We start from the raw sequence: 144179 nt of genomic DNA, 5'->3' as shown, positions 1-144179 counted from the left end.
TATCTGAATACCCCTCAGGGTAGTTCCTCATGCAGATGAAGTTCACCATTTTCTAAGTGGATCATGTTACATTGCAGCCGTCAGAACAATGGAACAAGATAAACAGTTTCATACCAAAGGGAGAAAACCTCTGCACATGTATGGTACTGAGCTAATGACTCTCAAAGGTGTGAAGGGTGTTTGTTGGTTTAGATTGCAAGGAAAGGCTTAACTTACCCAACAATAACTTGCCCAACAGCCTATCTTCCACTAAGAACATCACGTTCCTAATTTCAGTCAGTTCTCCTCCTCACATGACTTGCCTTTGTGATTGTAGTCAAATTACTGAGAGGTTTTCTAGGAGATAGATAAAATTTAGGGTTTCCCTCAAAATTTAACGTATAGAAATATGCCTTTAGGGTGAGGCAATTGAACAACTGAGAAAAATAAACCCATAGTTACACTATTATAGCCTGCAGTATTTCTTTCTCCAGAATCACTTTGCACTAAAAAGGTGAAGTCATCCAATAAAAACATGAAGATCCCAATCCAAAGTAATTGTAATGGACTTAAATTTGTGATTCAAAAGCCCTTTTGTGGGGCTTAATTCAGTCTTATGATCCTAGGAAGAGTTCAAGGCTAAAACAATGCAAAGCTCCAAGGAAAATACATAGAAAATCTTGTGGTGTTTGTATTCTTGTTTTTAAGAAGATTCATTTATACTCTTTAATGACAGTCTGCCTCCCAGCCCATGCAGCCCCCATGTCCAACATCAACTCCATACATCCCCACATCTCACTTTAGTGTCCCTACCTACCCAAAACCAGAGTCCTTTTCAGGCACATCAACACTTCCCTGTTCATCCACCCCAGCTGCAGGGCTCCGCTGAATCCAGGTGTCCTGGCATGGTCTGAATCCCACTGTGGAGCAAACTGAAGTATTGCAAGCTACTCCTTTGGACTGGAGAAGGTGACTGGGTTTGAAAGAGCCATGTGCTGGCACTTGCTCCATAGTACATACCAAGTATGATAGTTCACGTAGGATTGGAGGTCTGTGTATGCATTTATGTCACTTATGTCACGTAAAGTTTGGATGGAGGAAGGAGTTGTGAGGAAAACTCATGGATCCCTAAATAATCATTCAGGGATTTCCAGGCACCCTTCGTGCCTTGAAATATAACAGTCTAAGGCTCTCTCCATTAAAGTCATCAGTCACATTTGGGACCTCTTCTACCTAGTATCTACCTGAATAGGAGCAAGATGTAGTCAACCTCCAGTTCACTAAAAGTTCCAAGCCAGGCTTGTCAACGAAAAACCCATCTCAGCAAAACTGTCATGTCTCCAGCTGTGTCAAGGCTCAATGATCTACTCTGAGTAGTCAGCATCATACTAAAGCCTTGCCAACAGCAGTGCTCATAGCAGATGTTGTATCTTTTTCTTTCTCTCCTTCTGCTCAGAAACAAGGCTGCTAATTGGAAGTGCCACGATACGAGAGAACACACAGTGAAAAGAGTTATTTGGGAAACATTTATTGGGCTTTATTATGATGATTGTAAGACCACTTCTGATGAGCTCCTGCGATCCATGCAAGCCTGGTACCCTGCACCATAAAACGGCAGCCTGATGGAGAACTCCCATTATCAGGGCTAGCATGGAAGTGGATCACTTTTCACCATCCGCTTCATCTGGGCCCAGGGACTGTGCTGTGAGCAGCTATTCTTCATGATATATTAGGGGGAATGACAACAAATGCAACAGTGTCATCCTCCGACAGGGAGGACTGCCACACATGCTGGGGCAAATGAAAATAGATGGGGTGTATGTTCGTATTCAAACAATAAATGCTGTGGAAGTAAATCATTTCTTATTGCTTCATATATCTTCTCCGGAGCAGCTTCCTATTTCTTAGCTAGCAAAGACTCCCTAGTAATGTTGATTTTCTTTATGCTATTTCAGATGTGTTAAAATCAGTTTTCTGGCTGAAGCTGAGACAAAAATGCTGAATATTCCTTCTCCCTATGACACACGACCACCTCCTCCCCATGGTTATTTCTCATGATGTATTTTCAAACCAAGAACAGGATTTTAGGGAAGGTGAGGGAGTTAAGGAGCAAAAGGGTCATTATCTTTGCAATAGGAACTGAACAAAACCACATCTCAGCTATTCCCAGGCAAAGGCATTTTTCAGCAGTTGTCACCATTTGTTCTGGAATGTTGCATCACAGAAGTGGAAGTTGGTTTTCTTCATCCATTTGTTTCATGGAAGAGGTTGCTACCTCTGGTGTCACATTTTGTGTTTCACAATGCTGGGAACATCAGGCAAATATGCTGTCCCCATTGTCCACAGTTCTTTGTAGTTTAAAGCGCTGCATGGTCACTGCATTATTAATAACAGCAATAGTAATAGTAATCATAGAATCATAGAATAGTTAGGGTTGTAAAGGACCTTAAGATCATCCAGTTCCAACCCCCCTGCCATGGGCAGGGACACCTCACACTAAACCATATCACCCAAGGCTTCATCCAACCTGGCCTTGAACACTGCCAGGGATCGGGCATTCACAACCTCCCTGGGCAACCCATTCCAGCAATAATAGCAACAATAATAATAATAATGACTCCTGAATTTCTACAGTGTTTTTTTAGGAATGGATTCCCCTAGCACGTTTCAGAGAGGTAACATGGTCTTTATTTCATACATGGGGAAACTGAGGCAGTAAATCACAGTTTCTTGGTTGGACTATGGCAGAACTAAACTCCACATCTTTGAAGTAGGATTCAGATTTATAATCCACTAATTCCTGTAGTGAAATATCCAAAGAAATATCTGTAACTCCATGTTTTTGGCAGTGCCTTTGAGATCTAAGCACACATTCTCTAGGAAAGCTGATACACTTTAAGTGAAGGTCTTAGTCTGTACTGGCTTAAGCTATAACGTAAAAGACAAGCAAAAAGGACAGAAAATGTGCATCCTTCTCTCAATGGGAGTCTCCCATTCATAGAGGGCAGTGTATGTTGCAGTAAGGCATTTACTGTGAGGGCGGTGATGCCTTGGCACAGGTTGCTGAAAGAAGTGGTAAATTCTCCATCCCTGGCAGTGTTCAAGGCCAGGTTGGAAATAGCCTTGGGTGACATGGTCTAGTGTGAGGTGTCCCTGCCTATGGAAGTGGGTTCAAACTGGCTGATCCAACTGGTCCTTTCCAACCCAAACCATTCTGTGATTCTATGTGTGCAAGCTGCCTTGGAGAACGTGTATGTACCACACTTTGTACTGCATCTTGTTCAGATCAACTAAGTTTTAGCTGTTTCTAGATATGTCATCTCACAGTCTCCTGATGAAGTGAAGCAGAATAACCATATCCTGACATGTTTTATGGCCCTAAAAAGTGTTTCTCTGCTTTCAGTTTCTTTCATATTATTTATATTAAGGATCTTCGCTTGGAAGCTGGCAGATGAAGAACCTCATCTTATAACCCATTTGCTAAGGTGCTTACATTTGCCACTTCAAATATTTAAGGCTGTAGTAAATGTAACCAGCAGTAGCTAGGAGGAAACTCGGATTTAGTGTCCCACTAAAGTCCCACTTAGTCCACCTTGCAGCTATAGGGAATGGACTGCATGCTCCTCAGAATCTCCATTACCCAGAGTGGGGGTTGTAATCAGAGGTTCTTCAGGACACCTTAAAATCTGGGCATGTAAAACCATAGTACCTCAGTATCCTGGGTTCCTTCTTGGTAGCTGGTGCAGTGCTGTGTTTTGACTTTCAGGCTGGGAATGGTGCTGATAACACATATGTTTTGAGTTACTGCTCAAATGTTTGGTTTATCCAAGGACTTTGTGAGTCTCATGCTCTGCCAGGGAAGGAGGGGAGACGGGAGGAAGCAGAGACAGGACACCCAATCCAAGCTGGCCAAGGAGGTATTCCATACCACAGCACATCATGCCCGGGGAGGTAACTGGGAGTTGGCCGGAAGGGCTTGAGCTAGCTCTCTTCCAGGTCAGGCTTGTTTCAGCGGGTGGTATCGTATTCTCTCTCCTTGTTTATTTCCTCTATCACTGTTTTTATTAGTGGTAGCAGTAGTGATTTGTGTTATACCTTAGTTACTGAACTGCTCTTATCTCAACCCGTGGTAGTTGCATTCCTTCGGGTCTCCTCCCCATCCCTCTGGGAGCGGGGGGGGGGAGGTGGTGTTGAGAGGGAGACTGAGGTGGGGTTTTAAACCACGACATTCAGACTCAGGCAGTGGCAGTTTAGGGAATTTTTCAAGTTAAAACTCCATAACTTTGTTAAAACAAGTTATGGACTCTGAGGGTGCCTTGAATAATATGGAAAGGCCATTTTGAAGCTTTGGTTTGATTCATTCTTCCTGTCTCTTACCTCTGTATTGGCTTATTGAGAAGATTAGCAAGAGAAGTCATTGACTCCAGGGGCTTCTTAGAAAAGAGCTCCCTCTGACTTTGTTTCCACCTATGACAGATCCCACTTTGCCCCCCCAACTGGAGAACTGTCTTGTTAGAAGGGCAGCTATGTGGCAATGGGATGCATGTGAGGATGAAGGGACCTACCTTAGTGAGAAGCACTGGGGAATGGATTAGGAGGAGGATGCTGGGGCAGATGGGGATGAAGAAATAAGAAGTTGCTAAGGCAGGAGCCCACAACTATAATGATCAACAAAGACTTTAGGCCGTGAATAGATCAAAGTAGTGAGACAAAAATGTTTGCTTCACAGTTTTATATGGGGAGGAGTCAAGGGTGAAGAAAGTAATTTAGGTCTTACTTCTCATTGTTTTGGGGCAATGAGTGATCCAGAAGGGATCACTCCATTTCCCCATCCCTTTTCTTATCTTTGGACTGCTGACATTTATTTCCAGCCCTGTACAAGCCACTAGTGCCTAAATTTCATGCCTCAGGTGACAAATGCCTGTTACCCCTCACAACTGCTGTGGCTTCTCAGTGCAAAACTGGAATGAACTCCAGAGATTGCTCCTACCAGAGCCCAGAAGTAGACACAACAAAGAGCTTGTTGCTTATGTATCATGTGCAGTATGGATATGGCTTTCACAGGGGTTGTGCATTGAGGAATGCAAGGCAAGACAGTGATCTCTGTGGGACTCTCCTGGAAGTGCTCTTGCCTGGAGACAGGTTTTAGTTTCTTTTCCACCTGCTGAGATCAGACAGATGCTTCTCTGCCTCTTTAACATGCCAGCCTGGATTTATACCCTTCTAGCTTCTTAATCAGAATACACTTCTGCACCTGCTAAAGACTTTGCAGACTCTGGATCTATTGTAGCAAAATAGTTAGCAATAGCAACCTGGTTTAGAAATAAAATGTTAAAAAAAGGATATTTAGTCAGTGTTTTGAGAGTTGATCACTGGGAACAGGAGCACACCTGCATTTTAACCGCACATTGCATTAACTGTGAAGAAGCAACAAATTCTTATCTTGTTTTTTTAACTACCTGCACATAATCCGACCAATATTGCTACAGGCAAGAATCATGAAACAAAACCCATCCATGGCACAGACATTTTAATAAGGTGCAGGAGGAAGGAAGAGAAAAGAAAAGGGAGGGGGATAGAGGGAGGGAGGAATGGGAGGAAGAAGAAAGGGATTACACAAATCCTCTTAGTGTTAAGTAGCTGGAAGCTGATACCCCCCATACTAAGGGCCAGTCTATCACTTTTGGATGATGCTGACTCTGTTCCATGCTTTGCTGATGGTCATGGCCTCCAGCTGAGCTGCCACAGCCAAATACCTTTGCCACCTCAGCTGCTCCATTCCATGCATTGGCTCAAACTTCTCATGAAGGTGAATTTCTCTTAGGGCACTGGGCTGTGAACAAGCACTGCTGGGACATGAACATATGTTCCCTCCAGCTGCCTTTGCTAAGGGAGCATGACCTGTGCTGCGAAAGATATAGCAAGCATCTGGGAGGAGCAGAGAGTGCCACGGCTGTTTGCATAGTGAATGTCAGTCAAATTTCCAGGATAATCAATGATAAGAATTCATTGTGATGCCCATTACAGTGGGCATTCAGCTGGCTGATGCATTTGTACCTCTTTATGACAGGTCTGTGTTTTCCTGTCCTTCCCTTAGCAAGTCAGTGCTGGTTCTGGTCTCCCAGTATACCTACAGGGACAGACTCACCTGGAAGTCATAGACATCCCAGGTGCTTGAGGGTCCTGGGGCTGGTTTTGATACTGAAAGTATTGACATTGCTTAAACACATTAGTAGCTTCTCTTATCCACAGCTTCTTTATGATTTTAATTCTTTATACTGTCATTTTTACCCCTTCACCAAGACATTCCACACTCCAGTTCTTTGGAGACAGACCATGGTTAAACTGATACCTTCAGCTCAGCAGTCTCTGTAACACACCTGTTGCTTAATCAGGCTGCAAACATTATGTTAATCCTTTTGGTTCTTTACCATCTTTCAGAATGCCTGGACCATAGCTGTCAGGATCCCTGCCTGCCCAGAGTGACTCTGTACAGGGACACATTTGGTATGCAGTGATTTCAGTTACTCAGAATGCATAAATGGTGCAAAGGCAAATTTCTCCCACCTCATCATGAAATCAATTCTGCTTAAGTCTGACTGGGTGTGCTTAGAGTACATGGGCTAGGTGCTGTAGCAAAGGGGGGCAGAAAAACAATCCAGTTACCAGCTTAACTGCCTTTCTGTTCTAAATAAAGAAACAAATACACCCATAGAAAGTAGGAGAGGCAGTATTAGAAATCTTATGTTTTTATGGATAGGAATGAATTTTTATGGAGCTGATAATGCAGATAGAACACACAATTGGTCTAGTCAAAATGAAAGATGAATACAAATTGCAAATCAACTCCAGAGCTATAAAATTGGTGTAACCTTCTCAGCAATAACTGATTGTTTAGGAGGCTCAAATAGAGTCACAGCGATGTTTCTTCCAGCCTTATTAAGCATCATAGTTGTCATATTAAACCAATGATGTATGAGTAGTTGCTTATTGTAATGAATTCTGGAGACTGTAGCTGGAGCAATGATACAAAAGTTAAGTTGAAGAGTTTTGGATATCTTTTTTCTCTCTCCCTATGGGAAATATTTCTCTTTTATTTCTCTTACATCAAAGGCTGTCTCAAACCCTGATATAGGCAGAGCTTCTCCTGAATCTCTGGGATCTAATTCCACTTCCCCCTCAACTGGCTGCAAATATAACTCTGGATGTAACTGATGTTCTGTATTTTAATTTCCCTGGAAACAATGGAAAATGATTACTATTTTGTATACAGTAGGCTGAGAATCTAAAATTTCTCTGGAAGCTTTAGCAAAACTCTCTTGGGAAATGTGTTTGGAGGTGTTAATAACCATATTGTTAGGAGGTCAGATTCTTGCAGCAATATGAGCTTTGGAGGACTTCAGAGGGGACAGCAACATACTGATAAGATGCTCTGATGTGCTCATAATCAATTAGAAGGTTTCTTGTGGCTGTGGCAGAAGATCCTGCAATCAACTACATTCCAGCCTATGGCTCTGTTGAAGGGAGCTAGGATGTGAGGTACACTGAGCTTCCCCCCATCCTGTGCTTGAATTAATGCTTGGAGAATAAAAATCCTTAATAATTTCTTAATGAAATCTAAGTCCATCATTTCTTGTTCTAACATCCATGGACACATAATAAAATTTATCTTCTCCTTTGCAACAGCCTTGTTAAAGCTTTCCCCTTAAGTCTTTTGTCCCTTAGCTAAGCAACTCCCACTCTTTCACTAGTTCTTACAAACCATATACATCACATTGATGATCATTATCATTACTTTCCCCGGGAATGCTCCCATTGGCCCTAACATCCAGGGGGGTTGTGAAGTCTCCTACATTGGAGATATCCAAGGCCCACCTGGACAAGTTCCTGTGTGATGTACTCTAGGTTACCCTGCTCTTGCAGGGGGGTTGGACTGGGTGGTCTTTCGATGTCCCTTCCAACCCTTGGGATTCTGGGATTCTGTGAAGCCACCAGGGACAGACAGGAGAATGACTCCCATTGTCTTACAGGCTGTAGTCCAGCTGTTTGAAACAGCATGAACATATATATGCTCAGCTTGTTCACCCTGCATTGTAAAGCTGTTTGCTTGTTCTGCTTTAGGAAGGAAGTTGAAGTCAAATTGAATTATCAGCATGTCCCTGTTTCTCCCCCTTTTTCTCTTTAACAGTCAGGCACTTCTCATTCTTCTCAGACTTCTGGATTTGTACCATTACAGGGGATATTTAAGCCCCATTTCACTCTCAAGACAAATCCCCTTTGCCTCAAAATGTATTCCACCTGCACAGGGGCAGAAAAGAGAAGCTAATTCCAGCTGTATTTGCAAACATAATCTGGTCTTCCCTTTGCAGTGCTTGTCTTGGCAACTAAAAATGTTTTTATAGATCTGTCACATATCATTATTAGAAGAGCTGCAGCCATGAGCTGAATTGAAGGTTTGCAGAGCTGGAATATCTCTTCCTTATCTTTTGCAGATGGGGTTTTTGTCCTCAGGGAGATAAGTGATTGCAAGGATTATGTAGACTTCGTCTGCATGGTATCTGGGACTTGTCCAGGAGACAGACCCTGGTCCCTGGGCCATGTGGTGGAAGCTGTTTTATATCTATACTGTTCAAGTGTTTGGAGCTCAAGGTGTGTCTTTGCAGGATACTTTCAGAGCACTTCCTGCTGTTTTTCACACCTAGATAACATGCAGCTGCTCCCAGCCCACTGGGGAAAGCCTGACAATTGCTGGAATAGCCTCAAGAAGGCAAAAAATGGCCTGTGGAAGCAACGTATTGTGGAACTTGAGTGCACACTGAACCTGAAATATGGATTCCATCATGAGAAATTTACTAGTCTGTGTCATTCGTTATCAACCAGGAAAGGACTCATTTCATACTGGAGCCAGCACTGGATTGAGCTGACATGTATGCAGTTATAATGCTAAATAAGGCAATATTCATAGTGGATTAAATATGATAACAAATCTAATATTAAGCGGTACACTTTTGCCCTCTCAATTTTTTCTAGATCCTACAGGTATTTTAGAGGTTTCTGGAGAAAAGAAGCTTGTCACAGTATAATAGTGGCCCTGTTCTTAGATAAGTGCCAAGACAGGCACTGCCAGGATGTAAAGGAGTTATTAATGGAGGTTTACAAGTCACGTTCTGAATTAATGTGAGCAGCAGTCAAGGGAGGGGATTCTTCCCCTCAGTTGTGCTCTGGGGACAAGTCCCCTGCAGTCCTGGTTTAGCACTGGGGCAACAGCACAAGAGGGACGTGGAGCTGCTGGAGTGAATCCAGAGGAGGCCATGGAGATGCTGCGAGGGCTGGAGCAGCTCTGCTCTGGAGCCAGGCTGAGAGAGCTGGGCTGGGGCAGCCTGGACAAGAGAAGGCTCCTGGAGGGGAGACCCCAGAGCAGCTCCAGTGCCTAAAGGGGCTGCAGGAAAGCTGGAGAGGGGCTTGGGACAAGGGCCTGTAGGGACAGGCCAAGGGGAATGGCTTGAACCTGCCCAAGAGAGGGGAGACTGAGCTGATCTCTTAGGCAGAAGCTGTTCCCTGTGAGGGTGCTGAGGCGCTGGCACAGGGTGCCCAGAGAAGCTGTGGCTGCCCCATCCCTGGCAGTGCTCAAGGCCAGGTTGGACACAGGGGCTTGGAGCAGCTGCTCCAGTGGAAGGGGTCCCTGCCCGTGGCAGGGGTTGGAGCTGGATGGGCTTTAAGGTCCTTCCCAACACACACCAGTCTGGGATTCTATGATTCTATCAATGTGCATCTTGACTTGACAGCTCCCATACACTTACACATGACAAGCAAAATGGGCTCCGTTTTGTTTATCATACATTTCAGATTTCCTTACTGTTGGCATTTCAGGTATCGTTACAGACTTCATGAGTGGTTGCTATATATTGCTGGATCAGAATGGGAGGTAGATGGCAGAACTTTTTATCAGCGTGTAGCACAAAGCATGGTTTGCCATGTTATACTTTTGAAGTGGTTGTCATAGAAACATAGCATCACAGACTGGTTTGAGTTGGAAATGACCTGAAGATCATCTTGTTCCAACACCCTGCCATGGGCAGGGATGCCTCACACTAGACCATGTTGCCCATGGCTCTGTCTAACCTGATCTTGAACACTACCCACACAATACAATCCTATTTGTGTACTTCTTAGCCATCTAACAGTGCAGTATAGTTTCCATGAAAGATGTTATAAAACAGGTTAAAGATAATATGAACTTGGACCTGAGTTTCAGACCCCTTGCTTGAGTTTATATCAGGTGGTGTTTCCATGACTCATAATAGCACTGACAAGAGTAAAAGTGTAAAAATATTAGCAAGTCCCTAAAATAAAACTGGGGCTCAATAACTGTGTGATTTAAAAGTAATGAAACGTAAGATTTTATGCCTCTACCTTTGCAGCAAGATGCCTTAGGTTTCCTTTTTCAGGCTCTTTTCCATAGCAAAAAATCAACACTGATATGATTGTAGCAATTGAAGGCTTATAAAAAAACCCTCTCAACAAATGCTGTGCTACTGCCATATACCCCAGGGAGCTGACAACATTATGTCTGACATGCAGAACAGAGTACTTTTGCTGTCATCATCCCCGGTAATTACTGATTTAAAAAGCAAGTTGCATCTTTTTGAGGGCCCAGATACATACAAGTTGGATTATTTGGACAGTTAACAGAGGTGTTATATTAAAAACACAGTCACCATCTGCTCCTGTAGTCATCAGAGGGAAGGGGAGCCTCTGAGGAGCAGTTAAACCCCTGAAAACCCAAGGGAGGATGTTGCTTTCTGGTCATTTCAGAATAGGGTTTTCAAATTCTTCAATTTTCAGAACCTATATATACCTTACATTGGAGATAAAGACCCTGAGGAGCAAATTTCCACCTATTGACTGTAAGCTAGCTCATCTTAGTTATCTTTTGGGTTCACCTGGAGAGTCTTTGAGGTGTCAAGCTCCTGCTTGACAGGGTGTCTAGGATAATTAGCTATTCATTAAATGCTGCAGAGTTAGATGGGATGAATCCAGAGTTGATTGCTCTCAAAAGGATGCTCACTCTGACAAGTAGAAAACCATGGTTTTAGACTATTGGTTTTGTCTGTTAGTTTGAATTTCTAAGGTGTGTCATCAAAATGGACTGAGTTCACTTTGAATGACCACTAAATGTTAATACTTACTGCTTTTGCTAGATTCATCTCTGACCAATCACATTAACACTGGAATGAATATCCTTCCTGATTAAAATGAAGTCTTTATACCAAGCTAAATGTTGCAGCAAGTCCAGGGGAAGCCATAAGGTTGATCAGGGGCTGCAACACCTCTTGTATGAAGAAAGGCTGAGAAAGCTGGGGCTGTTCAGCCTGGAGAAGAGAAGCTGTGTGAGAGCAGCTCAGAGCAGCTTCCAGTATCTGAAGGGGGCCTACGAGGATGCTGGAGAGGGACTCTTCATTAGTGACTGTAGTGATGGGACAAGGAGTGATGTGTTCAAACTGAAACAGGAGAAATTCAGGTTAGACATAAGGAAGAAGCTCTTCCTTGTGAGGGTGCTGAGGCTTTGGAACAGGGTGCCCAGAGAAGCTGTGAATGCTCCATCCCTGGCAGTCTTCAAGGCCAGGTCAGACAGAGCCTTGGGCGACATGGTCTAGTGCAAGGTGCCCCTGCCCATGGCAGGAGGAGTTGGAACTGGATGGTCTTAAGGTCCTTTCCAACCCAAACCATTCTGTGATTCTATATGAGCAGCAGATTGTAATTCATATGAGTGTCACAGCCTCTCTTTTCTGGCACAACAGGATGTCTATGAGAGATAGAAACTCTTATCCTCAAAAAGGTGTCAACAAACTGTTCTAGGAATAGGTCTCTCAGAACCTAAAAAATACAATGACATCTTCATATATGTTTCACAGTAATCTGTGTTATCTTATTTCCTTGATTATGCATCAGTTCATTGTCATTATCACCACTTGGGAGCAGTATCATCTGATCTGGAATGATTTGGTATCTATAGCCTCCGCTGCAGCCCACCATTGTTGTTTTCTCAGGGTGCAATTAGTCTCTAAGAAAACAGCTAACAGAAATCAGGTGCATTGTGCCCTGGAAATGTCTAATCTTCTCCATTAGGCATCTAGAATTAATTGATTTTCATCTTGTGTATCCACCCATAGAATTGAACATCCTATATGATAGACACACATCAGGAAGACACCAGTGTACTTGACCTTCTGATGTACAAAAGGGTTGTTTAAGAATAGGAAAGCTTTATCTAGGAATGTTTATACACTTTTTGGGTGCTTTTGAAGGGAAGGGAAGGGAAGAGGAAGGGGAAAGGGGGAAAAGGGAAAGCAGAAGGAAGGGAGAAAAAAAACTAGTTCAGTTCTATTCATAACCATGGAAAAACCTTACTAACATTGCCTCCTTAGAGGCTGGCCTTGAAAGAGATGAAATCTCTTCAGTGTTGGTGAGATATTTCCCTGAGCAATGCCTGAGTAGCAGCTGAAGTGCTCTCTGCAAGGATCTCCAGTACAATGGACTGAGGATTACAGTGGTCTGGAAGCCAGGAACAATATTTCCACCCTCAGACCTTGTGGAATGTAGCTCCTCTAAATACAGCAAGTCCATGGAAGGCAAAGAAAGCAAGAATCTGAGTCATGTACTTTTCTTTTACAAACCAGGGCTAAAAAGGTACTAGGACCCGGTAAGGAAACACATGAGATGTGACAGCTTTATTCTTGCCATAGCTAGAAATGCAGTGTTCTACTTCTGTTGCTTAAATGCGGTTTTTCTTAGGCAATCAGCACAAAAATGCTTATAGACACCAAGATGCCTTACCCTTGTTTTACTACCTTGGCAACAAATTGCTTCAAAGTTCTCTGCAGCTAATGAAAATCTTCCTTTTTCATTCACAAGTTCCCAAACAGCCTTTTAATTCATATTGAATAGGATCTGACCTGCCTAAAATAAATGCTCAGGGATCTTGAAACTTGGTTTAGGCTCTTCAGAACAGATGAAATATGCATGCTGGTTGTTTTATGAGAATACCCCATGAAATATTACATCTGTCCATTTTATATTGCTTTTGTGGCATTTCTCTCTGTCTTTTTCTCTCCCATACCTGAAACAAAAGCAGCAATGAAAGATTCATAGCATAGAGGATCCAGGGAGCAGATAGCACGAAGCCAGCTCTCTTCAGTTCAATAGTGTAATGGTTTGGACATATTTGGTCCAGTTTTGGTCCCTGGAATCTTCAGGATCACTTCACCCAAGAAATCCTATGAGTTCCTCTCTGTTCTGCAAATAAGCCCAGTCAGAGGTGACTTGAATCAAACCTAATATGTGAAAGCAATAGAGGAAAAAGTAACTAGGAGATGGACTAATTTGGGTTTTTTTAACGGATCATAACTGCAAAACTTTTGTTGTTATACATACCTTAGTGTGAGAGTCAGATTTCTCTGTTGGCTTTTATATTAGCCATTGGGTTGATTTTTATATGGGCTTGAGTATGTATGAACAGGGGTTTTCTTCAACAGTGCCATTCATTTTGTTTTTAAGTGGAGGGTGCTCTTTTCTGAGAAGGAAGAATTCTTTCTTAGGTGGACAAGAGAAGCTGTCTAGATTGGAACAGTGTATACCTTCACATATACTCACACTTCTCTAGCTGAAGCAGCTGTGGCACTCTGTTTGTATTGCACCACCTCCCAGTTTTCAGTGTGTTCAATTGCTCTCAGAGTTTACAGCATATGGATTAAAATAGGAGTTAGGGAGAAGTTGCTTTGTAAAGCAAAAACACTACAACCGGCCACATGTGCCTTGCTCTGGGGTACACTTGGGAATGGAGAGGAAGGCAGGGAAAAGCCAGCTGGCTCTGCAGCCCTGGCAATGAGAGGAAATAAACTGTTTGACTTTTAGGCAGCCAAAGTATTCCTTTTACCATCTTTTTCCCAGAAGAATTAAGCTTTCTATGGCAGAAATCCTTTGCTTTTTGTCTTCCATCTGCAGTAGCACACAGTGTTTTTGTATCACCTCCAAGGATCTCCAGTCTAAGTGTACATTCATCATTGAGATCAGCACAGTGGAGCAGGATTATAAAGCCTGTACAAACTTTTCTGCAATTACTTGCATTTGAAAAAATACACATGAACTGAATTGGTTATCCAAGACAACCACAGTGTGTGCTTGATATGTGCAGTGGTTTTGAACAGAAACCTCACACTGAAATCCATTGGTGTTTCTTTATCCTGTTCCAAAATCTGTTCCTTTTCCTTGTACTTGTTTGCTGAGTGGGCTTGCTGGAGTGAAGAGGAAGCTCTCATGTAACAGCATCTGACTTCCCTCCAGCACAGCCTATAGCTCACACAGCTCAGCATTTGAGGAGAGGCAGGTGGAAGTTGTGCTTTGATCTGCAAACTCTTGCATGAAGCATTTGATTTAATAGTTTAATAATTAATTATTAAATTAAGGGAGGGAAGAAAGAAGGTATTTACAAAGGGCTGATAGGAAATTGATGGCTGGGAAAGCACACCACTGCTCAGGGAGAAATAAGGACTGCATCAGATTGGGCTGAGAAATACAAACACTTGTATATGTAGAAAGAATGAAAGCATCCAGTTCGAGTTAGGAAAGGGCTATGGCTTTTTACCTTTGCAAGGAGGAGTGGATGAAAACCTTTCTGGCTTCGTGAGGCGAAAAGAAGAGGTTGTTTGGTTCTTTGGTGCCCTGCCAGCTAGCGATAGAGGGGAGGCATGGCCAAGGTGTTTCTCTCCCATGACTTTCTCATCCTCCTTTTTGTGCTTGGTGTCCTCATAGATTGTTCTTTCCCAGGGATCCCATAAAGCAGGTTTCTTCAGAAGAGAAGGAAGACATATTCAGTATCTTCAGGAAAAGGATTATATAGAATCATAGAATGGTTTGGGTTGGAAAGGACCTTAAGATCATCCAGTTCCAACCCCTGCCATGGGCAGGGATGCCTCACATTAGATGATGTGGCCCAAGGCTCTGTCCAACCTGACCCTACTGCCTGTTTGTGCACAAACCACAATCAAACGTCTCTAAACTAAATCTTTGCACAATTTGGAGAAGAAATTATTAACGAATGTAATTTAAAAAGATTACCCACAAACACAAAGGAAATGGCTTTATAATGTCCTCTGGCTTCTTTGCACAGAGAAAATGTGTTTATCTGACTCATTTGAGCATCTTCAGTTGCCTCTTGGGCTGAATAAAAAAAACCTGATATCGATTGTGGTTATGTAATTTTACCTATTTATTTTGCAGGGTTTCCTTCTAGTGGCACTTGCTGGGGTTAAACAGCAGTCAATGAACAGAACACAAGAAGCAGTTCCCTGGATTCACTGTCATTTGAATAAGACACCCAGCAGTCCCTAAGCAAAATAAAAGCACCAAACTGTTAATTGATTTTTAAAGGAGAATTATGATGCTTTTAACAAGACACTTATCTTGCTAAGCATTGTTAGTGTACTAGTGTATGTTCCACTGAAATGGCTGTTCCACAATGTGAGTCCCTAATTGCTTATAAAGCACACTGTTTATTGAGTATTAGCTCTGGCATAGTTGTTTATTACAGGAGTGTATTGCTTAATGCTTGTAAAAAGCCATCTAACTTAAATATGCTTTGCTTTGTCTCTTACCCTCCGATTTTCTTGTGAGCACATGCTCTCCATCGCTAAGTTTGAAGAGAGGAAAAGTATTAGCAGCACCGTGCCGAGCTGGAGGAGGTTGCCTGGTAACTGTGAAGAAAGGAGTCTGCCTTGAGAGTGTATTGACTATATATTATCTTCTGCGCTCTGCCTACAATTAATAGGTCAGTGACCCAATGAAACATTTCAGATGAAGTCAAGATATTAGCTGGACAAATGTGTCTCAAGTACTGCTGTATGCTGGTTCCATATGATTACGATACATTATGTGCTGGCAAAGTAAGTATGAATCATTAATACACTCAACCGAGCCCAATGCATCCTGCAGCAAAACAGCCTTTCTGGTCCTGAGTAATGTGCTGCGTTATCCTCATAAGACATGAAGCCTTCAGTTAGTGTGATCTACAGGGCAGTTAGTTTGCAGCAGGGATGCATTCGCTTTTCTCTTTCATGGGCATTTGTCATTCCTCTTAGCGAGATAGGCTGAATTTTTTCTAGGGGAGGGAAGGAAATGCTGGGAGAGGGAAGACAAGGGGACAGATATACTGATACCTGTTTGGTTATAGCTCCTGTTTTAGAGGAGGAATGATTTCTCTAATATGCTACTCTTGTGAGGAGTGAGTAGGCAGATTTACTGTCCCTTAGATTCCCCTGCACAACTGAAGCAGGCAGGTAGGAGGATTACCAAGTGTGGCACTCAGCTTCTGATTTCTCCTTTCCCATAAAGTTAGAAAAAAAACCTTTTCTTGTCAAAAGAACTGCCTGAACTGTAGGATCAGCTCAAGAAGTGTTTTCTGGGTTCAACTGAGATTAGTAAATGGTGGTGTGGAATTTGCAGTGTTAGAACTCTGAAACATGTCTCAATTTGAAACCAAGTCATAACTCTTGCAATCATATCTTGCTGCACCACTTGGCTGGTTTTCCTGAACTCTAGAATCAACTTGCATTGTGTTTGTGGTATTCCCTACCAACGACTGTGCTTTTCACAAAAGCATGTGATCAGTCCCTAGTTGTATCACACAGAGAGTGTCTTGCAGCACTTGATGAAAGAATGTGCAGTCGAGACAGATCCTTTCTTATGATGGTTTTGATGGAACAGGAAACATCTCTAGAGTGAAATGGAATTGATTTGCCAATGCACAATCATGCTAAGTATTTTCCCACTGGCAATAATTAAAGCAATAGAGAAGGGATATCTTCATTTTAAAATCTGGTTGCTCTAAAGTCAAACAGAAATGCTGAAATGCTGCTAACCTACCAGTGAATTGAACTCAGGAGTTCAGCATATGAATTTGCATCTTAGCATGAACTATACTCTTCTTGGAAATCCAGTTTCTCAATTCTTCTGCCCAATGAAGTTATTATGCTACTTTGTTGGGAAAGAGAATGTGAGAATGGTGTATCAGATTCAGATTTAGAGGCATGAAAGTGGGGTTTGCAGTAGAGATTTCTGCTGTTGGAGATCTAGTCAGATCTTTGTTGATGAGCTGGATAAATTCTTTATCTATCACCTCTCTTGTTGACATATTCTAATGCAAGATTTCCCTCTATGCTTAATCCCTCCAGCACTTTACTTATTTAGCAGCAGAAAATAATATCATCTTCCTTCATAGTAGTCTCAAGGGCTTTGTGAATCCTCTAAAAGATCTTTAAAATTAGAAATTACCAGCAAACCTCATACCACCAAAGATGTGTAACAGCCAGTTCCTGCCTGTTTGAAATTAAATACCATTGCCCCACTTATTGCCATGATTTGGATAAGTTGATTTCCAATGGAGCTCAGGAAGCTGCAGCAACTTACTTCTAAGTAAAAGTCACTTTGATGGAGACAATTTGGGATTTCAAATGGCCTTAAATGGAAAAATCCCAATCACAGTAAAACTAAACAGGAAAGTCTCTGGAGATCATGTGTTTCAGTGAGCTTCACTCAATAAGCTTATTAAGAAGAATGTCTGCAAATACATCACTGTCCACAGTGTATTTCTGCTGGTACCAAAAATTCTACAGTCCGAGACTACAAGCTCTATATTTGTATCAACTCTTAATTAAACTACTCAGTATTAATTTAACTCACTGGGAAAGGTTTTCCTTTGGTATTAATATTTGAATTAAACACTACGATTGCACCATAGAAGAAGCCAAATTATATCACTTATAAATATGCAGATATATATTCAGCTTTAGGTATATATAATATTTTACACTGCTATGACTGTGCTAGCTCAATAAGCTGTGTTAAGCTAAATGTCATCTTGCAGAGAGATACCAATTCTTGAGGCTGAAACATTAGCAGCATAATTTTAAGTATTTTATAAACCAAAACCCCAAGTATTTGATAAGAACATGTACTCCCCAAACCCTGTCTTTTAAACTTTCTAGTATTTATTTACACCTTTGCAACTTAAAGTTGTTAAATGTCTGTCCATTGATCTGAAATGCTTTGCAAGTTAGGCTGAATATGCAATCATCCTGGAGTGGACACATCTGTCTCAATCAAGATACTTCTTCCATTATCTGCAACCAAACTAGCTGTCCAGACTACCTTTATAGACACAGGAGGAAATAAACACTTTCAGAACATCTTATTGTAAAATAATGGCCTAAAATCAGTCACTTTAATTCTATACTAAAACTGTCAATTTATCTCTATTGACCTAAATGGGAGCAGAGGGTTAACAGCTCAAATGGTAAGTGTTGCTGTCTGTAGGTAGAAGTTATGTAACCCTTATGTAACCCACTTGGCTTGTATATTTGATCAGATAAACTCAAATCTATACCACCTGTAGCCACTGAAAAACAATTGCCTTCTTCACAGACAATCAAGTCACCATCTGCTGCTGCAATTGCAGGTTGCTGCCTTGGAGGTTTAGGTCTGAGAGAGGAAAAGTAAACATAAGAAAGTGGTGAGTTATCTTATTGCTTGTCCCTTTTGTGTACTCTGGCCCTTATGCAACTGATGCCTGCATCTGTACTGACAGGATCACCAAAGGCTTCTGAAGTGCAACTTAGATAAGCTTAAGAAGCTGCATAGTTGAAAGCATGTAACTACAAGCCTGTTTGTTTGTCATTAGTTAAGATTTTATGTGATTAGGTCAATTCCCCAGCTGCAAAGATATAAACAGCTACTAAAATACCTGTCTTTGCAGGTTATTGTCTGTGCTTTCTGAGTAACATTCTGCATTATTCGAAATGTCAAATACCTCCAGAATAACTTATCTCCATTACTTCTGCCATCCCCACCTCTTGTCCCCAGCTCCTTTTTCTGTACAAAGCTTTGCTTGGGCCCTGCAGTCATGTTTTGCTTTGAAGACATAAACTATCCCTGACTAGCACCTTCAATAAGATCACGAGTTAGGGAGGAAAAGGACATTTTAGGCCATTTTGCTTGCATTCAACCCAGTAGAATTGATCTATCATTCTGTTTTGTGTAAGGGTGAGCTGAGAGAAAGAGGTCAAGGAATACATGTTCTGTGGATTATCTCAGATCAAGAAACACTCTGACTAGGTTTGTGTAACATTGATAACATTAGTGCAATTAGCCTTACACACACAATCAGAATCAGATGAACAGACAATTACTGGCAAAAAAAAATTGAACTACATAGATTTATTTGAGATATGGTCATAATGAACACTGCTATGTGATAGGGTTTAGAAAAAAAACATTACCTTAACAATGATGAATTGGGATGGGCTGCAGTACAGACAAATTAGGTTGAAATGATCTTCTCTCTGGATCTCACAACTGCAGAGTACCTGCAGCTTCTCAGTGGAGCCCTCAAAGTTAATATAAATGTTAGGAGCCCATGAAGTTTCTTGGAAAGCAAAAGAACATCTTTGAATGACATAAATATAATGGCAAGCTCAGAGGTAGGTACCATTTCATCTGTATGTTCATGTTTTACTTCAGTGCATGGTAATACTATAACATAATACATTTCCAGTACCATCAGGCTCCAAACAACCTCTTCTCAAACAAATTCCTCTGTTCTGCAAGCTCTTTATGCAATGGGGCCTCCAGCCAAGCCTTTCTTCTTATGTTTCATAACAAGTTGATAAAATAACTTGTTTAGCAATTCTGTTGTCAAAATTGTGCTTTGATCTGTATTTTACTCTGCAGAGTTTGCATGGATGCAATCAATTTGTGGGAAGGTAATCATACTGCTTTCATTCTTTTCCTAAGAGTACAGTAGATCAACATATTCATACTTTGTGATAGCGATCTTGGAGCTGTTTCTAATCCAGTATTAACTCTCCCGCTGACCCCATAGTAGTATTATTTGGAGTTTTCAAAGGGAGATGTTGAAGCCCAAATTACTATTACTTTCAGAAACGACTGCCTCAATCCAGGCAGGCACATCACTAAGAAGACTGTGAGATGGTCAGTGGAGTTGGTCACAGCACGAGCAGGAACAGTGGAATGAACACAATGAAAGATGACACATATGCAGAAAAAATAAACCAAAAAAAAAACAAATCCACAATCCCATGCACACCCAATACGTGGGCATTTTTAGATGCTCTCAGAACCACTGGTAGGAAGGCAAGGAGGGCTCCTGAACAGATCTCCAGCTCACAAAATATGGTAGAGCCATCCTGAAGCAGCTGACACCATCTGAAATGTTGTCCCTATGCACTCATTTGGGTTTAAAGCCAGAAGAAAACTATTTACAAATAACGACTATTTACAAAGAACAACTTTTGTAAACACACTTCTTCAGTAATAGCTATTTTATTGTCTGACTGATGCACTGCAGGCAGTGCAGTTCTAAGCTTTCCTACAGGCTACATTTTTATGTTGCAGTCAGATGTCACAATAAAATTGTGTAAGAAGAAATGATACAAATAAGACACTAGAGTGAGAAAAAATAATCAGAGCAGAGAGGAGGAAAACACATCTCAGCCTCCAAAACATCAGCAGAAACTCTTACACTTCCATTATGAAAATAGATGACATTCTAAATGTAAAGGCATCTCTGATATACTCTGTAATATTATATTGTCCTGTATATAGTTATTTTGTGAGAAACCTGTATTTTAAATATTCTCCTGCTTAATCTTTCCTACTATAACCTTATAAATACCTGGGATCTATTTGCAACTCATTAGCTGTTTTGCTTAGCACTTCGATGCATTTAGAGGAAAAGTACCAGAAGAGTTCTTCATTCTCCATCATATTTGAGGGGTGACTTTTAAGTGTTCATCACATATTTTGATAAAGGGAAATGCAGCCAAATTACTGAAATTCAAAGGAGCTGCTGACCCACAGCATTAGGAAGGTGGAGTGCTTTTGACTTACCATGTGATACTTAAACTACTAAGTCCTAACAACAAGACACTAGCACTATCAAGTTATTAATCTTGACTTTTTACTTTGATTTCCAAGTATTCTATGAAGACATTAATACTAACTATTGAAAAGTGTGGGAAAAAATCACATATAAATATGACATAATTTGCCTGAAAGTATAGGGGCAGAAGAAGACAACAGGTTGTCTGAAGTCTCATCTCTATTTCATCAGGAGAAAAGCATTGCCCAACAGAAGCCTCCAAGAGCTACAGGAGGAATAAAGCAAGGCATAGGCTGCAAACTGAATACTGTTTGTGTGACAATAGAAATTGCTGAACCATTTCAAAGGAAACATGCTTTCACCCTAAAGAGCTTTGCAAAGCCAGCACGATGGCACCTATTTGCTTGTATTCCAGCAGTGAGTTGGTAGACCAGCATTCAATTTCCTTGACCGGCAGGGATTTGAAATCACATTCTTTGTCTCTTAATGAAAAGGATGACAAGTAATACAGGGAAGAGTGTCGCTCTCTACTCTTGGAGCCCTAGCACATGTGTGAATTTCTTCACTTTAGATTTGCTCAAGGGAAGAAAATTACACATCTTGATAAGTAGCATTCTGGAGCCATGGACCTTGTGCCACTGTGCAAAGCAAGTCTTGTGCTTCAGCATTACTTGTATGCTCCCACAGGCAAAGCCAGCCTGTGAGAGGATACTACTGGAGGACGTTCTGTCCCTTGGTGCTCAGGAGTCATTGCTCTCAATACCATGTTTCTAGCCCCTCTCTAATGAATGTTTGAGCATCATAGACAAAGCAGAGAGATGCAAGTAGGAGAGACTGAGGAAAAAGAAAAAGCAGAACATAACCAAGTGTTCGCATCCTCCCAAGCAGAGGCAAGCAGTGGACAACACCCAAGACTTTTGTAGTCTCCAACCCCTGAGCATATTTACACTGAGCTGCTCCCCTTCCTCCCTGTATGAAGGACATATATTTCCTATTGTTACAAAGTACAAAGTTATAAATAAAACACTTTGAGTGAAGCATTTCTGACAATTCATAGGAAAATTTTGTTAGCTGCCCTTCAACCCTCTGGGGTTTATTTTTGCTATGAAATATATACATTATTTCCATCTTGAGTCAAGTTGGATGTTTGTATTATCTTTAATTTTGAGGGTGGGCAAGGGGTCAGCCCCCAAGCAGTTACTCATTCATTACCGTTATTCAGTAACAGGCACCTGGCATGAGTTTATAAACCAAAACAGTGGAGGCAGGTTATTGTGAGCTCTGCATGAAAACCTGCTCTGAAAGAGAAAACAAACATTCTACTCAGTAAAAGAATAATAAAGTGTCAGGTAGGAAACAAATATTGAAACTAATTTTCCACCATGGAAATCTCTTTGCAGTAACTAATTTAGATGGAGAATAAAACAAAAAGTCCCTATATCTCAACCTGGCAATAACCTGTCACTTCTTGTCTGTGCTCAGACCAGATGCTTGGATATGAGAAGAAGAGGTGACAACTGCCTTGCTGTTTCCTTTATAAATCAAATCAAATAAACCATGCACAAAAAGAGTTTCTTGCAAAATAATAACAGTGCATTAGGTTTGCCTGGACATTCTTGAACAGTAAATAAAAGAAGTTAGCATAAGGTTTCTCCTCAAAATGCTGTTGTGGGGAAGACAAAGTCTTTCCATTGCTGGTGGTGGGTTTCTTCTTTAAACTTCTCTGAAGAGTAAAACCTCTAGCACTGTATGAGCCCTCCTAGGATCCCTGAGATGACCAACATGATGCTGATAGCACAGACAGATAGAAGACATTCACTTTTGAAGCAATAGTCAGAGGCTAGGAAGGATACAGTAGGGAATCATTGATAAAGACAGCACAAGTTTATATGCTTGAATATTGTGTTGACTATATTTTCTTTAAGATATTAACAAAAATATTCATATACAAATAAAATATTACCATTATTATCTTGATAAAAACATTAATGTGCTTATAAAATAACTTCTTGCAGATAATGCATGCCTACGTTTCCACAGACAAAGCATATCCACCCAATTTGAGATAATTTATCTCTCTACAGCCTGAAATACAATTACAGAAATTCAGGGTGCTCTGTAAGGGGAGGAAAGCAATTCTACTGTACAGGATGCAGCAGCCCAGAAATGCCTATGAATGTACATGGAAACACCTACACTGGAGCTAGTTATCCAGGGAGCAATTCCACCACCTTAGAGTCTTGTGCCCCAGTGAACAGCCCTTTAAGTTCTTGAGCAAGCCACACATGGTTGATAGCTATGTCATCAGTGACCATGGGAAATGGGGAATTAGTCTCATTGATTTTAAACATCAGAACTAAAGCAGGATAAATCATTCTATTGGAATGGCTGCATTTCTCCACTGATGTTGAAGGAGTACAAATATCCCTACCAAAAAGGACATGTCCTGCTCACTCACAACTTCTTGAAGCCTAAGAGGTAATGCATGGCAAAGCCAGTTCTCACTACCCTCTCTACACCTGGAGTGTGAGATTCATTCATCACATGTTTGTCTTGTTCTGGCATCTCATCAATATCTCAACCTACAGGTACCCAGCATAAGGAAACTTGTCTTCCTGCTGCACCTGTAAACCAACATGTAATTTTATGTGGATAGTGTATTAAAATAAATAACTGTATGTTTCTATGTCTAACGGTCTCAAGTCCAGAAAATAAATCGCCCATCTCACTTTAGCTTTAACATTGGCACCTTGAAGAAGTAGCTCATTAATGAGTGAAGGAGGATGCAGAAAGGGGGAAATCCGATTTCTAGCTTGCAGTATTTTGCTAAAAATGTTGATAACAATTTCTGCTATTAGTCTGTGCCAGAAATGCCAGAGTCATTACTGAAAATCCTGCACCCTGCATCACAGCTCACTGCAGAGGCTGAAACCTTTGAGGGAACATTATAAAGCACAGTGAAACTGTATTTAAAAGTTTATGAGTAATTAAAGTAGAGCCCAGCTCTGTTGGCAACTGACAGTCAAGCTAAAAGGAAATCTCACCTTCTGTTTACTGTCTCCTAGCTAAACAGTGTGTTGGGGTTGCTGTCCAGCCTGTACCTATTCAGGCTTTGGTAAGGGTGGATGAGCATGCATTTGAGAGTCTGACACAAGCCTCAAACTGTATCCACACAGGGGATCCCTTGGAGCACACTGTTAGGATCTATGCTTTGCATTGAGGTGGGAATTCAACAAACATTTCCCCCCCTTTCTGTAATTACTTTCCTTATGCCAGGTGCACATCATGTGGGAGAGCTGAGTTCAGCTGTACACCACCTTGTCCATCAGAAGACTCAGATGTGAAGGCAAAAGAGTGCTCGTATAGCAAGAAGAGAGGCACCACAGAGATGTCAATCAAGACGTGTTTCACAAAGCACAGTGATTGTAACTTGCCACTGGCTACCTGTGTGCCTTCATCGGGGCCATATTTCTGAGAAGAAAAGGCTAAAAACATCTCCAAATGTGCTCCCAGTATTTACAAGCTAATGGAGACGTTTGCTTTTTGTGTTGGTTAAAACCCTAGAGCTCACATCCCCCAAGGTTTCCCATAGGAGCTGAGTACTGAAAGGACATTGTAAATCTGGGTTTACCACTGGCCTTCCTGAGCATAAAGGTATCCATCAGCTGGAACATCCAAGGAGCTTAGGACCTTTACTTGTGACTCTTCTCTGTACAAGTGAAGTAATGATTTACCTTTTGGCTTACTGAAAACCTTAGTTAATGTTTGGGGAGCGCTTTAATGATATGAAGGGTAGTAAAAATGCTAAGTATTATTATTGTTCCACTTTGTCTTCCACTTAAATATAAAGGGGGATTATAAAACTACTTCCCAAGTGTCTCCCAAGGGTGTTTCTAAAGCAATTATGTTGGCTGAAGCTGTCGAGCTTCAGAAAATGGAAACGATTCAGAGGCTGACCAATCAGCCCCTTTACCAGCAGATGAATCTGACGACTTCAAAGCTATTCATTAAGCAGTACTATGAATTGATTACATAAATTAGCATGCTGCTGACAAGGCAGGGAAGGGAGGAGAAGATGGGAGAAGAGGCTGACATAACACATCCCTCACTTGGCAAAGACCGTGGTTATTAGGAGCCCACAGCTAATGAAAGAGACAGATCTATTAGGCAAGTGCCAGTGTATGGTATTGATTACTCCCCCCCCCCTCAAAAAGGGCTGCTCCTCTTGTTACTGGGAGAGTGTATTTGTTCTGCCTTGTTGATTCAGGGGTAACTCTGCCACATTTAACAACAAATTAGAGTTTGTATGTTTCTGTGATAAACTTGCTTCAAAGCCAGTATTGAAATCTGCTAAGCCCAAGCAGTGCAAGGCAGATTGGTTCACTGTTAAAACAGAAGATGTGAGAGGATAATTTTCTGTCTGAAGCAGTTATATTTGGGAGAATTGCAGCCAGAACTACTGGAAACAGGACGTTTTTCAATGGAAAGCTTGAATGACAAAATCTGACAGACTCACTTGAAGCCTGTTTAGGACTAGCACGATGCTAAGTCTCACTACAGACTCCCTTGAGCTTAGCAAACCTGGATCAGAGCTGAGAGGATCAGATCATCTCATGGAAAACCTCATCAGAACTCAGTGAGCTGCAGTCAGACCCCATCTGTCCATGCTATTGTTTGGAGCTTGCTTTCCCCTCTGCAATAACTGCTATGTTGTCCCTACCTGGAGTCCCAGCACACTGTAAAATCCTTCACTCATGTTTGGATCCACTTTAATGTCAGGTGGGTCAGCCTTGAGCTGTCAACACCACCTCTCCAGGCAATGCAAGCATCCTTTCACAGGGAAACTTCCTTTCATGCTAGCCAGACGGGAACTGAATAAACTGGTTTGATTTCAACATTGTCTGTATGCAGCATCACTTCCTCGTTCAGTACTCTGGATAGTCCTGCCAGTTCCTCCCTCTCTAGCTTAGCCCAAAATATACCTGTGTAACACTAAGTATAGACAAATCCCTTGGGGTTTTTGTTAGAAATAGGTTTTCCACCCATTTGAGTTGCTTCTGGCCCTGCATTAAGGAAAGATGAGTTAAGTAATCTTCTGTTGTATTGCAGCATAATTTGAGTTATTTCTAATTAGAGGTGCATAAGTGTGTTGTTCTGTTCAGCCCTTCAGACCCTTAAGTATATGCTTAAATTAAGCACATGCTGAAGTGCTCTTCTGAATCATGAGCCTGAACAAGCTTGAGTTGAGTTTTCTGCTGTGTTTTGAAATGGCTGTAATGCATTACTCCAAGTGCAGCTCGGGCTCTAAAACTAAACAAAACCTCTTGGAAAAATAAGCTTTAAAGGAAAAGGCACACCTAATTCAGTCACATTTTATGGACAGCTATCTGTTTGGTGACTTTGGTGCTGCTGTTTGTCTAGAAAACACTTGCATGCTGCACCACACAACACAGTTGTCCTTTTGTGATTGACCTTAGTTAACAGAAGATTATGCACTCTTTAAATAAAGAATCAGTCTTTTACTCTGCAGTTTTATTACCAAAGGGTTAGGAGTCCTAAATCTGATATCCATCTGGATTTCTTCCAAATTTGCAGGAAAAATGTTTGGATTTAAAGTGGAAACCAATCACAAGCTGGTGAATGTGGTGCAGAGAACAGACCTCCCCACTGCTTCTGATGCCTTGCTGGTTTCCGCTGGAGAAAAAGCTGGGTTTGATGAATCACCAGGAAAATCCATTATGGCAAATGAATGCTGATGGCAGCTGCACAGATTTAGAACAACTGACTTTTCATGTTGAAATACGAATTCAGCAAGACTGGAAACTACCAGGGCATCATTAAATGTGGATATCATTAAGTGATGGAGCAGCTTTGTGTGCAGCAACTGAACTTCAGAGAGGATTTTTCTATCCCTCACAAGTAAATTGGTGGATTTGTTACTAACCAAGAAAAAGCAGCCAGGATAGAGTGTCTTGCTAACTCAAGCTACCTAGGGATTACACAGAGCTTGCTGCATTATGCAGTTGCTCCCTTGCATATTTCATTGACACAGGGGGGGGGGAAATATTAAGATTTGGAATTCCATATTGCCAGATTATTGTGCCCTCCCCACTGATTGTTCTCTGTATGTTTTATAATCCGTCAATTTCCACACTATTTTAAAAGATAATTTGACTGCCTTAATGCCAGAAAAGTCTCAAAGGGTATTTTAATTTCCTTTTCTCTTTCCTCAGCATAGGAAAGACTATTTTTATGACTAGAAACCAATCATTGCCATTCACTGAACACCTTCCCTTGCCATTGCAGAGAAAACCTTGAGTTTCACAGGTTTTATTCTTGAAAACAAAACATAATAAAATCTCAAATCAGCTCTCAGGAAGTCTTTGGTAAATATCATGTCACCACGGAGTGCCACATTCATTGAAAGTGTGAAATACAAGTGTGAAGCTCATAATATACCTATACCCTGTACTTTCATATGTCACAATATTTAGTTATCCACAACTAAAGCACACACAAGATTGTTAAAGTTCAGTAAGCAGCATTTTGCACAGAGACATGGAAAGATACACAAAGTAGATGCACTGGCTGGGAGGAGGTAGGGCAGCTCCTCAAATACACCTTTTGGTACTGATCTGCCATCTTCTGATCCCACATACATCCCAGTGCTGCCAGATATGATTAAAATCAGGATTAATAAAGCTGGATAAGATAAAAGGCTTAATAAGAGAAGATGCAAGGCTTGTCAGACACACATGTGATATTTCTCCACAATAACTACTGATGGAAATTAAAAGTGGATTTGTTAGTTCCTTTTTTAAGCCTCAGCATTAACACTTGCTTCAAATGAAGTGCCCTTAAATTTATTTACACAAGGACCTACTATTTCAGGAACACAACAACAGTGGATATCCTGAAGCACCTATTACAGTGGGTTCTGCCCATTAGACACCACCTCCCAGTTCTCTACGAGCTTGAGACTGATCTGAGCAAGTGTGGGATAACAAAAGCAATCACTGTTATTACCTACTGTGCAAGGTGCAGAGGCTTTCTGCAGAGCAGATAATCCCCAGCTAACCTGACAAAACCACTCTCCTGAGAGCAGGGACTTTCAAGGAGGGCCATAGAAGAAATGGGTCTCAAGACACACTTCTTCATTCATGCTCTAGTGCTGCTGTCAAAGGACAAAAGGAAACCACGAAGTATGCACTCGTAGAGAATAAACTGCATAAGCAGTGTGGGTAAGAGACCAAATAATAGCAAAATACTCATCATGGTTTGGGAGCCAAAAACTCTTCATAGTGATGTGCTCCTCTGGCACGGACAGAGCTAGATGCTCTGAGCATCCTTCTAAACAAATGTCAGTGGAAAACTTACTCCATTTCTGCCATAGAGGGAAAGAAGATGTAGAGCCAGTAAATGATATGCCCATTCAAGCTTTCTTAAGTTTTCATTAGTTCCTAAGGAAGGCGTTGCAGATGGAGGAGGCAGCAATTAACAATTAACAGCAATTAACAATTATTCCTTCTGCTTGCTTCCTGCTGAGAAAGGGAGACAATTAAAGTCTCTTATCCTGCCTCTACTCTTCTCCCTCTCTACCTTGGGAATTTTGTTATCAGGGAATCATTTTATTTAGCAAAGTACTTGCTTTTGCTTGTAGTGAATAGTCACTGCCTTAGGGTCAGGTTTTCAGAGATGCCTGAAGATACAGCCAAGGAATCCCTTCTGAAAACTCACAAGGTGCTTTTCTGTGTATATAAATGTGTGAATAGTTGGTCTCGATGTATGAGATAAGAAAGAACAGGAAAACCAAGGCATGATAATGGATCAAGGCATGCCAGAGGGGAATTGAGTGTCAAAGAAATAGGGAGGGAATGGACTTGGACCCTTAAAACCAAGTTTTACTGCCAAGACTAAGTAAGTCTATCCAGTATTTTACAGTCGGAGCTTCCAGGTATGTGTCTGGGATGTGGTTCTCTTTGATTTGTGTATTAGTATCAAAGCGATGTGCTACCTTGGGAGATGAAACCCACCTTGCAGAAAGGCTTCTGAGGCTGGTCAAGAACTGCCTTGAAACAGCTCTTCTCTGTGCAGCTCTTGCTGAGGATCTAAGATGCAGCTGCTTGTGAGTCTTGATCATATAGACATAAGCTAAAAAAACAAATCTTGGAGTTTAACATAAAGAGTTGGAGGAACTGAATGGATCAAAAAGAGCAACAGATCCCTGATGGGACAATAAAGGAAATCTGTTTCTGCTAGGCATAAATGTGTGATGCAGAGAAGTTAACAGATGTCCAAGAATGAATTGAATGGAGAAGAGAGAGTTACACGCTAAGGCTGTAAGGAGAATGAAGATAATGTAGCATGACTGCCAGGGAACCAACTTGAACTGTAATCGTTTTGGAACAGATGATAGGACAAGTTCTCTAGAGATGGTGCTGAGACTGATAAATTGCTGTGTCTGGACTTGTAGGGGGGCAGAAGCTCTTCTTAAAGGAAAAAATATCTCTGTGAAAGGGATTAACATGGGAAACCACATCCTAGGTGCAGACTGGGAGATAAAATACTACTTTGAGTATATCCCAAGTATCTTTGGTGTGATGGTCACTTGGGCTGCTTAGGAAGGAAGAGCAAATTTGGGAAGAGCTTGTGGTAAAAAACTAGCCTGCATTAAGTTGTTTCTGTTAAGCAGAAGGGTACATCAGAACTGGTCTCCAATGAAGATTCTTGATTTCAAAGTCAGCAGAGTTTCTTTATGTCAGATACGTAAAAACTACTTGGAATGGAACTTGGTGGAAAATATTAAGACTCCAAAGTCAACTAAATCAATTTTTATTCTCAAAGTAATTTTGTGCTAACATTTCTTTGTCTTCAGGTTCCCAAAGTTTAGATATGTTGACTGTCTTAGTTGTCCTCTGGAGATATTTGTCTCCCTTTGCTACAAAAAACAATTCATCCTGTCCTAGGTAATGGTCTCAAACAGATGAGATAATCTGCCCTCTGGAGGTGCTTGTCTCCTCTCTTTGCTACAGAAGGAATTTAGATGTGGTCTGTATGCCTGAAAAGCTAAAATGAAGAGATTTTGATATACTGTGGTGGGAAGAAATGATAAACCCTTTGGGAGGGGAATGTAAAGCATCAATTACCAAAGAAAACAACATCTCATGGTTATGACAATTTAGAACAGAGTAAGAATGGCTACATTTCAGGTAAAATATATCAAGTGAAATATCCATTTTACATATCTCACCAGAAACTGCAGCCACTAGTAAAACATCATTTTAACACAATTGCTAATATCAGATACATTTGAAACACCTCAAAACTCCTTCCAATACTTCAGAGTTCAGAACTGTTTGGGTTTGTGTGACTGGATGGTTACAGAGCTGTGCTGATGAACCTCCTCAGAGTTTTGGGGAGAGGGAAATGGCGCTTTAAAATGGTAAAGATTCTTTTTTAATGAACAAGAAACATAGTACGCCAAGCTTTCATCCAACTGAAAAGTGTGGATAACTGCTGGCAAAAGTGAAGTGAGGTCAGTAGAGAAAGACTGGTCAGCTTTTACAGAGAGAATATGGGCATGTCAGCAGAATGTCTTAGGTTGAAATAATCTAAATCAACCTGGTCAAGCATAAAGTTACTTGCTTAGGTCTCAGAATCATCTTCTGCATGTCTCCAAACACAAATTCATTAGCTGAGCTTTTCAGTTCACCACTTCTATGTGGTTTCTTTGTATTGCTTCTCTATGTTGTTGAGCCATAGCTTTCGATTATGCGGTGAAATCTCTCATCTAGGATGGAGATCTGGGTTTGGATTGGTGGTGCTTAGCTCAGCCTATGGATGCTTGCATGCAAGGTGAGTTGTGTGAGATACAGCAATTCTCCTGTTCTCCATGTGATACAAATAAGTGTCTGCCCTTGTCTCTAGGATTATAGCAACTCCTATACCTGAATTTACTGTAAACCCATATGCAACTGAAAGAGGTGATCCTCTTCTCCTTTCCCACCTTGTTCCTACACATCCCAAAATATGGGTGGCATTGCTCATGTATCCAGGCAGATAGATGGACAGGAAAAATGAGCCATCTGAGAGGTAAATTGTGTTTTTAATGTGGGTTACTCTTGAGCCACACGAATTTCCCAACTGATTCCAGCACAACTGAGAAAGCAGAAATGACACAGGGAGGGGATGGGATGGGACCACTCACTGAAGCAGAAAGAATGCTAACACTAAGGTGGTAGATAACCTTGGCTTGTGGGATAAGCACATTAAATTGCTTCATGTTTACTGTGGACCACAAACCTGTATGTATGTACTTTTGACAAATAGGTAAAGCACAAAAGTTCAGACTAGCTCTTTCTCTCCTATAACTTCTTCAGACCTCTATGCTCAGAAACTACTAACCTCTCTACATCCAGAACAGACTGGGTGACTCAGGATGAGATATTGTTGAATAATACTGTGTCTCACACTGATCTGTGAATATAAGAGATATTCTGCAATTAATCCTTTAGAAACAGGCAATTAATACTCAAAAGACTATAATTTATTCAGCTTCTGTCAACTTTGTCATCCAGATCAGAGGATAAAAGATAGGGGTTGCAAGGATCTGAGAAGGAAGCAGCCCACAAATCTTCACTGCAAGCTCAGCATGAGAAAGCTAGCATTAAACTGCTTATTAGTCTTAGAGGAGCTGCCTGGACAAGTGTAGTTATCATGACATGCATGTCTCCAGCAACAGAAGCAACAGAAGAGGTGTGGACCTTGGTTGCACCATTAAGGCTAATGGAAGCCTACATGCGGGTGTGTGGAAACATGCCAATGTCTATGACTGCATCTGACACAGTAAGTGGAGCCATAAAAGCAGATATCCAGGTGGGACTTGAAAGAGTTGACTCAACATCGGTGTCTACCATTGTCTGAGAAACCCAAAAATACCACTTTTAGCTGCTGCTCTAAGAGGGTTTGAAGTTTTCCTTGGTTTTGTAATCCATTTCATGTCTTGGATGCCTTGGGGTGATCGGGAGCTCCAGCCCTGGTTGGAGTCAGGCAAAATGTTCTCTGTCCAGGCACCTGAAAATCAAATAACACTTATCCCAGTGATGCCCTGCTCTGTCCTCAGTGGTTGCAAGCCTCAGCCTGCAGGTTGCCTCATTGCCCCAGACTTCCCCATTTCCATTTCCTATAAGACAAGCCAGATCTGACTCTTCTCTGGAGTCAGAAGGGATGAGATTTCTCCCATGATGCTGAATCCTCAAGACCTTAGAGAACTACAGTCCCATCATCCAGACTTTACTTTGCCAGCTCTTCCCTGCTCTTTGTCACATCTTAAAACCAGTATAGTCCTCACTTAGTGCAATATCTAAGGGAGGATTTTACTGAGCTGAGATGTCTACTTTGCAAACTAAGATTTCCACCAGTACCAGTCTGCAGTGAAAGGTGGTGTCTAGGAAATGTTTTATAACCATTTCTTCCCAGCTCTGAAAGGTCACCAGATTTCATCTTTATTTCAAAATCTAAAGCCCCTTTCTTTCCACTTGTAAATATTCAGCACTGAATCAAACCTGTCTTCACATGCCTGTCAATAGTACTAATACATAAAAAAATGCATCAAATGCTTCTTTGCCTCATGTCTCTAATGCTCTATCAGTAAGAATTAAAGATAGATTTGTCTGAAATAAGTTACAATTTAGAATGTCTTTTCCTATTCTACATTAAGGGGCTCATCTTCAAAGCAATCTGCACAAATCCCATTAACAGCAATAACAGAATTTGTGCGAGTAACTCCCCAAACACCACTTTGAACATTAAGCCCTTTAGTTAATTCAATATCAGATAAAAAAATGATCTAAGGAAATGTAAAGACTTGATATTCTGGTTTGTGTTTCACAATGGACTGGAGACTCTCACACGCAGAGAAAAACACACACACATAGATACTGCAGCTTAACAATTGTAAATGGAAACAGAAAAGCTGATTTTTATTAAAGCAATTAGAAAGAAAAGGAAAAAAATATAAAAAGGAAAGAAAAAGCCCCCTGAAAGCAACTCCAAAATGTCTGTGCAATAGCAACTCCACTCCCAGAGGAGAAAAAAGCCTTGAAGCATATTTCTGAACATGTTGTATTGGGTTTCAGAGGAATCATGGCAGAAAACAATATCCCTTAACATTAGATTTCAGGCCTCTTGTCCAGTTTCCATCATCTCTCCTTCCTTTGCTATTGCCTGATCCATCCTCACTTCCAGCTTTTTTTAACTCAAAGGAAAGATTGCCTTCACTAAATCTGAACCAGATGCTTCCATCACATGCATCTCAAGCTGTGGTCATTACTGCATCTGTGCCTCTTGGAGAGGACTTTCTTTGAGACCTGTGGGCACAATCTTTTCCTCCACCCACCCTATTATCAACAAATACTGGGGCTTGGATCAGTTTCTTTCTGCCCTCCCACAAGTCACAGTGTCCTCTTACAGAAATCCAGATTTCAGCCAGGAAAGCCATGACCAAGGCACCATCCCAACTGCCTTCCTAGAGACACAGTGTTCCCAGCTACCTGAAAGGGATGGAATGTTTTACATTGGCATTTGAGGTGTGTTGGAGACCCTTGAGCAGGGAGAATGGGGAAAAGAATTCCCACATTTTCACTGCCATGCTGTGTGCTGTGCAGGAGCATCCTAGTCTGCCCCAGGGGTAAATGTGCTCAGAGAGAACAGGACTTTCCCGCAGGAAATAGGTGTATGAATTTATTCCAAGTTCTTGGTGGAAGATATTCTCATTACTTACTGGAGATGCACATTCAGGTTTTATCCCTTAAAAGGATGATAGATGATACTTTAGGGCTCTAATTCAGCCTACAGTAGGTCCTTGGATGAAGAGCATCCTCAAGTTGTTTCCCAGCTCTTCTTTTGTGCTTGCCTCTCTTATCTTCAAGACAGAGCATGAAAATGAAGTGCCAATGGCCTGGCACTCCGGAGTCCAGCATTGAGCAGTTGTAGTTGGGGACCTGTTGTGCTGAAGCCTTCCTTGGCTAGGTAAATTTCCACTGTGGAGGCTGTAATGTAGAAAGCTGCCTTGGTAAAATGCACTTAAGGTCAACCATACGTTCAGGAGCTGAGCAGAGTTTGCAGGTTTCCTGTGCAGAGTCAAGATTAAAGCTTGGATGTTCAAGGGTCCTTCCAACTATGAACAAAAGTGAACTTCAGAGTAATGATTGCATCTTGATGTGGTGATCTCCCCAGCATACTCTTCCCTAGACATATGTATGATCTCATCTTAAACCAGTGAGAACAACCAGTGAGAACAAGGTTCCTGACTGCTGCAGGGTCTCAATAACAAGTCCATGAAAGTGATAATAACACTTTCCTCCCTTTAAAAGGTCCTCACCTTTCTCTAGGTTTCATCACAAGAGACTGCAAATTGCCTTGGCAGGGAGTATTTCCTGAGTTTTCCAAGTGTGTATGTGTGTGTAGGTTTACGGAGACAGGCTCTTCCTTCTGTACATCCAGTTGATAGATAGAAAGAGTAGGTTTTCCTATATGTGGGCATATTTCACATCTGAAATAGCAGCAGCAAACCGCAGACTAAGCACACACCAACAGTAGTTGCTCTACATTTGACTTAGTTATGTCAATCAGCTGGAAAAACTTCACAGAAATGGGTAAGTGCTGTGTGGGTAATGTAAGCAAGAGGAACAGAGTGATGTCCTTTACTCTTGCGTGACAGGAAGGAGAATCATACATAACAGAGCAATCTGCACTTAAAGCAACAGGACTTTAACCTGCTATCTACAATAGTCCAAGTATGATAAAGCCCATCTACTCCTTTTAATAGCAAACAGCTCTTTTCCTGGCTCATCAACTCACAGACAGGCATGGCTGATCAAACCCTGCTGTTCAGTCCTTGCAGCTTTGGATCTGACCTTCTTCAGCCAGCATGAATGTGGATCACTGAGCTGCCAGGACACAAGCTGGAAACTTGGTATTACAAAGATTTATTGCCAGAGGTGATGTAGGCAGAGACACATGTACAATGATGGCAGCACTAGATATTGCAGGGAAGTTAACTAGTACCAACATCTGCTGTAACTTTCAGATCATATGCTCTGCCTCCCCACCTAAGGCCTTATGATGGAAATTATTATCACACTTGCTTATGTGAAATCTAATCTATCTTAACTGTGATTTTTCTGGTTTTACTTTTATTAACTGCTACAGCAATCAATAGTCATATTGAGCTTTTAAAAATGAAATTGCCATTCAATGGCCACATCAGCTCAGTGGTTTTGCCTGGGAATACAACAGTTCATCATCCAAATGCCATCACTTATTTTTATATGCTGTAGAAGTGCTGGGGAATCGCTTGTTGCTGGAGGTCTTATTTTGACACCAATCCAAAGGTCGGGTTAAACAAATGCCAAATAGGAATAAGATTTGTCTAATTGGTCCTGCCTTGTAGAGGGGAAGCAGTCGACACCTCAAGGTGTCCTGCAGCATGATATTTCTCTGCATTTAAGATTTTATGACTTATTAGAGAAGACAGTGTAATTACAGCTTCAGCTGAGATGCAGTTATAAAATCAACTTATGGTAATTGAGTACAGACACTATAGCAAGAGGTTATCATTCTTAAGTAAATACTGCAGCAGGAAGGGACTGGGAGAATCATTAAATTTCACTGAAAGGTATGAATCTGGAAATTAGAAATGCAATAACATTGCTGACAAAAGTAACAGTAACAGCAACAATATGGTTATTAAAACCAGTAATTATTTGTATTGAAAGGCTGTCTAAGAACATTAGCAATGAAATATAACTACCTACTTTTTATTGGTCATTCTGTATGCAGAAAAGAAAGATGGTGTTTCCTCAGAGACCTGAAAACCCAACCTCATTTTTGTAGGTGTTTTTCTGGGGTAGTTGCCTCCATGCTGATGCTCACAGTAGTGCTCACATGAGTGCTTGGTTGTGTCCACAGATCAGGTGAAGCATCTAGAAATCTTTCCCATCTTTCCCAAATGGATCATGCAGGAAAAACCACAACACTAAAAATGGAGATGTCTTCAAAACCTTGGTCTGTGATGTCAGAAGCAAGGCTGGTAGACCTCCATTTCCCTGAGGAAATTCTGTATTTCAACTATATTTCATGTGCTGATCATTAATTTCAAGGAGCTCAGTTGCCAGCATGTGACTAAGATCACTTTGTATCTCATTCCTGAAAAATCAGCTCTTTGCAGAGGTCTGAATATGTTTCTCCTGAGCAGGGGCAGAAGACTAAAAACCAGCGTCTGACCTCTGCATTACGTTTAAATGACTGTGTAATAAGCTGCAGGGAGATACATGGATTTATTTTCATCTCTGGCTTCTGAAGAATACAATTAAACATTCAAGCTTTCGCTCTTTTAGTTTTATGTTGCCTTCAGACTTAGCTCAGAATTATTTCATTGTATAAATCCTTCCCATTCTCTACATCACCTTTCAGTGAGGACTTCTGTGATCTAGCAAGTCATATGTCAACACACATCACTGTATTGGGCTGATGCTTTATTTCTAAGGCTGTTGGGACAGGTCAATTGTCTGACAATCTCTGCTTTTGTCCTTCCCAAAACGTTGGCTGTGGTTACAGTGTCATAATGAATAACACAGGAAAATTTCCATCCTAAGACTTTGTTGACACTGTAAAGAGAAATCTTTCCAGTGGTTTGATCGTTTTGTAAAAGCACCTTAAACCCATTTGCTTGTCCATGCTTGTGTTTTTGCCTACTAAAGAGTAGCCAGTTTTGATGAACAAAGGGAAACAGTGGGCCATGGAAAGAGCATTTGCTTCTCTGCTTTTCTGTATCACTAAGACACATCTGAATGGGATTGATGGTGCAAAAAAAAAGAACCCAAGGGTCATATGAGCTCTTGTTAGCTAATTCTGTAGACTCTGTGCTCACTTTCTCCCATGCACTCATCAGTGGATGCAATAGAGCTGCCTCAGAGTGCACTAACCCCCTTTCATCCGGGCAGAGGGGATGGGTAAAGAGACCAGCAGCAAGTGCCCAGTACCCAAGCAAGCCCAACAAACAGGAACTTTCTGAGCAGGGCTCATTAAGAGGGCCAAAAGGTAGAATAACCCACTTGCAGTGTTGGAATTTATGCTTAATACAGCCTGTAACTGCAAAAAATGTTATACGTGGTGTTCCTCAGGGGTTGGTATTGAGACTGGCACTGTTTAATATCTTTGTCAGTCACATGGACAGTGGGATCAAGTGCACACCAAGCTACGTGGTGCATTCAACACTGGAGGGAAGGGATGCCATCCAGAGGAGCCTGAACAGGCTTGAGAGGTGGGACTGTGCAAACCTCATGAAGTTCAACAAGGGTAAGCGCAAGGCCTTGTACTGGGGCTGTGGCAATCACAAGCACACAGGCTGGACATACATACACTGGCATCTACAGAGGGCGAACACTAAGGAAGCTGTGTTGCACCTCCCTGGAGGCTTGGGGACCAAATGATGGTGAGACTGTGGTCCAGGCAGCTTGGACACATTCATCAGGGCTGGGGTGTGGAGTATGTGGAGCACATAGATGTGGAGAAACACCTCTGCTTTGACTGCCTGGAAGTCATACTATTGTGTGTCTATTATGCTCTGAGGGATCCAACCACAGCTAATGTCTATCTATGTCCAACCATTTACACTGGCTACTGGCTCACCTTCACCCTCTCTTTAGTATTGACCTAAATGAAGAGTTCACCTTTTCTAAATGTCCCCAAAGGCACTGAGTGATTCAATTTGGCCAACCTAAAGCTTTCTGTAAGTGTTTCTATCTAGGGACAAAAAGGGAGCCTCCAGAGACCTCTCTGTAAGTGTCTAACACTGCAAGAGACAAATCCAGACTGGCCTGCTCTAGAATATACATGAGGCCACTCAAGATGGAGGTAAGTAGGTATGCACAGTAAAGCCAAGCTGATGGCTTTCTCACCTTACCTCCTTAGGGATGAACCAAATCAAAACACAACCTTCACTGCTCAGCCAAGCAAAAAACTACCTTGGAGACAGATATGACTTATTGTTACTTTATTAACAATGTGGCTTACAATTGTTTGAAGTAAAAAGGGGATTTATTTCATTCTGAATAAAAATTAAAATATAACTCTGAATATAGATTTTCATTTATTTACATGAAAACATATATACAGAATAGAATCTTACAGCAAACTAACAACATGCCCTTTGCCCTGTGAACTTTAAAAAGTAAAAACACCAGCATTGATTGATTTGTATGTATATATATACACATACATATACACACACACATATATACATATATATATACACATATATATTTGTAACACACCAAAGGGATTATATACACAGCAAGTTTGAAGAAAATCTTCAGTACAAACTGGAATGTAAATCAATTCAGAGGTTTCCAACGTGCATCACCACGAATGGACCATAACTGCTGGTTATGTGAAGCTAATTTCTGTTGCTCATAAGAGACAGAAGGGTTTAAGTGATTGCCTTGTCCCACATGGTACATCCTGTTGAGGTTTGGTGGAACTGAGATTGGGAAATTTGATGCATTAATTTATAGGCAGATATAAGGTCCATAATCTCCCATGAGACTGAGCAACAACAAGCAGGTGGGGTGACTTGGGGATGATCATTTTCTTCCTGTCACATCAGAACACAGAGTGTTTTGTAGACCTATAACCTAAGCTCAGAACAATGTCACTTTTTCTATGGGAGAGAGCTCAGGTTTTACCCCCTGAAATTTCCTATGGAGGTTTGATACGTGCAAGAGGAGGTTCTTCAGCCCCTCCAAAGCCAGAAAATGCACAGGAGTTTGATACAAGGAAAGGACTTATTTTCCCTACTATTCAGCCAAGTATAGACCCACCTGAGCTAAATCTCTGTATCTCCACCAGGAAAACAAAATATAAACCTTTCAGCACTGTATCTCTCTAGTGTGCTGCCAGCTTCTTTCCTTCATCTCATCTGGCCTTCTTGGGACTCAACCCATCTTTGCTCTGAAAGGGACTCAAGAGAAGCCTTCAGGAATGATGCTTATGGACCATAGCTGTGCATTCTGTGGGGAAAGGTCCTTCCTTACAAAGATATCTCAAGCCCTCCTTCCTTCCCTGAAACCCTCCCTCCCTTCTCCCACATCCTCAGCAGGCACAGGAATATCTGTGGGTAGGCAGCCACATAGCAATTGACCTGCTGCATTAGGCTACTTGGACTAGGTGACCTATTCAGCAATAGCATCACTGGAAACATCTGTCCCTCCACAGTGAACTGTGGGGAACATCTGCCTTTCAGGATGCATAGACAGCTTCTTCTTCAAGAAGATGTGAAGCAAGATCTCCTTGTCTCACCTGATCTAAATACTTAACAACCATCTCATCTATAGTGTGATGATGGATAATAATGTATTTTGCTGGTGTGCTCTGTCAGGGGCCATTACAGAGGCTGGAGTTTTACATTAGAAACATGAGATATTTTTCAGGGTAAGAATTAACATGAAAGACTGAAACAAGAGAAAGGCCATGAGAATTTAAAACTATGACCCATGTTGGTTTTGTGCTGTTCACGCATTATCTTCTACAAGATAATTCCAGTGCATGGCATCAAATCACTGCAAAACCACTCTTCTTCTGCAGCACAGCTGACATTTAAATGACTACTGGGCTGTAAACCTCTCATCTTTGATGACTGGCTCATATTCTAAATGCAGCCATTAAGATCATTTGCACTTCTTGCTGGACTATTGTACCAAAGAATAAATGAGATTATTAAATGCTTCTGCCCTTTTATTGGGATTTCATGAGCACCTAAGGACACAAGCCCTCTCTTGTGAAGTTTGGCAGATTTCAGCTGGATTTCTGCCTGCTAGGAGAAGGAATGCACCAGGGCCTTTCCACTAACCTTAGTTACTGCTGGATCCAATCCTGAGTAACAGATTCCTTTAGTTCTGGGTCAGCTGATGTGATGAAGGATATTACTGAGGGGAAAATATACATGCACCCCCATTTTGAAAGAGTTTTTACATAAATATACTGTACAAAACATCTCCTAAACTCCCATAATTGGGGGTTGGTGTATTCGTTGAGTGTATCTGAGTTAAAAAATTCTACAGGCACAAGAAAAGAAATAAATCATAATGCTTAAGATGTTGCAGATCACAGAAAATATTTCCTGGAGTAAAGAATCAGCTTTGCAATCCCAAGCAATGGAAAATACAGCGTTGACATATCTTAGCACCAAAATGGAGCCCTTGAGACTATATTTATCCACATATAATAAAGCTGGTTTTAATGGAATTCAGTTGCAGCATGTTCTTTTCTTTTGGCACTTGAATTTGGAAATGGAAAGACAAGTCCGAGTTCATTGATTTCCAGACACACTGCACCAGAAAAGCAAAAAGTATCTGAAGTGCCCTGATGGTACTGAGCTTGTAAAACATTGTTATGGCTCTGCAGCTCTGACAAACCCAATTCTGTGCCCTCAAAAGAGCAAAGGAGGTTTTTTACATGACCAAATGTTGACTATGGCAGCCCAGCAGTGCCTGGTTTGCCTTCAAAGAGCTGAGATGGTGTTTGCTCCACACCACAGGACTGGGGACTGGTAAAGGTTGAAGGTTAAAGCCAACAAATGGTGACTTCCCAGTTTAAGGCAAATTAGACGTTTACCCAGAGTGAAATACTGATGGGTTTTAGGTGTCCAACTTAGTGAGGGGATTTGTGAATCCTATGAGACATTTGAGTACCTCTGGCAGTGTGGGTCAGGACATCTCAGCTAGGACATGCAGCAGTTAGATGCTTCACTAAGGACAGGGTGTGTAACCATCTACTGACTCCAGTGGTCACTGAGGGCACACTGTATTTCTAGGAGGTTCTGTGCCCTGCAGAACCTATCAAGAACTATTGCATATGGTTAACACAGTGGAGCTGGAGACCCTGAAATCCTTCTCAGAGCAGAGAGGCCATCACGCCTCTGACAGGTAGAAAAAGCCAGGGTTTGGTGATCCTGGTGCTGAAAACAAAATGGGAGTGTGGATGGGAGCTGTGTTTTCAAGCTGGAAAGGGAAGAAAAGCTCTGAAGTCAAAATACAACATTTTCCTTCAAGGTGGGAGAGAAGCATCCATGACAGCAGGAGGAAGGCAGGACAACCACACAGGAAATCATGAACATTCCTCTAAGTTAATGCCTTAATCCAATTTCACAGACTGGCACTGTGGGCTTGCAGAGTGGGAATTGGCTGATACTGTCAAGGTAAGTGCTGAGGGGTTTGGAAAGGGAGCAGGGACTTGTGCATGGATCTGTTCAACCAGACTGAGAGCAAGCTCAAAAGGAGCAGATGAAGATGGGCAAGTACCAAACACTCTTCGAAACCTTCCTTCTGCTCCAGAAATGCCCACCCTTGGCCCTATGCCTGAACAGAGGCCAGCAACAGCTGCCTGCATACTCTTGTGGGAGCCAAGTGGTCCCTATTAATGCGCTAAAGTTCAGCATCAAACAGCCCAAAAGCAACATCAAGGTTGCTCCTCAGCCCTGTGTAATGGTCTTGGATAACCACGAGTTCAGCACTTCACAGTGGTCACCTTTTGTAGCTGATAACACAACAAACTTCAGGCCTGGGTGCCAAACTCAGAACAGGGGTGGGGAGAAGTGGCATCACCAGTGCCATCAGTGTCTGTGAAGTTGCACCAGCTCTGAATTTAACTAAGACCAAAAAAGCCTTCCAGTGGCTTATATTTCTACACGGCAAAGTAAAGTGACATTTACCCTAGCAAGATCAGATTTCCAACATCTCCTTTGAAGCACAATATTCCAAAGCCTTTCTAATGTTCCAAAATTGAAATGAAGTCCAGGCAAGAGTTAACAGTTCCTTCTGATCTCTGCTCAGGCTGTAAGTGGGAATTCAAGTAGACCATTCATTTTCCACTTGCTTAAGAAATTGTCTAAGAAGTTCAGCTCCAGCTTTTCTGGAAGGCATTCAGTGCAACAGACAACAGGAGCCCAGTCCCCTATTTCTTCCCAACCTGCAGACTAAAAGAAATAATAAAGCATTTACCACCCAAGGCAATTTTAGGACAAAGATTTCAGTTTATCATCTTCTCTGAAAGAACAGAGAGTAATAAATGAGACCAAACTGAAGAACAATAAATTGCAAGACAAATGGTGAGGAGAGAGAAACCTGAGAAAATAAAAAAGCAGGCGCAAGGTAAAATTAAAACTCTTTTTTTTTGCTGTTTAATAGGTGAGTTTTAAATATGATTTAACTTCCCTGAACAAACACTAAAGATTCCCATGTGCTGGGATCTATGCTTCACCCATCCTTTGCTTGGCCACCATCATGGCTGGTTGCTCTCAGAGTCTGTGGCTGTCTGCTCCCCGGCCATACCTCCATGAGTAGTTAGCTGCCATAAGAGTATTTACAGGTACAAGGCTGATGAAGAAAACGATGTTTTTTGTCCCAGGAGGTGTTAAGTGTCTCTGACAAATCCCAAAGGCTGGAAACTCCAAGTACATCAGAGCAGCAAAGGAAGCTCAGATGAAGGTGGATGTGCCAAGTAAAGGATCAGTGCTGGAATGCTGGTTAGAGAACAGCCATTCTGCTTCACTTTCTTGAATGTCCTCATACACCAGTTCTCCTGACAGCAGTCCTTTAGAAGCTCTCTCCTGCTGACAAATGTACCAGCCATTAGAAGGACTGGGCTGAAGCAAGAAGGAACTGTGCTCTCATTCTGCTGGGCACAATCCTTTTGTCTTCAGAGACGGGGGATCCTAAGATTGATCCAAAGGACTTGTCAAACCAGTTGCATGGACACAGTCCACTGCTACCATCAGTAGGAAATCCAGTCTAAAACCCAGTGTTCGAATGTCTGTACCACTACTGAAAACTTCTGGATTTCTGAGAAACAAAAGAAAACCATCTGATACAGAGGTGACTACTTTTCTGCTCAGCTGATTCAAACTTGAACAACAGGATCTCCAGTACAAGACAACATCAGGAACAGATCCAGTCCTGCTGATCCCTCATGTCAGGAAGTTTCTGACGAAGTCTCAGGAGTTGCCAGTACCTGGCCCAGCCAGCAGCAGTTGCACCCATCACATTCCTCAGTGGAAAATAGGGAAACTCACTGAAAGACTAGAAATTCCCCAGTGATGCATGGCAAATAGAGTCAGTAATTCTTGCCTAACACATGCTCTAGGGTGGATTCAGATGAGATCCAGCATATTTATTTCTGAGGCTTTCCCCCTTTAATCCCAAGAATTTAAGAAGAAAACTGACGAAGGAGAAAGCAGCAGCTATAGCCTGGCGTTAGTCAACAGGTTCTTCTGAGCACACAGAGGTCAGCAGGATTATCTGATCCAAGTCTGTTATCACCATATTGCATGTGCTTGAGGTGGGAGTTATCAGGCCATAAAGAGTGTCTTCAGATTTAGAGCTAGAAATTAGATTTCTTTCTTAAGAGGTCTTCACTGAGTGGGCTTTGGCATCACAGCATCACAACAGAGCTGTGTACAATTTCCAAGCTGAGTTTCCTGAGGCCAGGGAACAAGGGTCTGTTTGAGAACAACAAAAGTCTGCCAAAGTCAGTGGTTTCTTATGAAATCAGGTGAAAACTCAGCACAAACCAATTAACTCCTGAGGGAGGGATTCACTTCCACCTTAAAGTCAGAGCAGAATTCATACTTGGTCCCAGTTTGGTTCTTGCTTTAGGGAGAATTTTACATCACTGTGATGCCACCAAACCCTGCTGAGCTACAGCAAATCCAGGCTCAGCACGTGGGACTAACAGGGTCAATACCCCTGAAAAGAAAATTGGAAATGTTTCTCCTATAAACACAACTGAGGCAAACCCAAGGTGCCTGACCCATTTATTCACCCTCTCTGGTGCTCACCCTGCTTGGCATGAAGCAAGTCCCCTGTTTTGCTATCGAGCACTTGGGGCAGTCTAGGGGCTTTATATAGACTGTGTTGGGCTGGATCCTCAGCTTGTCGAAAGCACCATGGTGTAAACAGCCTGAAAAGACTGATGCTTTTTATTCCCACCTAGCAACCATATTCATGAAGGTGCAAATGAAACCAGCATTCACCCAGTCTCATCATAAAACCTGAATAGCCTTTTCTTTCACATCCTATGGAGCTCAAAGTCAGGTCCTTCAAGCAACTTGGATTTAAAGAGGATGGGCTTGAAGCTTTCATGCATATTCCTGTACAAGAATGCAGTACTGTACAGATCCCATCACAGAGACATTCAGCTTATTGTGCACAGCCAGCATGGCTCAGGGTGCATTACACACACTAGGTTTTGTTGCACCCCTGTCAGTTCATTGCAGCTTTGTTTGGTACCGTACAAAGACCGAGGGTCGAATCCTCTTTGATAAATCACTCAGGAATAACAAATAGCATATGACTGGTATAACTCTTTTTCCTTTTGTAAGACTGGAGAGGCAGGAGGAAAAAAGCCCATTGATCACTAAGATCAAATTTGCAGTAAGACCCAAGTAAGGCTACAAATGATCACTTACATTTCAATATGAAAGAAGTGTGTCAGAGCTGGCTAAAAGAAACATTCATGTCCAGAAATTGGCCTAGACAAACTATCACCATCTGGAAATGTCTGACCCTTCTCCTTGGAATGCATCTGTCACTGGTAGCTTTGTTTTCATGAATGACAAGCCATCAATCTTGGATTGGATATAAGGAAGAAGTTCTTTACTGTAAGGGTGGAGAGGCACTGGAATGGGTTGCCCAGGGAAATTGTGAATGTTCCATCCCTGGTGGTGTTCAGGGTCAGGTTGGACAGAGCCTTGGGTGATATAGTTTAGTGTGAGGTGTCTCTGCTCATGGCAGGGGGGTTGGAACTGGATGATCTTAAGGTCCTTTCCAACCCAAACCATTCTATGATTCTATGATCTGGTCCGTGCTGGCCTTGCACCACTGTGTGATGTGTTGGCGAGGCTCTTGAGGAGAGATGCCAGCAGTCTTCTTGTGTGCTTTACAAGTACAGAAAAATTAGTTCAATTTGTTGCTAGTTTTCTCATGTAGATTAATGGGTTTTTTCTTCCCTACAGATTAATTCCCAGTGCTTCCAATTCCACATATTCTTGGAAAAGAAAAAGGAAAAAAGAAAACCAACCTTGAACAAGTTGAAATGTTAAAAAAGAGAGTGAACAAGAAGGAGAACAGAAAAAAATGGGAAGTGCAGTCAGTTGGCGTATTGTGCATAGAAAGCAACTTTTACTCGCTCGATCTGGTGACACAGTTTGATGGCTGGACCAAGCTTCAGCTCCATGCATTCCTGCACAGTGGGCAGTGTCAGCAACAGAAGGGCTTGGCCATCGATGTCCTGGGGTAAAAAAAAACAGTGAAAATGGTTTTATTTGTGGACTCGGGAGGGCAGAAAGCATAAGCAAGAAGGGAAGTTTGCCCCTAAAATTAAAGGTGGTTTTGTCCTCTGCCCTTTTCTCCTGTTTTGATGCTGCTCTCACCTAGTTTCTTTGGAATACCTCATGCTTTTTCAGAAGTTGTCTAGCATGTCTCCATAGGCCCACAGTTTGGCAAAAGCCTCTCAGCTCCTGAAATGCAGGATCAGCTCCTAAAGAAGCTCTGCAGGGTCCACAGAGGTCTGATTAGTCCCATTTTGTGAGTGAGGAACCAAAACAGGGCAGGCCATGAGATACAGCAGGGAACTGAATGGGGAAACTGATACTGGTCTCTGCCAACTCACACCCTTCCACCACATCTTTTGGCCCATGATTTGCTCAGCACAGGTTTATGTCTGCCTTGCTCCGTGCCATGTTCCCTGGTCCACCCAGGACCTGCCTTGTTCCACCTGAGCTGCTGAATAGCCAAGACAGAGGGTCCTGGACCACCCAGAGCTGTTGAAATCTCTCATGTCTCAAAAGCCCAGAATGGTGTAGGCTATGATGGACATCTGGAGGTCACATCCTTTCCTCAGTCATATCTATACACGAAACTCCATTAGCTAGCCAGACAAAAAGCAAGTTTATTAGGGATTTCTTTGGTTTTATGATCCTCCTCTTAATTAAGAGCTCAAGTCCTCTTTATTCTTTAATGGACTGAGAAGCAGACAAGCAGGCTACAAAACTACTTTCTACCCCTTAGGAAGGATCAGAATCTAAGCACAGAAAAAGCACTGTAACTCACAGACAACATAAACTCCCCAGGACAGCCCTGGTTAGGTAGCATTAAGCTCAAGGAGGATTTGGACACCTTATGTATGCTTTGATCAGGACTGTCCATGGTTCAGATTCTCCCTCCACTGAATCCTGATGGCATGTCCCATTGCACCAGAGCTTCCTTGCAAATCATAAGGAAAAGCTCCAGTCATCTGTGTTTGATTAAAGTCCCCATAAAACTCTTTGGCAAAGGAAAGACAGGGTTGGCTTTCAGGCCCTGGAGTTATTCCAGGCTGATTAACAAATGGTTGGAGCATGTTGTGACACAGAGACTACAGCATCTCACTATGGAGTGTTTCAGTCTTGCTCTAGACTTCAGCTTCTCCCAGTTCAAGCAGCTTTACTCAAGTACAGAGTCACTCATAGTGAAGAATCAAAGGTAGTTCAATGTGCAGTTCCCCATCAGCTATGGCCTAATTAAGTACTCTTGCTTCATTCTAACTATTTCTCAGCATTGCCCTTTATTTTCAGCAGTGGCTGTCACTCATTAACCAAAGAATGGCTGCTTCTACATAAATTTTACATGTTCACACCGATTTGAGATGAAGAACATTGGCTCCTACTCCTGAAAATCTATCTGCTTACTGGGGAAATGCCTGGCATCTCCTAAAACCAGGCCATTCAAGAGCCTGATTCCCACATCTTCAGAGGGATGTAGATGGGAAGCTGGTATCTACACGCTCAAGTTATTTAGGTGTTAGTGACAAAACTCAGACAAACACTTGTGGGTTCAAGTAGAAGCTTTCTGCTGCCCAGGCTGATGTTTTTAAAGAAGGTGGAATCTATGCGGACAGAAGAGACAGCTTGCTATGTACCAGATACCCATGAACTGCTTCTACACTGAGATGCCCACCTATGTGACTCCAGGATGGTGCTATGGACCTTGGCATGAACTAGAAAGGTCTAAACCTCATGTTTTTCACAAGGAATCAAGCTATGGGGTTTTTGGTCTCTCTGAGTATCTGGCGAGCCTCTGACTCAAGCTTCTAATGGTTTCCATGCCTTGCCAACTTGGCCCAATGGGATCTAAAGTCTGCTCATAATCTTTTTGTCAAAGCCCCAAGCCCAGCTACCAAGGTAATACATGCTGCTCTGTTTTTGTGATGGGAATAGACACCACAGACACAAAAAGGTGAGTTATAAAGACTTCTACCTGCTCCTGAAATATTTTGGCAAGGGGTGCACAGTCAGTCAGTTTAATAAACCTCACAACATCAGTCACAGTCCACTCCAATGGATTACTGTCCAGGATGAGCTTCTCCTCCTCTTCTTGCTTAATCTCCTATAAAGAAAATCAAAAGGCCTCATAAAGAAAACTACCTTGTGTAGTATCAGGGCAAGGATGCCCTCCTCAGATGAGGAAGGCTTGGCACTGAAGACTGATTTAGGAAGAATGCTGCTATCGCGAGTGAAAGCCTATGGACATACTCACTTCCTTGACTTGAGTGCACTTCTCTGTCTCACTGTAGGAATGGGGTTGTGGTCTCCGGCTCCGCCGGGCTCTCTCCATGGGAGGAGGTTTGTCTGACTCAGTACTGCTCCTCAAGGTGACTGCTCGCCTGGGTCTGGTGGAGGGGACCTCAGCAGAGGAGGTATCTGTCTGGTCATCCCGGAGCTCTGAGCTGGTTTCCTCACTTCCTGTCTCATCCTCCATCACATCCGGCTCGTCATCTTCACTCTCCTGCACAAGAACCATCAGAGAAACAGGATCCAGGCTCAGAGATTAATGCAGCAGCAAATCAGAAGGCACTAGGTCAAACTGAAAGTTTATCCCCATGCTGGTCCAGGTTAACATTTATTTTAACTAAATTATCTTATTTTCATTGCAGTGCTAAGTAGATTAGCCCTCAATTTAGATTTGTAGAAGAAAAAAAATTAATGACGGGCAAATCATTCATCTGTTTCTAACAAAAGGTCAACAGCAATAACTCATCTGGCATCAACTGTTCCTACATTGGGCTGGTATCTCAAACTGTGGCACTGAAGATGTGCATGAAAAGGGGAAACTGAAAATACTAAAAGGATAAAATGAAATTCAGGATGCTTGAGATTATATAAAATCAGAAATAAGCTTGGATTTAAACCTCCACCTTACTTCAGGTGTCATGGGTGTCACTGGTATAGAAATGCAAGAAATTTGGGTGCCTTGTAAAAATATCGAAGATGTACAAGTGCATATTTGTCCTTGACTCCTTATCTGGCATTTCTGTGAAGAGGATTTCACATGGATTTCCCTACTTTCAGCCCAACACTTAACTGCTAAAGGTTAAGCACAAATTTAAATCTAAGGGATATTGTACTAGATTCTTGTTATTTCTGTCACACAGAGCCTGCAAGCACACACCAACCAATGGAAACTGTGTATTTGAACTTTGTATACATATATTTTAAATTCATGTATGTGTGTATACATATGTATATATAATTGCTAAAATGGTTTCAACAGCTTAGCTCTAATCAAAGCATAAGCATGCATTCAAGCCATATCCTTAGGTCTTAAGTGAAAAAGCAACTGTAGACAAAGTTATTTTGGCTGAAAGGTTGAAAAACCTGGCTAATGGTTGATTTAGGCTTAACATGAGTTAAAAATCTTTTGAAGCAGATATAATCTAAGGAAATCAAGCAGAACTACACCTAAATGAGGATCAAGTCATGAAGATGCAAGCAATCAACTGAAAACTAAGTAAAATATTCCCCTCCAGCTGAAGTAGAGGGAATTTAAGTAAATCAGTTTTATTTCACATTACACAAAGCAGCAATCACTGGCACTCAGCTGAGGAAGGGAAACCACACATAAATGTTGTCATTACTATCATGGGAAAATCACCCGTGAGTTGTTCACATAGAACTAGGTCTGCTCCACGTTGTATCTGGACATGAATCACTGCTGAAGCTAGGACATACCACACAGCATACTGGAAAGACTGAGGCTTCAATTACTATGTATTTGGGACACAAACTATTTGCCTGTGTTCTAAAGCTTCTCAAACATCTATTGGCTGATGTTGTGAGTCAAAAATACCATGAATAGTTAATGAAAAAAATAAAAGCCCTTGAAACCACAATGAGTTATTTATTATAAGTCACAGAATCCCAGAATCCCGAGGGTTGGATGGGACCTCGAAAGATCATCCAGTCCAACCCCCTGCAAGAGCAGGGTAACCTAGAGTACATCACACAGGAACTTGTCCAGGCGGGCCTTGGATATCTCCAACGTAGGAGACTCCACAACCCCCCTGGGCAACCTGTTCCAGTGCTCTGTCACTCTTACAGTAAAGAAGTTCTTCCTGATGTTAACGTGGAACCTCCTATGCTCCAGTTTACACCCATTGTCCCTTGTCCTACCACTGGATATCACTGAAAAAACCTAGCTCCATCATCCTGACACCCACCCTTTACATATTTGTACACACTGATGAGGTCACCCCTCAGTCTCCTCTTCTCCAAGCTAAAGAGACCCAGCTCCCTCAGCCTCTCCTCATTCTTAGAGATCTTGGACACAGATCACAGACCTTCACTCTGTGCACAGCACAGGCTCATCTGCCTGCCTACAGGCTTACAAGGAAGCAAAAGAAAACAAAGATGTAATATTAGGCAGCATGTTAGCTAGTGAGCCTTATGAAGGTGGGAGCAAAGCCCCTAATTGCTAACTCTAGCATGGATAATGGTAAAAGTCCCCAAAATGTCCCATTAAAAGCAGACTGGCCTTAGATGAACAGAACAGCAAGGAGGGATTCAAACACGAATTGAAAGCGTTAAGGTTTGCTAAGAAGGTCCCCAAAAGCAAGATGCAGATGGGGAGACAAAAAAGCACTAAGGGTCTATTGTTGATTTATCCCAGTGATAAACATACTTCTGCAGAGCCCGCAGCATTCAAATCAACAGCTGACGACCTCCTTTTCTTCTGCACAAAGATGGATTTCCGCCTTTTCCTGCGTCTGGCTGGCTTGACGTGTCCACTTTTCATGCTGTTATTTTCCCCAATTGGTGGCTTAATGATTCTTTTCCTCTTCCCATAGTAATAAGCTGGAGAGATGGAGCACAATACCCATTAAAAACTTTAATACCAAGAGAAGGAAACTTCAGCTTGCTTCTTGCTACTGATTCAGTACTGCACTTCTAGGAGCACTTTTACAAGGGACTTTAAAAGACACTGATTTGGAAAAACTGTACAGTTTAAATACATCATCTTGGACTAGCACAGACAGCTACAACTCTTGTGTGTACAAATTTATTGATGATGAGTTATTCAGAGTTTAACAATAGGTACTTTAGCAAAGCTTCCATTAGGCAGAGCAGTGATTTGGAGGGAGAGAGGCCAACATGCTCCAGATTTGATCCAATGCACTTCTGCATGAGTTATGTGCTATATACACTCTCAGTTGCTAATGTTTTCAGCAGAGAGTGGATCGTATTAGTTTCTTGCAACCTTTGTGGAAGAAAGACAGCACTTACACAACTTTCCTGACCTGTTCTGGAATCAGTAATATCAGTAACATTGACAACAAAAAAAAACCTGTTGAACACATGCCTAGCTTCAGCCTTTCTGAATAGGCAGGAATACGTTTAAGTATTACAAACCCTGAGAAGAGAGTCAGTGCTCCCAAATCCCTTCCAGCACGTCAGCATCATGATACTGGATTGTGCTGCTGTGTATGCCAGAAACTATTCACTGAGTAGGACAGGATTCATCTCACCTAACAAAACTATCTCAGAGGTAGTTTAAATCTCAGCTGCAGCTTCCTTTTATGTGCTCGTTATATTAACTTTACACGTGAAGGGAAACGCAAACCTTCTGAAAATAAATTACTTTCAAACAGATGTATTAGGATGAAGTGAGATGGAGATGTCTATTTCTCTGCAGAGAATATTAAGGGAGCTTATGGTGGCCCAGTCAGGATTAAGTAACTGCTCTTAGATGGGATGAAACCTACTCAGTATTAATGTTATTACACAAATCCTGTTCTCCATCACTAGCTGGTGCACAGTCTTCCACTGCTCTAACTCCCAGGTAGCAATGAGAAGCATTTTGGCCAATACTCACTGTACTTGGTTTTAGTATGAATGGAACAGTTCTCTGGGCAGACTTCAGCCACCAGCATAGGACTGAACAAGTTGGGGCAGCACTCCAACTTTGCACAGACTCTTCTGCAGAAATCTGCTACCTGATCCGATGTCCTCACAATCTTAACAGTCGCCCTGTATGTCTTCCCTCTGTACCTAGAAAAGAGTACAAGACAGCCTCATGTCACCAACCAAGCGATGTCCTTCAATGCTAAGGACCAGACTCCTCTGTTAGGGAGATACCTTTCTTAATGACTTTTGGAGTGCCTCCCTTAGGAAGGCAGGATAGGTCCAATTGTTTTAGTGGCTCCATTTCAGATGGACTTTACAAAGGAAAGGCAGGGTGAAATGAATCAGACGTATGGACATGATATCTTAAGAAATGCATATGCAGACTGAATGTATCTGTAGATGCCATGGAAAAAAAAAACACAGTAGGCTTGGTGAGGACACTACACAGGACAGCAAGTCTATACTATGAAAGGATGCTAAGTTTTATGGAGAGAGATGTAGTCTCTCTTCTTATAATGACTTGTGATGAGAAGCTTATATGCCTTGCAGAGCCTTCTGGTCACCATTGTGTGGGCCGGCTGCAACTTAAGACCGCTTCTATAAGCCCTCAATACACTTCTAGTCTTCTCCATTGCCATCTTTCTTGAGGCAGCTCTCACTTCACATTCCAGCTCACAACAAGCCCCCAGTTTCATTGTGCCGGCAAACTGTGGTTACTGGGATACATACAATGTGAAGAAGTATCTGAGTGAAACTGCACTGTCTGCCATACTGGGACCAGATGACTTCACCAGTAAGTGATGTGGGCATTACAAAACCCGAGGAACTAACCAGGAATCTCTTGAGTTGTGTAACATGGCTGCAGCAACAAGCCCTAAAAACTGATTCCTACAGGGAGTGCTTAGAGCAGAAACCTGCACTGAAATGTTTGCCTTAAATTTGTTATCCATGTGCTACTAAAACATTTATTTCACTGTTTTATATGAAGTGTTTCTGGCAATAAATGGCTAAGAAAGATACAGTTACATTCCCGCTGGAATACGTTGTAGATGTGAACTCTGAAAAACCAATTATCCCTATAATTTATTAAACAGCAGCACAGAGCTATTGTAAACAGTGAGATAAGGTTGTTAAAACATCTCTTACACATCTTAGGGAACATAACACAAGAGGCAGTCATGCAAGAGCCTGGTACTAAGGCATTATAAATGTGCTTAGGTGAGAGAAAAGTAACAGACACAAAAGAGGAAGGAACAGTGGAAGAAAGATTACTGGATGGAAGGCAATGAAAGACAAAGATCCTTTCATGACAGTCATCAGGAAAAATGAGAAAAAGCATTTGTAAGTGTATTAAGACTCACATTTCCCGAGCAGGGAATCAGCTGCTGATAATCAGGTATGGAAGAGGAAGAGGAGGAGAAGGTGAAACAAAGGAGATGGGGCTGAAGAGCTAAAATACTCAGCATGTGTCTGGACCCTATTCTCTCTCTGGAAGTTTAAATGAGTTGCACAAAGCAACTGAAAAACCACTTTTTGCTGCTTTTCCTCCCAAAAGCTCTTTCCTGGTGTACAGGGAAAGGGTTTCCAACTGTGGGATATGAAGTGTTATGAAGGGGTATCCAAATGAAACTTGGGTCTGAGGAGAGCCTAGATCAATCATTCTCAAGTCACAAAAGACTTGATCCAAACTGTTACCTCAACACAAAATTCTTTCATAACCTAAACCAGCATTTCGGCAAGGCACTAGTCTCTAATAGCCCATGAGTGCACAACCAAGGACCCCAGGTCACGGAGACAATGCTGGATTCATTCACCTGAATGAAAGAATGAATGAATTAATGAATGAATAACTTAATAAGCCAACACTTAATGCACCCCAACAGACCTGGACAGATGATGTAAAACGGAAAAAGTGTTCCTTCCAGGTACAGAGCACTGTTATCCCGGCTTCCTTATGAAATAACTGCATAGGCAAGCTAGCTAAAGAGGGTTTGGCAATATACCTAATATCAAAAGAACAAATTCCATGGGCATTTAAATATATACTTCTGAACATTTTATATTTCTTTTCAGTGTGTTTGAAGAGATTTCTGCCCTTATTACTTCTACAGGAGCCATTAAGTTTAATGACAGCCTAGGTCAGTAAGTCTGAGTCCTGTGACAGGCTGCAGAGTTTCAGAGTCTTACCTTCACCTGAACCCCAACAACACGCTGGTTGGACTAAAGCATCACTTCCAGAAAAGCACCAGCCTCCCCTTGAGGGTCTCCACACTAGAAGAATCTTGGCAGCAGGAGCACCTGTACCTCTACCTCATGAGCCTGTGCCTCATTTTATGACTGGATGTGTCTGGATTTAAGTTACATTTATTTGTCCTTGTTCTGACTTTCACCACCAGGATGAAAAGACTGCATCTGGTTTTGTTTCCCTGCAAAAGCGCTGTAATCAACTCTTCTCTTGATCTTCTTTCTTACAAGCTAAGAAAGCTGCCTGATGGGTATTATTCAAGGATGGCTGACTTTTTCTGTGTGCTTCCTATTGTGTTGGCTGCCCAGAAAGGCCCCATTGAACTAAAGTGCCTGGTGAAAGAAAAAGATGAAATGAAGAAAATGAATAACTGACTGATTTCAGTCTGCTTTGAATGTAACACGCATTGTAATTAACAGAATGAATCTCAAAATGGGAATGAACATGACTGTAGCAATCAGTCTCAATAAATCAAGGTGTTAGTACTGGATGCAGTAATATTTTTCACATGGTTTTGGCCCTGGCAGCACCTCTTTCAACAATAAACCAGGTTCTAGTAATGTTTTCCATATTCCTCACATACTAAAGATTTTTAATACAAACACCACCAAATGTAATCTGAGCTGTTCTAGGACAGCCATGTGGCAAGAGCTCCTTTGGATATAATCAGAAAGCCCTATTTCATTAGCATTGCTCAAAGAATTACCAATTGCTGACACTCCTATTGATGTTTTCTATTTTCCCAACCACTTGTAAGCATTCACAGCATGGCAGCATAACATTTCCAGGCTTCTCAGAAATCATGAAGCAAAAGGAATCTTTCTTTCCTCTCCCCTTCCTTCCTCTCAGATTCCCAAAACTGAAGAAATCATTACGGCTGAAACTATTTCAATGAGAAACATCCTCAGAATATTGCTGATCCATGAGCAACAATATTAACCTAATAGTACTTAGCTGGCAATATCATTCTTCTGTTGAAGGTCCCTTTGGTGATAAAAGAGATTGTGAGAACAAAATGCCTTCTAGGAAGGCTCTATTTAGGGACTGTGTGATGACAGCATAAAATCTTCTGTTGAAGACACTTCAAACAGCAAGAACATTGAGACTACCCTCATTTTCAAAAGTCTCCTCATAAGGATATAGCCCACAGTTCTGACAATCTTTACTACTAGTTTGAGCTCAGTAGCTAAAAAGCCTGAATTTCCTTTTGGGGAACCAAGAATTCCAATCTATTCTTGTGTAAGAAATTCCCGGTTTGTCTTATTAGCCTGAAGTCTGCCAAACATGAGAAGTTATCTTCCTCCAAATCACCCAGTGATATTCTGTATTCTTGAAGGCAGGATTCAGAAAGAGACCTAGAACTGTTCTGGTTGTAAGGACAAGTCTCCTGCTGATTATGGAAAAAAAGGGTTTAAGTCATTCCACAAGGTCGTAATGACTTCTATCTCCAGTACTTGGCACAGAAGACCACCAGTCCACACTTCATCTTTGCAGTGCCTCAAGAAGTACGTGGTAGAGCTGATGTGGAAGATCAAAATGAGCTGTAGCTTTGTACTGACATTTGAGGACCACCATTTGTATCTGGCTGCCACCTGGACTTCATACCATTTGGGTTCAGTTGTCCAGTCAAGTTTTCCATCACCACACATGTTCAATCCACATCTCCACAGCTTGGTTATAACAACTTGTGGGAGACTGTGTCAAAAGCCTTGCCAAAGTCAACATAAGTAACTTCCACAGTTTCTCCCTCAACCACCAAACCAGTTATCACAGTTAACACCAGGCACAACTTGCCCTTCATAAATCCATGCTGATTCTTGCCAGTCATATATTAGTCCTGCATGTTCCTGGAAATGTCTTCCAGGAGGACTTGCCTAATAACCTTTCCAGGAACGTTAGGCTGACAGCTTGTAGTAACTTGGATTCTCCTTGCCCTTCTTGAGATGGAGGTGTGATTTTTGCCTTTTTCCAGACATCAGGAAACTTCCCTGATTATCAACACCTTTCAAACATGACAGGGAGTGACCTTGTAATGACACTGGGCAGTTCTCTCAAGCAGAGCTGGCTGCATCCCATCTGGTTCCACACTTGTGCATATCCAGTTTGCTTATAGTGTGTGTAGTTTCTTTTCCACTTACTGTGGGTAACACTTCACTCCCTCAAACAGTAACAGGGACCTGGGAGGCTTGAGAGCAACCATTGACAGCAAAGAACACTTTGAACACCTCAGCATCATCTATCGTAAGTGAAAGGCTTCTAAAGCATCCACAGGGAACAGACTTTCTTTGATACGCAGCCTCATAAATAAGCAGTAGTGTCTGTGATGGGGTGGTAAACAGCCCTAGAGCTCAGCTACTTGACTCAGACTTAGGCAACTCTCAAGATTTCATCTAATGAAGGAGTGCAGGAATACTCATCTTTCTTAATTTGATCAAACAGGCTTTATACAAGACCCAGGAGGTAAGTCTCTGCAAACACCAGTCCTGTTCATGTCCAAAGTCCTGCAAAAATAGGTAAGCTCAAGTAGCCCATTTACAGCCCTTAGAAACTAAAATTCTTAATAAAGTCCCTCAGGAATTTTATGTAAAAGTGGGAAGCAAAATCTAGATGGAGGCACTTAAAGCATCAAAACTATAATGGTTGAATGCCTACAGCTGCGGTTGACCCTCATGAGAATTCAGAGGATCAGGCCTGACTTTTCTAACTCATCATCACCAATAAATCAGGTTTGACTATTTTCACAGAGCGCCAGGAGCACTGATGGGAAGCGACTGCCATCACACATTGCAGAAGAATCTCTTTAGACAATCTAAATTGTTTATCTTCTCTGCAAGGCTAGCATAATTGATTCCATGCTGGTCACTCCTGAGAGCAGAGTAAACGAAGTGCAGGTTGCCCTAGGATGGAGGTAATGCATTCCTGGCACTGCATACTTTGGCGTTTGGGCTGATGGGAAAACCAGCCTTCTCTTCACCATCCTCCTCCCTCTCCTTTTGCTCTACCCTCCTGCTGCCATCACCGCAAACAAACAACATTGTCAAGATCCAAAGAGTTGTCAGTTTACATCAGAAGGAAGGCGGTGACACGACATGTCACATTACAGCACAGACGCTCCAGCTGGCTTTAGAGCTGTCATCATTAGCAACAAGACACCATTGGGAGATGGTGTAGTTGCAAGTTGGTGTAGACAGGCGTTTGCTCATTACAGGTCTCTGAGATTCTGGAGCACAACTGACTGTCATACCTGATGTAACATGTCAGGTGTCATTTGTGCATCTCATTTCATGACCACGTTCTCTTTTCTGCTTCTGTGCAACTAAATGCAATTAAACGTCTCATATGCTTCTTGATGAAACAACTCAAGCAAACTCAGGAAAGAAAAAAGAAGGAAGTCCGAGAGTAGTCAGTCTTAGAGCATATCAACCCTCTGTCACCCACTCTTTAAAGTGCTCAAACTACACATAGGCAAGCTGGTATGACCACCAAGCACTGCTCTGTGAACAGAGCTCAAGCCTCAGGAGCCAGACAGCTACAGCAACAAGGTGCTGTCCAGCCTTATGAGCTCGGTCTCCTCAGGAGCCAGAGGATAATGCCACACTGAATGAGAATACATTGCTGCCCTCAGAAGTCACCCCAAACATGCTGTCCCAGCTCTGAGCCTGTAATGATTTATTCCATGGCTTGATGAAGTTAAAAGATCCTGCTTGATTCACTGAAGAGCTGACGTTGTTACCTCCTGGGGCAGTCATCATACAGGAACACCTACACAACCTGAGACTGAACAACATAAAACACAAAACCTCCTTGCTAGAAAGCAGTAGTACACTTTCACTTGGCAGGCTATATAGATCTAAGCTATATCCCAGCAGGCTGCCTTCCCTGTTAAATAGATGGGAGGAGGAAACAGATACAAGAAGCATCCTGGAAGGAAGTAACAGAGATGGAGGTGCTCATTAGTATGATTAGCACAGCAAGAAACAGTGAGGGTGGGCAAGAAATGATGTGATACAGATGAGTGACAGTCTTTAGGAGTGCATGTGCTCATAACTAAGTTGGTCTTCCTTGTGTAAGCACACACAGAGTCAACAGGCTGCCTGGGGTCACAGTAGATTGGGTTGTAGACATAGCAGACTATCAAGGACAAGACACCACTGCACCTGAACGTCAGTTGAACGTTTTCATTAGAAACAAGCATTAAAGCAGCCTTAAGAATCAGACTGTGGCTTTTACCCAAGGCAGATCCCCACACTCCAATGAGAAATCCCAACAAAGTCCTGTTTTGGATACTGGTAACACAAAAACTGCCCATAGGCTCAATTCTTTGCAACATAGGCTACTAAGATGGGGCACTACAACTTGGTTTCACAGCTGCTAAGTACCTGTAGGAGTGCATTATCTGACACTTGCTAGTACAAGGTGGGTGAGCCTGGAATCAATGAAAACGAGATCACAGACTATGATTTTTAATGTGTCACAGACACAGACACATATTTTAATGTGTCACAGACACATTAAAAATGAATGTTTCATTTTTAGAATGAAAATCTGCATGTGCAAGGGTGACTTTTAGATTTCCATTCACACAATTTCAATTGACAAACACAAAACCAGGACTTTCCACATGGGTGAAAGCAGCAAATTAAAACCAGGATTTTCTAGCAGCTTTTCATTTCTATTTGCAGTCCTCCTTTAGAAAAGCAGTTTCCGAGTGCACAGAACAAAAGGTTCTCAATTCTCTCCTTCAAACACAGCACACATGAACTTTCTGCAATATCTGCATGGCCAAAGAGCACATATAATAGCAATCACTAGTGCCATATTTGACAGCCAATCATTTCAAATAACCAAGAGAAAACTGCTTTTCTTTGAAAAAGAGTATCAGAGTTCAGTACAAAGGGTGAGATTCACTGCATTTAACTGCAGCACTCAGAAAGTCAATGTGACCAAGTTAGTCAAAGAAGATAGCTGTCTTCAACGAACTGTTCGTTGACATCCATCTCGGAAGTGGGAAGAATTGCTCTTCGGAGGGACTTTTGAGAGTGCTTAGGTGAGACTCCCCTCTTTCAGAGAGACAATGGCTGTTGAAATACATCCTAAGTGTAGTGCACATTACGTAAAGAAGACATAAAGGGGGAGATTTTAAAGTTGGAAGGGGAAATGGAGTATTTTATAGATACACAGGCTTTTAAGGTGTTGTTTAGATGAGGACTGAAGCAAATTTTGACATGAATCTCAAATCTGTTGTTATTTTGTTCTAACACTCTCCTGCTCAAAAATGTGTCCTTGCTATTTTGTTTGCACTTATTTTTGTTCTCAACAGCTTTTTGTGCATTATAATGACAGGTTCTTTATGAAAAGAAGTAATACTCCTACATTTAGAAAGCCAGGAATTGAGTTAATTCAATAGCAGCCAAGCTTATAAGAACAGCTTATAAAATTCAGGACTTCACTGAAGGAACATGACATTTTCCATCAAAATCTGGATGGCTGCCTGGAGAAAGACAACAGAAATGAACCATTCAGGTGAGTATTTCATTGAAGTTGCTACAGAATGAGCCGAATAATTCAATGAAGCAAAATGATAATTAGAAAAGTAGAAATCTGACAATAGGAAAAAAAAAGTCCCTTGTTCTCCCAAGTAAAAGGGCACACACTGAAGACTTACTTTGCTTTAAGTGTTTCCTCTTGGAAATTCCACTGAGGGTCTTCCACTAGCTGCAGTTCTCGTAAAACGCTCCCTGGCTTGTAAGCTGCATTGATCACCATGCTGAGAACCTATCAAAGAGACAAAACAGACAACACCGATGGGTTTAAAAGTAGTCCCTGACTACAATAAATAGGAAACCAGGTACTGCACAGGCAGGAGCATCTTACAGGTGCCTATTTTGATCCAAGGCTGCACAGGGTAAGTTCCAGATGCGATTAGAGGAGGTCCCAGATTCGATGAATGCGCCAAGCATATTGTAGATGACACATCGGCCTGATAGGGTAACTGTATCAAATGCTGCCATCTAACTCCCAAAATCTCATGTTAAGCCATTTTTCTTTGAGACAGACCCTCTCACTCAAAGGAGATTCCATTCACTGTGTCCATAGTTGCTCAATTTAATAGAAAATGAAAATGCTTCTGATGGCTCAACCAGCTACAGTCGTGGAGCATTACATATGGAATGCCAAAAGGGGAATTCACATACTTGAGGCCAGCAATATGTGTCTTAAGTGTCTGAATGCTGCATGCATTGACTGTATTAGCAGAATATTAATGAAGTCTGCACAAAAAGAGTTTGCAGGAGGTGTGCCTGAAACCCAGTGTGTGTCCACTCTTTACAACAAAACACATGTGCCAATCCATTTAATCCAAAGACTCCAAGAATAAAACCAATTCCTGCTATTGGCTAAGGGAATCCAAGATTTAACAGTCTGCACTTGGCCTATGGAGATAAATACAAGAAAAACAAATCTCTTAACAGCAGCAGACCATGTGTTTGAACACTCTGCATTGTATGCACATGAATGACCCCATAGTGAGTCTGAATTGGTTTTGACATAATTTAGCTCTTTACCTAACGCCTGTTCTTAATTCTCTGGGGGTCTGCAAATGATTCCAGCATGATGAGTGTTCAGTTTCCCCAGTACCCATGAACATGGTTCATCAGAGATTAAAAACTAACTAGGTCATACTGCAAAACTCAATGTGCTTTATGTTGAAGGGGTTCTGTTTGTTGTTGGGACTTGGGGGAGTTTTGGGTTTGGATTTTTTTAATGATTTTTCTTTCCTGAGTTGTTGGGTTTGGGGTTTTTGTTCTGTTTTTAAATCCAGCAACCTGAGGATTCACTCACATTTTGAAAACCTTGGATAATCATTTTTAGGCAAGGGCTTCTCTTAATGATGCACAGTACCATGGAAAACAGCAGTGGTTTGAGTTGTTTAGCTAGGTTATTTATTAGAAGCAAATTTTGACTTATTATTGGGCCCTTGAAAATGTTACTCAAACCATACTTCAAAAAAGTACAATTAGAGACACCTAAAGCAATGGCCAATAATAGCACCAATGTCTTATGCAGCTCTGATCATCTGTATGTCTCGGAGCACTGTAAGAGGAATGGCAGGAGCACATTCCCTACCTCACATATGGGGAACCCACCACACAGATTTACCCACAGCTTTCCAGCTGGTTCCCATCTCTTCACACAGCTGGTTACTAAGTCATACAGATTCCCAAGAGAACAAAAGAAAGCTGAGTGAGCCCATCCAGTTGCTCATCTGCATATTTTCTTGCCTGCCTCTCACCATACAAACTGATGGGCACTGGCTTCTGATACAGAGGCACTGAGACTCAATGTAAGGAAGCCAAAGGTGGGTTTTCAAAACACATCAAGTGCCTGGGTAGCTCCTACACTCATTCACAACTCATCAGATGTGTTCCCCTCTTGATCAGCAAATCCAGGGAGTTATTTAATGCCTATGTAAGAGCTTGTTGGGAAAGGTGTCCTTTAGCATGCTTCTAAAACCACCCTACTTGCTGTGGGAAAGCTGTTTGTTTCCCACCAACAGTGCTGTCCTGCTCCTTTATCAGGATGATGGTGTTTGTAGTTGTCAGAACAGTTAGAAAATGAGCAAAAAACAAAACCCAACCCTCTATATAACTGCATGACCATGTCTGGACGTCATCCCAGACACCTAATCAACTCCAGGCCTGGACACTAACAATACTAGGACTTTTCTCCAAGCTGGCTTGCCATCAGCAGGACTCTGTAAACTTCAAATCCAAGTTTTAAAGACTGTTTTGTAAGAATAAACATTTCACTTTTAGGAAAAATAAATTATTTTTTTTAAAACCTCTGGTTTTTACTCTTCTTGTATCTCAAACAAGCCATTGGACTTGGCATTTTAACCCACAGCAGAAGTCCATCAATGTCTTAACACTGTTTCCTTTGAACATTATCACTTTATATTTCAGACTACTAAACACTAGGGAGAAAAAAGAACACTGGTTCTTGTGGGAAATTTACCTTGATCAAAGCAAAACCAGTGAAGAAACCTAGACTAGTTTCCAACTTTCCAGTTTCTGACTTTCTCTGGAGATGGAAAGTTACTTCACCAGATCAGGCTGGTCATACTTTGATCTGACTCACAGAGTTCCTTTCATCTGGAGTGTGACCAGCCTGAGATTTTGGCATGGATTTATTTCATCCCTCTCAATCACGAGTGGTTTGGGTGCATCCAGCCATGCCCTGGAGCAGAGGGCATTAGACGACATCAGTCTTTGCTGTTATGCATCTGTGAAGTTTTATTTTGATGCTGCTGGGTTCAGTAGGTTGGAGTCATAAGCATGATCACACAGCACCACTACAAGCCTCCACTCAACCATATAGGCACCCTGACATCTTAACTATGAAGTTTTCCATATCACAGATTCACAAATACCCTTTTCTGAGCATGTCTAAATGTGCCTGATCCACTGGGCAGTTCACCACCCTTCTTCCCATCATAGCTTCTTGGTATTCACACATTTCCCATCCCTCCACCCCTCACCATTAATAGTCCCAACCCTGGATGAAGCTTTTTCAGGAGGTATAACTACGAATATGCAGTTTAAAATACTATCATAGAATCACAGAATGGTTTGATTAGAAAAGACCTTAAGATCATCCAGTTCCAACCCCCTGCCATGGGCAGGGACACCTCACATTAGACCATGACACCCAAGGCTTCATCCAGCCTGGCCTTGAACACTGCCAGGGATGGAGCATTTACCACTGGGTAACCTGTGCCAGTGCCTCACCACCCTCACAGTAAAGAACTTCTTCCTTGTATCTCCTCCTGTTCAGGAGCCCAGTGATCAGTATCTTCATGAGGAGAAACTCAATTTTCCTCCTTTATCTGAGATATGAGCCCACATTTCCTACCTATCAGGAGATACCCTAACTAGCCTCAGGCAGGAGAGTAAACAAATTATTTTGTTTGGAATAATGGCACATCTGTGGGACAGAAAGAGAAGGGAAAAGAGTTCTTTGGCATTCTTTCGTTAAATGATCCACGATCTAAAAGTGAGCTTTTATCACAATCAAGGTTGTAGCACTTAACTCTTGACATGCTTATGACAGTCCATAGCACTTCAAAACAACATATGTCCAGATGTAAGTTGGAGGAACTACTACAGATGAGCTGAAGTCCACAGAGCAGTCTAGGGGAGGATGTTAGTGAGCCCTCTTGCTGAAATGCAGTTTATCTCTCCACACAATAGAGGTTTCTGCCATTCCAGCACCGTATCTGATCACTAATGATCAGCCTGGCTCAGACACCTAAAGCTTTATGCAAGCTACTTAATTTTCTGAGCACCGTGATTTAATTATGCCAATTTCTCCTAAGAAGTCCTGCTGTACTCCAAAAAATTCCAGCTGCCAATTGCAATAGCTCCTTGACAAATGCTGGCTGATTTCTCCTCTTTGTATCAGCTGGACAGTCACATTACCTCTAAGTCCGTTTTCTCTTTAAAAAGAGAAAAAGTGCCTTAAAATAGCAAGAGCAATAAGCAATGAGGCTAATTAATCTTGACAGCGTATTTCCCGAAGATATAGTGGGTTATAGATCATCTGAAGTCTCAGAAAGACACCTCATTTTGTTTTACAATGTTGCCGTGGTAAGTTGTTGGCATAGATGGAAGAACTGCTCGCAAGTACTTTGTAGATATTCTGACCAAAGAGCTAAATCTAAAGCTGAAAATCCGTTTATTTTAATTCAACTTAAAGTTAGCATTACTTACATAGCTACTATAGGGTCACTGTTTTTCAGCCTAGATGCAGCTGTTGGATGGCAATAGTTGATGTCTCCACTCTATCTGGCTGCAAGTTTCAACTTATTTTCCAAACAAGTATCTCAGGAATGAGATAAGCTTTGCAGCTGATGTTAAACAAGAGGCAGTAACACCTCACTTGCCTCTTGGTGTGAAAGAAACCACAATAAGCCACTGGTCCCACCAGAAACTTGGGTTGGCAGCAGGAATAATGAACAGCTAGGCTTTAAAAAGAAGTTTGGCACTAGATAGCGCAAGAGTTACTTGTCACTCGCCTAAAGCTTGGCATGGATGCAAGGATACAAACACACAGAACTAAAATCAGTATTTTTGTTCATACTTCTAAATGAGTTACAATTGCTCTCAGGATTTTGCTTGGAATCTTGCTCAAGGGCTGCCATTCCTGAAGGTACCCTAACAGATTCCTCCTGCAGAGTTCACAACCTCTGAATCCAACACCAGGACAAAGCAATGGGGCAGAAATCAGGGGGATGCAGTAACAATGCAGAACTCAAGTGCCTGCTCTGTTGGAAAGGAGGTGTTGCACAAAAGCAAACCTATCTGTACAGTTTCCCTCCCAATACCCCAAGTGAGAACAGCCCACACTACTCAAATGGAAAGCAGTGCTCCTACTCCACACTACCAATGGTATCTCCAGAAGCAAGCAGTACTGATCCATAGCTATCTCACTATTAGCATGTAGGTGAGTAGCACCAGTTTATTAGGAGCTGCATCCAGAATGATGCTTCAGTGCATCAATGATGGAGGTAAGGAAGGACAAGATGTTGGGGGAAAAGAGGGCTGAGGAGCATCATGAACAACAATTGTGCTGCACTTTTTGATACAACCCCCGTGGTTGAGTGTGGAGGAAGGCAGAGGATGCATCCAGACCCCCTCCACGCAGACAGGAACAAGGTCTCCCATCACCTGCTGCTAGTGGGGAGAGGACATATCCTCTTGCTTTAGGTAATCCAGGCTGGGGAATGGGGCAGGAGTTGGTTGTTCCAGCTGGTTTTAGTCTGGGGCTTCCATCAGAGCCAAACACAGCAGCATTTACATCACAGAGATTGATGCTCACTGTGAACTGGCTGGTGACTGGCACAGATTTTTAACTAGAGCATCTCAAGAGGCAGTGAGTTATGGCTGGAGACCACAATTTGAAAGGGAGATTTAAAAACAGGTGATTCAAAAAGCTCTCACCGACTGATATTGACTCCATTGTTCCTTCATAGTTGTTCTGTCTTTCTCACCCTCCCCTGTGTGTTGTCAAAGGAAAGCCCATGTATAATTTATCTGTTCTGTAAAAGTTATGCTGATGTATGATTTACAATGACCTGCAATTTTCCTATACAGTAAGAGAGCCATCATTATAATACATTTGCATTCCTGGGGCCACATCAACAGTGGGTGTAAAGCAAGACAAAGGCATCAAGCCCAGCACCAAGACTCATTTGGAGGGATGGGGACCGTTGTGAGCTCTTCAGCTGTGCAAAGCCTTGTGGCCGTGGTCTTGGGCTGGAGAAGATATCTCCTGTACTATTCTCACCACACACTTTTGTAGTACTTTTGGGTGCTCATCATCATCTCAGTGTAGGGATGTCTCCTCTGTCTCTTCTTGCTTCTTCCACATGCTAGGTACCCTCATCCTGTCTGAGCTGCTAACACCTCCCATTTTGGCAGTAGCAGATAGGAACCACATATATCTTCCCTACAGCAACATCCTGAATGTCTTCTCTTCACCCTTTTCAGAACTTGGACTTGGTCCCCATGGCCAGAATGAGCTTGAATTCATCTGTAAAACAGCACTGACCAATGCTGAGCCACTGTCATTGTCCTGCTCCTTGGGAAGTCACTCATGTCTCCAAAAGCAAGATGCCCATGTCTCGTTGACACTACTGCTGCTTCAGCAAGCAATTCTGTAAGGAGGCACACCATGAGAAAATAGGATTTCTGTAGGAAACTCAGATAGGTTTCCACAGTTGTTCCCATTCTTAAGTAATTTGGAGAAGTTGGTGTTATCCTATGAAGCACAGCACTGAGATTCTAGGGGAGAACCTGGCACTGCTTATGTTTTCACAACCCAAATTCCAGGAAGAAAGGAGGAAAAAACATTAGCATAAGTATTGACTGTGCAAGCCTCCTGTTTCCCCCATGTTGCTTCTTCATTGCCTGTTTTTCAAGGAGCAGCAGATTGCTAATGCTCCCCATCAGCAAGCTGCTATGGACTTGCTTTCAAATTTGGCAGCTATCAATTTCTGTTCTGCAATCATTTTATCCTGCTTTCTGCTGAGGGCTATTTTTGACTTGTTTCTTTGAGACCCAAGTGTCCCACCTGCACAAGCAGCTGGATTAGGGTCTCTTCATGGCCCAGCTTTCAACTATGTGAGACAGCCAGCACTGCTGCTGTATAAAGCAGTGCATGCAGGTGATGAGAAGGGAATGGGGACACAGGCGTCACTACAGTACAGGGGTGTTTTCCAACGTGGGGACTGGTTTGGGAGGAATCTCACCTTTCAGGTGTTTCTGTTAAGGGCTGGGATTTGTCTCTTTTCAGATAACTGAAGACATCCTGAGCTGGGCACCGGGGGTCTTGCAAATACATCAGATTAGTAGGATCACAGAATGTTTAGGGTTGGAAGGACCTTAAAAGCTCATTCAGTTCCAAACCCTGCCACAGGCAGGGACACCTTCCACTGGAGCAGGTTGCTCCAAGCCCTGTCCAACCTGTCCTTGAACACTGCAAAGGATGGGGCAGCCACAGCTTCTCTGGGTAACTTCTTCCAGGGCCTCACCGCCCTCAAATAGACACCTAGAAATTCCTGTGCTTTTCCACCAAGGGTAGATGGAGCCCAACTATGCTCCTGCATGCACACCAAGTGCAGTTCATATAGGTACAGACCTGAAAGCTGAAAGTTCCACATTTCTAGAAGACCCAAGTCAAACTGCAATGGTGTCCAAGGCACCAACAGCACCCTGATTATTCAACAGTACCATATTGCTGTCCTCTGCCACCTGCAGTCACCTTGGCTTTCATATGTACATGAACTATAATCTTTGTGGAAAACATTTATGCATTTTTTTCAAAGAAGTTAGCTTTATTCTAAGGCCACAGCAAGTGCTCAACACTCTGGCTTCATCCCAAAGCAAGCACTGATTGGGTCAGGACAAAGTGAAGAGATGGTGGTACTCTGCCATCCCTGCTGCGTGGAATTAACATATCCGTATTGAGCAAGAGCTGGGCACACCACAGCTTCCACTCATCACACCACACCTCTGCTTGGCTTTCTGTCCTGATCTCAACGGTTTGGGCCCCACCAGACCACTTTATATATACAGAGGTGTCATCCACACTGGATCCGCTGGCCCAACAGCATCATGGATGGCAACAGCCACAGAGGTCAGCTTTAGGGACAGCTCCAACAGAACATGAATTCTCTTGCACACAGTTAGACAAAACTTGCTCCCAACCAACAGAACTCCCCATGTCTCAAAAATGTCACCTCTCCCATTAACACTCACACTGCACGCATGACCCTCTTGCAGTTTTGAGTTATGGAAACCACTATAGAGCTCTGGGACAATTTTAGGTACATTGCTCTCAAATTCTGGGGCTGGCAACCCATGCTTTCCCCCTGAAATCCCCCCAAAAGAGAGCTGAGCCATACCTCTTTGAGGACCAGCACACACTTGCCAGGCCCGACAGACTGAGGTAGCTCTGCTATTCTGCCTTTGTTTAAATATGGACCTGAGAAGCAGCGGTGGTTGATGTAGAGCTGGGGGCAGCAGTATCTCCCATTGATGGTGCCTGCAAGGAGAAAGTAGCATTGATGTGTACGTAGCACTTCTGTACAATATATCAAGGGCCCTTCTTCTTCCTCCTACATGTGGTAAGGAGGAAAGAAGAGTAAAGGAGGCACAAAATGTCTTCCTTGAGATAGGAGGTAGAGAAACCTCTGCTACTTGAATCCATCTATACAGCAAAGTCAAGTGCTTTTAATAGCAAACGATTTGGCTGCACACCATACTGAAAGGAGACTCGGGAAAGGATTTAATTCATAACATGACCCGAGGCTCCTTCATAACTCACACTGCAGATGGGTGTGAGCGACTCAGTTGCAACTTGCCAGAAAGGGAATGTATTAACTTCTTCTCACAGATAAAGAATCAACTCAGGGAGAAAATTCAAGTGGAGAGTTCTACAAACCCCTCTTCAGCTACTGTCCAACACAGTGAGCACTGCAGTGCCCTTCTCATGACCTTACATGAGTCTACAGAGCAGTTTACTTTGTCTGGGATAACTATTCTGGGCTCCTTTATAGCCCATGGAGGGAAGTGAGTACATCTCAATGCAGTTCATCTACCATCCAAGTGGTTATCCACTTTTTGGTTATCATACCTAAAAAGAGCCCATTTCTCCCCATTTGATTGTAGTGGGGCCCTGGGATGTTGGCTCAGATGTCAATGTGTGTCCTGCAGTCTGCTGGAATAAAGCGAGTTAAATCCTGCTGAGTCTAAGCAATTAAATAGATGAATACTGCACTCCCAGAGCCTCCTGCCATTGCTAAAAGGGAGAAAAGTCTGCCTTTAGCAAAAGGAAAACCATGCCACAGTGTCTTGATGCTAACACAGGGACCCATTAAGTCCTGGTGTAAGCATTATCATTGATGCCAAATAAAAAACACATCCATCTCCACCAGGGCTTCATTAGCCTGGCCTTAACAACATTAGCTGAAATGGGTAAGCTGCAGGGGGACTCAGATAGCCCCAGCAAGACACAGCATTCACATGCAGAAGACCAGATCCTCACATGCTGTACATCACAGACTCCTTGCAATGTTGGTGGGTCCACACCACCCCTACACCCCTGAGGATATGGTTCCATCTCCCCACCCATATGACACAGTCACTCCCTTTTTGGGGTCATCCCCCCCATAGAAGCAATAGGTCCTTGAAATAAAGATCTTGCCAGTGCTGAGCAGCCTTACCTGTGGTGTCTGGCTGAGGAACTGGGCAGAGGTCATGAGGTATTTTCTCAACAGGCACTGTGGATGGTAACCTGTCAAACAGCAGTTTGGTGTATTTAATAGCAGCAGACAGGACAAAGGGGCAGAACCAGTATTCAGGCTGGACAGAAATGCACCAGCACCTGCCTGGACTGAGGAATGGAGATACCACAAATACAACCTAATTTCCACATGTTTTATCATAGCCGTGCATATTGCAAAAGAAAGAGCCAGATCCACGCCTCCTCCAAAGATATACTCTGGTCTGTAAGCTTTAGCCCAAATATTCATGCTTAATTCCCTTAAATTCTTGTTTCTAGCAAGTACAAGGGCTAGATAGGGAAATGCCCTCCTGGTACATGTCCGTCTTCCATAAGCATGCCTTACTGGCCATCAGACACTGGCTATGCAGTTCCAGCTGGTAACAAACCTCTATTATAAAGACTAATATGCTCACAAATATTTCAAACTATCCTTTTGTCGATTCTGCTGCAGTATCAGGGCAGTAGTTACCAAAGTCACTCTGTGCATTATCTCCCCTGGAAGACCTGACGCATCCCTGTAGAAATAACACCTTAAATAACAAAAACTTACTGCTTTTCTGGTTGCACAACTGCAATTCTTCTCTTCCTTCTCACTGCAAAAATGAAGCAAGGAAGAAAAAAAGCACACGTTTTTACCCTTCTGTCCTATAAAGTATACCCATAACGCATATTAATGCACTGACTATAAAATGACTTGTAACACAATGAAATGGTACTTAATTACTATCGCCATCTTTTCTTGGTATTTTTTTAAGTCACTACATCATTAAAACCTACTTTAAAGATCTAATAATACATTTAATCCTTCCTCTGGAATGCTAATATTGTGCTTTATGGGATCAGTGTAGAAAAAAAATTAAGATAAAACCACAAATATCTTTCCATACAGAAACACATATGGGTAAGATTACATTTTACAAGCATGATTACCTCCAGCATCATTTATCCCTAGCTATAAATTGCGATAAGGCTGCATAATGTTGCCATAGCAGTATTCTCCCAAATTAGGCCCCGGCTGCCTGATTTTTAACTTAAGCATATTTAACTCTTCAAAAGGGTTGACACATTTTAAAATTTGCCTTTCAGATGTTAATTAATATAAACAGTGAGGGTAATTTTTCATCTGGTGGCTTGAGACTGGAGTTGGGTAACTTCTGCGAGGAACAGAATAGCACCAAGCTACTGAGCACACATGAACAGCCTTCAAATGCAAATGGAAAGGGAAGAAATTCATCTTAATACGCACTGAAGACAGGACAAAACACTATAAGGCTTAATTATGCTGGGAGAGATGTAAATTGAATACTAAGGAAATCTCTGAGCTGATAAGGGCACTGAAATAACAGGGTAGATACCCTGGGCAGGAGCAGAAACTCCCTTGCAGCAGGTCAGAAAACATCTCTCATTTTAGATGGAGCAGATCCTGTTTTGGAGAAGAAACAATTGGATGGTCTCTTTATGTCCATTCCACCCTATAGTTCATGGGGATTTTCCCAATTTGAGGTTCTATGTCCCTAATTCACTCAGCTACACAAGTGAACTTGGGTCAGCACAATAAAACTTGGTTTCACTCTTACAAACCCATCACAAACCCACAACCTGCAATCTCAATCCACATAACAGTGCAATCTCAAACCATGTAACAGCCTTTCCTAGTGCAAACAATCCCATTTTTTAGAGGGACTGATCACACAGGCAAATGCAAATCACATAATACCAGTGCTGCAGAGTGCTGCAGAGTCTGGTCACTAATTAGATGTATTGCTCTTTAGTTACAGTACACTTACAGCCTGCTTACTAGTATGCTTGTTAGGTGGATAGTTTCAAGAATGGGATTATGGACATAAGACAAACTCCCTGATATATATGTTGATGTAATACCTATGCTGCTTGAGGTTTCCATGTACTTACAAACAGCTTTGTGTGGTGGAGTTAGGTTGTAAGCATTCGCTTCACACCAGCCAACGGGGAAAATGTCCATAGACTCTACATCAACTATGTACTCTGGAGAGGGCATCTGTAAACCTATAAACACAGATTTATAACGTAACTTAGACATGGAATACCAAGCTCAGAGCCATTGGAGCATTCATCATGAACCAAGCGAAGCAAATGATGGAACACGTGAAAATAAATCTGCATCCCTGCATCAAAATCAGGCCCCATTTCATCCTCAGTTGTGCACAGACAGCAATGACAAGGCTGCTGCATTTACAGTGCAATGTGATTCCAGAGAAAAGCCCCATGAAGAGTACTCTAAGGATATGCAGCAAAGTAGCCAAAAGCCAATAAGGTAAAACATGTGTGACTTTCCCCAGCAGGATGGGCTGATCGACTCTTGGGGTTTTTGTAGAGTTCACAAGTTAGCCAAAGTTGCTGGGTGCTTGCTGTTAAAGATGTACATAAGGCAATGTGATGATACGCCTTTACACCCCAGTGCCCCTCCCCTGAAGCATTTTTGTGTGGTTCTGCCCTTAAGACACTGTTTTTAAGGGTGGGAGATGGCCATTCTTCTGCCTAGAAGTGCCATGAATTCTCCTAGGGCACTTCACTTACATGTAACATGAACCGATCACTCAACAGAGGAGAGGCAATATGAAAGCCCCAAGTGGGACACATGCACTAAGATCTTTGCCATAATACTAAATCCAAAATCCCACTGAAAATTTCTGCTTAAAGCAAATACAGTTTGGTCTTTATGTCTCCTTTAGAAGACATTCTCCTGTCTTGGTTTATGTGGGTCATACTCAAAAGCCCATTGCAGCAAATGGAAATATTCCTGCTGGCTTTGAGTTATTCTGAAAACAACTCTGCTCCTGAGCCGAGACATCATTTAATTACTCCAAGTCCTCTTGCACTGGCACAGCCTGGCCAGCAACTTCACCCCCCTCTGCCATTCCCACCCTAGGACCTACAGCTCCAGCATCAGTGTGAGATGATCTCCTAATAAAAGAGACCAAAGGATCAGCAGTTTCCCCTACTGCATCCTTGCCTTCACATCTGTTACAGCATCTTTGTCTCCTGCTTCAGGCAGCAGTGTTTGACTGTGCACAGCTAGATAACTACCGGGAGCTCCCCACTAATGAATGTTCATCAAGGGCTTGCAGCGTAATTGAAACAGTAATTGAACTTTGTGATGGGAATGGCATTGAGACTGAGATGCAGCATTTGGATCAATCTTTTCTCTAGTAATAAACTTGGTGTGCTTTGAGAGTGGCTGCATGAAAACCCAAAGGAAGGAGGTAAATAGGTGCTGGTGCTCACAGTGCTGGAGGAAGTAATTAAAAAATGAAATCATGATGTCTGCATAGATTCACAGGTGTCTTCATGGTATTTTTCTGAGCCCTGCACCATGGTTACACATTATAAACTGAAGAGAGGGTTTCTATTCCACTGGGATATGGGGAAGGGAAAAAGATGGGATGAAGGCACAAGATACAGAACACAACCAGCACAAGGTCTCAGCAGCTGGCATACTCTGCAAAACCATTTCCCTCCAAGAGATCTCTGCTCAGTTCGAACCTGATGAAAGCTGCACCCTCCAATGGGCAAAACATTTTTACCTAACACCACAAATCCAGCCAAGGAACCGATGTGAGAACTACTGAAGTCAGTAGCAAGACATGCACCAAGGGAGCAAGGCATGGATCAAGCCCTAAGCAGCAAGAGACCAACACATTCCCCACTGAGATTTCACCAGATCTGGGAAAATCCACTCTTTTCATTACTGTAACTGTTCTGTGGTGTTATCCTGACATGAACATTCTGGTTTTGAAGTTTACAGCTGCAGCCACCCTGATGAGCAAGGAAGCACCATAATGTCTGTTCAGCTGTAACAACACTGTTCTTCTTGTACGATACACTCAACGCTTCTGTGTCCTCCTTGGCACTGCTTCTTCCCCCTGGCAAGTGATAACCTTTCCTTCCACTCCCAACATCTTACTGCTTTGTTTGGCCTCACTCATATAAGTGGAAAACAGCTTGTTTGAGACTCATTAGTTTCAACTTCTGCTTTTTATGCTGCCATCTTCTCAGACTAAGAAATATCCATAAGGCTTGAGAGGTTAAATAGAAGAGAACAAGGAGACTGAGAACCGAGTGAAGAAAACTTTCACGCTGCTGTGAATCTTACAGGATGGGCAGAATAGAGCAGCAACTCTCAAAGGGAAAATTATGGAAAACCTCCCCAGAGAAGTGATTAAAAAAAGGGTTTTCCTCAAATTCCTCAGCTCTGCAGAGAGTGAACATTATTACTTGTATAAATTCACACCAGAAAGCTTCAGCTTTAAAATCTAAAATGAACCAGTAAAAATTAACAATGCAGATGATGAGTAATAAAGTAGCAGAAAGTGATGGGATGCACACAGCATCAGATCAGCCCTATGCTTCTCTTCCAGCATGAGGTAACTCAACTGCTGCTCATTAAATGCTCACCCTGAAGTTTACAGTTTTGCTACTGTACAAAGCAGGATTTATTAAGCAATGTTCCCTCGTGTCTAACTCGATGCTGCTTAACTACTGCGTCCTGGTTTATGGCTGCAGTTTGGGCTGTCAAACAGGGCAACAATGAAAGCTTCAGATTCTCCCATGATAAATGGTGGGACCCGAGGCCTTCAGTGATGGGCTCCCATGGTAGCTGGGGAGTCTTGCTGCTACCAGAGTATAAATAATCAGTTAGAAACAACAGCATATTAATGGAGTAAAAAAAAAAAACCCATGCCACAGTTCAAGCCACATTTATTTTACAACTCTGCAAGCAGGGTTTGGGTTTTTTTAATGCCTGGCTTTAGCATAACACTGTGCATACTGAAGTCATACATTTCACCAGCAGCAAAGACTCCTCTTTATTTTTTACAGCCTTTTGCATCTTTCCCTTTTACTACAGTTCTATTCCTGGTATCAAGATACAAAACAAGAGCTTAAAGCATCTATATATCAGGACTCAAAAGACAAGGAGATGCCCACAGGTATTTTTATGACAAGTTGTAAAGTCACTCTTTAACAGATTAGAAGTATAAAAGGCAGGGAGAAAAAGATGAGGGAGGGGAGCAAGGTCAGAGTGTGAGGCCCTCTCTCTGCTTCTATCCAGGGTCTTGGAGGACTAGCTGATTTAAAGACCTAAGAAACAGCAGTTCCTATTTACTATAATGGGCAAAAGTTTAATGAACACCAATTCCCTTTGAAAGTATTACAGCTTGGGGGCCAGAAGGAAGAAGGATTCAAAACGCCATAAAATCTGCATATAAAAGTGAAGGCACCTGGCCATTTAAGAAGTTGACAAAATGGGTCTGATTCCTCGATCAGATATTCAACAATATCCTTACTAAGAACTGAATTTCCAGTAAGTGTTGATTCCAGCTCTTTACCAAACACAACTGCTCCGTGTCCAGAGCAGGCTGCAGATAAGCTTTCGCTACCTCAAGTCAGAAGGCAACCAGTTACCTCTGATGAAAAAGACAAAGCCTGCTATTGCACACAGCTCTACTAAAAGCAAAGATGCAATGCTGTAGCTGCTCTTCACACTGGAGATGACCACGGAGGAGACAAACTGCCTGGGGTGACAGCTCTATGTCAGGGATGGAGAAGGATGACAACCCAGCTCTCCTACATCCCAAACCACCTCTCCTGCATTCGGGCACATGTCTGCAGCTCTGCTGTCCCCACCTCTCAGCCAGTCCAAAACATGAGGCTCAGCAGCAAAGACACAAGAGGCATGAATGATTTGGCCTGACAAGCTTCAGGTCAGGAGGAATTTCTCCTTTGGTAGGCACCAAGTCATAAATCTCAGAATGGGATTTATCATGGAGGTGTCAGGAAGCCTTGTCTACCATATAAAGCTACTTCATAGAGCTAAGCACCACTGAACATCTGCCTTTTTTACATACAGAACAAGCTGCTGGCACAAATGAGGTACTTTGGGTTATGTGAATGTTTTAACTAACATTAAGGGCTTTTGACTGAGACCTTTTCTCTAGGGAGGGAAGGAGAGAGAAAAGGAAGAAATTGCAGGGGTCAGATGACCCCATGAGAGTACACTGGGAATAACAGTGGAAGTCTCAGCCACACAGGTGAGGCAAACATCCATTCCCAGGATGCAGGTCTATCATGTTGGCAGAGAGGAGGTTTATGGACTGTAGTGATAGGTCAAGGGGTAATGGGTTGAAACTTAAACAGCAGAGGTTTAGATTGGATATAAGGAAGAAATTCTTTACTGTGAGGGTGGTGAGGTACTGGAATGGGTTGCCCAGGGAGGTTGTGAATGCTCCATCCCCAACAAGGCCAGGTTGGATGAAGCCTTGGGTGCCATGGCTTAGTGTGAGGTGTCCCTGCCCATGGCAGGAGGGTTGGAACTGGATGACCTTAAGGTCCTTTCCAACCTTGACTATTCTATGATACTATGATTATCAACAGAGATCACACTGACAGAGTCCACGTTGATGGGGGGATGGAAGGTCTTTGTGTCTCCCTTAGGGAAAGATAATTCTTTATAACATGTTACTAGTCAACGTGTATGCAATGAAAAGGATGGAGAAAGCAGTTTTGTGCAGAGGATTAAGGACAAAATTAAGAGAGTGCTGGAGTGAACCGCACAAACACAAGAAGCCTTTACAGCACGTACCTTCAAGGTGAAGCCACATTAACCGTCCTTTAACTGAGGTGACAGAAGCAACACATATCTCTGCAGGGTTCCTGGGGTTCACTGCCTCCAGCTTCATGTTCTTAGTAAAGCCACGGCTGAAGGATGTCTGAAAGAGTCAAGAGCCAACATTGAAACATGGAAGTGCAGCACTGTGTGACTGGGAAGCATCAGTTTAGCATGGTTTGATTTTCACTGGAAGTGCAGGATACACTGATGAATACATTCAGATTCAAAATGGAGCTGCCCTGAGCATCTGTATTGGGTTTTGGTAGTGGGGAATGCTACAGGGGTGGTTTCTGTGAGAAGCTGATAGAAGCTTCCCACATATCTGATAGAGCAAACACCAGCAACTCCAAGACAAACCCATCGTTGGCCAAAGCTGAGCACAGCAGTGATGGTGGTAGAGCCTCCGGGATAACATAGTTAAGAAGGGGAACAGCTGACACACAAAAGTAGCTGCAGCTGTGGAGAGGAGTGAGAATATGTGAGAGCAACAGCCCTGCAGACCCCAAGACCAGTGAGGAAGGAAGGAAGAGGTGCTCCAGGCACCAGAGCAGAGATTCCCCTGCAGCCCCTGGTGCAAACCATGGTGGAGTAGACACCCACCTGCAGCCCATGGAAGATGACATGTTGGAGCAGAGGGATGCCTGAAGGAGGCTGTGATATTCATCCTTACCCTCTCTCCCTTCCAGCATCCCCTCTCCTTTCACTTAGTCTCAGTCCCTTCCCCATATCACCATCACGACTATCCCATAAAACACACTAACACACTGTGGCCATGCCATGGCTTCCTTTCCTTTCATTTTCCTCCTCTTTGTCCCACCTGTTTTGCAACACATCAGCTCCAAGTGCTTGCATCACTCTATTTGCACACAGTAGCATGACAAAACTCCCCCTCTTGGCTGAGATTTCGGCTAATAATAATTAGAATGGGTAGTAACTGTCACTGGCTCAAAATGACACCAATCTGTCATACAGCAACCCCAACAACTGGAAACCAGACAGGAATTCAAGCCTTCTGCTATGCATACAGCACCTCGGACCACGGGCACTTCGCTCTTTATGAGATGAAAAGCTTCTGAATTTGATCTGTGGTTCATAACAAGGCCTTCCAAGAATGTGCTGCTTGTTTCAGATGTTGCTTGGACTGTTGCAAGTCTTGCTCAGCACACAGATCAGCTTCACCCTATGAAAGCTGCCAGTGGCTAGGACTGCATAAAAGTAGGCCAAGTTTGTTTAAATGCCTTTTATGTTGCCTAACAAGGAAACATCATTTATCATCACATGGGCTCCTTTCATTGCAGTTCAGTGCTGGAGGCTATTTATACCGAATCAATGGCAAAACAGTTAGCTGGGAGTTTATTTTACTAAGCATTTGGTCATGTCAATCCATTTCATAACTGCTTCTCCTTGTTAAATATCCACCCCCCTGGGGGAAACAGTTACAGCACATCCACTTCTATCACATCTAGGTGGAAGATGTGCCTGCAATACAGCTTCAATCAAAGAGCCTCTCACGGCCATGCAACAAATGAACTGACCTGCCAGGGAGGTTGGACAAGCAACAAGTGAGAGATTACATCTCTCTGCAGAGAACTGTGTTATTGAGAGTGAAAGAATAACAGACACATGTTCATCTGATGAGCGTTTCCTTACAAAAAATGAAGCAAAAGTGCTTAGATCTGATTTAATCTTTGGATGATATTACACAGAGACTACTCTCAAGGCTGCCAGTGCTGAGAGCATAGATCCATTACCTGACAAAATGAAAAGAGATATAAAGAAAAAGGAGGGGAGCCTGCAGAAGAGATGTGATAATTGTCCCACTCCATTGGTGTGATGCAGCATTGTCCAGCTTCCCAAAGTGTCTTCAGGAATCTTTGCTTAAAGTGCCTTGAGGTATAGTATGGCACAATAAATGGAGCAAAGAAATCCCAACTCTGATTTGATTCCCAAGCCAAACTCTGTTGATGATACAGGTCTTCTGAATTCATCAACAAAAAGTGTTCAAATTCATCAATTCACCATCAAAAGTCTGTTCAAGGCTGCTCTTGAACCACCACCAATGAGAAAGGCCATGCAAAAACACATCTGCTGTCTTGTGAGCCTGTCTCCATCCCGATTTTCATCAACACCCTGTCTCTCAGTCTTCTGAGTAAAGTGACAGGCTATGTAATGCCTGAGGAACCTGCTTGTTCCCCATTCATGCACCAATAGGTTTTGCCCATTTTAGGTACCATCACACTGTCAGCTCCTGATGGGATCTCAGCTTCCATCAGTTGATGGGAGCATGAAGAGCAGCACCAGCTTACTGGAAAAGGCAGAAGGTTACATCTCTTTTTCACTGAGTGATAAATGCATGTTGGATCAAGCCATACTGGACTGCCATTCCCAGAAAACAGCCTGCAAAAGCTCTGAATCTTGATGGCCTCCAGCATAAAGGTGTTGCTCATGCTCACACCCCTGTTGCTGTATCAAGGAAGCACATGAACTGTTGCAAAGATGAGAGCACCCATTCAGGTTAATCACCCCTCTCTTACTCTGAATCAACAGTTTCAACCTTAGCTTTTAAATGCATTTGGTTTGGTTAAATGTATCCCTCTGGGAAGAAGAGAGAAACGGGAAAAGGGTCAGATGATACAATGTAATTTTTTACCTAGTTTATTGTTTTTTAATAGCATTGGAATTACTTGTAATGGTCAGTTGAGATCCTTCTTGTGCTAAGTGATCAGAGAAGAGATGAGGACCAGGAAATCTAAATGAATCAGAAAAAGAGAAATACTTTCTCTTCTCTTTTAGGGATGGAGACCTGAAACACTTCTCCAGCTTTCTTTCTGTCAGACTCATGGTAGACTGGGAGAACCTCCCAAAGCTTTGCTACAGCTTGCCTGTAGCTTTCCTGTGCAAGCTGTTTTGTTTCACATGGATCAACAGGAATGACACAAAGGTAAAATGAGAACTTACATTTCTAAAGCACAGGTGAGGCGCAGCCTCAGCTCCACATTGCTTCTGGTAGTCTGCCCAGTCAAAGTCCTGACCAGAGTAACCTGCAGTGTGACACAACAGAAAGTGCCATCAGCCACCACTTCATACCAGAGAGAGAGCACAAAATGAGCCCCAAGCAGACAAACACTTGTGTTCCAGCATCCCACCTCAGTGAGCTGTGCAGTGTCAGCAGGCAGGTTCTATGGATGCCAGTTCATACACCATGAGAGCCAATGTCAATGCTTCTCAAGCCCTCACTCTGTATTTTGCTTTGAAAACTTCAGGTCTGTGTCAAAAGTAATAAAACATGTTTATTTTCCCTTTCCTGCCAGCATCTCCCAGGCTTTAATAAACCCATAACTGGTAAGATGTGTGTCTGTCCCAGTTTTCAGGCGGGACTCATTCAGGACTTCTTTCTCCTTCCTTTAGCTATCTAAAAGATGGGGTTATGGAGCTGGACATCAAGTGGTGCCAACAGCAGTGGACAGGAAGAGGATGAGCACAATCAGAAGCTGATCCATCCTCTCTTTCAAAGCATGACATAAATTCTCTCTCTTCATGGATATGGATGTACCCTCTAAGGCTGACTTTCCAGCAGCTCTGCATATGTGAGCTGAATCCCATCACAGTAAGCATGTTATCCAAGGCTGTATAGAAATCTGAAGCAGAACAACAAAATGAATGCAGATTTCCAAGACTAAAACCTCATCAAGTAGAAGATCCCTTCAGCCTCTGATTCTAGGAAGAAAAAGGGGAAGCAACATTGATTTCTGTGAGCATCTCTCAAACAGTCTCATCACAGAAAGACAAAACAGAACTCTGCTGATCCACTCTTTTTACCTGGGTATTCAGGAAAAAACAATCATGAAATAAAAAGGGTTTTCTTAATTGCTTTTGGTTTTGTTTTGTTCTTGTCTGCCTCTTAGTCTATATTTTTATAGTGCTTGAAACCAAAGAGTGCTAATCCTGTCCAGGGCCCTGTGATGACACTGTCAATGCTAATATTATTGCAGAACGACTCTCAGTGAAGTCTCAGGACTCACCTAAAGGCCTCAGTCTCTCTGTCTGGCATCTCAGCATGGCCTCATTTCACAGAACATCTCTTAATACCTTTTTCATTGTTAGTCAAAAAGGGACACTCAAGATCAGATGGGAATGAATCATTTATCACAATGAAAAGGATGACATTTTTGTAGGCAAGGACTGGAATACTGAGGGGAGTCACCTCACAGTCACCCAGAACCAAAACAGGAGGTAAAAAAGCTGAAAAGAAAGTCTCAAGCATCCTGCTACCATGCAAGTGTATGGGATAAGATGAACTTCCAATCCTAACGAGTGCCTACATGTCAAACATATTAATGAGATAAAGCACTGAGCTAAGATGCCTGTCTCCGTGGGGCATGAAAGTGCATAACAATTGGAAAGCTAAGAATAAACATGCATAGAACAGTAAAAAAGGGCAGTTATTTATAGAGAATGTTAATTTTTCATACAAAAATATATACCCTTGCATTGTTTTTTAACAACCCATTTCTGGAATTGTGTTTTCATCCCACTTCTTCTTCCATCTCCTTTTTTCTTTCCAGTTATTTGTTTACCAGATACTTTTCAGCTTCATAAAATGAAATGGAAAAAAGGAGGTGAAATGCACATCACATCAGAAAGGGATTCATCTGATCACATACAGATCATCTGATTGCATACAGATGTTTACAATGGAGATGCCTGCAGCTTTGCCTATCCCCCTGTGCTCCCTGAAGAGTCAACAGGGAAACAGGCAGGTCTGGAGATGATCTGTCTGTCCTCCTGCAGAAAGAGCCTTGTGAAAGTCCCTGTTCCCTATTGACTCCAGAAGAAGCCAAGGTGACAGGCTCAGTTGTCTGCATAACAACTATGCAAGTTGTAGCATAGTTGTCTACATTAAAACATATGGGGTCCTCCACAGCTGCCAGGGCACACTGCTTTCAGGGACCCAAACCTCTGCCCACAGCCTGCATGTTCTCTCATCTCTCATTTAAACGCCCAGCAGACAGGTTTTGAATCTTTATTGCAAGCGACACAAAATCTTGGCTGAGTGGATGGAAAAGGCACATTGACAAGGTTTCAGTGAGGTATAAACACTCGACTGTTGTCACCACACAACCAACCACTGGCTTGGCCTGGCACCACTGGGATTGCTGGAAGACCCTTTGCTGTAGACTTCAGCAGGATCAAAACCTGGGAGGGCAGTTAGAGTTTGCCATAACTCACTTCAACAGCCCAACAAGGATGACTCCAAGATGATCATGCTCAAGAACTGGCTTCAAACAAGTCTGGACCTGTATATGGCCTTTTCATGAAGCATCATGATATAAGCTGCCTCACTTAGCACATGGGGAGGTACTATGTGCCCAGCACCTCCATTAGCACATGATACTCACATACTGTTATCCCTTACTGCTCAGCTGAAGTAATAACATTTAAAACTTTGTATGATTCAACTGTGCTCCTCAGTCATGTCATACCTCATTGTGTTTGCTCTCAGCATGGAAAAGCCCAGTGGTCTAATCGGAAGCAAATATAACACCACAAATAGACTGGAAGTTTTGGAAGTGGCATTTCCTTGGTTAGCCTTATAGCTAGGAGCGCCACCAATATGCTTTTCCCCCTCTTAATAGCTCATAAAAAAGGAACAATAGGTGTTGCTTTAAAGGGAAGTGGTCTATAAATTCAGCTCTAGTAAATATAAACAGTGCTTGTTCAGTGTTTATACAGCAGCAGTAAATGGGTATTCATTTTTGGCACTGTACAGGAAAATACTGCTCTCTATTTCTAGTAGCAAATGTTTGCACCTCCTGTTCATGACTCATCTAGTAAATGTTTGGCTTCAACAAAGGCCTGATAAGGAAAAAAAAGGCAAGAGAATAGGATATCAGACAAATAAAGGACTTTGAACCCAAATACCGCATCCTGGCATGCTGTTCTGATGAAATCAAACCAGTTAATTTTAAAATCAGAAAACTTCCTTGCCAATCATAAATTAACCAAAAACCCAAGTCCAGAATACAGCAAACAAATCCTTCCAAAGAAAAAGGGCTTCTTCCATCGCCATCTTTTTCTCCATGGGAACTTCCTGCCTTTCAAAAGCGAGAACCATTCGGGCAATGCTAAGTGTTGTCAACATGCTCTCTGTTATAGGTGATGTTGGGTGGGAACGTGTTGAGTGCTGGGGAAGCAGGAGCCTGGTCAAATCTGGTCTGAGAAGGGGCAACTCTGGGTACCCAGGTGGAGCTGCCCAGTGATTTGGGTGGAAGTGGTGGCATTTCCTCCTTCTGCAGATCTGCTCATTAGCTACCAGCTCACACCGCAGCCTTCTGCACTCCCACAGCATTGCAGCCCTCTCCTATCAGTCCTGGTTATTTCTTCATTCAAAGCTGGTATTATTCTGCTCAGAGACAACTGGCTACCTCAGTGCGAGCTCGGATGATTTCCCTGTGCTTTCTTTTTTGGTGGTTTGTGGTTTTTTGTTGTTGTTTTGTAAAATGAAGAAATCATTCTAACATCTGATTATATTTTAGTGGCTCAAAGAGCATGTCTGCCAACGGAAGGGGGCTTTCACACCAAAGGTGCTAAAACACCATTTGGGCACCCAGCCCTCTTACATAGTAAGAAACACAGGAATATACAGCATGTATCTATGTGCCACTTGCTTTATGCCTTTTTAACAGCTTCCCCCCAAGTCTTCTGATCTGACAGCAGAAACCAAAGTTATTTCATCAGGGGAATAAGGGGAGACTTTCTGTATTTTCTGAGGAGCTCACTTGGACCCCAATCATCAGGCACCACACCAGATTACTTCTCCTTTAGACATTACTGGCCAAGTTGAGAAATATCCATACAACAGATGCTACAGACACTTCTAAGAATGCTGGCATTTAAAGGAGAGTTCGGATGCACCTGGCCCACAGAATACCATCTCAGACAGGCTTTGTATCACATGGATTGGAAAATATTAGGCCAGGACCCTGAAAAGAGAAATGTCTGGCCTATGCTCAAGGCCAGGTTGGACAGAGCCTTGGGCAACACAGTCAAGGGTGAGGCATCCCTGCCCATGGCAGGATGCTGGAACTGGATGATCTTAAGGTCCCTTCCAACCCAAACCATTCTATGATTCTATGTTCTATTTTAGTTAATTAGCTGGCCTGCGGGAAGCTGCATGTGAATTTGGGGTGGCAAAACCAATACACTCCTCTGACTTTCATTTGTAGCAACTTTTCTAGCCAAGTACCAGCGAGCAGTTACACAGGCATTATCATTCCAACTGGATTCAAGCAGGAAGAGTTTGCATCCAGACAGCATATTTATTTCAGTAAAAGCAACAGTGGATGCACCATATGCAGATGCACACACAGGACTCCAGGACATTGTTGGGAATTTCAAATCATGTGTGCTGAAGACATATGCTGGATACACGTAAGAGGACTCTGAATCTGGTAGGGAATAACCCTTTGCTTCCCTGGGTTTGGCAGCAGCATGGTTTTTCCAAAATTAAGACAAATCTGTGTGTACAAAACTTAAGTGTTTGGAGGGTTTTTGGAAGGTGGGGGCTGAGGAATTTCAGGGAGATGCCTGATTTGCCTCTAGTATGATATGATTTTTAATGCTCCTTTTGCTCTCTACACACACAAAGCATCACTGATAGGTATTTCATGGGAATACACTAGGTTTCAATGCAGTCTGATCCAGACTGCATTCTGAAGCACGTTGCACATGGACATCAATCCACCAGCAAGACTTGGTTGCAGAGATGTTCAGGGGCTGGTATGAGCCAGAACAGTTGCAATGACTCAACAGAGCTACTCTGGTTTCAGGAACTTATGGTGATGGTATGCAATGAACACATCATGGTTTTAAAGGCAATAATAACAAGCAAGCTGCCTCCAGAGGAAATCACCAAGAAGGAATACAAACCCTTGGGAGGTGTGAGATTGACTCCGTTTTTAAGGCACCACTGTATTGGCAAGATCCCTAAGGAATCCGCATGGCAAAGCATTGAGATTTTGCTGGGTTCAGGCCTCAAGTCATCAATAGTCACTTGTAAATAATGATTGTTAAAAACCTAAGGGGTGAAAAAGAAGAAAACAAAAGCAGAAGTTAAATTCTTTGTAACTTTAAGGAATGTGAACAGCCAGGCCCTGGAATCAAACCATTCATGAAAATAACCCACTCTAACCTAACACTTTGCATTAGTGTTTCTACCAAAGAAATCAAAGCCTGAGTTTTAGACATGGGTAAACTGGGGCAAGGGGAAGCGCTGTGGTTTATGGTCACTCAGTGTGCCCATAGCTGAGCAGGGACTGGAGGCAATCCTATAAACCCCACAGCCTTCTCTCTCTTCTCTTTGAAAGTCTGGATCCAGCTACAGCTTCCATCCAGCTGCTTTATTTCAAAAGGCTTCCCAGATGTGCACAGAAAATACATATGCATAGAGGGGAGATCAGGATAAAACAGGGATCCTTTTTTTGCACGGATGTGGTAGATGGACATGCCCATCCCCATTGGATTTATGTGCATGGAGTTAGCTGGCGATGATTGTGGGAAAGAATTAATTCATTAATTAGGAACATCCATGGATTTTTAATGTTGGCTGTTTTCATCCCTCTTTTCCGGGAACTCACCTTGGTCACTGATGCAGGACAGATATGAAATGGCTCCCTTATATTCACTGCCTCCAGCTTCATCCCCACAGTGAAGAAGTGGTTTCGCAAATCAGCATGGTCCTGCAGGAAGAGATGGGAAGAGAAGCACATGGTATGCCCATGCCATCCTCAAAGAAGAGGTCTGCATGTCTATTTGCAATGCATCCATGTGGATTTTGTCACTTAGCTGATTAGGAAATTGACTCCCAACTGGCTGCTCCTGGTCTTGTGCTCTTTTCATGCCAACCCAACCACAGAGGGGGAACAGCCTCACTCCTAGAGGACAGATCTGCAGGACCAAGCCCATCAGCACAATGTTGTCAACAGTGTCTAACCTGAACTTGGTCAACAAGGAGATCATGCTCACCAAAATGAAGACCTGTCTGAGAAATCAGACTGGTTTGGGTTGGAAGGGACCTTAAGAAGCATCTAGTTCCAACCCCCTGCCACTGGCAGAGGCACTTTCCATTAGAATAGGTTGCTCCAAGCCCCATCCAACCTGGCCTTGAACACTGCCAGGGATGGGGCAGCCACAGCTTCTCTGTGCAACTTCTTCCAGGCTCTCACCATCCCACAGGGAAGAACATATTCCTAAGATCTGACAGCCCCCGGGGTAATGCACAACATGGATGCAAATAGCTCAGGGTGGCCCTTATTTACCCTGATGAATGTCCAGCTCCAGCAGGGCACCAAAAGAAGGACATGTGCTGGTTTCCATGAGCTGCAAAATGGAAAGATCTTCTCTTCACCCAGGAGACTAAAGGTGGACTAGGGCACAGACAATGAACTTGGACCCAAAATGTGGGCAATAATAGAACATGTTGGTGAGACACGCAGCTGTGCTAAAGTACATGCCCACCACAACATTTGTACCCAGGATCAAACCTGGCTGCACCCAGAAAACTGCACAAAGAGGGCTTCACCCCACAGCTTTGAGATGGCAGCAGGATACAGATGTGAAATGCAGAAGCAACTGATTTTTAATTCCCTGATTTGCCACCAGTTTGGCATTTAACATCCAGCAAATCACTCCATCCCTCGTGACCCCCGTCTAAGAGGCATACAAGTTGGCATCTTAATTCCAGAGTAATTATCATATTTTGTGTTCATTCAATAAAAATGTCCTGCAGTATTTCTAAACCATCTGTGCATTAGCCAATACAAGCATAAAAAGAGATGATGTTGTATTTAACACACACATACAGACGATTCCAAAATGCATGCAGAAAGCTTGCTCTCTACTACATGGTTAGCAATATCGTTCCCATCTACATTCATTGCTACATGTTGTATTCTTGTTCTAAAATGATTTTCTATTGATCCAAAGTTGTATGTCATTGTGCTTTCTTTTCCCAAGAACTGTCTTCACTTGTACACTTAACAACTTCTATTTTGGGATCTTACATCGCTGGTGCCATTCGAGATAAGGATTTTTACAAGCTCCAAGCACGATTAAATGAACCACAATTTTCATCTTACCAACCTGCAGCGTTAGGGAGCTGTTTCTGTTGAGAACCAAAAAGCAGCCAAAAAAAATCGTAATGGATTTAGTCTCACAGAACAAGCACAAACTCACAGGGAAACTGAGGAAGATGGAGTGAAAATGGCCCAGAGCCCAGTGAACTAATGGCTGAGCAAGGAGCAGACATTCAGGAGTCTGAGCATCCTGCAGTGTAACATAACCATCAGCCATACTTGTGCTTGTTGGCAGTCACTTCCATACCACTAAAGCCCCAAAGAGACCAGAGACCCATTTCTAGCAGCTTTGCACTGTTTCATTGAATAGAAGCAGAAACTACTGAAGAAAATCTGTCTCCTTGTACACAGAGGTTGCCCAGTACCAGGGATGCATCAAATGGACAGGTCACCAACTGCTATCTTGGGAAAGGATGATGGCTGCAAAATTCAGACCTCACCAGCTCTGAACTTCAAATTTCCAAAGGTAAGAAGCATCTGTGCTGGAGGGCTGCCTCCTCCTGCATGAGACACACAATGTCTCTTAATCCTTAAAGTGAGGTGGCAAAGAACACGCAGCTTTGCAAAATGCACATGTGGAAGCAAGCTCACCATGCAGCATCTTCCCACCAAGAAGTTCCAATATAACCCAAGATCCACCAAAGTACTTAATAGTGTTTATGTTTAAACATGCGAGTAGCTTCATCAACTTCTGAAGTGATATGTTGAATGAGACCAAAACATAGAGACCAAACCATATTACTTCTCTTTTTTATTTGAATAATTTTTTTTGTTCATTTCCTGGTATTTGTTTTGGCCTTTTTCAAAGGACAAAAATAAACAAGTTGAGAAAAAAAGAAAGCTAATAACATTTAAAGCTATTTTACTTCAAAAGCATATCCCCTTTTCTCCACGCACTATGTACCTTAGGATCAAGTCTCCCTTCTCATTCAGCATAGCATGTAAATATCTTCCCCATTAAATTAATAGCAAGAGTGAACTCACAAGGAGAGTTCATGGGATCTCAGGTACATCTCTCTTTTGAGGGTTAAAACCCTCTTTGAAGCAGGAACGTGTATTTGTTTGGTGAGCTGCTGTGGAAGTAAAAAGCCTGTGTTAAATGTCATGTTTTGAGATGGAAAAGCTTTCATGGAGGAAACGCCTTTGTACCATATCTCTCTGGCAAATGGTCAGAGCCTGGATGTTTGATCTCTCTCATATATTTGCTAAAGAGAAGCATCAAAATTTACCAAAGCAGCCCTTTTTGCAGCCACAAAAGGAAAAGAAGATCCTGGTAGTATTCACCGATTCCAGTGCTGGAGTTGCCTCGGCCAGCAGGGAATTACTTAGGATTTGGCATATGCTCCTCTTCAGAAGTCCAATTAATTTACATAATTCCTAAGAACAGGCTCCACAGAAGTGATGGCAAAGCTTTTAATTAGTATTAGGCTCAAAGTGATACACTGAATAATGAACTGCTCTCTCCCCCCTTTATTCACATTGACAGGGAAGGCGCCTGTTTAATAAAAACAGCTACAAGAAGAGGAATGGAGGGGTGAGACTTTCCCCTGGTCCCCACCAGGCTCTGCAGTCAAGCAAAAGAAATGCCTAAAGTGATTATGGGTGACAGAATCCAATCCTTTATCACTATTTCATGGCATTCAAAGCCACCTAAGAGGGTGTCACTAGCCATTATTTTCTACCAACATCTCCAAGTAAGCTTCAATTTTCATTGAAATGGAGATGAATAGGCAGGATATTTTTGATCAGTTGGAGCATTTTATAGCCATGTGCATGGTGAACCTTTACTCCTACTGGCAGCCAACGCTTCCCAGGAGCAGCCCCACTAACCACAAGGATTTACACCAGCAGATTGCCTGTCCTGGGCTTCACAAGCCCTGTGTGGGTGATGGAAATGCCCTCTGAGTGCTGAGGAGCAGTCAGGTAAGCTGGATCGACTATCAAGGATGCAGAAGATTCCCTTAGAGCCAAGTGAAAAATCATGCCACAGAAAGCACAATGAATTAACGTGGCATGAGCACTACAGATGCTGATTCAAAGGGTCACAATCTCTAATGTGATGGATCACAGCTTATGGTGATGCTCACAGGGAACAAATGGAAAAGTGTATAACCCTCCACTGAGCTACTATCACTTGCAGCCCAAACCCACTGGCAAAAGCCAGGGCTGTTGCAGCTCTCACTACAAAGCAATTAAATCCAGCCCCACACTCATAGTTTTAGAGCAGTAGGCATTTGTAAATATGCCAGCATGCACAGGCTGTGACCCTCCAGGCCACCTGAAAGAGCCCTTTGCACCATTGTCTCTATCTTCATATGGCGACCCTTCTGCAAAAACACTGATGAGCTTTGCAGTAGCCCACTGCATCCAGCATCACCTGCAGGGCTGAAGGCTGAACATCAAATAATAAGTCAGCAATGATGCTGGGGGAAGAACCAGGCTCCTAATTCCCAGTCCTCTTCTTTAGGTACAGGGATAGCCACTTGATTTTCTCCTTTACAGCTAACAGGCCAGTAGCAGTGCAAGTTTCAAAAATGATGCAGGTTTCAGGTAACTTGGGAGCCAGAATTTCATTCCAAAAGAGATCCACAAACAGTCTTACAACAGCATTCAGACTCTTTAAGGATGCAGATAGGCTATAAGGAAGTACCTGTGTGGGTGACATATTTAAGTCCTAATAATAAGGTCGCTAAGCATTGGCTTTAGGTTTTGGGCTCAAAAAGATGTAGTTTAATATCATGGTAGTCATTTGTCCTTTCTGGTACCTAAATATCTTGCTAAATCTGGCTTTTAAGTATTTCTATTCAACAAAGGTCACTTAAGTGTAAATAAACTCAGATTTGTCCATGTCATAAGAGTCAAGCTCAGGTAATTTTACAGCACAGTGGGTAAGGCAGATAGAGCAGGGGGACTTGGCTAAGCTGCTTTTGCCCATGACATTTAGGAAGCTGTACTATGGGCTGGCTGCTCTAGCTGTGTCCACAAACCCAATGAAGGGCATCACCTGCAGATTCTGAAAAGCTCATTTTAAGCCCATTCTGCTCCAGACAGAACATTGGAGTTGTCTCATTTTAAACCCAGCAGCTTACACAGAGTATAGATAAGAGGAAAAGGCTCTAATGTGAACTCTGATTTCCAAATATTCTAAAAGTCAGGGATCTTTTGGTCCAGAATAGTCAGATTCATACCAGTTATAAGACTGCAACTCCGTGCAAAATTCAGAACTAAGCCTGAATGCTGAAAAGCTGCGAAGTTGAGAGGCTGATGAGAAGCACTGAGCACTTAATAAATGACTGAACTGAGCCTCCTTTAATCCGCACCAACTGTAACAGTGTGAAACACTATTGCCTTCAGTCACATCTCTCCCGGTTTACCCTACCAAAAGACACAAAAGAAGTAGGCCCCATCTGCTATGATTGGAAACACACTACTTGATTCAGTTTTTGTTTTCAAAGAGAATCACTTCCCCCCAGTGTTTTTTCTAATTCTCTCAAGAAACTGGCTGTTTCTAATAGCCTAATTTTAATCACAAAGCTCATGTGTGGTAACCAGTCCCAAACACAGTAATAGCAGTGGTTAAACTGCCTCTACAGGAATGTGACATTGGCTTTTCAATTGAGCAGTAAATAAATAAATTAATTAATTAATAAACAAACCCTCTCAAATGCAATCCTCTGCATTATTTGCAGATGAATCAGTCTTGTTTGTGATTCAACTTCCTTGGCTAAACATGGAGTGATTTACCCTGAAGGTACATACGTTCTCTGCAGGGAGACAGAAATCCCCTGGTAACACACAACATGAGCAAATTGTCTCTTGGTTTGACAAGTGCAGTCACAAGAAAAGCAAAACGTAGAGATATGGGGTGGGAAGTAAAGGAAAGGGTGCTGCTGGGAGGGAGGCTTTAGAGATATAGTGGTGCTGAAGTAATGAGCACAAGAGCCAGCTACAAACTGCACCTACTGAAGAGCCCCTTAAAAACTGCAGATGCTTCTGCCTAGCATCAAATTTAGCCCTGCAGATTGTAAGCTCCTCTTGTTGAATAAAAAATAGTTGCCATAGAAACAGCAACATTGCAGAGTAGCCGGTCTAAATCCAAATACACCTTCTCCGTATGGCCTGGCCCGACGCAGATGGCATTAGAGCAAAGATCCCCTCCTACACAGCGCCTGCTTAGATTCGCCTAGGAACTGGAAGCACATGCAGCAGAGGTAAAAGAGACAGATACACATTCACCTGGGGTTTTTAGACAGGTTTGAGTTGGGTTTCTTAATGTCTTAGAGCATTCAGGACCACCACACCACTGCACAGGCACTCACTAATGAATCCTGGTTAGTAGTCATGGGATACTAGAATCGTTAAGTATCCGGAGCATCTCTCCTATGAGGAAAAGCAGAGGGAGTTGGGTTTGTTAAGCCTAGAGAAGAGAAGGCTCAGGGGAGATCTGATCAAAGTACATAAGTATCTGAAAGGAGGGTGTCAAGAGGATGAGGCCAGACTCTTCTTATTGGTGCATAGCAACAGGACAAGAGGATAAACTAAACCACAGGAATAAACTAAACCACAGGAAGTCCCACCTGAACATGAGGAAGAACTTACTTACTATGAAGGTGACTGAGCATTGGAATAGGTTGCCTGGAGATACTCAAGAGCTTCCTGGATACACTCATAAGCAATATGCTTAAGGTGACCTGAGGCTGGACTACATGACATCAGTGGTCCCTTCCAAACTCAACCATTCTGCACAGATCCCATTTCATAGGTGGGAAAGTCAAGTGGAAAGGAAAACACACAGGTGGGAACACCTACCTGACTGGTCCACAGAGGTATCAGATTCCATATCACCCAACTGCCACATTTGACAGCAGAGACATCCTTGCTTCCAAGAGCCATGATGGCTCTTTACATCTCAAGGACCTTTGGGGTATACACGTAATGACAGTCTTACAAAGATAAATGGCTTTAATGATCTCAGACAGGAGCAGGTCAAAAGGCAGATGAACAACAGAGGGATCAGGATGCCATGCATGTCACCCAGCCAGGCAAACAGCACTCAGGGAGACAGGCTGGCGAGTGTTACGGACGGGGAAGAACAGATGGAGTATAAATAGCCTGGCAGCCTGCAAACAACAAGGCTACTCACAGGTTATTAAAGCACAGCGTGCAGAGCAAGGGCCAGCCAAGCCATCAGTGCATGAAAGGGCTGGTGGGATTTGGCTTCCAAGTGAAAGCAAAAGCACATTCATTTTAAGCTACTGCATTGGCATGTGCACATCTAGCAGGAGGGGTGAAGACAGAAAAACCCTGATGGACTTCAAGTCTATTCATATAAGCCAGGTCAGGATTGCCTCTGAGCAGAAAGGGTTTATGTATCTTAAGCTCCTCCAGAATACCAAATAATGGAAGAAGACACCCTAAAACACCCAAAGGGTTTATTAACTTTTAAAAGGTGCTGTCCTCCTTTTAAAATAAAACAATCAGAGGCCTGGAGCAATAGTCTGTCTTACTCTTTACACAATTAATCTGATGGGATTGTAGAACTAGAATCATCACTCTATCCTCAATTTTGGGAGGCAGTTCTTGCCTGGGTGATAGGTGGTCCCTCTACCTTAAGAGAGATATGTCCCAACAGATTCCTTCCATGTCATTAATTTTACCATTAATTAATACCATTACTGGTAACAGGAAGCAACCAAAAGCTCAAATTAGAAATAGTGCACAATGGGCTGGGCATAGCATAGAGCTTTTTTTGACAGAGAAAGAACTATTTTGAGCTGGACAAAAAAAAATTACACCTTTGGGAAAGGAGGACCAGAGAGTGGAGACAAGAGGAATGAGCCCAAAGGCTATCATCAGGAATTGCTACCTATCTTAGATAACACCTGTCCCTCCTAAGCATCTGTGCTCTTCAGTCTGTTTATCAGAGTTTGGGTTACGGATGTGGCTTTTGACAGCTCCATCCAAACTAGTCACCAGGACCCACTTTATAGCAATCGAAGGGAACTGGGGATAAGATGCCCATATGTACCATCTACAGAAAGATGGAGAGCATCCCAAATCCTGTCTAGAATTCAGCTGCCCAAACAGAGGTGTCTGAGGTAAGATGAAAGACACCTGAAGATCCATGACATCTGCATGGGACCCACAGACAAGGCACAGGAGACCAGGGGAAGCATAATGGGATGTCAGAGAAGATCCCTAGGACATTATCTGCCTCTCTGGAAACAAAATCCAATGACCTGGGCTTTAAGCAACCTGGTCTACTGGAAGGTGTTCTTGCCCATGGAAGGGAGTTGGAACTAGAAGAGTTTTAAGGTTCATTCCAACCCAAACCATTCCATGATTCTATGATCTGTGTCTAGCATTCTTCTTACACAAGCTACAGAGCTTTAACTCTAAAAAAATGTATTAATTCATAAATACTAGGGCTAGACTTCGCTGTTTTTGGAGTCTGGCTTCCTGATGCAAGGCTTAGAAAACACCAGTAATGCCATTGTTGAAGCAAACCACTGACATTGTCACACTTGAAATCAGGCCCCAGTAATAGTTTCAACATCTTTATTAAGCTCTGGCTGGTTTTTTAGGTGTCCTCTGAAGCCTAAGCCATTTATGACCAGTACCAAGCATAGAGGATCCCTACAGCATGCTGAAATCAGAGCAAAAACAGCAAAGGACACAAAGGCAGTTTTATGCTCCTAAACCATTCAAACACCCTTGAAAATCCTGTCTGCATTTTGCTTTCTTTAAGGCTCAAGATGTTTTCTGAACAGAACAGGTTGACAAAATAGCAGGTGTGCTGCAAAAAGCTTTTGTGAAGAAAAAACTTATTCCAAGATGTGCAGTTTGCAAAACACTATGTTTAGTAGCTATATAATAGCAGCCTTTTCTGGCAGTTGAACATCACGTTCCTCCTCAAAAGATCCTAAAGCATTTTACAAACATTTTCAACATATGGCCAACTGTAAAATAGCACCAGAATAAAACCAAGATCCTCTTTGCAGCCTTCCCCCTGTTTGCAACCAGGCTGGAGCCTTTACTTGAATGCCAAGAAGGTATCAAGGCACTTCTACAAAGGATTTTTGCATCTGCTGCCAAAGACCACCACACACAAGTCCATCCCTGTGTTGGTAATTCAGGCTCAAATCCATGTCTTATGAGGTCTCAGGTGGAACCCAACCCTGTTACACCAAAGCCAAAGAGCATCATCACCAATGCCAACAGTGGTGTGATAGACCCATAAGAGGAACCACTTCTTGCAGTACAACTGCAGATCTGCTTTCCCAGGAACAGTAGCTAGGACCACTTTGATGGTACATTAGTGACAATGCCCAGTCATGCACAGCTCAAAGGACAACAGTAATTGAAGTCATAATCCAGCTGAATGTATAGGTGCTCAACCTAGGGACCGCTCTTGTCTGTGGAGCAAGCACACATTCTCACTAGCTACTCAGTGATGGATTTCTGTAGGAAATGGGGAATATGCAGACTACAACTGCTTGGTGTGCAGTTTACCATGTCCAACAAAGTAAACATTTCCAGCTTTCTGGAAGATTTTTAACAGTTGCCAGCTGTCAAACCCTGTGTTTTACATCTCATCTAACACATGACAGTTACAGTAGCATAAAGCCCCAGGCACCATGTAGAAACATTACTTCTGTGCTGGGTTTGCAAAAAAAAACAATAAAAATTACCTAAAAAAAAAAGAGAAAAATTATAAAATGATGTCTTTGGTTCAACACTTTTCACTGGGACCTGGGATTCTCCTTAAAGGTCCCACACATTAATATTGGCTTATCTTGTAGAGCAGACAACTGTACTCTTGTAGTGTCCTACAGTCTTTCTGTAACTCATGTTTAAGTCACTGCCAGAGGAAGACATGCTCAAAGGCATGGACAAGCTCTCATATTTTCTCTTTAATTAAGAGGCATAAGATAGGGTTGATTCACCCTAAATGTGCAGAATATCTGTGATGTCCACACATAAATAATTTATTCGGCCTCCTGCCTTCCCAGCACCAGAACTCAGGGGCTTGATGTAAAACTATACACTGAATTCAGCTCACCTTGTGCTCAGTTTACACACTGCAAATAAAGACCTATTGACCTAATCCTGTCTTTTTGTCACATTTGGCCCCCCAAAGCAGCTCTCCTCTTGGGCCATTCAAACATTCCAGTGTTTTGCATTGTCTTCTGAGAAGAACATGTTTGCAAGCTCCAACCACATGGCAATGGCAACTGGGATTTGCTGAATTTAATTTATGACCCTCATGCAATAATTAAAGTAAGTGGGTATAAGTCTGTCATGCTGAGAAGAGGCAGCAGAACAGCTGTTAGTTATAAACCTTAAAAAAAGAAGGATGTTTTATGAGCCTCATCAGAAACATTCTTCACTCTTTCATATTTGCAGCAATAAAATTTACACATTAGGCATTCCCTATTGTGATTCCATCCCTGCCCCACACAATGCTGTTTTGATCTCCAGACTTTTGCAAATGCAAACTTTAATAGAGTTGGCAGATAGATGTGTTATGAAATACATGGCAGAGAGTCAAAACTCTCTGCACACCACTCCCATCACAGCACAAGGCTTCTCAAACCCACATTCATGCCGAAAGCCAACACACAAATCTTCCCACTTCTCCCAGCCTAGCATAGCTTTCACATTGCAAACAAATAAGCCACTGACAAGGCCATTAGCAAATTAATGCATTCCCAAATTAAAGTTGCTAATTCAAGTGCATCTCAGCTGGGTAAGGAGCCTGGATTCTTCATGGGAAGATGTTGGCATGTCCCTGCAAAAAAGGGTGAAGGTGACACCAGGGTTTTGAGGCATGCCAGGATGGGACATGATGACTGCCTTCTTCTAGTTATAAGATGACAGAATCACTTAGGCTGGAAAAGACCTTTAAGATCAAGCCCAACTGTAAAACTAACATTGCAGGTCCATCTCTAAACCATGGCCCTAAGCATCATACTGTATCAGTGTTTTGGGGTGTTCCAGTGCCATGATGCTTAAGGGCAGAGAAGGAACCTAGAGGCTCCCCAGGCTGGATGAGCGAGGAATGGTGGTGGGGATGGTACTGTGATCCCCCAAGTACCCAAGCCAGAGGTGACACCAGAGACAGCACAGCACCATGCCCTTCAACACACCTCCCTGAGCATCCTCTCGCCCATCACAGCAAGGATGTAACAGTTAGAAACCAGACGGGCACAGCTGGAGCCATCACGATTAACAGCAGTGTATATCTGGATGGGAAATTAAAACTGGTGCTTCAGGGCTGAAGCACATCTCTAACTATTAAAAACCAAAGTGAGAAGAGGGTTAAAAAAGAGGTGGGGAGACGAAAAAATTATCTTCCACTTCCACTACAGATCCTTGAAGGAAGTTTCTCTGCCTTGTGGCTTGTGATCACATGAAAATTTAGGTCACAGAAATCTGTCCATAGGAATATGTCAATTTTCATATTTGTAGCTTTACAATTTCACTGTTGAATATAATACTTTTACACAGGTCTAACAGAGTAAGACACGCTGAAAGTTATGTTGGAGCAATCAGTGCTCACCACCAGCCCCTAGAAAACACTGACTGCAAGAAATCAGTTCTCAGCATGGAAAATTCACATATAAAATGACGTTTTATACCAACATCTCATTTGTGACCTTTCATGGTCACATATGAGAGCAACGGCCCTTCCTGCAGAAGTTTAACATCATTCACAAAACACTCTGCGATATTTACTCATCATAGGTTCTGTAAGCCAAGAAAAAACATGTATCTTTTACCTTGAACACTTCCATTGGAAGAGGAAAATTTGCTGCATCATTAAGGGATTTTTCCAGAGCGCATTTCCATTCAGATATTGTCTTCAAGGAACAGATATCTAAAGTGATGACAACAACAAAACACAACAAAACCAAGAGGTGACTGTTTGGGAATCAAACATTTTTGAAAGACCTAGGTTTTTATGTCCTAAAAATGGATAGTACAAGTGAAATGAATAGTGTGTATATTCCAAGCTGTACAGCTAACTTCAACACAAAAGCAACTAGCAGGGGCACATTTAAGGAAGATTTTATTTTATACCCTGGAATAAAACCCAGGAAAATGCACATCCTTCATTTTCTGCTGAAGAAACAAGAACCATAACATCTTATTACCTGAAAATAACAAAAACTCTCCTTTGATTTTCAATTCCCAAAATACCTGATGTTTTACAGTTTGACGAGCCTCAAGTCTTCAGCCAGTATTAGTTATATTTGAACAAAACCAGAGAAACCTTTACCAAGCCTTCTGTTCATTGGGAAGTCTTTTCTCATTATGTTGGAGGGTTTTGAGATGGGTGAGGGTATGTGTGGGAAGGAACATTTCTACCCAGTCCCATTTATTAGTACCACCCTCAAACCAGAGCATCACACCAATTTAAAGACTTACATTTATGAATTTTCATCATAATACTTCTAGGCAACATCTTTGTGCAAATTCACATTGCTTTCAGTGAGTTTCTTTAAATAGGTTTAATATTATTAAATCATTATATTAGCAAGCCCTTTATGGTTCAGTGCAGCAAAATGCCTATGAATCATCAAAGGAAACAATGTAGGAAACAATACTATGATGAAGAACATTATATTGGATTTACTTCTGCCCTAGAAAACATATTGTTATCCTGCACATAACAAGTTATTCATATCAAGGTCTTAAGGAGACAAGATAGGTAGATAGATTGCAACAATTATTAAAATGGAAATGAACATTTCCTCAGTAATAAACTTGAACCTCGATAAGCAGTGAACAGTGTGAAGCTTTTCTTTTGTCAGTTTGGCTTCACACACTTATATCACAGTTCAGTTCAGCACAATTTGCATTTCAATTCTGTACATCTAATAACTATATATATTTACTAGCTAGCAGAGATTTACCACTGTAGCTTACAATTGGGAAGGAGGAAATAAAACATATGTATAAAAAAAAAATGGAATTGGCAAGCACTGTTTTCACCTAGCACCAATAGTACAAGAGAATTTTATGCTCTGATTTCAACAGATTTAAGACCTTATCAAAATAGGATTTGCAGGATCACTCACTGGAAGTGGATGTACTTATACTTCCACTATATCAAACCTCCCTACTTCAGAAGAGACATCAAGGATATGCATATGAATTTAAACACACTTAAAGGGAAACGTTAACCTTTTGCTTTCAATTCCTTAACTGTCTGGTTATTAATGGGAACACACATTTCAAGTCTCCGTTTACAGCACAGGCAGCAGTCAAAAGTGTTAAGAAGTACACTCTTTACCTAACTGTTCATTATTTTATAGCTTTGCTGCTCCAGTTCTCCCTTACTTGCAGGAGCTCTGATCAGCTCCAAGAGCAGGGAAGGAAACAACCCACCTTGTTGCTTCCTCTTTGGTTTAAATCATGCCAAACAAGAAAACAGTCAGTAGGACACGATTTTTCCCCAAAAGTTGCAGCCACCCTGTTGTTTCAACTAACAAAAAGTGTGAGTTTTAGGAAATGTTGTTGGATGCTTCCCTGCTCCCTGGAGAGAGTAAGATGAAAACAGACGCTCATTTTCTACTGTGATGGTAGTGATGCATAGGAAAGAACAACGTGGTATTTTTGGTGACTTTGCCCCACATATGTGACAACAAGCAGCAATTTCTTTGGGCAATGTCAACAAACTCCAAGAGATAAAACCAACTCCAATGGTTTCAATAACCAGCAAGCAATATCATACACACATTTAATTAGTGGCAGCTCGCTTATGCTGGAAAGTATATGGACACTAAATTGCATGGTTAAAAGAGCATAAAGCACTGTGTTTAAGTGACAGGGTTGCAGGTAATTGAACAAAGTGAACTGTGTCAATTTTTATTTAGGTTAACAAGGAGTGAGCAATTAAAATGACTGCCAATTTGTCTTTAAATACCGAGTAACATAAAAGGAGGCAATCTCTTCCTGCATAAACAGTCAAGGCAAGACCATCAGTGGCTCTGTGTCAAGCAGCCTGTGCCAATTTGCACTAGCGAGGAAGCTTATTGGATTCAGATACAATTCTGACGGGAAAAATAAGCTATGAGCCCTTGGCCCCAAAAGTTGCCACTTGAATACAGCCAGGACACTATTTCCTAAGGACTCTCTTGCACATTCTTGTACATCAAGCACGTGCTAGGATATGGATGGTTTAGAAAAGAGACCTCTTCACCCAAAATACTGCAGACATTTGGATCCATGGGTCTCTTTTATATGAGATGCTCTGCATCTAGAAAGACTGACCTCAAACTGCTATCCAAGGTGAAACCCATCCAGCAAGTCCCATAGGTGGATCAACAAAATAAAATCACAGCCCAGACATGCAAGGAAGTAAGTTGAAGGGTCATATGCAGTATCCAAGTTAAAGCCAAATTGATGTGGAACTCAACATCCTCATTTGACAACAGCTGAACATATCTGGGAGGCACTGCCTGTGCTCAGCATCTCTTCAGAAGAGATTCAAAACAGTTTTTATATCAAGTCCAAGGCTGTTCCTGTTAACAGTCAAGGAGTCACCTTAACTGGCTTCAGATGTTCACAAACAACCAGGTATGTGTTCATTAGTTTCAACCCACCTGAGTGGAAAAAACAGGCTTATGAAGATGTCATTTCATCTGATGTATGTTAGACATGTCTTAGGCATCCTGCAAACATAAAGAGACAGCAATAGCTCATGCTGAACTGTCTTTCCTATGCTTGCAGGTGAATCTAATCCCTGATGTGTAAACAAACAACATACTGCCCACTGAGTCTCCTTCCTAAGTAGGTCCATGCTAGGTCTTTCACACAATAAATTATAATCACATAAGTCACTAGGAAGCATGTGAACAGTCAAAGATGCAACCCTGGCTCACTCTCCTGGCCAGGGATCCTTAGGAAATTGAACCCTCTGACAATCTGTGGCTTAGTAGCTTCATCCCTTTGTGGTCAATGGCTCAATGTTGTGGTCAATGGTTCAATGTGTGGCTGGAAATCAGTAATGAGTGGTGTCCCTCAGGGATCGGTGTTGGGACCGGTCTTGTTTAACATCTTTGTCAGTGACATGGACAATGGAATTGAGTGTGCCCTCAGCAAGTTTGCTGATGACACCAAGCTGTGTGGTTCAGTTGATACACTAGAGGGAAGGAATGCCATCCAGAGGGACCTTGACACACTTGTGAGGTGGGCTGATGCCAACCTCATGAAGTTTAACCATGACAAGTGCAAGGACCTACACCTGGGTTGGAGCAATCCCAGGCACAGCTACAGGTTGGGCAGAGAAGAGATTCAGAGCAGCCCAAGGAGAAGGACTTGGGGGTGTTGGTCAATGAGAAAATGAACATGAGCAGCTTCAGTGTGTGCTCACAGCCCAGAAAGCAACCGTATCCTGGGCTGCATCAAAAGGAGCGTGACCAGCAGGTCAAAGGAGGTGATCCTGCCCCTCTGCTCTGCTCTCGTGAGACCTCACCTGGAGCATTGTGTGCAGTTCTGGTGTCCTCAACATAAAAAGGACATGGAACTGTTGGAACAAGTCCAGAGGAGGCCACGAGGGTGACCAGGGGCTGGAGCACCTCCCATATGAAGACAGGCTGAGAAAGTTGGGGCTGTTCAGCCTGGAGAAGAGAAGGCTGCATGGAGACCTCAGAGCAGCCTTCCAGTATCTGAAGGGGCCTACAGGGATGCTGGTGAGGGACTCTTCATTGGGGACTGTAGTGACAGGACAGGTTAAAACTTGAACAGCAGATGTTTAGACTGGATATAAGGAAGAAATTCTTTACTGTGAGGGTGGTGAGGCACTGGAATAGGATGTCCATGAATGCTCCATCCCTGGCAGTGTTCAAGGCCAGGTTGGATGAAGCCTTGGGTGATATGGTTTAGTGTGAGGTGTCCGTGCCCATGGCAGGGGGGTTGGAACTGGATGATCTTAAGGTCCTTTCCAGCCCTAACTATTCTATGATTCTATGATCCCTGAGTTTTTTTAGAGCTCTCTGCTGCCAGCATCTCATCCTGACAATGTTCCTGTCCACTCCCTCAAAGATTTCTTTTGCAGACTCGAATTTGAAACACATCCCATAAGATCAGCCACTTTCTCTCATCTTCCTCTGGATTAATGTCTCATGTTTTATTCATCCACTGTGCTTTATGAACATTATGACATTAGGTGGACGTCAAATGACTAGATAGATAGTCCCCTGTGTCAGAAGTGGAACAACCAACATTCATGCCTCCAGAAACTGTGCTTCTGCAAACTGCAAGAACTCCAAGCAACACTCCTGCCTCATCAGATTCCCCTTTCTGACTGGCTACTCCCTGGAGACCAGAAGGGAGAATAAAAGAAAGATCCCTGGGGACAATGTCCCGGAGAAAACTTGTGAGAAAATGGAAGGATTCAAAACCAAAGGGTTGTTTCTCAGCAAACTCCTGTGAGCACAACTTCAGGAGATGTAAATGAATGACCACCTATTTAAGTCAATGGAAGTGAGGAAAAAGAGATGCACATTGAATTCATTAATAACAATGTTCATTTAAAAGTTACCAGAGAAATGTTGAGGAGAGGAAACAGGTATCAGATGAAAACAGATGAGAAGAATGATGTCTTCATCCCTGGCAGTGCTTAAGGCCAGGTTGGACAGGGCTTGGAGCAACCTGCTCTAGTGGAAAGGGTCCCTGCCTGTGGCAGGGTTTGGAACTGAATGAGCTTTAAGCTCCCTTACAACACAAACCGCTCTATGATTCTATGATTCTAAGAGAAAGAAATTTTAAAAGCAGTTAAATCAAGGAGATGGGAGAAGAAACATTAAAAACTTCAGCAAATAAAGCATCCAACAACAAGTTTAGAGAACCCACAGAGAAAGAAGCACAACTGGATAAAAGGAGGAAAGAGTAGAAAGAGAATGAAAGAAACAAAGAGGAAGCACAAATCTCACTTGGGCCATTTCTGTATTGATCCACCAAACCTATACAGGCCAGGAGAGTTCAAAGTCAATGAAAAAGTGTTTCTCTGGAACACAAATACTTTCTAAAGTACCAGAGTGAGTGATATTCGTGCTCTCCAGCATTCACATCTGATTTAGAAGTGATGGGGAACATTGATTCCTACTGATCAGTGAAGCAAAACACACGCTTCCAAAAAGCATCCAAGACCCTAAGTTAGACCCAAGACCCAGACAGACTTGTAAACACAATTGCTTATATCACAGTAACCACTCTGAATGGGGTGCAATGGACAGAAGCCATATCAGAAACATCTACCCAAAGGAGGGCTACCTTTCCACTATCATTCGACATTAAAGGAAAAAATTCACCCATACCACAAGGAAAATGAAGCACAGACCTGGAGAAGTTGTTCATTTGCTCAGGAAAAGGTGGAATAGACCTGTGCTAGGCCTGCACATTAACAAAGGAAGTACCTTATATCTCAATGTAAGCTGTAGTCCTGGGGCATCCAGCTTGGAGGTAGAAATGGGGACCATGCTCCACAAGACATGGCCAACAGCTTTGTTGCCCCAAGTATAAGCCACAGCTTTATGAAACATACAGATGGTACACACTTTCTGCCCCAAAGAAGACGATGCATGCAACAGTCTAAGCTGTCACGTTTAACCAGATCCCTAACTCCAAGAGAAATCAAGTCAAACAACTTGACAACCAACTCGGCCAACTCCAGTCCTACCAATACAGAGCCAAACTCCCTAAGTAGAGAGAAATCCAATTGCCCAGGAACTTTCGCAAAGTTTTGACTCCTATTATTGGGTAGTGAAGAAGATTCATCATCCCAGTTATTCCCCACTGTAATGGGATATAGCCTGGATGCAAGCGTATCTCCAAAGCCAGCTCCAGAACCTGTCAGTGAATGCCTCTGCATGCATTTCTCCAGGAAGTTTCAAGCAGCCTCGAGTCCCTGCTGTGTGCTGTGGTTCCTAGCCCGTATCTCCTGCTTGCTAAACCTTAGTAATGCTTAGCCTTCCCCTACACTCAGCCTGGCCATCAGTCTTGCCCTGCCAAACCCAGTCCCTCTGTAATCTGATTCCAGCAATCTCTGCTCTTGCCCAGCCTCCTGTCCCAGCCTGCTTGTGCCTGACTCTTAAAACTTCCCTCCTGTCACTTGAACTTCTCCTACCCCTGTATTTGTGACTTCCAATTTATGCCCCCATACTGGCTCAGCTGCAGTCCCTGTCTCTCTCCATCCAAGGTGGTTCAAACACTAAATTCAGCTGCTTCTCCAGACTGCAACCTCCTGATGTTGAATATGGTCTGACATACTGCAAAGACTTCACTCCCTTGGAGAAAACGCAGGACAAAATCTGTGATCTTTGAAATCTGGAAGACCCCATCTACCCTTACTCTAAGGAGTATTTTCTTAACTTCTAGCAACAGACACCCCAATAGCCCTCAATGGGTAGGGCTGACATGGACAGGCAGACCAACCCAGCACCCTCACCACACTTTCAGTCTGGGTACATACAAGGCAAGTCTCAATTGGTAGATGTACAGCAGTGTTACAGCAGAATATGAAAAGCCTGTGTTAAGAGGGACTATGAGCATCCCAAAAACACTTTCTCCACCCCTGGGAAATTTCATGGATGTCTACTGCTACTCAAAAGAAATGTGTGTAGCCATGGAAAGACAAAGGCAGAAGAGGTCCTTGGTTGAAAGAAAAGCAAAAGGAGTCTGGTATATGCTGAGAGGTGTCACCTAGGACTTGATTCTATGAGTTGGACAGCAGAAGACTGGCTCCCTGTGAGGTTTCCACTAGGATGTCTACAGTAATTGCAGAAAAACCTGGCCACTAACACACCACTGAATAGGGCTGGGCAAGCAGGCACATCCTTGAGCTCTGCTTCTTGGTGGAAAACTGCACAAAACTGCTTTTATTGGACACTGCTTCCTTTCACAAATAGGCTAAGCTAAACAGAATTTATTAAATACATAATAGAGTTTATGTGACTCACTTTGAATGCACCTTAGATGGCTTTCACATGCCACCTGTGTTACAGCTAGAAACTACTGTCAAAGCAATGTGAATGCTGGAGAAGAAGAAATGGGTTGCACAAGTATCTCAAAACATCAGTAAATGCCATAAAGGGTTAGTATTTTTAGGAGGCTCTTTACCTGCAGGTGGGTCCATTCTGTATTTATTCTCTTGACACCAACCGACTGGTCGAAGTCTGCAATCCAAGTAAAACAACCACTGGTCATAGGATTCAGTCTCCTCCAATCCCACATAGCGAAGGCGTAATCTTCCTCCAACATTTTCAACCACACTAACTATCCAGTACTGAAAGGGATTCTGGGAATCCTGCAGCTCTATTAAGGAATCAACTGTAATGAGGTCTACAGGGTTTTTTCCTCGCAGAGGCTGTTTGAATAGAAGCAAAACTCCTTATTTTAAACTTTATTTGAAGACTTCTCAAGGAAACAGATGACAGCAGAAGATTATTTTTGTTTTTCACACCATCATCCAAGCGATCAGCAAACAGTCTGTTCTTCTTCTATTTTACCCAATGTCTTCCAAGTGCAAATTCAGAAGTAAAACAGAAAACAACAGTTGTGCTAATTTCTCAACCGACATCATCAACAACAACAAAGAAAGAATAATAAAAGGTAGAACAGCTCATAAGGCACATTCACTTCAAGATGCTCCTGAACAACTCAAAGCCCAGTTATAGGGAGGATTTAAAACCAAATTCTCATTGATTGCAGCTACAAGAACCGATCACAGGGCTGGACAACTAAAAGGTGACTTTTTGGGCATGACCCTGAAATTGCTCTCTATGTGCTGATGTTTCACATCAAAGGCTTAACCTCATTCCTATTGGCAAATAGGAGTATATTTCCTATAGAGCAAATTATTCCCCATGGTAAGAGTCCAGCGTGCTTAATCTATAGCCCAAAGCCAATGGCACTCTCACCAGCTTAAATGGTCTTGGGATCAAAGCCCAAGACACACAGTGTTTGCTGGGTCAAGCCACCAGTGCTCAAGAAATCCCAGTGACTGAGGCTATTTGCTTGCACATAGCGTTCTCTGTGATCCCAGTTTTGCAACCATTTACACATGTGCTTATTAACTTTACACCTGCAAAGCTGCCAACCACAGGCATTAAAAAACCATGAGATGCTTTGCAGAACGATGCCTCTGGGGCTCAGTGGGTTTATTTTGCCGTTAGTTTTCTTCTTTTTTCTTATATACAAGTTCCAATCCTTACGCAATTTCTTCATTCCAGGGCTTCAAGAGCACAACTAAAGAACACCACAAGAGCTGCAAGCATTGGTCCCCAAAAGAGATGCTAAGCACACACAGAATATGTTAAAAAACAGGTTTTCCAAACATAACTATTCCATGACTCCCTGCTTTTTTTCCTTAGTGTTTGTCCCGTTTCTAATCTAATTAAATAATATAAACCTCTCACAGCATATTTTTAAATATGAATTCTGTAAATCAGTCAGTCCAGGATGGTTCTTTTTAGGGATGAGTAGGAAAAAAAAGAGAACAGAGAGCTTTACTTTTCATACAAGTTCTCTTTCCTGTTGATTTTTGAAAGCATTCAAAATCTTGAAATGCAAATAATTTCCACATCTTCGTTAATCCAAAAATGCAGCAACACAGTGAGAATTTGGTAAAAAATGCACTTAAAATTAATTAAAACCTTATCATATATACAGTTTTAACCAGCTCTATGATTAATAGATATTTCTCAGAACAATATATTTGCCATTATAAACCACTCCTCTACAGTGTAAGGCTACAATCACCTGCAGTATTCACGTACTATTTCATGGCAAAACACAGTGTCAGAATTTAATAACATAATAGAATTCTGCTTTAATGGTTTTTCTCCTCTCATACAACTGCTTCATGGCAACAAAACATTCTTTAATAGGAAATGATGGTGTAATGATTTAACTTCTTATAATAAATCCCTGGCTGTATAAAAGTGCCTATTGCTTCTCTGATTTGCGTACTAAATTTTAAGCCAATGGGTTTGTCATTTACCCGAGAACTGAATGGCCAAGATTAATTAATGGCTTGCATGAAATATTAACATTTACCGTGCAAGAACTCTCTATATGCATGGCTAGCATGGAAAACTAGATAAATAGAAGTACCACTACCTATTGATTTAACAGTATGAAACAATCTGCAGTACTCAGGAACAGCAAATCTGCTGACAGGGGGTCACATACATTGCACAACACAGACAGCACTAAGCACATATATTACATCAAACACCAGAAAAGGGTCAGAAACTGTTTCAAGTCAAAGCAATGTTTTCTCTCTCTCTGTATTTCTGCCTGGGGCTGCCTTTTTTTTCCTCTGCCTGTGGAAAGGGAATGGAGAGGTTTGCGATGGCATTGGCATACAAGAGATGAGTGTTGGACACCACTAGCTTTCTGCATATGCCACCTGGGAGCGGTCCATGAATGGGGATGTGACAGACCTGAGGACGTGCATTACTTTAGGCATGTGAGGACTGTTCAGATAACAGACTGGGGGAAAAGAATCCCTGACGGCACACTATTCATTCTCCCTGTTGTGCAGCTTGCACTGCACAGGCATGTGGAAAAGGGATGCAGCTGTGGCTGTCCCTTCAACCAGGGATAAAATGATCTAAACTAGTGCCTGGATGTGTGCTTGCTCCCAAAAAGCCAACATGGGCTTTTTGGAAGCAAGCTTACACGAGGTAACAAAGGGCTTACACAAAGGTAAACCACCTCTGTGCCTTCACTCTCAGCCTAAATACAGAGGGGCAGGGAGGATTATCTCCTGCAGGATAGACTGTCTCCTCCCCAAATGCCCACAGAGCATCCACATAAAACAGGGCAGGTCCCTATGAAGAAGGTGCCCTGCTCCTGTGGTTTCAAGGTGAATATGCAGGATTTTTTGTCTGAGATCTCACGGCACACTGAGGCTGCACCTCGTGCAAGTCACCCTGTGAATATGATGCACAGACTGGGCTCTTGGCCATATGGATGCATCTAAAAAAACAGACCTTTCTCTCCCACATACTGACTGAGGTCATCTCACCCTACTTCCCTGCTAAATCTTTTGTGTTTAGGTGGAAGGAATGCCCCTGGGGGAGCTATTTCCATGTATACATAAACCCACTAGTGCTCCCCATTAAGCTATTGAACCCCCTCTCCAATCTGTGTCAGGTCTTGAAGGCTCAGATCACCATTTTGGTGGATCTAACTGGGCACCGAAGGGCTGTCTTCTTCCCTACAGACTCCCTTCATGCTCTTCTTCCCCACGCAGCCTTTTTTGAATACCCAACTTTCTAAGTGCCACCTTCCAGCCTAAAGCAAACCAAATTCCCCATCACTGGGTCAGGAGTAGAACCAGCAGAGTCAAGACAATCTTGCCACCAACATTTTAGCCAGCACTGGCTCATTTTGCCTGCTTCTGGGACACAGATGCTGTAAGCACAGAGCCCTGCACATTGGGAACACCGCTGCAGCATGCACACTGTGACACCATATTGGATAGAAACTGCAATCTAATACATACGCCTTCCAGTAAGTTTGCAGGTGCAGTCCGGGCGCCAGTCAAATCGTGTATGAGAAACTCCGTCCAGTCCATGTATTTCTCTTTGATTGCTGGAGAGGGGAATAAAGAAAAGCAATACTGAGCACAGCAGACTGCAATGGACTTCCACATGTATCTCAGAAACAGCTCCTTAGGGTTTGCCAGCTCTGAAATTTCAGATACAATTGTATTCCAAACTATGAAAAGCTGGTTTGTTGTTCAGTTCTCTTAGGCAACCCATCACATCCCAAAATAAAGGAAGGTGTCGCTCCACTGGAGTCACTGGCAGTGATTTACAACAGCGTTGGCTTATCATCTCCATCTCTCCCATTCAAAATTGGCCACCACTTGTGTAACAGCTCGTTTCCTGCTTATCACATATGCTCAGACGTGATTTATAAAGTCTCTTTGTATGTTCAATAATGAACTCTGAGAAAAATAAAGCTGTGCAAACTTCTAGTTCCTGGACAGGACAACAGAAACTGCAGGTGCTTTCCACCACAAAGCAAAACAAAAATCAACCCTGAGAACATCATATGCCAGCTGCTGAGTCACTACACTTGCAAGAAGAAAGACTTAAAGAACTTATCAGGAACATCTATTTCATTTCAAAACAGTTTGATTAATTTCTGAGCTAAACACTGGAAGCCTGTGTTACTTCATGATCTTTATCCACAGTTTCCAAGATTTAAACTGAAATATATAAATGCTGTCTCCAGGATTCAAATTCAGTTGAAATCAGGAGAAGTCAGGCTCCAAAAGGCAATTCAGCAAATTTCATCTTCAGAGATACAGATGCTTCTTCGAATACATCGTGCATTTGCAACCAGAAACCCAGACACCAGACTTTGATTCCACCTGCCTGTAAATGGGAATTGAATTACACTAGAAACATTTTTCTCTTCCCAAAAACTCTTATTTGGGGGATAACCAACAATGGCATAGTAACACTGCTAACACAACAACACCCTTAGAAGGGACAAATCACATGCACCTGAAAGCTAAAATATTTCCTCTGAACAACCAACCAGATAGAATCATAGAATCATAAGATGGTTTGGGTTGCACAGGACCTTAAGATGATCCAGTTCCAACTCCCTGCCAAGTGCAGGGACACCTCACACCAGACAAGGTCACCCAAGGCTTTGTCCAACCTGGCCTTGAACACTGCCAGGGATGGAGCATTCACAACTTCTCTGGGCACTCCGTGCCAGCATCTCACCACCCTCACAGGGAAGAACTTCTTCCTTCTATCTAACCTGAACGTCCCCTGTTTCAGCTTGAACCCATCACCCCTTGTCCTGTCACTACAGACCCTGACGAAAGGTCCCTTTACCGCATCCTTGTAGGCCCTTTCAGACATTGAATGTTTTAAAGACCACCACCCCACAGGGGAGTCCCAGAAGGGCTATAATTAATCAGCATAGCTCCATAATAATTAAATGATAGCAGCCCTCATGGTTTGCTCAAAGGAAGCAGAATCCTTTGCTCCATGCTTTAGGGAAACACCACATCCATCAACCAAGAGTAATCCATTCACTTTCACACACATCAGGGTGGGATTTCTAAATGTTTTCAAAGCTCAGTGCCTGTGACTTCTCAGTCCTTCCCAGAGATGGGTTTCAGTTACTGCACTGCCCCAGCAATACAGAACCTGATGCTGTGAACCTCTAAGAAGGTGCCATCTTCAGTGGTTAGAGCAGGAGGACTTCAGACTGCAAATGCAACATCAGTGTGGGTACAAATATTGCTACCATTACCAAAGCTGAGCCTTCTTACAATGCATCCTCAAGCCATCTGCTGACAAACACTGAACTACAGAAATGCAAAGAGGGAGCACTGCATTTGCCCAAGGACAGTTATACGACTTTGCCATATAAACTGGCACAACAATGCTGGGCTTCTATCCAGCACAGGCACTTAGCACACTTGAACAAGGGCCCATGATAAATTTCTATCCTAATTACCTTACACAATCCATACATTTGGCCATGAACACACACAGAAGCTGTGCCCAGCAGATCTTGCATCAGACCTTATTTCTGACTTATGCTCCTTCCCAAAAGCCAGTTCTCCCAACGTCATTGAACTGTACATCCAGTTTATAGACCTAAATGACTTTAAAAGTGCATTTAAATGTATTTAAAATTAGCAAACCCTAAAAGTGCTGTACTCAAGCCCCTAAGTCTTTTGCAGCATGATTTTTGCATGATTTCCAGGAGGCTTATGAGTTTTACATTATTTAAGATGACAGAGCAGCCTGAGAAGAAATGGTTTATACAAGACACTTCCTCTCTCAACATTCCTGTTGCATGCACCTCATCAGGTCTGTCCACCTACATAAAAATATATGGATAAAGAAAACAAGCTTGATTTTGGCAACAGTGAGAAGACAGTCACTGCTGTAACGAAGGAGGCTGCAGTCCCTCTAGTTCAGACTTCTGCCTCTCGCTGCGAACAGCACTGGGTGCATCAGAGAAAGGTGCAAGTTGAACTTCATTTTGGCTCCTACCCACAAAGTTGTCAGCCAAATTCTGAATGCCAGAGCTTCATTACTAAAGAATGACAAATGTGATAAAAAGAACACAGTTCAAACTTTCAAAGCTGGCAGGAGAGTGGGGGAAATGGGATTTTCAGAGTTGACAACAGATTTCAGGGGGCTTCATTTCCAGATGCCTGATTTGAGATGTCTTAACGGTGCCCAATTCACAGATCTTGCTGTCAGTCAGTTCCCCCTCTAATGCCTCACACAAAAACCCACAAAAAAAAACCCTTTCCCTTTTTAAAAGGCTTGCACCTCACCATTTTTGACACCCAAATAAAACGGCTCCTCTCCCACATTCAAATCAGGATTACAGGCTTCCAGAGTCCAAAACTGCCACAGTGACCTTTATTTTAGTCTTTTTTTGCAGTGTAGATAAAGGGACTCTGAAAACCCCCAGCAGAGAACAGATTGCATTGGAAGTTTTAGGAACAGGGTACCTTCTCTTGTGTCTGTAAAGCGCAACTGTCCTTCTCAGTACTACAGTTTAAGTCATTGCAATGCAAATGTTAATTTTAGTAGTAATGAAGTGAATCTGGATCATCACAATATCTGCAAAAGCCTTCGAGGACCAAGCAAAATGTTAAACAAGAATATTCAAACTAAGGAAAACCTGCTGGGTAAATGAGAATAGCTGGTAGTGTAATGCATGAGTGCCCAACCTAAGCATTCACTGGTGAATCTGGAGTATCAGGCTCAGTACCTGCAAACTGAAGCATTGATTTTCAATGGCCAATTCACATGGTTAGCTACAGGAAAAGACCCATCTGAACCTCTTCTACTGCACAGAGGCTGGAAGAACTCTGCTTTCAGAGCCCATCTGGCTAGCTAGCTGACTGGTGGGGTGGGAAGGTGGACAGCTTGACTAGTATTGTCACTTTCAAAGCAATTTTTCCTTCCTTAAATAACCTCAGTGTGTCACGAGTGGTCCATAGGGCTCTAGATATCCATAGACAGATATCACAGATATTATCATGTTTTCTCTAGTATTCAATGGATCCATCTTACCAGAAAACCTCTGTAAACTCTCCTTACCTACAACCTGTCAAGCTGAATGCACCTCCAAGATCTCAGTTAACTCAGTTAACATCTGCAGCGCCATAACAGGAAAGGGGAAATGCACAAGAATTAAAGGAAAAGAAACCTCCTCATCAAATCCTTTCAAAGAGAACCATGCAGGGAGGTAGGTGCTCCTACAAAAGCCACAGAGGTCCTTCAAACCTTGAAGTGCAAATGCTCTGACAAAGACCCTCCAAACAGAAAAAGTATGATGGGCACAAGCAGTAATTTACATGCACAGGATTAATGTCACCTAATTCATGCCACCCCAGCTCTTACTGAACTGCATAGACTCAAAAGGTAGGAAGAAATATTCTTAATAAGAAAGCCCCTGGTATTTCTGCCTGGTTGGCATAGGAGGAAACATCCCTCATTGTAATGGGACCATCAGCCACCCTATAACAGGACTTCAAATAAGCCAAATGACAAAAAAAGCATTTTAAATACCCTAGTTACATTGAAGCTACTTTTGAAATTATATCCTAAGCAGTGATGGTTTGCTTCACCAAGACAACAGTAATGTCATCACACTGACTGGTCCTCTAGAGCATGAGGGTTTGATGCTCTTTGAGGACAGAGCTTGAGTCAGAGTACCAGTATTACTGTGTGCAACACACCCATCTTAGTGCCAGTCCCATAGTCCCACATAGGGTCCACTGTGCACAGAAGTGACTGATCTAAGATTGTGCAATGGTCTGAGACCCTGGGAGCCAACCATCATCCAGCTTCCCATTATGAGAGGAAATAACTCAAGAGAAGCAGAGACACGGTACCAGAAAAAAAGACTCAGTTTAGTGATCCTACTGATGCAAAGACCTGAACTGAATGATTAAACACTAGATAATCAAGAGAGGAGACAGGTATTAGCAGCACTCACACCATGGAAAAAGGACTGGTCAGAGCTTGTACCAGATTAGACACAGTACAGCCCAAACATAAGGTAGGCATCACACAAAGCAATGCTCCCAGAACACCAATGCTCTGATAACTGCTTTTCTTTCCAGGTTTAGCAGGCAACACCATAGCCCCGTTTGGAGCTGCAGCATGTGTACACAGATGTGCCTGTTTCCTTTGGATGGGGCTCAGTTCATCTTGGAGCCAGCATGGGTGGGCTGTTTTCACACCTCTGCAGCTTCAAGGCCAAAGGCTTTAAAGCATCTTCCTGCCATAAAAGTGCCACAGAACCACCTGCCTCACAGAAAAGCATCCCAAAACAGAGGCCAGATATGCACACTTCTGGGCTGACGTGTATCCATATCAGAGCCAATAGCTCTGCTGCAGATTGCACTCATGAAGGACTAACCGCACAGAGAAGAAAATCCAGCTGGATCTACATAAAGACCTGAGAAAGATCCCACATTTGTCTCCCCAGTTCCTGAGGAGCAGTTGTAGTGCAGCAAACCCCAGACTTAGCACGAGGCTGGTTGAGGCTGAGCAAAGTAAAAACCAAGTATCCTCATTCTGCTGCAATCTCTGCAGCACACTGCCTCTGTGTCTCCTGAAGGAAAATGCAAAGCCCTCCTACCTCATTCGATGAAAGGTATTTATTTCAGAGAGCACCTTCTAGTTTGGCAGGTATTACAGCAGATTCTTAATTTAGAAATAAAAGGCCTTTCCAAATTAAGACTATTTATTTCCACAGAAGTGATGGTAAAGGTTATAAAACTGAGCTCTCCTTTCCCAGGCCTGAACTCCATCAAAAAATGCATCACACCCCAAATAATAATAATTCTTCTCACTTCTTTCTCTACACAATTCACCCTGTCCCCAGCCTCTCTGACTGTCATTCCTCTCCCCAGTTTCGACTCCCTGCCATTTACTCACTTTTACTCATTCATCTCATTTTCCCAAGCAAACAGCTCCAGGCTGTGGCTGAACCTGATTGTTCCAAACCCAGGCACCATGACAGCCACTCTGGTCCAGGCACTGCTGCAACCAGATGCAGGATGTGCAAGGTGCCATTAGCATCACTCACAGTGCACCAGGTTTTCACCATCAGCTCCTCAAAACCAGCCCTTTCCCTTTGCACTGTGCATGCTGACCATGACACCATACAAACCTCAGTTGAAAAAGGTTAGAGCGCTGCACATCCTGCATCACCGTGTCCCTGTAATCCCAATAACTACATGCCAGAGAGCCAGGATAGTGGCTTCATTCCCAGCACACACTCCCAGGCTGCCCCTGCGATCCTGTAAATCTCTGTGCTCTTCCTCAGGCACAGCACCTAATGGGTTCAGATTTATCTGCCTCTCTAGAGAAATAAGAGATTAGAAGAACATTTGCAGTCCCATGAAAGCACTGAGTCACAGGCGCTCTGTTCAATGACTAAGAGATACTATTATCACACATTCTTTTTATCTAGTCTCCTCGTAGTTGCTGTTTTTCTTAAAGCCACTTCTCCCAGGTCATGGATTTAGATTAAAATCCTCATTTTCTTTCTTTTTTCTTCCTTTTCTTGAAAGAACAGCACACTGCAAAGCACAGGAAAAGCTTTGAAATAGGAAAGACTGTGAAGACAATCAAAAGAAAATGCACTGGTTGGTTTTTTTGCCTTTTAAGGCTCTGGGTTTTTTCCCCAAAACCACTCTACTGACAAGAGCCAGACTCAGAAATCTGAACTGCTGCATTCAGTAAAACAAACCAATAGTAGCACAACTATCTTATTGGCATACAGCACCTAAACAAGCTACTTCTCAGAAACACCTTTACACACCACATGGATATCCCTGCCCTTCACAGCCATAAGGGAAGGTGTAAGATGAATAATGCTTCTAGCCATCAGGGACCAGCAAACAAGCAGTGTACCATTCAAGGCCAGGTTGAATTGGGCTTGAGCAACACGGTCTAGTGCGAGGTGTCCCTGCCCGTGGCAGGGGGTTGGAGCTGGATGATCTTCATGTCCTTTCCAATGCAAACCATTCTATGATTTTATGATCACTTTAAAATAATGCATGATAATACAAAATAATACACAATTCATGACTGAACACTTATGCCCATCTATCTACCTACTGTTTGAGAGTACTGAGTACAAGCCTATAAGCATAACGACAACCTAAACTAGTCCATCTGAGAGGACCTGAGCTGCTGCCACCAGTAAAAGGGTCAAGGGCAAGTAATAATATCAAATTCTGCTCTTCTTTGTACTTGCAAAAATATAGCAAAAAATCCTTTTCGTGTTGGGTTTTTGTGAATAATGCAGGATGACCAGCAACCTGTCAACACCTCAACTGGAGAATCCCCATCGGACCCCATCAACCTCTAAAAAACAGAATTTCAATTTTCTCATATGTGAAGAACAACATCTTAAACAGCTTTCTAAATGGATTTTAAATCTTTGGGATAAGTCTGACAAGTGACAACACTGCTTTTGGCAACTATTATTATTATCACAAATTTAACTCCTTCCTAGGACTGCAAAGAACAAAAACAGTTAACAAGAGGATTCATAGCTGGAAAGAACCTGAGCAGTTCTTGTCACTCCATTATGAAATAAACAAAAATACCAAGATCTCAGATAAAAGTAGCTTTTCTAAATAAGTGATTCAGGATGTTCAGAAGTTTATATGCAGCTGTTAGATATTTAAGATATACTAAGTTAAAGTTGCTGGAGATGGGAACCTCAATCCATCCCACTTCTATCAGTTCAACGCCACTGCCAGCAAAAGATGCTTAAAGCCACTCTAGCCAGTGAGTTGGCTTCACTGGGGAGAAGAGTGGAGGGAGATGGGGGTAACCTAAATGTTCTATGCAAACACATGTAGCATGGGGAACAAACAAGATGAGTTAGAGACATGCACATGCCTGTATGGCTGTGATCTTATTGGCATCACTAGGATGTGGTAAGATGGCTCTGATGACTGGAGTGGTGGGTTAGGGTTAGGGATATAGGCTGTTCAAGAAGGATGGGCACAGGAGATGAGGATGGGGTGGCACCCTCCATAACCTGCAGATGGATGAGGAGCTGACCAGTGGTTACAGCAGCTCTGCTCTGGAGCCAGGCTGAGAGAGCTGGGCTGAGGTAGCCTGGACAAGAGAAGGCTCCTGAAGGGGAGACCTGAGAGCAGCTCCAGTGCCTGAAGGGGCTGCAGGAAAGCTGGAGAGGGGCTTGGGACAAGGGCCTGTAGGGACAGGCCAAGGGGAATGGCTTGAACCTGCCCGAGGGGAGACTGAGATGAGCTCTTAGGCAGAAGCTGTTCCCTGTGAGGGTGCTGAGGCGCTGGCACAGGGTGCCCAGAGAAGCTGTGGCTGCCCCATCCCTGGCAGTGTTCAAGGCCAGGTTGGACACAGGGGCTTGGAGCAGCTGCTCCAGTGGAAGGGGTCCCTGCCCATGGCAGGGGCTGGGACTGGATGAGCTTTAAGGTCCCTTCTAACCCAAACAAGTCTGTCATAATATAAGATATGCAGTTTCTGAAAAGGTAAACAGCAGACTGAAAAAATACAGAAATCTTGTAATACTGGTAATTTTTTTATTTTAAAGCTGTCACATATTTAATGCAATATTTATGCGTATAAAAATCTCAATGAATGAATGTTGTAACTATGTTATAAAGGTCTCAATGATAGAGTCAAAATGAGATGTCTTTATATCAAAATAACATAGAATGCTAAAACAATTTGTTTAGACTTCACCCATCAAAACAATTTGTCAAAACTGACATATCCTCACAAAATATTTCCCTTTTGATGAAACAGTATTTTGACAGAAAACGGTTGAATCCAAACACTTCATTCAGCTTACTGAACTATATATGTCCTTGTGAACCAGACTGGATGTGAAAGCAGGATAGGGGTGTGAGTGTTGCCCCTGCTCCCATGCCCCTAAGCAAACGACTCAGGCTGTGTCTCTGCTGCTTTTGAGCCCTCCCCGAGTCCTTCAGAGCAGGAAACATCCTCTGCTGCATACACTATGAAACCAGATCCTCCACTAGGCATTTCCAAAGTAAAATAAATGAAAAATACATTTTTTAAAAGCTACTCAGTGATTTAACTGCATTTTCTATACAAATGACTCTTTGGTTTGGATTCTTTTGTGGGCTCCCTGGAAAAAGTCAAATGGGGCTGGAGACATCTTCAAACAACCTTCTTACTTAATGCTTCAAACAGTGTTCTGTTCTCGCACCAGCAGAGTTCTGCGATTTGAATCGGATCACAAAATAATGCAAATGCAGTTAAAAGGTAACAAAAACGTGCATCAAAAGCTGTTCATATGATTTCCTAACAATGCAGCCACAAATATCAAGAGATATCAACTTCAGAGCTCCAGCATCACCATCTATATCCGTTTCTCAAATATGAAATCCTTCTAATTAAATATTATATATAGGAGAATTTCATGGAAAACAGAAGTCATAAGCAATAGTCCATCAAAGACTACATGTACTCAGAATACACTCCTGGAGTCAGCATACAGAATCATAGAATAGTTAGGGTTGGAAAGGACCTTAAGATCATCTAGTGCCAGCCCCTTTGCCATGGGCACGGACACCTATATATAATATTAGATATAACGTGACCCAATACATATGAATTTACAAGAGGCTAATAAACAGGTATTAGAGGAAGTATTAGAGTACACTGTTTCATGCTGCTTTAAGCCATCAATTATGTACTTGCTCTTATAACTATTATTCAATAGTTTTTAGTAAATAAAACTGAAAATGCTTAATCTTCAAATTTATGTTATTTGTTTAGCTCACAGGAGTTTCTTCATAAAATAACAATATCCTGCATCATTTCTTAATCGTCTTCAAAGTACTTGGGGCACTCTGTTTTTCCAGGCTACCCCAGAACACCCTGATCCCATTTCTAAGAGAAGACAACTCATTCTGCATGTTTTATGGCATTGACCTAACGCATACAATTTAATCCTTGCATACCCAATTCTGCATGCAATATTTAGGAGGAAACCTTGATTAGAAAAAGTAGAGAGAAATAAAAACAAAGAAGACATGACTTAGGTTCTCACCTTAAGAATTCCCTTCTATGCAATTACACTAAATTTCAGTATGATGTGACTGTTACCCTTCCTGCTGCCATTCAATGATCCATTTATATTCTCTTGGTCAAAATACACAAGCTCACATGCAAACAATTGTCCCACTGTCCACAGGAGACTTGACTTCCTAACATCCTTTGAGCCCTTCACATTATTCCCCTCGGGTTTCTCTAGTCCTTAATTAACTGTTATCTTTCAATAGTAAAAAAGCAGCAGGTGGTTTGGGAGTTTCTTTTACTTTCCTGATGCTTGCTCTGGCCTATGCAATGTCTTCAACCCAGCTGTGGGAACTATGGATGGAGGAAGAAAAGGACATGGATGTGGGATGCTGTGGGAGAAAAGCCTCAGTGTGTGCAGGCAGGGTTTGTCAATGCTATTTCACTGAAGTTATTGTTTTGAATCATAGACTGGTTTGGGTTGAAAAAGACCTTAAGATCATCCAGCTCCAACCTCATGCCATGGGAGGGATACCTCACACTAGACCGTGTCACCCAAGGCTCTGTCCAGCCTGGTCTTGAACACTGCAGGGATGGAGCCTTTAGCACTTCTTTGGGCACCCTGTGCCAGTGCCTCACCACCCTTATAGCAAAGAACTTCTTCCTTATATCTAATCTGAACTTCCCCTGTTTAAGTTTGAACCCATCACCCCTTGTCCTATCACTACAGCCCCTAAATCATGCTGGATCTTGCATCAATTCTCTCCATTAACTCACTGCAGCTCAGGAAACGTTGCAAGCCACTTTGCTTAGCAAGAAGTAACTGTCAGGAAGGTCACCATCGCATTTCCATGTATCAGGTTCAAGTGTCTTCACCCCAAACACAACATTATGGACATAGACCCACTACTCTTCCTGATAGCCCGCTGCTACAGCCTTCTGCTTACAAGTTAAACTGCTCAAGATCAGAAGAGAAATTTGCCTAACAAATCCCAACAGCATGGTGACCTGTGTGCTGTTAACTTGGATCAACCTGCCTTGACTGACTGAGTACAACGGCCTCTGGTACCCATTCTGCATGCAAGCTGCAGTAAATGATATACTCATAAGTACTGCGATTAATTAGTTCCCTTCAGTTAAAGTCAATACTCTACTTCCACTGGGTTATTTAAAGAAGGGGATAAAAAGGAGAGGCGTGTTGATAATGGGAAGCAGCCCTGCTCTATCTTGGTGGTGTTATCTATAAATTGCAATCAGATTATGTAGATAAAGAACAGCAGCAGGGTTATCAGCTCTATTTGCACTTGTCACATCCCTTTGCTGTGAGAAGATCGCATGCAAGCACAAGCAGCACCACACAGCCAGGGACCATAAAGACACAGCTCTGCTCTCCCTTGGGAGCATGAAAACAAGGGAGGAGGGAGAGCAAGACACAGGTGGGAGATGGAGAGAGGTGAGATGAACTCATCTCTTTCTACCCTCAGCCTTCCAGGGATGCAGCCTTACCATTCACCCAGATTCTTGGCATCACAAAGTCACATGCAGCCATCCAGCCTCAACACTGTGGTACTCAAGGGTGAAGCATCCAACTTCTTGGAGAGCTTAACCTGCAAAACTCTATTTATTTATTTATTTCTTACATTAACTTCTCCTGGAACATAACTCTGAAACCTTGTCATGCAGAGCAGGTACCAAACAACAGAAACACCCCCATTACACCACCCTCAATCTGGAAAAGCAGCTGCCTGGCAACTTACTCGGAAAGGCAAAAGATCCTGCAGATCCAAACTTTTCAGGTGGGTCAATTATGTGTTCTCGTATCTGCAGGCACGAATGAAGGCTGATTATCTGGAAAGAGGCTTTTATAAGAGCTTGTAGTGACAAGGGGAAATGGCTTTAAACTGAAAGAAGGGAGACTGAGCTGAGCTCTTAGGCAGAAGCTGTTCCCTGTGACGGTGCTGAGGCGCTGGCACAGGGTGCCCAGAGAAGCTGTGGCTGCCCCATCCCTGGCAGTGCTCAAGGCCAGGTTGGACACAGGGGCTTGGAGCAGCTGCTCCAGTGGAAGGGGTCCCTGCCCGTGGCAGGGGGATGGAACTGGGTGAGATTTAAGGTTCCTTCCAACACAAACCATCCTGTGGTTCTATGATTATTTTGCTTTTTGTTAGAGCATCCAAAATAGTATAAAAGGGCCCATTTTATTCTCAGTTTTCTATACAGTAGATAAGGAGTAAACCTAATGCATAACTACAAAGGTCACGGTGTTTTAGTCAGAGCAAGTGGTTTCTGCTTCTCCAAGATTCCTTACCTAAACAGAAATTGTATGCTCTTCACGCAGTGCAGTAACACTGCTCACTGCCCAATTCAATCCTAGATACAAGGTAACTAAACTTTATTGCTACCAACAGCAGCCTTAGAAATTAAGCAGGGATGGCTGATTTAAATGGTATCAGACATGTACACACACAGAGCTCCTGAAAGGTATTTCTGAAAGCCAGGCAATGCCCAGCATCTGAAAGCTCTGAACAAACCATATAACCATGGGGGTTCCTCCATCATTAGTATCAATGTCCATTAGGGTGACAGCTCACTGTGAAAATGAGCATCCAAACTCCACAGCTCCCACCACTTAACCCCAAGCCTCCCTGTATGTGCCTTGATTATTTTTACCTCTGCTTGCATTAAGCACCACGCTCAGTGCCCAGAGGAGATGCATCATGAGCGATGAGAGCTCCAGCTCCCAGTCTTCAGACCCAAGATTCTTAATGGACACTTTGTCAAATCAGCAGTTCAGGAGCATTCAGGGAGGGGGAAACCTGGTCTTTTGATTGTACTTCTAAATCTATTTTTATCTCATAAAGATAAATAAATGAATGAAATAGGAAGAGCTCTGTTATCCAGGCAAAATCAGCATCTTAAGCAAGGTGAACAGGTCACAGACCTCAGACTGTGACTGCAGGAGACGGTTATGAATGCACCTATACAAGATGCTGGTACATACACCAGATTACCTGTACAAAATTGCACTTAGAGGCAGTTGCTTTCAAACTATAGCACATTCAGGTGAAAATCAAGAAAGCATTCAGTCATGTCTGCAGTTACAAGGAACTGCTGTTGCAGGCAGGGAGAGATGCACAGACCCTTTATTAATTCTTGATTTAAAAGTTTCAAAAGACATAAGGAAGAATGTATATGTGCTGCTTTCCCATCATCCACCCTGGTAAAGCCTACATATAGCAACTACATATGCTCCCTATTTACTAGTTCTAGGGATGTAGAAAGAGGAGAAAAGTATGTCTCAAAAGCAAAATGCAAAATCCTGGATTAATCCCCATCCAAGTTAGCATTCACAACCACAGCCAGAACTATTGCAATAAGGAATCATAGAATTATTTAGACTGGAAAAGACTTCTAAGATCATCAAGTCCAAGTGTTAAACTAACACTACCACGTCCATCACTAAACCATGTGCCTAAGCACAACATCTCAGCTTGCTTCATAGCCTGAATTAGTAGCTCTGACTACCACTGGGCACTCACTGGACCATGCCAGTAGTTGTTATGAATTAGTATAGGGGTCTTTCACATAATAGTGTACCATACTAGATCTCTTTTGTGCTCAAAAGTGGAGTTACTGGAGGAAGGGAGGTCTGGAGGTTACCTGATTCTGATCCAAATGCCAAACGCTCTCACTTTTGCAAGTAGACACAAGAGGCACTTTTATGCCGTATCTTTGGGATTTCATAGGCCAGTCCCAAATGGATTCTGTGGCATAACAACATCTAAAAGTTATGTGCTATTCTGTAAGGGGATGTCATTGTGGTATAAATACTGTGCCCAAGGATCTGACCTCACACCTCCAAACTCTATCCAATTATCTCACATACTAAATGCTTTTTCTCACTTCTAAATCCTACAATTGCTTTCTGAAGTATATTCTTTGGAGACAGCTCTGTAAAATGCAACAAATTCACCGCAGCACAATGTTCTTAAGTCAACAGTCAACAGCCTGGCTTTTTTCCTTTTTCCCTCAAAAAAGTACTGATAAGGTGTCCAGGCTTCACCATTACTCCTGGTTGCATTTCAAGACTAGTGTATGTACATTGTGCCTTAACTCCAGCTTCTGTTTCTAAAGTTGCCATTGGAAACCAGTCAAGTACAGTGAACTTGAAAGAGAGAAAGAGAGAAAGAGAGAAAGAGAGAAAGAGAGAAAGAGAGAAAGAGAGAAAGAGAGAAAGAGAGAAAGAGAGAAAGAGAGAAAGAGAGAAAGAGAGAAAGAGAGAAAGAGAGAAAGAGAGAAAGAGAGAAAGAGAGAAAGAGAGAAAGAGAGAAAGAGAGAAAGAGAGAAAGAGAGAAAGAGAGAAAGAAAGAGAGAAAGAGAGAAAGAAAGAAAGAAAGAAAGAAAGAAAGAAAGAAAGAAAGAAAGAAAGAAAGAAAGAAAGAAAGAAAGAAAGAAAGAAAGAAAGAAAGAAAGAAAGAAAGAAAAAGAAAGAAAGAAATGCTGTCTACAGCAAATATGAACAAAATGAACAAAAGCTTCAAAACGTCCAAGCCATGTTCAAGCTATGTTCAAGCTATGAACAAAAGCTTCAAAACATCCAAGATATACAGAGGGACCTCATACTTACTAGATGATCTTAAGGTCCTTTCCAACCCTAATTACTCTTTGATTATATGATTCTAAATCCATTCTGGATTTGTTGGATTTTTTCAATTTTCCATCTTCTACAGAAAGATGAGAATTAGTGGGGACGATGTTGGCAGTTTATTCTATGCATTATATTGTTTAATACACTACAGAAGGATCATTAAGACAGCTCTTTCTTAGCTCTTGTGGAAAGCACCAATTAAAAATAGAAATAGGATGGAAGCTTTGGTCAATGCTTAAAGTTTTATTTTCCTGTTATCAAATTCAGATATACATGAGTAGAGAATAACCAAAATCACAGTTTCTTACTTTTTCTACCTTTAGGCTGACACTATAAGTCTACATCCATCTTCCCCCTTATCTACACCCATTTAAAATGTACGCACCTAGTCTCACATGATCTGAAATTATTGGTGCCATGGCAGGTAAAACTGGAAGTATCAAACCGTGCCTTCTTTTGAAGACAGAAGCAGTGATTTGAAATTAAAAGCAAGCCATTACTCATTTCAGCCTGGACACCCAACACAAAGGCAAAGAAACATCTCAGAGACAAGAGACAGAGGGAGACCATGTGGGGCAGGACTCAGGCAGGAGACTGGTGCTGTGATGCCCAAGTTGGTAAGGAACAGTGCTGCAAGGGACAGACAGTAAAGCAGGATGCACTAGGTCTAATTTAAGGATTTGCCCATGGTTGTCCCTAAATCTCACTGTTCGCATGCAGAGCATGGAACAGAATTGTCAATCTAATCATCCCCATGACCCAAGAGTGAGCCAGCACAACCCCAAATTACCACGGAAATATCCACAAAGCCTCATTCACCAGGACTTCACCTTCTGACAGCCCACAAAGCAGAAACACATGTTTAAGAAGGAATAAATAAGAGCAAACAAACTAATTTCACACTTTGCCGTGCATTCTGTAATTAATCAGAATTGCAGTGCCAGCTTCTAATGATCAAATCCCATTTAATCACCTTGGAGCCTCTCGGCTGTGTGATGCTAGCACCACAAATCAGAACCTAGAGGGCCTTATGAACATTCATCATGCATCCTTCCCAAAATTAATGGTACAGTCTAAGCACAGCCAGGCCCCATGAGGTTCTCAACATCCTATGCACAAGGTATAAATTCATAATCATCATCATTGTGACACCAAAGAAATACTCCATCAAGGCTCATTTTGCGCTTGCTAAACATGTGTTTTCTTCACTTGAAACTACAAAAGGGCTTGAACTATAAATCCCAGGATCAAAAACAGCCCCCAGACTTTGAAGAGTTTAGATTTGAATCATAGATTAATGTGGAACATTATGCAAAGGATCATCTGCAATGAGAATAACAGAGTGTTACAGGACTTGAAATGCCAGCAGCTTTTCCACAGTGCTCCAACCCTCCTTTGAATTCTAAAACTTCGCCTTCTCCATCACTCTGGCTGAAGTTGACTGGAGAAGATGATTCTGTGATGGAACCCAAATGCCTCCACTTAGAAATTAAAGGCTCCCAAATCTTAGTGCAGAGCCAGGGTTCATTCAGCTGGTTTGTGAGCAATTAATCTCATCCTCATCACAATGTTTCCTCCAAGTTTTTTGTGTTTCTAAAAAAATTCTGTAGCTGTTCTACAGAAAGAGGTGTTTCAAGTGAAGCCACCCACTGAGGTCCAGGCTCAAGAACAGCAGAATGGCTAAAAGCAAAGCAAGACCCTATAGAACAGATAGCTTCAGTAGTCAAATGCTCATAGTGTAGATAGATACTCCACATGCACAGGGACTCTTCAGTGACCTTCCCAGGGCTGTTCAGCATGGAAGGATTATAGCATTTCCCCTTCTATAGGCTCTACACTCCTCATAGAATCACATAATAGTTTGGGTTGGAAAGGACCTTAAGGTCACCCAGCTCCAGCCCCCTGCCATGGGCAGGGACGCCTCACACTAGACCATGGCAGAGCTTCCTCAGTAAAACGTGCAGAATAGATAGCAGGATGGTTTCTGGAGTTTGGCAAAGTTTTCCATGGATACATGCTCTAGATTAACTCCCACACTTTATAGCTGCATTTTTACAGCACAACCTTAAAGTTCTGACTTTCCTCTCATTTCTTCATCCATTTCCAGCAGTGAGAGTGTTGGAAAAATCTTTTTTTACTACAAATGCAGGAGATGGATGCCCTGCCTCGTAACACAAAATAAACCATCAATCAGGAAGGGTTTCCAACACGTCCTTAAGCCTATATGCTTGGTGGTTTCTTGGTTTCATTTTTTCTTCTGTAATCAAAATCAAACAGAAATGAGAGAGCACACACACAGATCTGGAAACAAATCATGTGGGAATTCAGAGCTAAAGCTTTCCAATGTCATGTAAAAGGGCCAGAATTGACCCATAATTTGGAATATGGGTTAGAGGAATTGGGTTTTAATTATTATCAGGAAAATGCTTTATAAGAGCATTACTTAAATCTCTACACTGCGTAACAGCTACCTCCGTGGGCTCCAGGAGCATATGGTCTGTCTCAGGAAGCAACCCCCTTCCATAGTGACTGGGAGCCCACATTATCGTGTGTAATGAGGGAAAAATCCAGTGCAAGTCACAGCTGGCTTGGGATCATGCTGGTGCTTGCATCTGCCACTAGCAGCTTCCTGAGTCTGCTATTACATGCTCCTCACAAGCAAAATCTGAGGTGCCCCTCGGTGTATCTAAAGGAATGCTCTGCTGGAGACATGACACTAGATACACTGGCTTGTCCTTGGCCTGAAAGAGCACAGAAAATCCTCTCAGGTCTAATAGATATGATTTAGTCTGATCAAAAGAGGTCCATTGAAGAAATGTGGACACCAACTTAGCATGTGCTGGATCAAGTCCCTTGTGCTATTTACCCTATTTACCTTCCCAGCTCTTACACCAATACATAGAATGTCACCTCCTTTGATACAAAGACCCAAAACTGTGCCTAACTTGGAATATGAACAGTAGGGGTATTATTAAGTCTCCACAGATGTCCCCAGTGATGATTATTTGAGTCTGTCAATATTTTACCTATTATATCACCACATATATTAACTACCTAGGCCTAGTCTTCTAACTGAGATGGCATTTTCATTCTAAAACTCCTCAGGGGGAAATTATGGGAGACTGGGAAGGGAAATTATGTGTAATTACCACGAATAGCTACTTAAAATCTCTCAAACTAATCATTTTAAAGAACATTTTATTAAAAAACTCATTCAGCAGGACATTAGTTAAGTTGACTATGTCAAAAAAAAGGATGGTTTGCATACACTGTTATGCTTTCAGGGTCAAGGCACTCATTTTCCTATGGTTTATGGGCCTTCCCCTGCTTCAGAGCACATGTTCCATGCGGTGGTGTGAGTGTGGAAGAACAACTCTGGATGGTCACTGCTGGATATTCAAAGTGCACAGATCATAGAATCATAGAATAGTTAGGGTTGGAAAGGACCTTAAGATCATCCAGTTCCAACCCCCCTGCCATGGGCAGGGACACCTCACACTAAACCATATCACCCAAGGCTTCATCCAACCTGGCCTTGAACACTGCCAGGGATGGAGCATTCACAACCTCCCTGGGCAACCCATTCCAGTGCCTCACCACCCTAACAGTAAATAATTTCTTCCTTATACCCAATCTAAACCTCTGCTGTTTAAGTTTGAACCCGTTACCCCTTGTCCTGTTACCACAGTCCCTAATGAATAGTCCCTCCCCAGCATCCCTGTAGGCCCCCTTCAGACACTGGAAGGATCTCCAGAATCATGATCATTTCAGGGGTATTCCCTTGAATAATGACATTTTGGTCTCCTCAATGGCTACAAGTCTGCAAATGGGGCTGTAATTATTCTGCTTGACAGTGAACAGATTCTCAACTGTTCTGCATTTTGTTCTGTTCACATGGTCTGCATTAAATAGATAGCTGATGTTAAATGGTTGCTCAACACAGAGCAAAAGTGCCAGTACTTCTATGTTACTGATTCCTCTATCACATTTTTTATTAGGAGCCTCACTGGGACTTTAATTGTATAATAACTTACATCTTTCCCTCCCTTAGTACTTAAATGTCTTGGGAATAAGATTTTGCTGTTTTGTGCAATGGATGGAAGGCAGGTTTTGCAACAATCATCAAAGGGAGATTTTACCTGTAATGGTCTCAAGGCTACCTTCTGAAAAGTCCACCCTGTTTCACCTGCTGCTAAAGAGCAACTTGTACTACGTGTCAGGTCCAAAACCAGTGGTTTAGTCACAGCAGTGTCTGCAGGGTTATCCTGCAAGCTGTGACTAGAATTGCAAGCAGCAGAAGGCAAAGCCATGGGATCTCAACCACTCATCTTTAGCCCTTTGAGCATCCTTAATGGAGCTTAAGTCCCACTGAAATGTTCTTTCCTTGCAGAACTTCAGGCTGATCAGTCAACTATTGAAGCTCAGGGCTACTGCAAGGAGTTTTGCTTCATCATTCTTCCCCAGTGTTGAGCCTTTTTGTTGTGCAAAGTGCTTGGGCTTTGATCTACACAAACACAATCTCACATATTGCCTTATAACACTAAAAAATAAATTAAATACAGCTCTACATGGGTTTGGACAAACAAAGTTTCCTCAGTTTCTAACACAACCCTTCCTTTTTGCCACTGCCCATACTGTGACACAAACTCCATGGGGATGTACTCCATTCAGCCAAGAGGGATAAATTCCAGTTCCCAAAGCTGACCACTACACAAACAAGTGGCTCCAGATCACTGATTGAAGTGGGAAAAAAAAGATAAAACTAAAGAATAGGAAGTATTTCTACTCCTTTTCATGGCAAATGAAGATGAGACATGCCCCATTCCATGCACTTGTCCCCAGCTCCACCACCCCCACACAACGGTGCATCAGTATCCGAGTTTAGGCCAATCCTCAGCTCATTGAGCAGCCCTGCCTTCAGTAGATGCTTTCCCAAAGTTAGCTCTACCCCTCTGATCAACCTTGCTTTTACCTCCCTACTGTGCCTTATTTGCTCCTCACTTGCATGGTCCAGCTGTGAAAGAATCAATTAGCTTCAGCCCTGCTGTTCCCAAGGAAAAGTCAGGTCTCTCAGGACTTCTTTTTAAAGTATTGCAAAGACATGGAGCACAGAGCGAACACACATCCTGGCCATTTGTTATCACAGATAGCCATTAAGCAACAGCACCATCACATCCGAGCCCCAGCGTTGCCAATAGCCTGAGCTCTGTATACATCCCTGCAATCCAGTGCAGAAGTGCACAAGCACCTCTGCCTGTATGGGGCCAGACTCATGGCACTTCTGGCTAGTTCTAGTCCTTCAAGCAGCACCAAACTGGGTGCTGAAGTCTTCCAAAACCCAAAAGATACCTACTAGCTTACATTCAGAAATGACCCACATGCTCAAGTGATCTCCCTGCTGTATAATGCAAACCTCAGCTGGGGTCCCATAACACCTACAGCTGTGACGGTAAAGGATGGCTGGCTCCTCAAGCTGCAGGATAAGGAGGAAATCTGTGCTCTCCGCCTTGAAACCGCAGATGCGCACCATAGAAGAAGGATGAAACAAATCATTCCTTGATATTCAAACAACTTCTAGACAGAACAGGTATCAGGAGAAAACAAACAGATCCGAGTACAGAGCTGTGTACAGAAATGAACTAATATCAAGCTTGGCTGAAAAAGTTGATTAAATTAGTTTAATTTAAAAGCCCAAACAAACCCTGAAGGAGGTTCTTTGTTTATTGCTTTCTACCGACAGCACACGTTCCTGAAGAAGCACCATGTGGGCATGAAATATTTATTTATTCATTAAAGCTTTCATAAAGCTCCACACTATTGGTTTTACTCAGGATATATTTATAACTCGTCAAAGTCCACAAAAATCACTGCTTTTCTTTTCTACACCTCCACTCCCCCTCCAGATTGTTTGTAAAAGGATAAGGCTTTCAGTTTTCATTGCAATAAGCCTGATCTTCAGCTCCACTGCTGCTTGTACACAAGGTGCTGCTGCTTTAATCATAACAGATTCATAGTTCAGCTTTCCCTGTACCATCCAAAAGGGACCGTGACAGTACTGCAAACCATACTGCTGCTTTACAGTGTTCCTGATAGCAACATCATTCATTTATGGAGGAAGGCACCATGTACAAGTTGCAGTACATGGAAAAAGAAGTCAGGACACAGACAGTCCACCCAAGCAGGGGAAAGGCAGTCAGAAAGCACATTCATTTCAGTATCGGTATGTCCAAGTTATTTGTTATCAAACTTCAACCCATCACTGAAACCCCTTCTTGAACCCTTCCTTGGCCATCAGCCAACCTACAGATTAAACCCATGCTCCAAGTTGAGCTAATAACACACTAGTGTAAACACTGCTATATTATCCTCAGTGTTTGCTGTAAAACTATGTAATACTGTTTTATTAGGTTTACTGACTACATAGCTCAGTCCAGTACAGGAACAAGGATAGGTTACGCTTATAAAAACAAATACTTTCCAACCATAAGTGGAAAAACTCCAGAACTTGCATTAGGAATGTGCAGGTACAATTGCATCAGTGAAACTGTCACCTCTCTTGTGAAGTTGCACTGATACTTAACCCAGGTATGAGCTAAATCTGCTTTACCCACATAATTCTGAACAATTAAAAACCCCCTAAAACGCATGCTGAGCAGGCACTTTGGGTGCATTGCAGGGTGCCTCATCACTGCGTTCATCCCTGTCTCGCTGGATCACTGCTGTATGGTCAGGCCTGCTCCCGTTTCCCTTATTCCATTTGTTTGTGAGAACAAATAAATAAACACAAATACAGCACAAGCAGATGTTGCTGTCCCTGGAAATGAGGTTTGCCGGTTGTGTTTCTGCTGAAACAGCTTCTTACTGGAAAATTAGGTTTTGATTAAAGTGTGTTCTTTTCTTGCTTATAATAAACAGAGCCTACTTCATGTGCGAGCTTTGGGGTTGTTTTTTTTACTGGAAACCTAAACCATCTTGTACAGCTTTGGCTTCTTGATCCTCAGCAAGGGCTGGGTTCCCCAGGCACAAGAAGTCTTCATGGAAGACATCAGGATGACTCCACAAGGAAAGACCAGACCCCTCATGAGAGAAAGTCTAACCCACCCAAAGGGCAAGGAGGGACCAGAACCCACATAGGAATCCTATAAGGCACCGGCGCAACTCAAGTCAACGTTTTCAGTATTTAATCCCAGAAACAACTGTCCTGACATTTTTGAGGGGAAAAACAAACCAGTTTTTGCCAAATGAAAATACTGAAGAGAACAAAGCAGAGGCTTTGCATTTACCATTTCTGTGAAGGAGAAGAATACTCTTTCTAAGACAGTTCCACCAAAAACTCGAGAAGCACAAGGAGTGACCCCAACTGATGAGGCTTCATCCTAGGGGAAATCTTCACCTTAGCAGGAAGCCCAACAGTACACCTCATGGCCATGGACCACTACAGAGCCAAGGCTGTGAGCCTCAGGATAGGTATGTTACCTAAGGACCACCTCAACCGCATTCCCAATAATTGTGAAACAAAAGGATCTATGTTTAAACAAACACTGATTTTTTTCTCCTCAATAGCCTTCATCACTTATGGCAGGGGAAGTTCAGGTTAGATATAAGGAAGTTCTTTACTGTGAAGGTGGTGAGGCACTGGCACAGGGTGCCCAGAGAAGTGGCAAATGCTCCATCCCTGGTAGTGTTCAAGGCCAGGTTGGATGAAGCCTTGGGTGCCATGGTTTAGTGTGAGGTGTCCCTGCCCATGGCAGAGAGTTGGAACTGGATAATCTTAAGGTCCTTTCCAACCCAAATCATTCAATGATTCTATGACATGGCTCCTACTAGGGCAAAATTCAGCCCAAACATCCCCAGCTCTTCATCCAAAGCTGGAGTTGTTTTTACCTCCCCTCCTCTCCTCTCTGCTGCCATCATTAGGAAAGCAAAGCAAAAAGAAATGTTATTTTTAATATGCTCATTAAGTGTAATCTGCTAAATGTTCTATGCCAATGCATGAAGCTGCCTACTATGCTAATAGAATATTTAATTGACATTTATTGCTGACTAGTTACTTATGCTAACATCACCCCTGCATAATTAATGGCCTGCTAAAATCGACTTGAAAAGCACACATAAAACTCTGCACTACGAGTCATTTACAGTACTTAAAATAAAGAAATCCTGCAGTTTATTTACATTAGCTTAGTCTAAGCTTGGTATTGATGGAATAAGAGGATAAAAACTGGGCAAAGAACATTAAGAAAACAGAAACTATACACTACTTTAGAAAAACCCACAGTCTTTGAGAGTACAACCTTGCCAAAGAAGATTTCCGAGTTTCATTTTAGTTGGCTTAAGAGCCCAGTTCTTAGCTGATGTAAAACAGCATAAGCTCAGTGAACACCAGCTGATTTTCTCCAGCCTCAAGCTCTTAGGAAGTAAGATTTCAGGTGAGCCTTCAGTAAAAGAGCTACACAGGGGCCAGGTCTGCTCTCAGTTACACCAGTAGTTAGGCTCATCTCAGATAACTTGGTGGAGGAGAGCCAACTCTTCACAAAGACAAAAGAGGAAGTCCACCCTGCCCACCTGATCCCTCTACCTGCACTGTAATTACAGCCCTGCAGGTATAGTCTAAGTGTTATTTCCTCTGGCAATAGATACCAGGAGAAAGTTGGCTTTGGTTAAATAACACTATTCCGTGATCCCACTTTCTGGGAGAGAAGCTCTGGAAACCCTCATCCGTTTTCAGAAACATTATCTCTGTGTTACTGAAGAACCTGTGAACAAACTTTGTGGACACAAGTAACCCCCAGAAATGATGCTGAAAGGCAAGTGTATGAGGTGTGCCCCTTAAGAAAGCATACTGTGCACCTAGGGAGCCTTGAATGACACCAAATCCACACCTGCAGCAGAAAGCGATTGCTCAAGGCTTCCTCTTCTCTGTGATCCTATATCACCATCTCCCCTTACTGTTCCTGCTCCCCAATCTCTCTCAATCCCACTACTTTCTGCTGTAGCCCAGTTAACATTTCTTCAATCTACCTATTCATCTATCTGACCTCTTGCACACCAATCTGCTGTGCAACACAGATCATCTTGTGACTATGCAGAATCCACTGAGCCCTGATGACGTTCAGTTTTGACATGGCCAATGAAATCTACATCTCCCCTCTCTTACACCTGAAAAACCAGGATAGATTCAGATATTTAATAGTAATAATAGTGATAACAACAACAACAATGTAATAATAGTAATAATAATAATAATAAAAGCAACAAGTTGTCATCTGAAGGCAAACCAGTTTGCATGGCACAAGTTTTATCTTCTTTTTCATCCATACCCTCCCCACACTCAGATCTAGCACTGAGGATCTGACACTTCCCTCCTCTGGCCTAATCTAGGGTAAAAGTTAATCTGACCTGAGATACACATGAAAACCTATTTCAAATAATGACCAAACGATGCTTGCCTTCATGGGAAGCCTGGGCAGGAAAAATGCTTTAAGTCCACCACTCTTAATGGAGTATTTGATGCTGAAGCTTGATAAAGCTCAGCACTATGCAAAAGGGCCTCATTTCACCCCAGGATCAAGATCTTAAGCTTTAGTTCTCCTTATATTAGTGTAACAGAGAAGTAAAAGCTGCCTTCCTACACATAATCACAGTGTGATTGATCATCCTGATCTCCAAATCCAGGTATACACAGTGTTCAGAGGTTTTCCTGTCTGTACCAGATCATTATAAAGTCAAAATATAAACCTGGTTCTCTCCCCGCTATGTTTCTTCACATCTCCAGTCTCTGGTCTCCTCCATCTCCTGGTTTACACAGCAAGCAGATCACACAGATCTGCACACAGAAATGCCCTATCTGAATTTCCATCTGTCAATAACATTAAAGCAGAACCACCACAGCAATTACAAGTGTACACAATAGTCTTGTCACCCAGTGTCTTTAGCGCATCCCAGAATGCATTAAGATAGTGCCAGGAGAGATTCAGCTCTGTTGGCTCAGCTGTAAATCTGCAATCTGTACAAAAACACCCAGTGTCAATCAAACGGCGTTCCTGCTCTCCGCGTGGTTCACAATGCATAATTTAGCTGCTACGCTTGTCAGGTTCTCCACGCTGCTCTTCTACCCGATGGTAAATGTGTTCATGAACCCAACTGTCATCAACAAAGGAAAACAGCACATGGAAATACTAGGCTGAAGGAGGCAAGAGACCTCTTTTCCTGTCACAGTTAAAGGAATTGGTAGTAAGAGAAAGTTTAGTTAGACTTAAATTTTTAATGCTCAGCGGGTAAAACACCCCGAGGGATGGAGGATGTTGGAAAACAACCGCATCGGCTCTGTGCTGGGAAGGAGGACAGTGTTTGGGTAAGACACAGGAGGAAAGAAATACTGTTGCTGTATCCATGCAGAATAATACAATAGGGGAATTTTACTAACTGATGGAAAATCTGTTACATCTCACCCCCACAGTGCAGGAAACAAAGCTTACTACAAAACCACAGTCTTGTCACTGTCAATGAACTCTGAAACAGGTTGCCCTTCCTCATATGAATGACAATTGCTCCTCAGAAAGGATGAAAAACTCACACTCAGCTACATCAGGTAGTAGCTACTGATGGTTTACACCACAGTTAATATGCAATAAAAAAGAAATCTCTGTCCCAGGACATGACTTTAGAGCTGACCAGAGGCAGAGCTACAGACCATAAGGACAGCTTCACACTTGCCTCAGCTAGTTCATGAATAAACATCCAATTCATTCAAATGAGTTCTATATTAACTAATTTAAATAATTTTCATTTTGCTTTGAATGGTAAACAGATCTATTCTGCCAGGATAGCTGAGTTTGCAATTCAAATTACACACCGATTTGTAATGAGAAAAATATAATTAATGGCAAAGCTTCAAGTAACTACAATTTTACTCTTTTGATTTCCTGCAGGGAGGGAGGGGATGGAGGGTGAAGCTTGTAGGCACACACACACACCCCCAGTCCCTTGATAAGCCAATACATTTTATTGCAAACTCAAGTATTTGGCTTGAGCACTCCTATTCTATTGCACAACATGGGAGGACATAACATGACTTGACATTTTCCTCACAGGCCACTGGCACCATGATGCAATACTAATGCCACGCAATAAATAACCATGCAACAGTCCATAAATTAAATGACTTCCTTCTATTGGGATCATAAACAATAATTATTTGGCAGCTGCCCCTTAAAAGCTCTGTGTGTGCATTAAATCAAGCTCTATTGATTTGCTAAACCGAACCAGTCTATTTTCTTGCATCTCTTTCCCATCTAATGAAATCCTTCATCCTGTCACTATGTACCATTCTTGTCTGGCATCACATTTATAAGACAAGCACTGATCAGTCCAATTTGATTCACAAGCAGAAACAGAGAATTGTCCCAATGTTGGTATTTCACCCATTAAACAAGCTCTTCTTGGCAGATCTGCTTTTTAACCAAGGCCTTCAACTCCTGATTAAACTCAAACCCTAATGACAGGTAACTGGCCCTGGCCATTCTGCTTGCATGGTCTTGTGAACAGAAATGCTCCTTATAATCAAGGTGTGCAGAATCAGACCCTCAGAAAATGGGTCCATGCAATCTGCAGCTGTCTTTCCTTTCTTCCAACAGCTTGACAACAAAATAATGTGCAATGCTAAAAAGGTAAAAAACCTCCATGGAGTTCACAGAGAACAGCAGCTTCTCTTTTACCAGTGCAAGACTTGATCCTGCAGGCTTCACCAGAGAGAACTCTCAGCACTGCAGTCAAGTTTGGCTCATTAAGATACATCCACTGACCAGCAACACAATTAAGCGCAGACAAACTCCAGACATCTGTGTAAAATAAGCCTAGTACTCACAAGCTACTTATAAACCCTGGTCAGAGCTCAGTTCTCCTTACAGAAAACAAGGGGCACTCCTGAAAATTCAGCTTCTACCTTGTGGTGTCCCAACGGGAGACATAAACCCACCTTTGACCACAGGCAGAACCCTGTTGGGCAAATACCCAGAGGAGCTCTGTGACTTATGATCACATTTAGGACCTCTCTTTTTGGCAAGGGAGAGGAGTCCTGAAGCCTCAAATCCTCCTGGGCATTTCAGAGGCCTCATTCCAAAATACATCTGAAGCTCTTAAACGCTTAAATCTCTTTTGAAATTATAATCTACACATTTATTATTTCTGAGAACTATCCTAAGACATATTCAATAGAGTTAATCCAGTGAGAATGGGAGTGGGAAAAGCAAAACAAAACAGGGCAGCTGCCCAAATTTAAGTTCCTGGCATACAGTTACAGCACCCAGCCAGAGGAGAAATGACCTACTGCACATTTGCAGTCATTCAAGCAAGACAATTCACACAAAGCAGCCACAACCCAAAGAGCAGATTCCAACACTGCCATGAAAAGCAGTTGCCTCTGGTTAGAAGACAGTCCTTATTTTCTGTTACAACCATCCTCACATTTTGAGATTTAATTTACAGCACTCTACATACACCTTTCTGGTAACACTTATTATAAACCATGTAATAAAAGATAGTTCAAGAGACCAATGAAAGAAAATACCTAACCCTTCTCACATCAGCTTGATTTACTAGTGATAAGCCAACAGACTTCTCACCCATATTTGTCTTCAAGACTTCTCTATTTTTAAGCAATCAATCCTCTGTAATAAACATGAAGACCAGAACAAAAAGGTATGTTTAGCTCAGAGTTCACCATGCACAAAGCAGGAGCATCAGCTCTGATTCACAGACCATGTCTACAGCACGCTCAGTGGGAAGCCAGGCAAGCCCTACACCAGGAGAAATCACACATGGCCCACAACTGGCACATATGCTTTTTTCAATGATCACATAAAATAGAAAGTAAAAGAAGAACTTCAGCAGCAGAACCCATAAATGAGACTTTTTTAAAAGCATGTGTAAGTTAGAGGCTAAATATTCATCTCTTTTTCCCTTGATCCAGAATAAACAAAATATAGGGGAGGAAAATGCATGAGTAAGAGTGACAAGTAGCCCCCTGCTTGGAGCTACGTAGTGGTAAGGATACACAGTTGTTCTGCTGATGTTCATAGCAAAAAACCCAACATTCTTCCTACACACTGGGAATCAAATTCTGTTATTAAGAAACTGTCCCACATGGGCCATACAACTCTTACATTCAGCTTTTATGCACCTAAAAGCTGACAATCAGGACATGCTCTAACCTGTGATGACCAAATTTTGTTATCTTTGATCACATGTATCTACTGTTGGAGTTAAAACCTACAAGAATCTGGCAACAGAAGGGTCTAAACTTTCAGGGCACAACATTTGAGTGCACAGCCAACTTCTGATTTTGGCTACACCCAAACTGATCTTGCTTATTTTGGTTTGTTCTCACTTTGAATTTCACCCTGCAAGAACAGGGCAATTTTCTCCCCTAACTGAAAATCACAGCTTTGCATTTCAACAGTGTTTCCTTGTTAAGACAACTTCTTATAGAAGCGCCTTCTGTTGTTAACCAAGTAGGGTAAAAATGTTTTTGCTAGAGACTGACTGGCAAACTGAATCACCCATTGACCTGTGAGAACCTGACCCTGTCTGCATCACCCAACACCAACTGATGATGTGAAGCACCCAGTCCAGATCATCTAAAGTCTGGAGATGAACCACCAGTCCAATACTGGAGTATGACCCTAACAAAACACATAGAACTCACCATCTGGAGGCATCAGGACCTTGTTATTCTGTGTACACCAGCCAACAGGGTGAAGATCTGCTGTCATCACATCACACCAGAAATCTGCCCTGCGGTCATCTCCATAGCCACAGTAACGAAGCAATAAGAGCTGTCCACACGTTGTAATGATCGTAGCCACCCAATATGTATCCGGATTGCTCTTGTTGGCCACTTCTAATTTCATCCCTGGTTGGAAACTGCTTTGAAGGCTGATTTCAACCTTACAAAATTAGAAGAGTATGGTGTTACCTTTTCTTCTTTGCAGGGGGAGCCCCCTCCCCAGCTAAGCAAGATGATGCTGTTCTTAAAGAGCAGCTTTGAGGTAGGACATGAGTTGACTGTACTCCTTAATCCAACCACCCCTTCACAGTCTGTCTGGGCAGGACCATTCCTATTTCACTGGCATATACCCCACCATGCAACGTCCCACATGCTCCAAAGAGGCTCTCCAGCAGTGGTAACCTCAGTTGCACTACACCTGAGAGTGTGACTGGTACCCACCTTCACATCATAAACCTCACTAATGCATGGGAGAAAGGCGGTATAACTCAAATGAGGTTTCATTTCCCATTGCACAGCTCTCTCAGGTAGATCACAGGACACATGCAAGGTAGAAAGGCAACTAAGCACCTCTAGGAGTTTAGCCCAACTATAATAATTAGTCATATATACATACACTGAAGCACCTTGTGAGGTTTGACAAGCATCAAGGGCTGAATGCTGTACCAGGCAGACCAGGGAGAGTGCTTTCATTAAATCCCTCCCCAGCATCTCAAGCCTCAACCATCTGCCTCTCCCAGCACCTTTGTGTATAAAATATGACCCAATGCTGAAAAACAAATGGTTGGGGTCACTGTCCTGCCATCTGACAGAGGTGTCACTTCCATTTACCTCACCAGTGACACATTACATGTAACTTGCCTTAAGACACTGGAGATGCCAGCGCATCCCTTCTAGGACACTGCAGGGACTGCTGTTAAACACTAGGGCCTGCTGTTGGCACATCATAAAGTATCTTCCAAGGCCAATGGGATGTCTCTAGCTGTTGTTGATAAAGAGGAGGTAGATGCCAGTCCACCGGTTCAGGTGCCAGCCTTGTCTTCAGAAGGCCGTCCAAAATGTAGCCTGTTACTCCTTAGGAAATGCTTAAGGTGCTAAGAAACCTGTAAGAACCTGTCCTTATCTCCTACTGAAACCAGAGAGATTATAGTCCGGTTTAAGCCTATCTCTGATTAACTTCCCATTTAAACTGCCAGGTTTAAATGTGTTCTGTTTACAAACATAAATATCAATCATCAGCATCAATGCCTGGAATCAGGGTAGAGTTGAATTGAGCCTGGAAGAGACCTTTGCAGATCGTCAAAGACTGAAGAAGGTCGGTGACATTTGGTACTTTAGCCATAAGATACGATCTTCGCTCTTGTGATGCTAAGGGTCCTCATGAATAATCCAGGATTCACATTCATTTGTAGTTTTACTCCTTGCATTCACTGTAAGTAAAGACCAATGTGGTATCCTGGAGGCAAGGGACCTGTGACTGGAAATCCCATGAAGAATGGAATCAGACAGACAGCTAATACAATCTTTAACAACTTTCAGGTTCCTGGCCAAGCCATATTTTTTTTAAGGATGATGTTTCAAACTGTGAACAGTCACTAAGGACTATTCCCAACACTAAGTTGTCTCACACTGGAATTCCCAGGACTGAGGTGCAGTGAGACACCACAGTCAGAAGGATTATCGGGATGAGGTAGGCATCTCCACACTCCTAAAGACACCCGTAAGGATTCCATGAAGCATAAAACTTTCATCCGATTCTGGTATTTGGGTTTAGACCTGGGACGAGATGCTCTCTACAGACAGCTACTGGAACAAGGATAAACTCTACAATACCATTGCTCTGGAATTCTGCAGTATAGGGAATTATTGTCCTTCATTCTGCAATAACCCACTGTTGTTAAAATGGAAGCAAAATAGGGAATGGAAGATTGTAATATTTTTTTCCTATGTATATGGAAGAGTGGATTTTCATCACTGCAGCTCCTTGTCCTTCAAAACAAGCCAAGAAATCACCTGGAGACAAAGCTGGTTTAATGGCATGACAGCAGCTATCCAAATAAAGACTCCTCTTTAAGCAGCAACAGGCTCTTCAGGAAGCTTCCCTCTCACTGAAGCACAGCTACCTTGTTCCCAAAGGATATCTACACCAGCAAACAGGCTCAGTGTAAGGCAATCCAGAGCATCACAGCTAAAACCGCTCTCTTTCTGCTGAAGATGTCCACATCCTCCACAGCTCACAGACTAGCCAAGTGAAGCTGGGAGAAGAGCCAGCATGACTGATGGGCAGCTGTAACAGAGCAGGCTGCTGCCTACATCTGATGGGTCTGGTAGGAGGATGAGCAGCATTATCCTCATGGGATTTGCAGCTGAGGACAGAGAATCATGACTTGTCATTGCTTAACTCAGGCGAAGGCATCACAACTTCTGAGTAGGTCAGCACAGTCTTGCAGCTGAATGACAAAGATGTCCTGCAAAAATCTAACCTGCACACCCTTGACTGTGATGAAGAACTCATACATCAGCTTCATTGGTGTCCCATGGCCTCATGGAACATCACATGGAGATTAATGGAAGAGATTAAGCAAGTGGTGCTGGGTGAAGATGGTTCCAAACAACATCCTTGACTGTGATAGGCACTGCTGGGAGACAGAGTCCTTTCTTCAAAGTGTGCTATAATAGTCTTCATCAATGAAGATTTCATACTTCGAATGCTAGTTGCACTAACATGGACCAGAGCCACAGACAGTGCTGTAACTACCACAGCTGTCTATATGACATATGCTCACCCAGGAAAAGCATCACCTACACATGTATTTGGTTCTCATGCTTCTGAGACAGCATCTCCAGGCAGGAGGCTTCCTATGGGCTCCTAGGATGGGTTCCTAGGATGGGTTCCCATGGGGCATGCTGGACACTAGTGCTGAGTGACCTGGCTAGCTAGCAAATCATGCATTAAGAGGACAGTTTTGGAGAAGTTAGATGAATCCCTACAGGTTGGGATGAACAACAAGGAAGAAATAAGAAAGGAAAATAGATGACATGAGAAAAGTGAGTGCATATAAACAAAAGGAAAGCAATAAAAGCCCTCAAAAAATGAAAAATTGAACCAAAGGTAGAGAAAGAAATAGCATAGACACAATGCTTTGAGTTGTGATCACAAACACACTAAGTTCCCCTAACACCAGCTGGGAGGCAAATCCCATGCAGGTTGTCACATGCACAGAGGAATGATTCCTCCCTAGACCACACTCCAGTTCTCCAAGACCCACATGAAATCCACACAAGGGAACACTCACAACACCCATGAGGCTCAGACAAAGCACGTACGTGTTTGAAGGAGGTGTGGGGAGCAGCGCTGGCTCCTGTTTCCTCCAGGAACTCATCCCAGTTGAAGTCTGTGTCCTCAGTGCTGGAACCCTCATCTGTGGAAAAGCAAAGAAAGAAAAGCAGCCTAAAACAGAGCCAAGGAAGAGAAAAGTTGTGGCAAAGGGCTCAGGGTGAGAATAGCAACCAGTATAAACATCAACACAACGGAAAAGAGAATACTTGTTTTAAAGAGCTGTGATTAACTGTTTTGACCAGCTCTTGCTATGCTTTCAGCAGACTTAGGGACTTTAGCAGCCAACACTTTGAAACCATAAATTCCTCTGCTTTTATGGCAATGGGGGAACAAACCCATCACACTGCAATAAGCACTTGTGCTCTTTTATTCTGTACTTGATGATTCTCTTGCTGTCTGTCCACTATCACAAGGTTGCAACGGCCCTACTCATGCCCCAAAAGTGGTCACACAGCACTTTTAATTACAACAGTGTCCTAGTGATAATATCAGAAGTTGATTACATTGGCTGAACAATGTGTAGAGCAAACACCTTAACCCCTGGGGCTGGGGAGCCCTATTTGCAGTCCTGACACCATTTGCTTTCCTTCCTCAGCATCCTTCCAGGTAGAAAACTCAGCTGAGGCTCCCACATCTCTCTCTTCCCTAAAGATTACCAAAATCCTCCAGAACCTCTCACCAGACCACTGTTGCTTTCTTGGTTCCTGTGCTTGCTCTTGCCCCACTTCAGATTCAAGGCTCTGCATCACACCTTCCCCATCCACACCACTGCCCTACTCACTGACATTACTCCTCTTTCTTTTCTCTTCTGAGTAGAGCAGAGCTGAGGCCTCAAACCATTGCTGAAACACACACAGCAATAATTAAAAATAATTCTTCTCTCATTTACAGAAAATCAGCCAAATCTGATTGTTTTCATTTTGTTTCCAGGCAATCTTGCAAACCCAGTTCCATCCCCAGAGCGCAAATATTTACAGTCGAGCAATGAGCTCTTTGCAATAAGCATTTATCAGGCAAACTCTGCGAGACCCTTACCTGCCCGAACATTCATCAATGTGGTCATGATGGAATTAAAGTGACTCATGACAAACTGAATTAAGAAACCTTCCCAGACGGTTTTATGAAGAAAACAGCAGGGTTAATTTATTGCAATTATTGCTACAGGTCTCCAGTTTTCAGGACCAGAAAATTACGGTGTACAGTGGGAATCTCTCTTTATTTGCTGCCTATAGAGCCAGATATACATAGGAGAGGGGGGATAAAGTAGCTCAGAACAGGGGTTTTGAGGCAGGGGTGGTGGGGGTTGAATATCTATCTGGGAGTTCAAAGAGGAGCACTGAGCTGTCTGTCCTGTTAAACACTTTGCATCCTGCTGCATCAAACCTAAGTCCGATTCCCTGTCTTACACTCAAATAACCTGCTTAAATATGAAGGTGTAAATCAACATTTGTTCCCATGTTAAAGTGACTACCAGTTGACTTTTCAGCTCAGCAAGACAAGAAATAACCCAACCCCATGACTGCAACCTGAAAATAGTAAAATTCAATGTAGAATAAGGTGTGTTCTTTTACAACCAGTGTAAAAAACAGCCAGGCATAGAAGCTGTCTTTACTTGAGCTATTTGACCCAAATTTAGAGGTTTATTCATTTCTTACTGAAAGATGACATGATTAACCATAAGGTAGAAGCTTGATGCAAAAAATTGCTGTTTTCCTCATCTATACCATGCAACTCAGATGATCAGGGAAATTTTCAGCCTTAATGCCTGCAACTCTGTGGAGTTAATGTATCAGAGAAGAGCCAGGTCCAGAGATTTCCCTGGCTGAGCCTCTAAAACAGAGTCTGTGAGCAGATGGGCAGATGTGGTTCCCCAACCCAAAGCTTAAGCAACTTTTTACCCTGATCATAAACAATCCCCATCCCACTAAAAGGCAGAAGCATCTGACACGAAGTTAAAGTGCATCCCCTCTGCCTTCTTGCTTCCTGCTTTTGATTCCATCTGGGCTTGTGGTGTTGGGATGGGCTGATCAACAACCTCAAGGACTTCTTCACCCCAGGACATCTGATATGATCAGGACATTACCAGGTCAGTCATCACTCTCTTCTTGTCTACTCAGATACTTCCATTTTAGATCATGACATACTTCCCTCTACCCATGAGGCTCTCTATATATCCTCAGATTTTATTCCTGCTATTTGCTCTCACCTGCTTGGTGAGTCCAGGCACGTATCTCCTTTTCTCCAGCCTTCCTTGGTACTCTTATGGGAAGGAATCATTCCACAGAGCTAGTGGAAGCTGAGATTTTTAGGCAGCTCAGTATAAAACCTCCATCACTTGTAGGCAGCAATGTCTCCAGGGTGGCAAATTATTCTCCAGAATTTGGCAACAGCACTTTAATTATATTAGCATTGCAGATGCTAGTTATGGATGCAACAAGCCCTCCTTTATCTCATAATCTTATTACCCATGACCTTACTCTGCCACGTGCCAGCACAGAGAGACTCACTGCCTCCACTGTTCCCACAGCCCCACTGGAAGGTTCATTCACATGCAGTGCTGGTAACCTCACAACAGCATCTGTTAAACAAAATATCACCCAGATCTCTCCTTTCTAAACCCAAACAGACAGGCTTCAAGACCTCCATATGGGGGAGGCAGCATTAGAGCTGCAGCCTTCCCTCCCTGTCAGCTCATTTCTCTCTGACGCATCACAGGTCTGACTCTTCCACTGTGTTTTATCTGCAGACTTTATCAGGAAATTACTTTTACAAGGCCTGTAAAAATAATGCCAGAGTACTCATTTATCACAGCTCCAGCATTTTATTTTGCTTCATTTTATCACAAAGGATTTTGAAGGGACTAGACATTTCCAAAATACCTTTTTAATGGACTTTATTCCCTTCTAGAACATCCAGAGCAGAGACAGTGTGGTCCAAGGACGAGATCAGCCCAAGGGACCCAACCCCATCCATGCACATAATGGGACCATGCACAAATCACCTCATTCATCAGATCCCTACTGCTGAGGAGCAGAGGACACCTCTTCCCAACCTCCCTCAACTGCCTGGAGACTACCCTTTTAGGTAGACTGAGAAATGCGACATCTCTTAATACATGACAAGGAAGATTGTGCCCATTTGAGAAGCAGTTGTCCCAAAGCTGATCTCTTTGTCATGCCTCAAGCCACATGCTCCAAGAACAAAGACCTGGCTACGCTGGAGAGCTGCAAAATCCCAGATGCCAACATTTCACAGAGCACCCCCTGAGATGATAAATGTGGCACTGGGCCTATTTTACATATCCTTTCCAATTATCAGTACTCAGGCCCACCGCTCTTCCCTAATGAAGGAGTCAGGGCTGGCCAGCCTACAATACAGTGATGTATAAGGAAGCCCAGGAGGGCAAATAAAATCAAGAAGTCATTATCCGTGAGCCTCTCAATGGCTTTAGAGTGCTCATGCGTGGACACTATAAAAATGCTCTGTTACAGCTGTTAACAGCCTCCCAGGATGCTTTGGCTACAGGAAATAAAGGGAATAAAAAGCTAACATCTGTGGCTCCAGTAGCATGGACTTTTCCAAGGCTTCACTGAAGAAGAACCTATTTGTGGCAGATGACTTAGCCATCTTAGTTATAGCACATACATACATTCAAGACTGAGATTCATCACTGCTGAGGGCATCTATTTCCATGGAAGCAGACTTCAGGTAGCCCTTTAGAAGCACACACCTTCATCGGCCGTTTATACCTCAGGATCCTTCTGTTAAGACCAGCTCTCACAGAAATGCAAGCAAAAGCATGTGCTCTTCCCCCAGCCAGTTCAACTCACAAAGCCGACAGCAAATGATTCACTTGTCTTTTTTCTACATTACCTTTCTGCTGGGTTACTGATTACTGGTGACTGATTCAGCCCCGGCCATGATGGGCAGCAGAGCTAATGGCAGAGAAGAGATGGGATAGAGAGGTCTATCATTTTGTCATCAGAAAGTAGATTGGGCCTAGCCATAATGTGCAACTTCACCATACAATAGAGTCTCCTCTTGTTAGAGCTAGATATGGGAAATTAAAGCACCTAATTCCAGCAGAAATCACCAGAAGCTAGCACTTCTTTTTCTGTATCTACCACCGTGATGCCCAAATCTAGCACAATGAATTATCATCTTAAGGTGCCCATCCTTGAACATTACAGAGCATCCAATCATACCATCAGCACAAGGACAACACGGAACCAGCTCTCCACTGGCTGGTCTAATATTTGTGAAGCACTATCACCTGAAGCCCTCAGAAAAGTTGTGAAGGAGATGAGGGTGAAGGTCAAAACAAAGGAGAAATGCTGTAATTCCTGAATGTTCATCTCTCCTCTCTAACCACAGAAGTTCATTAGAATAAAAAAGGGTGGGGAATGCTCCCATGGTAGCATGTCCCCATCTCTACTGGTACCACCAGCTGGAGGGCTGTAACAGTGAAGACAACCTATAGGGGTGAATGAGAGCTCACCTGAATCAAATTGCTCTCTGTTGCCATTGGCTGGGCTCTGACCCTTCTCTGGGGAGAGATGCTGGGTCTCTCGCATGGTGGCAATGAAAGATGCCCTTGTCTCCATGGTTTAGAGGAAGAGGCTTTGCCTTCTTAATTCATCCTGCAGTAGGGAGTACCTAGAGGACAAGCTAGAAGAAAGAGAGAAAAACAATGAGTGATTGTTCTACCCACATCAACCCATTCCCTCATCCTTTCCTAATAGTTTTCAAGTTATTCCATGTTGATTGTAAACTTCCAATCCTGGTCTCTCTTCTATGGTGAAGCTACAGTTGGATAAAGAGACACAAAAAGGGCCTTAATGGCAATAATATCATATCAGCAATGACAATAATAACAACAGAGACAATAGTGAGGTAATAAACAGCATCCACAGGAGTCACATCTCAAAGTTCAGTCCAGATCCTTGTACCATCAACAGAAGGGGAAGGACCAACCCATAAGGTGGCACAATCCAGGCCAGAAAAAACAAAAAGGCCAATTCAACCATCCTGCAGCAAGTCCAGCCCTGGCCTTCCAACTTTTTGCTGGCTTATACTGTATGTGTGAGCCAGCACATACAGTGTGGAATAGATCTCACTCCATAAGGACTCAGGCTTCCAAAGGGGAAATTTCTGAAAATGAAACAGAGGAAGCACTGAAGGGAACATAACTGGGAGAGCATGAAATAACTAGAAAATAAAGTTCAGCATGCAAAATGCAGACACCCTAATGAACCAGTACTGGCCACGACCGGTTTTTGAATGAAGACTGACCTAAGGTAACTGCAGCAGTTAGTGCCATGTACAGCAGCAAATATTAACTCAGGTGCAGACTGGGTTATGTTGGCAGAGGAGATTCTTCCAGAAGGAATGACCATAGTAAATACAAAGTGGAATAAAACCATGCAGAGATGAAAAATTATATGAGAAAGGAAATACAGACTGACTAGATCTTGAGTCAGACACCAGACTAAACGAGCACTATATTTCTAGCTATAGTAAGCCACCAGACAAGCAATATCCACAGATACACCTTCAGGAGTAGATTAAAAAGAACTCCAAAGTGAGCTTTTCATAAAACTCTCTGAGATGGTGATGAATTACAAGGTGTCAAAGGAGGACTGAAAAAGAGAAACCAAGAGCTTGGGTTATGGGCACAGAGGGAACCAGCTATTCACACAAGATATGCTAAAGCAAAGACAGATAGTAGGGAAAGTGTGTGTCCAGAATATATGATGTGCAAGACTGGTCTTGATTATATATTAGTGGATGCCTCCAAGACAGGCATGAGCAGCAGCAACACCAAATGCTCTGCAAGAAGCATGACTAAAAGCAGGAACAAAGTTTAGTGCCAGGGGCCAGGCAAAGCAGGAGGTAATAAGATTGTAAAAATATTATGGGATTTTTTCAATTTTTACTGCCCAGAAGGCATATTGAGAAAGACCAGATATGGTGGTTATAAAACAGACAGACGGAGAGTGTTCTGTCGTAGATTCTTCATTCCCAGTTTTTAAGGCTGTTCCAATGAAAACTGCAAGGAAGAAATGCACATGTGTGAGCAGTTTTAAGATGAAAACAATGAGGAGTGTGTCCAGTGCAAGTGTGATATCCATGAACTGAACCATGGTGGGGCAGTCTTGCTGGAGTGATCACAAGAGCACTGGGGTGGCTGCAATTAAACCATGCTAAAATCATGGGTGTTTCACTGGTAGTGAAACCAAGGCAGATGATACAACCCCCAACCGAAGGTTGTGCAGGCAAAGTTAGACCCATCAACAATGTGTGTTCCCCACCCTAAAGGCACCTGATAATGAAAGGAAAAAAACACTTTTAAACAAGAAGACCATAAACCAATTCTCTCTGCAGAGTAGTTATTATCCTTTGAACACTCCATAAATACTAACAATCACTTCCCCACTGCGATGGCCACTATAGCTTTTCATCTTTATGCCTTGTTGACATCAGACTCACTAACAAATTAAGTGTATCATATACTATGAGTATTTCAAGTGTAATTAACCTCAGAACATATGTACCACAAGGCCAGGTTGGACAGGGCTTGCAACAACCTGGTCTAGTGGAAGGTATCTCTGCCCATGGAAGAGGGGTTGGGACTGGAGGAGCTTTAAGGTCCCTTCCAACCCAAACCATTCTGTGATTCTATGATTGCTCATCCCCAGTGTATATTAAGTTTCAATTATGAACCTAGAAGCAATCAGTCTACTGAAAATCAAAAAGCACTTCCCCTTTGGTGAGGAATACTTCTGTAAATATCATTAATAATAAATTGGTTAAGTATCAGGATTTTACATCAAGCTTGTTAAACGTGAGAGGAAGGGAGGTGTCAGCTGAAGCTAAATCTTGGGTGGATTTAGCTGTTCCCCTTTTTGCCTAGGACTAGACAATGATGGAAGGCAATCTGGGTCTATTAGAAAATGACAGAGAGATCAATTTAAACACAACAAATCAACCATCCTAAACAGAACTCAGGGGTAACAATATAAATACCAAGAAGAAAGATAAACCATGTGGTACTTATATCTTGTGATACTCCTATGAGGCTGATAAGACAAAGTTATGAGCTGATAAAAAAAACGAAGGTGTCTTATCAGATGATGACAGCATTTGCAGGGGAACTCCAAATCTGACACCAGACCCATGAGAAAGACCCATTCCCCTGCACCAGGCAACTTCCCATCAGAAATGGAAAATGAAAGGGAAAACCTACAGAAACCTGCTTAA

At 42.5% G+C, this 144179-nt stretch overlaps 1 protein-coding gene across 1 annotated transcript; it reads right to left on the bottom strand.

The window, feature by feature from the left end:
• Window positions 1-45124: 45124 nt before the first annotated feature.
• On the bottom strand, window positions 45125-141586 carry SFMBT2 (Scm like with four mbt domains 2). The gene is made up of 20 exons (XM_034063096.1): window positions 141418-141586; window positions 136907-137001; window positions 133499-133739; window positions 105596-105684; window positions 102202-102448; window positions 94857-94954; window positions 83578-83679; window positions 82871-83018; window positions 77900-77982; window positions 74915-75041; window positions 70203-70320; window positions 68846-68884; window positions 68234-68304; window positions 66914-67053; window positions 59117-59226; window positions 51175-51350; window positions 49984-50156; window positions 47563-47811; window positions 47284-47412; window positions 45125-45277 (listed from the first exon to the last, which is right to left on the bottom strand). Exons 1-20 carry the CDS (start codon window positions 141521-141523, stop codon window positions 45137-45139), a joined length of 2682 nt encoding a protein of 893 aa, XP_033918987.1. The 5' UTR covers window positions 141524-141586; the 3' UTR covers window positions 45125-45136.
• Between the last annotated feature and the right edge of the window lie 2593 nt (window positions 141587-144179).

The sequence above is a fragment of the Melopsittacus undulatus genome, chromosome 5, assembly GCF_012275295.1.
Source record: "Melopsittacus undulatus isolate bMelUnd1 chromosome 5, bMelUnd1.mat.Z, whole genome shotgun sequence".
NCBI classification, from domain to species: domain Eukaryota; kingdom Metazoa; phylum Chordata; class Aves; order Psittaciformes; family Psittaculidae; genus Melopsittacus; species Melopsittacus undulatus.
This window is presented reverse-complemented; position numbering and strand designations above follow the sequence as displayed.

Excerpts from the sequence above, each read along its gene's own strand:
- SFMBT2 (XM_034063096.1), bottom strand. The coding sequence starts at position 141,523 with ATGGAGACAAGGGCATCTTTCATTGCCACCATGCGAGAGACCCAGCAT. Across the intron at positions 137,002-141,417 it reads CAGAGAGCAATTTGATTCAG|ATGAGGGTTCCAGCACTGAG; the intron begins GTGAGCTCTCAT and ends GCTTTTCCACAG. Across the intron at positions 94,955-102,201 it reads CAGAATGGACCCACCTGCAG|ATATCTGTTCCTTGAAGACA; the intron begins GTAAAGAGCCTC and ends TCATCACTTTAG.